Below are 101,157 nucleotides of genomic sequence, written 5' to 3'. Positions count from 1 at the left end.
GGGCGGTGGGAGGCAGAGAAAGGGATTCAGTTCTTGTTTCCCTCCCCATTCATTTTTCTTTCATTCATTAATGACCTTTCATACAACAGCAGGGATATTAATAGGATGCTTCAATTCCAAATGTCCCCATCTTCCCTCCCTGCTCCCCCTCTCTCGCTACTTTCTGGCGCTCTGACAACTTCCTTCGCATTAATTAAAACAAATAACAAGCTTAAACATCTCATCAGGGTAATTCAAAAACTTAACACAGCAGCCATCGTTGCCCCAGTCACATCGGCCAGAGCAAAACCAGCTCTTTTCTCCCTGCCATAGTATCTCCCTCTCTCTCTTGGAATAAAGATGTGCTTTAAATGCCCATCCACAGCCAAACACCATGGTGGGGAGGAAATTCCACTCAGAGCACCCTTGGGGATGGGAAATAGTTCTGCAAACATATCTCAAGCAACTGGGGTTGCATGGGCACATGTGTGGCAGGAAAGTACCTCCAGGCCCCAAACTTGGTGCTGGCAGGAGGCAACGGGAGCAGCCAGCACGGGGTTCTGGAATTGGGGGAGAAGGAGCATATCCTCATGTCTCCAGGGCCGTGAGGATAAAACAGATCTCTGCCTCTGGAGGCAGGCAGGGAGCAGGGGGATGCTCCCCACCCCACAGAGCTGCTTCTGCACATGAATTAAAAGCCTTAGCCTCAAATCTCCTAATTTACCCTGAGTTTTTCTCTTTAATAGTATTCATAGTGGGAGCCATCTGGATGGGGTAGTTTATTAGCTTAGAATAATTCAGCTGCTTTGTTAATCTCGTCCCATTTCATGGGGTTCACTCTGGTTTCCTCGTGGTGCAGCCCAGGGCAGGGCAGCGAAGCCACCCTTGCTCTCCTGGCCAATGGCTGTCCCATCACCCAGGGACCCACAACGGGACAGCCATCGCCGCACAGGTCCCAGCCATCGCCGCACAGGTCCCAGCCCTCCAAACACGGGGCCACAGATCTCTTTACTGCCTCTGACTCTCTAAGCCAGAGGGTGCTAAATCCACTGGGGTTCCCCTTGGCAAGTGGGGGGCTGCAGTGGGTCCCTGCAGCCCCTCATAAAGCCTCCCCAACCCCTGGCAGGGGCAGAGCTGGGCTGTCCCCAATGTCCTGGCCATCCAGTGCCACATCCCATGTCAGGGCCCTTCCCCAGCCCCCCAGGAGCCCAGCAACGCTGGCTGCTCCTTGGTCACAGCAGCCGCTTGCCGCCCCAAACACTGGCCTTGTTGCAAAGCCATAATTGAGCCCTTATCAGCCTAAATGATTCAATTGCTCTCTATTGAGAGAAATCAATTTGCCAGCAAATTTCCTTCTGCTCTGCCTGTGGCACTAAGTGGTCTGCGGGCTGGTGCCGTGCTCCCCGAGTGTGTACGGAGGGTCAGCTCCTATGGACATCATGTTCCGCTCCTCTCCCCACTTGCCTCCACTCTGCCGAAGAAGTAGCAGGGACCACGTGAATGAGATCATCTGCTCCAAAATTACTCACACTGAATTAATCACCCAGAACAGCAGCAACTGCAGTGGGAGCGAGCCGGGGTCACTGCGAAGGAGCTGGTGGCTCTGGGAGGGGGCTCAGCCCCACGGCAGGGACAGTGCTGCCTGCGCAAAGGTGCTGAAGGGAAGGGACATCGCTTCTCCTTGTCTGCTGCTCACAACGGGGATGAAGTTATGGCTGATAGAAGAGTGCGGCCGCCAGAAAACATCCAATTACTTCCCTCTTTCACCGTAAATTAGAAGTGCTTGTCCTGCTGACAGAATCCGGCTTCTCTGTAATAAGAAGCCAGCCCTGAACTAGCTGAATATTTCCCTGCCCGTTGCCCTCCTGCTGCTGGGGCAGAGCAGTGGGCAGGGGCAGGGAGGGCGGTGCTGGCCCTGGGAGGATGATGCTGGTCCTGGCAGGGCAGTGCCAGCCCTGTGACAATGCTGCAGGATCCATTTTTAGCAGGGCCTGTTATGATATGACAAGGGGTGATGGTTTTAAACTAAAAGAAGGGAGATTCGGGTTAGACATGAGGAAGAAATTTTTGACGCTGAGGCTGGTGAAACACCGGCCCAGGCTGCCCAGAGAGGTGGTGGATGCCCCATCCCTAGAGACTTTAAAGGCCAAGAGAACCTGGCTGGCCCAGGAGTAGCAGCCAGCATTTGTGAAGCTGTTTAACAGAAAGGGGAATTTGCTTGGATCAGGCTGTAGTGACAAGGGACCACAGGCAGGGTGACAAACAGGACAAGGAGGGCACTTTCATAGCAATATGTTATCACACTATTCCTCAAATAATATATCCACAGTGCCCGTGATGTTCTCAGCAGGTGCATCTGCCTGGTACCCACGTCATGTCAGTGAGTGCTGTGGCTTTCTCTTGGTGTCTCCAGATGGCAAATGCAGAGGGGAAAAGGTCTTTGGGGCCTGACACAAGCTGGAATTGCCCAGACTGACCCAGCTCAGGAAACCACGCAAATGCCAGCAGGAATAACTCAGTTGCATTGGAATGGGAAGAGGAAAGCTGCAAATGGACCTGGGAAGAGTGACCCGTTAAAGAGCAGTGGGTGAGCCAGCAGCACCCAGCGAGAGGTGACAGGGAACAGAGCGTTTCTCCTGCTGCCGTGTCAGCCGTGGCAGTGCCCGGCCCCAGCGGGGTCTCAGCAGCAGGCACAGGAGCTGTGCCCGCAGGAGGTGGCATGGCTCGGGACAGGGACACAGCCCTCCTGTCCCCAACACACTAGGCTCCACACGGGCTGTGGAGCAGCTTTCCTTCTCAGCCAGCAACTCGACTAGCGGGGAGCCTGAATGTCAGCAAATGCATTTATTCGCAGCTGAGGTGTTTCTGGTGCCGTGGGTTTGACCCACAAACCCCTCAGTAAGTGTGTCCTCAATGTTTTGCTTTCCATCCCAGCCTGCTCCTTCCTTCTCCCAATTCCTGCCCTCCATGGTTCATTGAATGACATGCGACCTGTATCCACGTTTGCCTGGCACAGACCTGCATTCCCAGTAAATAAAATGATGCTCACACGCTCAGGTCTGGCAATAGGTGTGAGTTATTACCCATAGAGGACCTCAAAGCACTTTGCACTTGTCACCCAACTTACAGAGATGCGGAGACATGAACAGATTTGTTAAACATCACCCAGCAAGATGAGCACTGGAAGCTGGGTGACTGGCACTAAGGACAAGCTGCACGGGGACACAGGGGCCAGCACTGCTCGCATCGAGACAGAGATACTCATTTTTACTTCCTCAAGTATTTTTGCAGGCAATGTTGTTCTACTAACACAACATTACCCATCACACAGCAGGAGAGGGATGCTGCGCTGTTGCTGGGGACAACCAGTTCTATTCAGCTCTGAGCTCAGCTCCCAGTCCCAGAGTCAGCTGCCAGCTGCACAAGCGACTTTTTAATACATTTGAGACATTAAGGGGGAAAAGCATTTGTCCCAGCTCCTGCCCTCTCTGCTATAGTGGTGATGCCAACTCTAAATCAGATGTTCATCTCGCACAGGTATGTCCATTGCACACCAAGGCATGATGTCGGTGTGTTCGGATTAATTTGTGAGGTGGCAGACAGGTACCTGCAGACCCAGCCACACACACAAGCCCCCGGCGGCCCCTCACCTCCCCCGGCTGCTGCAAACCCACCGCATGTGTTCAGCTGGGGCATTAATGCAAAGCACATTAATGCCCGCCCAGCATCCCACAGGAGGAGCTGGGCTTTGATCCCTTGAGCTGTAAGATAACAAGGAGATTGCTTCCCCAAGTGAGTATTTCTGTGGTACCTCAGCGCTGAGATCAGTTCAAAGCAGGGATGCTCAGGGATGCGCTGCCCAGCAGGGGTGCAGACAGAAAGGGAGGGTTCCCAGCAAGGGGTGTGCATATGTGCTCATGGCTTCTGTTTTTTTGTTTGTTGTTTTCTTTTTTAGAAATACTAGGGAAATGTTATATTTTTTGTCTCCTTTTTGTGCTTTCTGGAAAATCATATGCCTTAATGAAATGCTTATGTGTGAGCTTTAAGTAGTCAGCAGCCCAGATAGCGTCCAAATCCATTTTGTTCATGTTTGGCCTGTTTCAGCGAATCTGAACTATTTTTCAGGATTTGTGCCCATAATGAAACCAAGCTCCTGTCCCAAAACAACCATAATGAGGAATGGCTGAAAATACAAAGATTTAATAAAAACTTGTGCAGTAATTTGGCTCTTAATCCCAAACACAATCTCTCCCCTCAAATAACTGCAGTCCCTGCAAAATTAAATTCTCCCTACATATTGTTTGTAAGTCTGATACCTTCTATTGAGCTTAGCTGGGTTTTAAGTTCTTAAATCATGGCTCTGTAATTGCAAATCTTATTTAGTTTGTGATGCAAAGAGTTCCCAAGGAAGCTTTTATAAAGATTTCTTTGCATCTGACAGTACTATGTGACACTTGTATGTATTTTGAAAGCTATGCAGTGCTGGGAATGCAAAGGATCGATACTTTCTAAAAGCAAGAAGAGGCTGTGGCTCATGTTCTCGTTTTACCACTGAGCAGCAAGTCCCAGAAAAATCAGGACATCTGCAAACTTTTCTCGAACTGGCTGTTTCATAAACGATGGATAATCTGTTCCTCAGGCAGAAGGGGCTTGGGGAAAGGCAGGAATGGTCACCCCCCTCGCCCTGGGCTTCATTTTCTTCCAGTAATTAGGAAAATCCCAATTCACAATGGATAACTGAATAGCTGTTTTAAGTGTGGGCTAGGAGGAGAAACAGGCAGTGATGAAAAGAGGCCTGAAACTGAGGAGACCTGGTGCAGCACCAGACTCTCCCAGATGACCTCCAGCAAGTCCTTTGATCCTTATATCCCCCCTGGAAGCGCCGATGAGGAGCCATCCCTCTCCCCCACTCTTGTCAGCCTGGACCGCAGCCCTGTGGGGTGACACGTGTGCTCTGGACCGGTGTGACGATGCTCTGCGTCCAGCTGCAGGATGCGGAGGCAGTGGGGTGGGATGCTGGAAAATGCTCACACCGCATTTTTTATTAATGGGCTTCCTCAGGCCAGGAACACGTGGTGCTCCCTGCCCAGGGCTGCGTTTGCCTGGTGCGGCGCGGGCAGCCACAGCCAGGGCTCTGCCTCCATCATCATTTGATCCCCATCCTCCCTTTTCTGGGATCTCACACAGGAGCCTTTTCCTTCCTCCGAGGGCTGTTTCAGGATCCAGAAGCACATTACTGGGGCTCCACAGGGTTGGGAAATTACTCTGAGGGAAGCCTTGTGGGTGAAGCTCAATCCTAATTCTGTGTTTGGAGCAGGTTTTGTCTTCTTCAGTGAGCGGGTGCCTGTAACATGGGGTCTTCTCAAAGCAGCTGCTGGGGAACAGTGAGGAAACAGCATCAGCATGGAGAAAATGTCCCTTGTCTTTACCACACTTTGCCTGGACAAAAACAGGATCCTGCAAAGGAACAGTCACTGCGAAGGACCAGCTGCGTTGGTTTTGTCCACCCAAAGCTCTCCAAAACGCCTGCTGCCCTGGGGCTCGCTGGAGAAACACCCTGAAAACTGTGCCGCTGCAACAAGCAGGTCCTCTTTGCATCTCGCTCACTCAGCAAAATGTCACAGCTAGGTTATATTTAAGTCCTGAGCTTGAATATCATTGTCATAACCTCCCATGCGATCTGCCTGGGCAGTGTTATAATTAATAGTGCCCTTGCTCAGAGTACAAGCGGAACATGTGATGGCTCAGCTAGCTATAAATCACGACAGAGTTTCCATCTGGTCCAGCATCTATTTATACCTCACCAGCCCCAATTAACTTTGAAACTTGGGGCTGGTGGTTAAGGAGAAAAATTGTTCTTGAAAAGTGTGATGGGATATGCAGGGATGTGGATGGGAAGGAGGAGATGGTGGCAGCTGTTTGCTTCTCCATGGAGGGAATTGCATGGCCTGGTGCTCCAGAAGACACCGAAATGCAGCTCTGAACAGCAGGTTGGCCTTTGAATCAGTTCAGTTCCAGCTACAAGATCCCAAGGGAAACATGGAAGGTCAGGGCAGAGGGTTGGTGCTGAGGGCATGCCGGGGACCATGTCTCTCTCCATTCAAGCTGGAGAAAAGCCCGAGCGATGGGCATGGTGCAGAGATGCTGTGCTATAGTCTTCCTGAAAAAAGAGTCAAATTCTGTGCCTGGTTCTCTGCTACCCACCTCCCCCATCCCTCCCTCTTTTCAGCTCTTTTGCTCTTGCAGCGTGTAACTCCTGGAGTCCTGGCTGGCTCCCAGCTCAGGTAATTACACGCTGTCTTCTGGTATTTGAACAGGATATTTGTTCTGGTTTTCCTGTCCTACGTGCCTGTGCAGTGCTGCGGGCAGCCTGTCACCCCGAGCGAGCCTATTTCCCTGGCACCGGCAGCCATCCCAGTGTGTCCTGCTCCAGCACTACGTGGGCACTTTGTAAACATGGGATTATGTAGATGCTTTCCCCAAGCAGGCCGTAGGACCACTATCCCCGTCCCCACCCCAGTAGGACCCCATTCAGCCCGGGTTATTAGCTGAGAAAGCTCCCAGCCTCCCAGGTACCTCTTTAAAAGGCTCTTTGTGGCCCACCCCATGTCACCTCTTCTTCTTTGCCGTAAACTTTCCCTTCTGTTTAGGCTAACTGTTTGCAGAAGCGATCTCCAGCACTTACAGCACATACTTGGTGGGACAGTAAGAGAAAAATGGAGTTAATATACGTCATAGAATCTTAGAGTCATTTTAGTTGGAGGAGACCCTTAGGATCAGTAATTCCAACCATAACCTAACTCCAGCACTAACCCATGGCCCTAAGAACCTCATCTACACACCTTTTAAACCCCTCCAGGGATGGTGACCCCACTGCTGCCCTGGGCAGCCAGTTCCAGTGCTTCACAACCCTTTCCAGGAATAAATTTTTCCTAAATCCAATCGGAACCTCCCCTGGTGCAACTTGAGGACATTTCATCCTATCTAGTGCCTTGCCTAGCTGGCAACAATTTGCTTTCTTCTTCAGAGTTTCTAGAGCCAGGATGTCTCACTAGCTAAAGGTTTGCGGCACTGCGGGGAGGAAGGAGAAAAAGTGGAGCACAGACCTGTTTCCTGAGGGTGGAGGGGAAAAGCCCAGGGTGGTGGAACTCAACCCTACCCTGCAAGAACCCCCTTTGCCCATTCTACCTGAGCTCTGCAGAGCCTGTTAAGCTCATCCTGCCCTTGGGCGGAAAGGAATCGATTTTGCCAGCCAGGTTGGACTTGACATTCCACCTACTTGCTAAGCAGAGTCCTGGGGCTCCATGCCTTCTGCTTGGTGGTGTGCACACAAAGCAACGCAATATGTTACCAGCCTCACACAGCTGCACTTGAGCCCAGTTTGCAGAGGGTCGGGCAAGGGACAATCCTACAGCTGACAGCTCCTTCTGTCCATTGTCTGCAGACTGCAGCATGGCTCCGGGCTTTGCCGAAGTTGTCCTGGTGCTGTTGGGCTGCAGCTGATTACTGTAAAACACTAAAGAGTAAGAGCTGCATGATAAAGCCACGTTTTCCTTCCCAGGAAGGAACTCACCCTTAAGCATTTCAGAAGATTTGCATTCTTTTTTTGCAAAGTCTCTGTATTTGAGCTGGGTGGCAGACAGGTGCCAAGCAGCCTGCCAATCCAGAAAGATGCCTGACGCAGGTTTGCTCCATGAGCAGCCGTGGTAACCCAGAGCAGCTTCTCTCCCTCACCGGTCTCGGCTTCCCAAGCGATGGGAGTGCTCCAAGAGGATGATGAGGCTGGGTCTGCTATTTTCTCACTCAGTTCCCAAGAGGCTTCCTCATCGTGGTGCTTGCAGACTCTGCTGCCTCACGGCCTCCCGGGGCTCAGGGCTGCTTGGAGATATTATTATCCCAAGGGCTGAGCCTCGGGGCAGGCAGAGCAGATGGCTTTCTCTGACAGCAAAAAAATTGGGAGAGGGAAGGAAAAAGGCGGGGGAGAGCAAAATCTCTGACACCCTTATTGTTCATCAATAACTATTTCCTCTTAAAAAGGAAAATTCCTCTAGCTCCAGATGGGTTGTACTGGGCAGTAGAGAAAGCAACAGACCACAGGTGGGAGACTTGCCGTGTAGAAAATAAACACCAGTTCCAAGTTTTCTTGTGCAACCGTGGAAGGGCCCAGTGTGTATTTCTTGGTGATGCTGTGGATGAAAGGCAAACGCGGTCCTGCCACATCTTGTGGGGCACCCAGGGCTGTTGGGGTCACAGGAGATGAGCACAGTGGGCAGAGGAGTCAGCAGTTTGATGGACATAGGGTCTTGCTGCAAACCCACTCGAGGTGTAAGGGGTCCCACATGCATGCGCTCCATCACAGGAGGGAGTTAATCATGCAACTGTGAGCCAGAGCACAGCCCCAGCTGCCTCCTCCCGTTTTTGGTGTTTCTTCAAACCTTTGGCAGTGAGCAAGCCACAGAAGATGAAGCGTTTTGCCCCATGGAGGAGATGCTCAGGGCCCGGTGCTTGCAGGATGCTGCGCCGATCACCTGCCACATTTCACAGACTGCGCTCCGTACCCCTGCGTGGGGCGGCATTCGTTACCGGCCTCCTTCTCACTGAGCTAATTTGCAGCCTTGCTTTGCAGAGCAGCTCCGCGTTCAGGCTGTGCCTGGGGACGGCTGGTGGCAGATGGTGTGCGTGCGATGGCGAGGCAGCGCCACGTCACAAGCTCTGGGAGACATTTGGCCGGGCTTCCTGACAGCCGCGTCCCACCACCCAGGAGCTCCGCTTTCTGGCAAAGCCAGCTCCCCACTTCTGAGGAGCGCTCCTCTCCCTGTCACCGGGCAGAGCCGCCGTCAAACGCTTTATCTTTGCTTCCTCGCTGGCGAGAGGCTCGGTGGTCCACGGGGCTGCCTTCTGCCCAGGACTGGAGGAAACTGCCACCACTCCAAAAGCCACACAACCAAACTGGGAGTGATGGTCCCTGCCAGTCTGGACCACCCCCATCTGCTGCATCACACCCTAAACTGCACTGAGTGTTCCCTTCAGTGAGGAATATCTTATTCCTGTGTTTTTGGATAAAACCCAGCAGAAGCAAGCCACAGTTGGTGGTAGATATGACAAATAGTTGTGATCATGGGAATGGTGGCATCACCACTTCTTCGGTATTTCTTCTGATTTCTTCCATTGTTTAGATGTATGTGCAGAGAACACAGAGGTACGTCCAGATAAAGAAGAGGTGGGCATATAAAGCAGTATCAAAAAACACATTACAAAGGAGAGTAACACCAGTCCTCTGAAGAGCACAACAGCCTGGGCAGTCTGAGCTCACCTGCTCAAGAACCCACACTGCTTTGTCTTTGCCTTCTGCTCGTAACACCCATGCAGCTGAGGTGAAAACTTGCAGTTGTGGGGCTTTTGCGGTGCAGTTTCCGGGACACTGTCCTCATCTGTTACAATTATTGCCTGTGTTAATGCCATTAACCGCAGGGCTATACATGCCCACGGGAGGTTCCTAGGCACTGAGGGGAGGCTGTCACATCACGCATAGGTGGACGCTTGGCTGCCTTCCTGCCTCAGTCTTCCCCAAGACCGAGGTGCAAAATCCCAGTTTAGTCAGATGAACGTGTTTTGCGAATGTTGCAACAGGTGCTGTGTTGTGGCTCCCGTGGCCACAGGGAAGCTGCGGAAGCGCAGGACTGCAGCCTGTCGTGCTCCTCGCCCCCGCCTGCTTTCAGACGGGGTCACAGCATCCAGCCAAACGCCTGGCAGCGGTGCCGGCCCCTTCGCCGGCACTGCCTGCACCAGGGAAAAGGCTTTATCCCTCCATCTGGAGCTCCGGCTGCAGAAACGAGCTCTCTGTGCGCTTTCATGGGACTAAAGGAGAGGAACATTTGAGGCCTGGGCCCTTTTGCAGGCCAGGCTCAGAACAGTCAGAGGTGCCAATGACAGGATTTGACTGACTCCATTTCCCAGGCAGGACAGGATATAGTCCCCTACCAGTGGTGCAGATTTGTCTCTATTCTTACTTAAAGGTCATTAAATTAAGATTTCATGAGCCCCAACACTGTTATAAATGTTGCTGAGCCCATTTCCCTCACTGGGCAGTGATTGATCTCAGAGGCTTGGGAAAACGACTAAGCTAAAAAATGTCACTCAGTGCCACTGAGTTGTAAGTAAGGTAGAAGGAACAGGAGAAGGACATGATGGATTTTCCTACCAAGGGAAGCATTAGTAGATGGTTTCTTCCTGATGTTCTCATTAGTCCTGTCTCATTCATCCTCAGGACCTGCTGAGCCCAAATGACACCACTCAGTCTGCACCAGAATGGAAAGCAGATGCCCCTGTGCAACCCTCCCGACTCCGAAACCCCTTCAGACACCCATTGCCATCTCACCCTGCTTAGTAGCTGATGTATTAAAAAGGAAGGAAGCAAGAGATGAAAGTACTTCAAGAACTTCATACTATCACACCCAGTCTTGTCTCCTGAAATATTTTTTACCTTCTGGCAGGAATGGTTTGGAGGGGGCAAGTGGAAGCACAGGGTGCCAAGACACGACCCTTTCTCCCTCCTCATCCAGCAGTGCAGTGGGTGGCTTACAAAAAATGATGTCCTGGATTCATTTGCCTTCTTTTCTGTCTGTGAGTAGGTTGCAGAGTTCTTCGAATCTAATCAAGAATATGTTTTTTCTTTCTTGAATCCTTATTCCCAGGAATGAATGCCAAAAAATTAGCTTTGTTGCTTAGTTGTGACTGATCATGAATCACATTAAATTGCTTCTGTTCCCTTATTGGACATTTTGGCTCATTCCTGGTATGTGTTATTGAATTACTGCTCTGACAGAGAAGAAATAGCAACCGCATGGCAAGCGAGCCCAGAAGATGCAGGAAAGAGGCAGATTTGTGTATGTCACAGGACCAGTCTTCTTGGTTCCCCTAATAATCAGAAAAAAAATCAGTGTTCATGTGTAGGAGTGTACCCAGAGCAGGACGCAGAGCAGCGGGGTTTTGAGGCTTTTTTCGCAGGGTTTCTGAGCATCCCAAATTCCCAACCGTGTGCTAGGGGTACATTCAGAGCAATCTCAAGGTACTTGTGCAGCCTCGTCTGGCAGACTCCAAAAAGGACAGACCTGCCGTGCTCCCGCGGTGCTGATGCCCCATGCGTGTCCAGCAAAGCTGTTTTGTTTGGGTTGTATCGGATGTACCATGCAACGGCACAGCCCATCTGCAGGGAAAAGTGGAGAAGAGAAACATGGGAGCCCTCATACAATACTCCAGCATGGCAGAAGACTTCATACAGCAGAGGTGTGGTCTCAGGCCAAGAATGCAAGATGTAGAGGAGGTTAAACATGGGCTGAGGGAAGCCCTGTGGGTGCTGGAAAGGTTCTTGTTTCCGAAACACTTTTGTGGGAAGGATCATGAGCTACGCTTGAGCCATTTTCTGTTTCTTCACAACTTTCTCCTGGGTTGTGTGCAGGATCACTAAACCTTCTGAACATTCTGGCAAAGCAATTAACAGTGGGCACAGACCAGTGTACAGAAACCTGCATCACTGCAGCTTGCTGAGCAAAGCCACTAAACCACAAATGAGGAACAGGAAAAGCAACTTGACCTTGCATCTTTATATGATCCACCACACCCAGCTCACATGGTTACACTAGTTTGACAAAGCAGAAATACATCTTTCATTTGCTCTTCCATGTTGTTACTCTGAGGAGCTTATAAATGCTGAAATGTTGGCTTTCCTATCCAACTTTGCTTTCCTCTCATGGTAGTAGGGTTGCTGTACCTCAGGCTAAGGTAATAATAAATAAAGCAAGACCAGTTTTTGGATGGAGAAGCCCTTCTTCACATCCATCTGTCCAGATTCCTTATTTCCTCACACCATCACAGCTACAATACTGCTGAGACTACAAGGCCTAAAGAAGGGCAGATGGGCTCAAAAGCTCAGCTCAGTTTTCCTCTGCTATGAGTTTGCTCAAGGATTTTCTGTCCTGCACTGCTGAGCTTGCCTTACGGGCTGCAGGTTCGAGCGCAGCTCTGGGACATCAAGGGTCTGGTAGCATTTGCACATCCAGGGCTCACGGCAATTTTGCAATGCTTCCTGCAATAAACCTGGCAGAAAACCGATTTAAAACAAAAAGACACGCTCTGTCTCAGTTCCTGGAGCTGCAGCTACAGATGACTTCATCCCTTGATACATTTATGTTTGCAAACGGTTTAGGTGTGTGTTTATGATGGTTTTGTTATCCCTTTGCATCTCAAACTCACCCAGCTTGGGGAGCCATCTTCTGCTATTTTCATTTCATCGTTTCGTTACCAGAGTTGCTTCTTTATTAAGGGCTTTTTTGTTCCAAGGCAGCTGGCATTAACATAGATAATTAGATAATGTTTTGGCAATCCAAGGGTAAATGCATTAACACGTTTCCATATACTGTCCTGGCCTTTGGCTGATCTCTGAGTATGCGATAAATGAATCAGGTCTGAAATAAAGATGTTTTGTAGAACCAGGCAGATCTTTAATACGAATAGGGAAGCCTCAGCTGGGATTTTCAAGAGAGCATCAGGCTGTTAGGGGCCCCTGTCCTTATTCCTGTGGCAAGAACCTAAAAGAGTCAAAAAGCAGCAACACTCCTGGTGTGTTTTTCTGAAAGTCTCATACCAGCTGTAGCATCCTGGCCAGAGATCTGGTGACAATTGATGGCTTTCTGGGAATTTGAGCAATAATTCAGCTATGTCTTCTCTTCAGCCTTCAATGCAGCAACAGCGTGGCCTTTTCCTTTCAATCCCTGGTGACACCTATTAACCCTGGGCAGAGGAACAAGTATATCTCAACCGAGGGGGCTGCCGGGTTACCAGGAGAAATGATGCAGCACTGAAAAGAGCTATGTAACTGTGGAAATATTTTCTGATTTCAGGATTGTCTCTGCGCTGCTCCCAAAAGGTGACCTGAGGCACTGCTGGAAGCCCAGCAGATGACCCCCAGTAGATCCACCAGTGCTGACCCATCCTGAAGCCTTCAGGCATCCAGCTGGTCACACAGAATCCCAGAATGTCAGGGGTTGGAAGGGACCTGGAAAGCTCATCCAGTGCAATCCCCCCATGGAGCAGGAACACCCAGATGAGGTTACACGGGAAGGTGTCCAAGGCGGTTTGAATGTCTGCAGAGAAGACGACTCATCTCCTGCGAGTGCATCCAGCCCCACAACACCAAACTAACTGCATATATAACTCCTGGCTGGCCTGTTTTCACCTACGCAAATGTTAAGAAGAGGGTTGGTTTTCCCCAGTTGTCACCTGGGAATCCTGCAGAGGAAACTCGAGAGGCCTATGATCAGCCCCAGTGACTTTTTTCTTGTAATCAAAGGGCAGTTTAAATTGTTTGGGGATCTTCAAAAGCACAAGCGAATCTGCAAAAAGCCGAGTTGTGCAGAACACAAACCTCAGGCCACCTCAACCATCCACTTCCATCAAGAGGTTGCTATGAAGATTTTTGGTCACAGCGTTCTTCACTTGTACCTGGGATAAAAATACGGCCTGTGCTTGGAAATCGTACCCTGGTTTCCAAATGCTGGCCACTAGATAAACCTCAAAGATAAACTGAATCTTGGGTTTGGATTCTCTTTCATGTTTTGCCAGATCAGACTGTCTTACAGTTCAGCAGGGAGATGATATTTTGTTTTGTAAATACCCACCGACAGAACCTGAGATTTCCCTGAAAGGCTTTGCAGCTTTGTGGAAAAAAGTAGATCAAATCTAGTAACATATTGAAGTTAGTTACTGAAATTTCAGGAAAATCAGTGTGATTAAATGTCCTTAGTTTGCCCTTGGGATAAATGGTACCTTCATTATAACAAAACAGCTTTTTCATATGGAAATAGCAGGTGGCAGGAGTGAAAACAGACTTTCATTTTCAGAGAAACAGACGGAATGATTCCAAGAAAAGTGGAATAGCAGAGATAGGTTGGAATTGTTCACACTTTTATTCTGAGAAAATATTCTACTTTTGCCCTTATGGAAGTAAGAAATGGTGTCAATCCATATCCTCTGTGTTTACCAGTCCAGTCGGTATACCTCAAATACAAGCGTCTGCTGAAGGAACCAGAGGTTAAATATAAATTAGGAAGAAATCTAGTTCATTTTGTTTGGGAAAGCTCTAGAAAGCCTGTCCCAGAGCTGCACGTGGAACTTCTGGGGAGAGAAAGCAAAAAGAGCACTGAATATACAAAGTAATCCTTAGTGCCAGTGTCAGACAAAACTGAACTCGCGGCTCTTGGTGCTGTGATTTATTAATCCTTTTATCAGACCTATGCCATCCTTCGAGTTATTTTCCAGCTCTGGTAAGCATTTCCTTGGAAGCTGCGGACTGCTAAGCTATTAATCATCTAGTGGCAGGTGCTTATTAAGAAAAAGACACCTCGAACCACGAAGCAGGAGAAAGAACAGATATTCCAGTTGGAGACGTGCTGCTTCAGAGCTCTCACCCCAACTTCTCTGAGAAAAATGAAGTTTTTGAGAGTCATTTGCACAGTCAGGCTGAAGAAAGGTCAACTGCTCTTCTGCAGCTGATTCACTGCACACCAGAATTTGAGATCCGAGGCAGAAATGGAAGGAAGGAAATTGTTGTCCTATTTAGGAGCAGATAAAACTTCACCCTACGCTGTAAATTCTATTTTGAAAGTCAGGGTTTGCACAGGATGAAGACTATATGTTTCATGCAGTTATTCTAATTATAAAGAAACTCTTCACAGCTCTAGGCAGCTTGTGTAGTTCTTCAAGCTTCAGACTTTTAGGCCTTCACATGGTTCCTATTTTAAAAGAGCAAAGCAAACACCGAAAACTCAGCCTGGACTTTGAAGTATGGCCTGAAACAGATACATATTGCCATGAAAGAAGCTGCCTTTCCCCAGAGACGTTCAGAGAAAACATCACGCCAGGCTCCCCTATGCTTTATACCAAAGAAGGGATTAGAAAGAGGTTTCTCCCGTATTTGCCAAAAGGGGCCCAGACTTGTCGAAGTTGATCTCATGAAATCCCAAAGGGATCCATCCTTCTGCCCAACGGAGCTTTCTCCTGTGGCTGCATCTCCCCATGAAGATATCCAGCTGACCTGCACACCCTGGGGAGTGAAACGTGATCAACATTTTAACAGACCTAACACTGATTACAGCACAGAGGTATATTTCTTCCATAGCTACTCTTCGAGCAGCAATTACACCTCCAAGGCACCTGGCAGAGAGCTGGTTGTGAGGAAGCTGGAGCTCTGCGAGCCCCAGGCAGCCAAGCCTTGGAACCGACTCCGGCTTGGAAGCTCTGCCCAGCAGACTGGTATTAAATACCGAGAGAGAAAAAGAATGAGAAATCGGGAAATGGAATGGTATTGGTATTTCCTAAAGAGCAGAGTTTCCTATAAAATGAACGTTTGCCATGCAATTTCAAAAGATCAAGACATTTGCCTGTCTTCAGGGCTTGTCAGAACAGCTAATAAATAAAGATCAATGTTTGGGAAGTTCCCTCCTCAAACCTCTCGTAGCGTGCTGCTTTGAAGCTGGATTTCCTTCAGGTCATGGACCTGGCAGCTGTGCAGGGCTTACTATGTGCTCCTTGGCTTTAATTGTATTTTAGGCATTACCTGGCATCAGATCTACATGACAGCTCCACAAGTCTCAACGGCTACAAAATTTACAGCAATATATTCTTTTCCATTTGTGCTTGGTTTTTTTGCACTGCCGCTATTTATGAGGCAAACATAAATTACCTGAGTTTAATTCATGACCCAGTGTTCAGTGCATTTCTCCAGAAATAGCATTCCCTGTTTGGGGCGCTACTGCCAAAATCGCATTCCTGGAGCTGAATTCCTGTCCCATCCAAGACATTTGTTCTACCCATATTTCCCATCATTCTAGTTTATACTATTTAGGTCATTTATATTTTCCTGCTCCCACTGTTACTTCTTATGTGTTGCTTTGTTACTTTGCAGTTATGCTCTTAACTGTGTTCTCTAAAGCCACCTTCAGACCTCTAAACACCTTCAAATTAAAATAGCCATTTGACTTTGGTCCAAATTGCATTTAATAGAAAAGCTGTACTAAACCACTTGCATTCCTCAGGCAGAAGGTAGAACTGAAAGATGCCCAAACAAAGTATTATTTAGTCTAGCATTTAGCTGGCAGGGACCATGAGGAAAACCTGCTGCTCTTTGCTTTACATGTTGCTTTAATTAAAGCTAACAATGCTAATATTAATTCTGTCCTATGCAAGATGTTTATCCCTGATCCCAGTTTGGTTGTAAATTTAATTCTAACCTATATCTAGTTTCAGCTTCATCACAGCTGTCTGTAATATCATATGCAGTTTATGTACAGAGAAAATACAGAACAGACATGAAATGTAGAAATGCTTCCCTTGGGGCTTTTTAATATCCTACTGCAGAAATATTAATTAAACAAATACTGATTGTTTTCCCTTTTTGTGTTCCATGTTGCTTCCTTACAAGCCTCTTTCTTATCTCCACCATGTGTAGTTCAAAGCAGCACCAAAAAATGACAGAATTCTTAATATACCAGTTCTTAATATAGGGACCCCCAGCCACCAGTTCCATTGGGCAGCAGTGACAGCTGTCAGGAACCACCACGCAAATCCCGTTTGAGATCCATCACCTCATACTTTATTTAGTGATCTCTGAGAGACAGCTCTAGAACAACTGAACCGTCCAGGTTGTACTCTCTCATACACGGAGGACGGAGAAAATGCGTAACAGAAGAATCAAGAAATAAAATATGCTTAGCAGGTAATGATTACATTTTGTGAGTGTTTTTTCTATAGCATGGAAGGGTTAACACCTTCTCTCTTCATTCAGAGAAAGGCTGCTGGGCAGCCAGGGAGACACCAGATGCAGGGACGGTGATCGTGCAGTGCCATCAGCTGTTCGCTCCTGGTACCCACATCCCCCGAGTCCTCCTGCTTTCAAGAAAAATGGCAGAAAAAAATAACAAAAATTGAGCAACACATCAGGGTTTTATTTCTGAGTGAAAGCTTAGCGATCTAAATACAATATTTTGCTACAAATCTCAGGTTCGCTATGTTTTGTGCGAGAAGCCGGACACCTGAGGGCAGGTCCTCGCTGTGGAGAGCAGCGCTGGAAGCGCCTCAAGCACTTGTGCCATCTGCTGGGGACAACTTCAGGGCTGCTGCTGGCACAGGGAGCACACCGGCATCGTCCGGCAACACACCCTCTGACAGCGAGGTCGTCCCGCTTCTTTGAACTACGATGGATGTGAAGTAAACTTAACGTTAGAGAGGCGTTTTGAAGACTGAAATCCTCTCTCTGTAGCGAAAGAAACTGCAAATGACAGGAAGAAATTGTCCTTGCACACCTCAGCTGTCTGCAGAGGGGCTTCTTCTTGCGGTGAAACCTATTTTGTAGCCAAGGAAAAGTCTTAACAGCTCTAATGAGCCGCATTTCTAATGAGGTGACTCCATCTCAGCCATGGGTTGTCTCCTTTTTTCGGAGCAGAATCCTCTGATTTTCTTCCTTGCAGCCCTGCACAGGGTTAACACTGACCAGCTGCCCAAGCCAAATACCACTTGTACTTCTTCACGCTTCTTTACCCAAAATGTGTCTCTATGGGAAAAGCCGAGAGAACAGCGTGTTTTCTAGTCCTGCCTGGCTGGTGCTGAGCTTGGTTAGTCATCGATAAAGGCTGGACACTTCTACAAACTGAGTATTAATATGGGGATATACATGAAAGGAGCATTGAATACAAGTTAACTCTGCTGGGTGTCAGCACTCCCAAGGTCTCAGCAAGAACACTAAGAATGGCTCAGACAGAAACCTCAAAAATAGGGGCTATGGAGAAGATCAGGGGAAAAAAACAAGTTTTGCCTAGAAAAGAAAAAAATTAGATGAAAATAACTGATCTAGCTGAATCAGTGTTTGTAGCTTAAGATAACTTGCTGATGCCAAGTAATTCTCCTGACTTTCCAAAGTAATTAACCTTTGGATTGAGACTAAGCAGGAAACTAATGAAGTCCTTCCATCACTGAAAAGGGATCTGACAGTGACTTTGACAGGACCGGGATTGTATCTGAAAGCATCGGGGAAAATTTGGCTCCAGGATTCTGTAAATGACCAGACTGCCTTTCAGCCCCGATAATAATGCTGTGTTGCTGCTCTAAACTAGAGACTTGGGAGCAGGGGGTTGTGTGTTCAGTCACTGCTTATCCAAAGAGATTACATGTGTTATAAAATTGTACTCTTTTCCTCCAGTTCCTTCTTGAGAACAACCGAGACTCTTCCTTATGCCCCAAAAATGCTCCCTCCATATATCTAGTAAATGTAGTTTATTGCAGTTGTCTTACAGTTTATTGCAGTAAGTCTTACCTAGCCAATAATGATCTTTTCAGTGAAAACATGCAATTTAAATTGCAGTGAGGAGCCACTATTAAAACCACATTTAAAAGGTGATTAGCAATTCAAAACATCTGTGAACTTATATATGATGGTGCACAGAATGGCACCCACTGTGGAGATGTCTCTTATTGTGGGGCTCAGCCAGAGAAACGGCAAGGAAACCAGAATCACGAGGTGGCTGGGGTTGGGAAGGACGTCTAGAGACCTTCTAGTCCACCCCACCTGCTAGAGCAGGGTCACCAGAGCAGATCACACGGGGTCGTGTCCAGGCGGGTTTGAATGTCTCAGAGAAGGAGACTCCACAGCCCCTCTGGGCAACCTGGTCCAGGCTCTGGCACCTCACAGGAAAGAAGTTTCTCCTCATGTTCAGACAGAACCTCCTGTGTGTCAGTCTGTGCCCGCTGCCCCTTGTCCTGTCATTGGGCACCACTGAAGAGTCTGGCCCATCCTCTGACACCCACCCTGGAGATATTTATCAGTGTAAGATCCCCTGCCGGCTTCTCTTCCCCAGTTGAACAGATCCAGCTGTCTTAGCTTTTCCTCGTACGAGAGATGCTCAATCAATAAGATGCTGTCTTGTTGTTGCTCGAGAACTTGCTGCACCCCCCAGCCAGAGCAGCCCCCCCTCCGTTACGGCGATTAGCGTTTACCAAAGACACACCAACACACCACAGAGTGCCCTACGTGTGCGAAAGGAGCTCAAACAAGACAAAGAGCCTGAAGGGTGCCAGGGTGTGACAGAGCAGCCAGGCCCTGCGGGGCCCGGGGTGTGTTCACGCAGCGGGCGGGGCCCGCCAGCTCCTCGGCCCCCTCACGTTCGCTCCCCCCACCCGGCCATGGGCGACGGGGCCGGGCCCGCCCCAGGCGGGATGGGTACGAGGCGCAGGCTGTGTCCCCGGCTCCGCCATGGCGGGCGGGCCGGAGCGCGGAAGCGGCTCAGCCCTCCCCGTCGCCATAGAAACCGCGAGCCGGCTGCGCCCGCCGGCCCAATGGGGAGGCGAGAGGGGCGGTGGCGTCCCACCCCCTCGGCGCCGGAAGGGGCGTGTCGGCGGCGCCGGAAGCGGGGCCGCAGCGCCGCAGGGTGTGTGTGCGTGCGCCGAGCGGCCGCCGCGCTCCGAGTCGCCTCGCCCGCCGGGATCCAGGCCGCGGTGCCGCCGCCCCGCCAGGTGAGGGTCCCGGGCCGCTCCCCGCCGGCCCCGCCCGGGCTCCATCCCCTTCCCCTGCCGCTGCGCTTGGGCCGCTGCGGCCCCACGGGAGCGTGCGGGGGAGGCCTCCCGGGCCTGCCCCCCGCCTCCCCAGCGGCCGGGCCCGCTCTTCCCCCGCGGCGGGGAGGGGCAGGAAGGCCGCAGCAGGCGGCGGGGTCGGCGGGTCCTGGCTCCCCTCTCCGAGTAACGGAGTGACCCTCCCGCGGCCGCCGCTGCGGAGCCCGGGCGGGCGGTGCCGCCTCCTCTCCCCCGAGCGCCCGGCCCTGCCCCGCCCCGCCCCGGTGAGTCACTTGCTGCCGGGAGGGCGAGGCCGCGCACACCTGTACCGAGCGGCCAGCGGCGGCCAGGGGCTCCCCGGCCCGGCGGCCGGGGCTGGAAGGCGGCGATTCCCCCGCCACCCCGGGGTCAGTGTCGCTCACACCCTCCCCTTCCCCAAGGCTGCTGCGTTCCCCACACGGGGGGATGGGGTGTCCTCGCCGCTTCTCCAAAGCAGGGACCCTCTGCCCGGCCGAGATCCTGGGCCCTGTCAGCGCGAGTGGGGAGGTGCCGTTTCTGCGCTGGTTGGTACGAGCCTGCTCGTGTAGGACCGAAAGTGATCACGGAAATTTTGTAAACGCTTTAGAAAGAAACAATATTATTTTAGTGTTTTCCACTTTTTGTGTCCATTTGGGAATAGAGATGCGTTTACAGAGGACTCCAGAGGGAAATAAGGTGGCTTTAAGCCAGCCCCAGTCTACAAAAAGGCTGGGCAGTAAACCCAGACTAACAGCTATAGGTTTCATTTGAGGTATGTATAATCAGATACTAATTGTGGTCAAGTGTCAGTGGCATACAGTCACTGTGTCAGTGTATGGGAGCCAAAATGCATCTAATGTACAGATTGTAATATAAATTGGTTCAGCTAAATTCTTTATTAATAGTTAAAAGAACTTCTCTAGTGGCAGGAAAGCAAAAAGCACATCGTGTAACACTGTAAAAGCTAAATTCCTACATAAAGATATCAGAGAGTTTGGGAGTATTTGTAAGGTTTTGTAACTTCAGTGGCAGGAGGAATATTTGTCTTCAAGCATTTACTGCTACAGGACACCTCAGTCAGAAATGTTAATGCTTCTTTATTAAAAAAAAGCTTGGTTTTATTTTCAGATAATAATGAGATATAAACGAGACTAGAAAAGAAAACAAGTAAGAATGCTAGTGCCTTTTTCACTCTTCATAATAAAGGACTGCAAAAATATACCTTGTATAATATTTTGTATATTAAATTGGTGCTGGTGAAACGATAGACTCATTGCACAGATGGGCCTAGTGCAGTTTTCTCAACCTCGTTATTCAGTACCGCATGTTCTGATCTCTGCTATTTTGATGTTGAGCCTTTTTTGTTCTAAGCAGGCCTTTGCCAGTATGCAGCTTTTTGTGCTGCATGTGAATAAACTCAGATGAGGAGGAGTTAAGTAAATAATGATTTGACTAACGAGGTAAAAAACTAGTACTCGAATCCCTCTGGTATCCTAGTAAGACGAGGCATTATAGTGTTTCTTTTATATGGCTCCACTTTTTGCCCCACCCGGTAATAATAAATCCTCTCCGTTTATTATTAACAAAAGTGATTTACCTGTGATATGAATACATTTGTTTGGCATGAACTTTTTGCCTGCGGGAAGATTTTTTGGGATAGCTCACTATTTCCACCTGGATTCTAGCCAAAACCAATTCTGCTCGCTGGAACAAAAAGGTGTTGCCATGTAAGTATATTGTGCATTGGAACCTCACGTTCGTCTCCACTTGCAGCTGGCTGGCGTGAAGTGCTGTAGGAATGTGGCGGTGCTGTCCTTTTCGGCCCGCGCTCCCTCGTTTGAATGATGTGAAGAACAAGGCCACTGTTACGAAATTTAAGCTGTCTGTACAATACCAATATCCCTGCACGCTGTTGGTGCTTGTCATAGAAATTTCCTAATTGTCTATGGAGACTGAAAACCAGTGAAGGTCATTTTATATTCAAGAAATTGTATTCATTGGTTTTAGGAAGCCACAAGTAAGGAGGGCAGGAGCTGGTCAGAGCAGTTCTAGGCATGGCTTTATAAAATGTTAATTTTATCTGAACATTTGCATAAAGATTTGAGCTGAAGGCCGGGGTGCACAGTTAATCAGTAGATGCAGAGGAGGCTCAAGTTATGTGCTGCACAAGGTCAGCAAGAATATCACAACTATGAAGTAATTTTCCTTTTCCCCCTCATTATGTTGGCAGTATATTTTACTGAACTTGTTGTTATACCCAGGCTCTTGCCAGTTGTGGAAGATTTCACTGTTCAGGTCTTACCAGACATGTTCATTTTCTATTCAGTTATTTAGCAGTACGTGGTAGCCTTTGAGGGAACCAAAATAGAGAAAGACAACTGATGTAATACTGCAACAAAGCAAGGAATGTTCTTTGCACTCCATTTCAAGAGAGTTGACTCCTTTCCTATAAAGAATGTCTGTCCCTAACGCTCCTTGACAGTGAATGCCATCAGCATCGGGTGTGCCTGAACTATGGCAAAGGGTTTTCCATTAGAAATATCTCCAAAGAGATATTAGAAATATCTCCAGTGTCTCCCAGGCTGAGCTGTGGCCAGTATAGGAAAGAGGAGAGATTTACGTAGGGAACATATAGATGTGCTGTGCTTAATGCCAGTATGAATTTTGCTGCATTTTGAAGAATAGTGCTTACGTATCTTCAGGGTTTTAGAAATATCTCCAAAGGTCCTACTCTCTGTAGTTATAGAACTGTAATTTGAAATACCACTTACATCATGTGAATGGTTAATTTCAGAATGAATTACCCATCTGGAAGTCGAATAAGGTATGTTCGCATATTGTTGGAAGATTGAACTACAAATTCTGTACCAGTCTGCTGCTTTTCCTGCTAGAATTTGAATGGACTTACAGATTTGTGACTGAGAAGTATGATTGCATCCCATTTCCCCAAATCTGGTTTTACATTCATTTCTCACAGGGAAATGTGTAGGTCTGTTAACCTACATCTCAACTGTTTAGGGACCAGTGTGTCAAGCCAGTAACCACGCTGCTTTCTCACCAATTTTGTTACAGAGTGGAAGCATTTGTCTGATAGAACCTAGTGCTTGCTATAAAGAGAAAAACAGTACACAGAAATCAATGGCTTAATTAGCATCAGAAGAACAGGTCATTGAGACCAGTGGACTCCAGGCCAACGTAGGCTTATTAGTATTGTCTTGTCAGTTCAATATGTTATATAAGCCTTTTTCAGTGTCAGTGTTTATTTGATTTCTGCAGTCTTCAAACAGAGTTACTTCTGATCTGTTTGGGCTTTGTCCTAAGCAGCTCATCAAGATTGGAAACAATAAAAGCTATGAAGCAGATGTACTAATTGCTGAGCAGCAAGATGTAATTCTCCTCAAGCTCCTGCAGTTTTCTGAAGAACAGTGTCAGTGTGTTTTACTCCTCAGCTGTTACTGAGATATAAACCTCCAGTTCCATGTGTCCATCCGTTCCTTTCTTTCTGCATCTTCCACTAAAAGCAGTAAGGCAGTTACAAACTAACGTGTTTTACAGGCTCTGACCTTTGATTCTCAACCTTTGATGCTTTGTAATATGTTTCCGAGTCTTCTCTACACAGGTGTAAAGATTTTCTGGTGGTGGGAAGTGAGCGCTTGTAACTTCTAGGACGTGTATACATGCTGTTCTGTGTTTGTAAGGGAGATTAAAAGAGCTTAATCTGTATGGGAGAGATATAAAATATAATAATAATAATAAAAACATATTTGGAATGTGAGATTCAGGATGATTCAAATTTCTGGCAGCTGGTCTAATTGGCTGCAACTGCTGGCTAGTGGTTGGTAGCATCCAGCTACTTATTTTGGAGGGCTACTAAGTTGTGGTTTGACAGATTCTTAAGAAGACAGAGTCTTAAGAATCTGAAATGTATTAACGCATCTGAGAATCTTCTGCCTAGACCAGCCAGCTTTCAGGACTCCTCCATGGCTGCGATCCGCACGTCTCCGCTCCTTTTTCCACCTTCCTTCTGTCCCCCTTGCCATCGTGGCTGTGCCATCACTAGTGCTAGAATAGATCATTCCTGCTGGCCTCCTGCTCACCACCTGTGTGTGTTTTGCTCCTGGCTGCAGGTAACCTGTGTTAGATGGCTTCTGTGTGTGGCTTAGGAGTATTTCTAGCTGTAGGCTTTGCTGGGTTCAGACTGTGGCACACTGATCCTTGTCAGAGAGTGGCTTTCGTCTCCCCTATGGGAGGGACCAGTTATAACTGAGAGTTGCTTCTTTGCCTTTTCAAACATCACTCCTTTCCTTGTATCTTTTTTTCCTTCTGGCAAACACTTCCCTCTTTTGGAGCTCAAGCCAGCATAGCTCTGCAAAGCTCTCTCCAAGCTTCTAACAAGGTAAGCAATGGAGGATTGAATAAGGATTTTAAATGTTTCTGTGTGCAGCACCCTGTGAATGAAATAATGGCAGGCTTACTGTCGATGGCAGATATTTTGGTGTGGGCAATGATTTCCTTACTGCATTTAAGTTCTTTTAAATCCATATTATTGAATAATACTTAGTGTTTCATAGCAAACCTAGCAACAGTACAGGTATTAAGATGAATTAATTAAACAACTCAAGCCCCTGTGTACTGAATTTTTATGTCAAAACTAAGCCAGTGAAATTCTGAGAAACCCCATCTTCAGTAATCCATTTCAACTTAAGATGTGCATAAATTAGTTACATTATTGAGGAAGGTTGTTTGATGAGAAACAACTTTCTAATGGTTTGTGCTGGTATTTTGCTTGTATAATTGATATGTGAAACTGGTGTTTGGATCTCTTTTATCCACTAGGTCTTTATGCCCTTGCAGTTCCATCTGTGATTTCCTTCATGTGTCCTTATATGAACCCATTGACTGCCATGAACTGACTTGCATCTGAAGATAAATATGTCAGTGAGCTTCATAAAACAAACCACACCATTTCTAAACTGAACCCTATACTGTTTATAAACAGAATTCTGTGTGGATGATTTGTCTACAAATTAGACCACTATTGGCAAATTGCAGATCAAAGATAAAACTGACCTTTCAATAGCAAAATGTAAACTCTGTTGAAGCTGCTTGCCTCTGGACTTCAACAAGCAGGCTTTTTCTACATAATAACCACATTCCATAGGAAGAAGAGGAGAAGATAAGACGGTTGCAATAGAAATGCTTCTAGAAGCTGCGCAGACTGTGAGGAAACTAGAACGGCTCTGAAGCTGCTTTGCTTAAATGTCCTGTTATTTAAAATTGACTCTTGTAATGTAAAAAACATTCTTTGGTGTACTTTGCTGATGTTCAGATTTTAGTGAGTGAGCAAAGAAATGTCACTCACAAATTACTTCCTGCGTTAAGTACATAGTCTAAATTTAGTGCTGAGTTAAGGGAATGGTTTACGAGGCTTGGTAGACTCAACAGTGAAAAGTGAGATGGGTTCTCAGTGATAAACAGTCTAATTTCCTTGGGCTTGTTATGCATGGATACTATGATACACTTCAGAGTAGGGAGAAAAAATACACATCACAAGCTCCATTTCTCCCTTCCATCCTCAGGAACTATCCTTTTGATAGCGTTGCGGAAGCCAGTTATGATACAGCATATCCCCATGGTAAAAGCCTTTTGGGGAAGGCTGAGCCAAATTAATCAGACCTTGTAAGAACATGTCCTGCTGCTACCTGCAGTCAGTCTGTCTGGTGGAGCGCTTCGATCTGAAGCCTGTGTGTCACCTTTTAATAGGTGCCAGAATCCAGTGGTTTAAACGTAGTATTTGAAATGGGACTGAACTGCAGCTCACCGTTACTCACAAGTCCACAAGAAGTCTCTTTCCAGGAGGCTGGTTTTAGCATTACAAATTCTCACTGGGTGCCTTACATGGATGGATGCGTTAGGCTACATCTACATGGGATCAAACACAAGCGGGAGTGAGTGTGACTGGCAGATCCATAGCAGGTAGGACATGTGGTTGCTGGGTTTACTTCAAGAGCATTCATGTGAAATAACAATGTCTGATGTGGTATCTCGGGTATGGGTTTCTTCTTGTTTTTTTGCTAAAGTGGACTATCTTCAGCTGGAGGGATGGAATATGGTAATCTAATAATTCTGTAGTTAGGATTCCAGCCTTTCAGTAAGAAATTGTGAAAGTGCTCATACACATGTTGGGAATTTGGGGCTGCGTCTCGGTGTCCTGGTTGAGGATTCAGTACAGGGGCCTGGTTTCCCCGGGTAATAGTGTGGTGGCTCATAGTTGAATTGAAATACAAACTGAGCCGTGTGTGCGAAATGTTCTTCATCAGGAGCCTGTCAGACTGGGGTCTCTGGAGGAGAAGCCAGGGAAAAAGCTGCAGCACTTCCTTTCAGCCTGTTGGTGCTTTGTAATAGGGCTGTAGACGCTTGTCTAATGAACAGAAGTAAACTTATTGTTCTTGTTTGCTTTATATTGTTCTTTTAAAAGGTGTTTTTAAGCTGTTAGGTCTCAGCCTAAAAGCTTCTCTTCTGGACAGTGAGAGTCCTGACTGGGATTTATGGAGTAGGAGAGGAACATTGCTGCTCAGTGCTGACAAGGAGGCCACTTACTTTGATAAAGGCAAAGAAACTTGTTTAAATTCTCTTGTGAACCTGGCCCTAGGTGGTTGAGTAGCTCAATGGCCAAGTTACCTGTATGTTAGCCTTGTCTTGTTCAAGTAAGCAACACTCGAGCTGCCTCACTGGTGCATTCCTTACTAACTTCATTTTTCATTGCTTAAGCTCTTCAGGGACCTCCTGGTCATGTGATGTGTTTTTCTTGGCTTCAGTTACTAAACCGCGTTATCAGAAATTATAAACAAGCTGTTTCCATGTAGGCAATTAGTTTTGCAGTCGTGACCATCACGTGGGCCATGTCCCATTTGGTTTTCATGCGTATCAATGTTATTAAAAGGTTTTGAAAACTGGAGGCTGCAGCCACACTAGCTGTGTAGAATTGTCTATTATACATATGTTGATGCATGTATAAAAAAACGCAAACAGACAAAAAACCCCACCAGTTTTAAATGTACTTTCCGTAGTTGCCAATAACTACAGCTTTACTGGGTATGGTTTATTTAAACCCACAAACATCTCCTGTAGTGTGCAGAAAGTCTTCAGTGTCAGGAGCTGTCCAGTGCTTTAGTGCTCAGTGGTTGCTGTTGTATAATAGTGGGGGGAGACAAACACAAACCTCCAAACCAACCAAAACTGGTGGTGTCTGGGTTAGAATGTGCAGTGTCTCCCAGGCTGAGCTGTGGCCAGTATAGGAAAGAGGAGAGATTTACGTAGGGAACGTATAGATGTGCTGTGCTTAATGCCAGTATGAATTTTGCTGCATTTTGAAGAATAGTGCTTACGTATCTTCAGGGTTTTAATTAATCATTTGCACATAGAAATTAGACATATCTGGCAAAAGGCCATATAAAATTTAAAAAATAAATCCTTCATATTACTTCATTAGAGTTGGGTTGTTTAGTCTGGAGAAGAGGAGGCTTAGAGGTGAGCTCATCACTCTCTATAACTACCTGAAGGGCAGTTCTAGCCGGGTGGGGATTGATCTCTTCTCCCAGGCAGTCAGCAATAGGACAAGGGGGCATGGGCTTAAACTCTACTAGGGGAAATTTAGGCTGGATATTAGAAAGAAATTCTTTACAGAGAGAGTGGTCAGGCATTGGAATGGCTGCCCAGGGAGGTGCTGGACTGGCCGTCCCTAGAGGTTTTTAAACTGAGATTGGACATGGCACTTAGTGCCATGATCTAGTAAACGGGCTAGAGTTGGACCAAGGGTTGGACTTGATGGTCTCTGAGGTCTTTTCCAACCCAGTCGATTCTGTGATTCTGTGATAGATTTCCCACTTACTAGTGACTGTGAGTTCTGCTTCACCCTTCAGCATTAACTTCCACCATGCAGACAATCAAGAGACGTTTTTCTTTGTTTTTACTCCCCACTAATTGCAGGAGAGCCATGGACAAAAGCGAGCTGGTACAGAAAGCCAAGCTGGCTGAACAGGCTGAGCGTTACGATGACATGGCTGCTGCCATGAAGGCTGTCACTGAGCAGGGACACGAACTGTCCAACGAAGAAAGGAACCTACTTTCCGTTGCCTACAAGAACGTGGTTGGTGCCCGTCGCTCGTCCTGGCGTGTCATTTCCAGCATTGAACAGAAAACAGAGAGGAATGAGAAGAAACAGCAGATGGGAAGAGAATATCGTGAGAAAATTGAGGCTGAATTGCAGGATATCTGCAATGATGTTCTGGTAATAATCCAACAGCAAAAATAACAGTAGTTAGTGCTGCAGTGTTTTTCAGTGAGGCTTAAGGAATCTTACTAGTGCTGTAGACACTGCAGCACCTTAGCAGGGGAATAATTTTGCATTGCCACGTACTTGGGTGCAATTCTAGCTCCTAAGTCATCTAGTTTGTTCCCTGGGGAATTTGTTATAAAAAGAGCATTATTTTTTTTTAATAAGAAAAAAGCAAACAGAGCAGTGTTGAAGACCTGTAGCTGCTGGCCAGGGGTCACCATGAAAACAAACCTCAATCTGGGGCACTGATGTGAGTCCTGCTAAAAATCCTACCATTTGGATTCTTTTGTTCATGAATACGGATGTCCCAAGGCTTGTTTAGTGGGTTTTTTTGGATGAAGAAGGTGTGTACTTCTTCCTCCAAACCAGTTTCACTATTTTGTTCACTTAGACGAGAGGGATTTGTTTTGTTGCTGCTCATTTTGCTAAAGATCTCTCAAGAGCAGCTGCTATCAGTACTCTCAGCCTTTGCGTTGCTTTCTGAATGCACGTGTGCTGCAGCTTTTCAGCTGGAGTTGCAGATGGAATCAGTTTGTTGTGGATAATTTCACTGCTCTTTGCGTAATTCAAGTTTGTGGCCCCAAAAGTGACCAAACTTGTGCTCATGTCAGGCTGTTAGCTTGGTTGTGGACATAGGTTTGCATCAGTGTGTTTTAAGGAAGTTTTTTGCAGGCCCCTGAGAGCCATGAGGTTCTGCAGGAGTGAACTGTGGATAGCCTCAACGCAGCAAGTTTTCTGCTTTCCAGGGATTAGGATCCAAGTAGTTTCTCTTTTGTTCTGAGTTTAGACAACAGTAGGCAAAGTGATTAACGCATGAGTACCCATCAGTCATTGTTAATGTTTTAACAGTTCGTGTTTACCATTGTGATGAAGGTTCTGTTTCAGACATTATTTTTATGACTTGGAAACAAAAAAGTGATGTTTCCTTTCACAGGAACTCCTGGATAAATACCTTATTGTCAATGCCACGCAGCCAGAAAGCAAGGTCTTCTATTTGAAAATGAAAGGCGATTACTACAGATACCTCTCAGAGGTGGCATCTGGGGACAATAAGCAAAGTAAGTAGAGATGAAATCTCTCATCCTGCTGGATTTATTACTCAGAACTACTACTCTTCAGCTGGGATGGAAGTGAGTGTTTAATCACAGTACACTATGACTTAGAGCTTGTGTGCATTCAGATTGCTTGAAATTTATTTTGAGTAAATTCCATTTTAAGTCTTTTAAACTGTTGAACTTAATTTCTGTATATCAAAGCTTTATCTGAACAGATGTTTCTACCTTAATACATCAGCCAGTGGTAGGACTTTACATCTAAAAACGCTGAAAGAAGCGTCTATGCATATATAATTGTATTGATTTCTAGTGGCACAATAGTCTAGACCAAGAATATAATATGTGTACTTCCCCCGTGAAGTACAGCGATGTCCTGTGCATTAATATGATTGTAATTACTTCTTGCAGCAACAGTAGCGAACTCTCAGCAAGCTTACCAGGAGGCGTTTGAAATTAGCAAGAAAGAGATGCAGCCAACACACCCCATTCGACTTGGTTTGGCTCTAAATTTCTCTGTCTTCTACTATGAGATACTAAATTCTCCTGAAAAAGCCTGTAACCTGGCAAAGACGGTAAGCACACTCTGGGCATTACCAATTTTTGTCAAGGCTAAGGATATAGTTACATGGTTGCAGTAGGACTTTGTAGATAATGATGCTTTTTCATATAAAATTCTTTAAAAATGCTCTCATCTTGAAACTATTATCATCTTAGTGTATTTTCAGGTAAATTAGTTAACTTAGCTTGGCTTTAAGTGCAGTTGAGTGAAAGGCAAGACAAAGTGCCTCTTCTTATGGCCATGTAGTTTTCTTAGAATGAGCTTGTGTGAAACTTGAAAACACTTGGATTAATTTAGCACCTCTAAAGTGAAATATTTACTTGAATTTGAGCACTTAACAAATACATGAAGTGTCATCTTTGTGCATATGTTCATAGCCCTAAATGCCCTTGTGTATCTGCGTGTGTGCACTTGTCTCTCCAGACACCAAGAAGAGCTTGTGTGGTGGCTTCTGCCAAACAGTCATTTTTGTCTTAACCTTCTCCTTAAGATATGATTAGAGCCTTCTAAATGGAGCTTTTGGCATCTGTGAACGTTGTCTAATAGTAACTTGAATTATATGGCGTTAGCTGAACCTTTGCGTTCTTAATATGCACTTAGCAATGCTGTGTAACGAGTAATGTTTTGTTGTGCAAAGCTGCTGTTCCTGCTTTTTTAGTTAATACGCTTCCATCTGTTTGAAACCCAGATGAAGAAATAGCATTTACGGCTCTTGGACTTGCAGCCTGGGCTTTTATGTGTAAGAGAGTGGTAGGAAGAGCAGCTTTATTAATCTCTAGTGGAACATACCTGGTTTCCTGTGCTGTTTTGAAAAGAAATCCAAGACCTTCCACCCCACCGTCAAAAAGCCCTTGTCTTCTGTTTTCTTTCCTACTTACCCATGTGTAATACATATATCTATTTAATGGTACCTTTGTCTTTTATTGCCAATTTAGACCAGTGAGGCCTTCATTTTTAATGAAAGTGTTACTTATGTTGTTGTTAAGCCTGACTTCAAGCTGTGTGAATCATTCTTCAGCATGACAGTGTGCTTGCCTCTTCGGTGCTTGGTATTGCCACGGTAGGAAAGTTGTTCTGGGCTTTCATCTGGAACCCCCTGAGGACTTCTGTTTCCCACTACTTGTCTAGTGCTCACTTTACACTTCTTCTCTTGGTGGAAAAGAGAAATACTGGAAGCTTTGTCACAGCATTTGAGTAGTAACGTGGCAAATTTGTAAGCTCTGTGTAAGAAGTGAATTCAGAGAGCAGTGTGACAGTGCTGCCTTGCATATTTTTAGGCATTTGATGAAGCGATAGCAGAGCTGGACACGCTGAATGAAGAGTCGTACAAAGACAGCACCCTCATCATGCAGCTGCTTAGGGACAACCTCACTGTAAGTACTGCGGGCGAGCTGCTGCGCTGTCGCTGCCTCGGCCCCTGGACTCCACTAACACTCCACATCTGAAGGTTTGGGTAGTTCTGTGCCATTAAAAGCCTCTTCTGACGCATTAACTGCCTGTCTTAACTGCAGTGCTTTTCCTAACCAGACCTGTTAGACTTGCTTGTTTAAACCAGAAATCACTTGTTACCACTGTAACAAGCTTTTTTGTAACAGAAAGTCCAGTTTGTCAGTTCTCAACAGCCAGCTTGTCCTTGTGTTGAGCTTGCAAACTTCTGCTGGCTTTTTACTAGTAATCCTTTGCCTGTTTTCTAGTTCATTATTCTATAGCTTTACTGTTAAATTCAGCTCTTAGCTGAGAAAAATGCGCAGCTACTGCTAACTATGCTGTCTTCCCTTTCCTGGCAATTGTCACTGTGTGCTTTAGTATGAACATGTGCTTGTGTTTTCTTACAGCTATGGACGTCGGAAAACCAGGGAGATGAAGGGGACGCTGGGGAGGGAGAGAACTAATGGCTGTCACGCTTCACTATATGTTCAATGTCACCCTGTATCCTACACATATATCCCTTTGTGCGACAAGCAAAAAGAATAGTACATCGACTTTCACAACCTCAGCGTAGCAAAAACTGTCTGTGGGGTAAAAACGGTTGGTTGGTGTTTTGTGTACTTAAAGCGGAGGTCGGTTATTATAATGGCATTCCGAACTTTCCTATTATGAACATTGACAGTTACGATTACCGTGTTTATATTTTTAACTGAACACTGTGATTATGGGTTTTGTGATTGCAATTGACTTTACAAAACTCTTATTGGTAGAAAAGTAGACATCAATTATGTAACTCCGGCGAGCTTAATTTGGCACCAAAATAGTCGAAGTACAATTCTCTTGTAAAGTTGTACAGAAAGTTATAGAGATTCTATTGTCACACTGGGGCATGGAAGGAAAACAATCTGATGTATGGCATTCCAGTTAGTAACACTGCTATGAATTAGTTTTCCAGGCACACTGTAGACGTTTGTAACCAAGTCTGAGGCACCGCTTTCAGTCAAAAGCTCACTTTGTCAATCCTGTCTTTCTGGAGATGGGGTTTGTTTGGGGGAGGAGGGTAACGACGGAGTTAGCAGCTTGATTCCCAAATTCTTTATGCTGGCAGCTAACTGGGATTTGACTTCTAAAAGTGCTTTCATGCTCATACACCATGCATGACTTAGGCCCCTTCCCACAGCAATAACGTACCTAATTATACCTTAGATATTCTTCAGTAGTGAGAATTCTTGGTTCACTACCATGGACTTGCAATAGGAGAAGATTCAATTTTTTGAATGGCCTTATTAGTTTGGATGATACCATGAAGTGATCTGCCACTTTTGCATTACTTTCATCTTAGCTGAGTCGAAATCTCCGTGGTATTACCATTTTGAATTTATCCTGAAAACTTAAGTAAATCCACTGAACCATCTTTAAGTTCACTTTATAGAAATTTTTACCCCATTGGACTCAGTTCACCCTCGACCCTCTCGCCTGTTTGAGCTCCATTAAAGCAATTTTGGACTCCCGCGTACGCGTCGCCCTTCCCTTGATAATGGGTGATGTCAGGGTGGTGGGCAGACCTGAGTCTGCTCGAGGACAGGTTTCCTTGGATGCTTGAGAGCTGCTGGTGCTGTTGCATTCTTCAGCTCTTCTTGGTAGTATCAGGATCTGGCTCAAATATTCAGGATTTCCCCTTTATTGTACTGGAATGCAGACCTACACATTTGTAACGCTTGTAATATTTGAGCTCCAAACACCCTCACCTAGTTGTGTTTCAAACATGTCCCATTAAATAAAACCTAATAAGAGTTGCGTGAATAATGCAGTGGAAAAGATTAGGAATAGTCACCTCTCAGTCTCGCGGTATCATCCCCCTGCCTTCACATTCCACTTAGGTATAGGATCCATCTGTTTGTCTGTCCATCCGTCTGCTGAAGAGAATTTCATGCACTGATTTTAAAACTCCCCTCTACTAGCTGAACAAATTGTGCAGTTAATACTTGGCGCTTGATAAATGCAGTAGTGAATGTGGAACCGAGCCTGTCTGTATATCTGGTAGCTCTTCGCTTTGTTTTTACTGACCAGTATTCTGCCTAAAGTTTGCTTCTGTGACGGTTATATTGCCTAGCACACACGTGGTTGTGAGAATAGTATAGCAAAAAGAAATACCTGGTTATTGATGTACTAGATTTGTGTATGTCTTTTAAACAGTTCTAGTTTCACCTTACACAAAATAATCAGGAAAGTGTAAAAGAATTCAAAAGTGAATAATAAAACAAAATTTTATCAGTTGTTTGTGTCTGTTATCTTTGCTGTACTGGTGACAAGAAACCTGTGGTAGTAAAATCACCACTTTTATTAAATGCACAAATCTTGGATTGTATGAGTTGATTCATTATTTCCAAATGTTACTAATGCTAAGTTACTCATTCCTTTGCAGAGATATTCCCCCCAAGCCCTCCCAAATTTGTAGTAGAGAACAGTCTCTCTTCATTTATGTTGAGGTCACACTTACGTTGCCATTGCAGGACTTGAAAGAGATGCAGCTCTGTTTAACTTGCTGTGAGTCATTGCAGATTGTATGGGTGAACACACTGTACATAGGAAAAGTCTGGTTACGTTTAAAGGCTTTTCCTCACACTTGTGGCCGCAGGGTCAGCTCTTCAGCTGCTCCTCTGTGCATTGTGTTTGTACCCCCGGTCACCTGTGTAACCCACATGTACTGCAGGTAAATCTGTGTAACCCGCATGTACTGCAGGTAACTCTGTGTAACCCGCATGTACTGCAGGTAACTCTGTGTAACCCACATGTACTGCAGGTAACTCTGTGTAACCCGCATGTACCGCAGGTAACTCTGTGTAACCCGCATGTACCGCAGGTAACTCTGTGTAACCCGCATGTACTGCAGGTAACTCTGTGTAACCCGCATGTACTGCAGGTAAATCTGTGTAACCCACATGTACTGCAGGTAAATCTGTGTAACCTGCATGTACTGCAGGTAACTCTGCTCAGCTGCTGGTGTGCAAAGGAACTACTCGGAGTGAAAATGCACGCTTATTTTCTAGGAATTAAGTGCTTGAAGAGATGGGCAGCAATAGTCCCCTGATCTGTCCTGTGCTGCATGTTTAAATAGTGGTCCCTCTGTATGTATCTAGTTTTTGCCACTCTGACATTTTCTCCAGCCTTTCTAGGCATACTTGCTCTTAAATTATTTTGTTTTGTACGCTAACTCCCTGTCTGCCTCATGTTGGTGACATTGTCAGGTTCACAAAGAAAAAATCCTGGGTCCTGCTAGCTGCTCCTGTTCATAGAGCACCTGTCCTGCCTCAGTTCTTTCACATGGCATCTGCCATCCTTACCATCTATTTTGTGGGAAATTATGAGCTTGAGAGACTTCTGCAGCAATGATGAGGAAATATCTTAATTTTTCAAGTAATTAAATCATTTTGGGAATGGGCACTCTAGCTTGCCCTGCCACTGTAGGAGTCTGGGTGTACTCTACATGTTTAAACTGATCTAACCAATGCTGCAGCTTCCGATGCTCATCTGACCCCAGGGTGAGGTGGTTCAGCGTGGGAAAGCACCTGAAGGCTTTTGGGATGGTGAATTTTCTCCTGGTCTGTGCTGCAGCTGAGCCTTCTGAGAGAAGGGTTTGGGGTGGAGCTGAGCAACCACGCTTGGATTAGTTTTGTTTTAATGTGCGGGTGCTGTGTGGTGGGTGCTGCCTGGAGCAGGCTGGTGTATCTCCTGAGCAGTGTTCAAGGGCTCCATGGCAGCAGGAATCACATTTTTCATGGAATCCAGCAGCCCTGTTCAGTTGAAGTCAACACAAGACACTCATCCTGCTGCAGTAGCTTCCCCACATCAGAGCAGGGCAGTGTGGCTGTGAGGAGCGAGTCTGGCCGGAGCACGGAGGTGCTGGTGACGGGCCCAGCGCAGCCCCACGACCCCAGTGGTGCTGGGGGAGCTGCTGGTGATCTGCCCTGCCCGCTGCCCCCGGGTCCTCTGCTGCTCCATCCCGCGTTCCAGCTGCATGGCAAGTTGTTAACGACAAATCGTCTCTCATACATGCACCATGATGTCCAGCACAGCTGGGGTGTGATCTCTGGGGATGAAGGTGACCTTACAACATTCAGGTGTCATCCAGACAAAAGGTGACAGCAGAGACCAGGTTCTGTATCCCGTGGGTCTCTGTGGGGTGTCTGGGTATCCTGCTGTGGAGTTTAGGAGCGTGTGTCAGAGGACAAGGGCTTGGTACCGAGCCGTGAGTGCCTTACCGGCTCCTGCCTGCATTTCTTACCTTCAGGGAGTTATCTACCAGAATTTGCAGGTGATTTCCTAAAAATGTGTGGGTGGAACATGCAGCCTTGACAAGTGCTATCAGAGTTCAAGGGCAACGGCAGCCCCGGTTATTCGGAAAGCCAGGAGGGTGAGCAGCCATCCCCCCACCCCGCCGTTTGCAACAATCAGGAGATGCAACTACCGGCTTTCTGCCGAAACCCGTAAACTCCGCGGGGCTGGGGGCGGCTGGGGGGTACCGGGGAGCTGCCGCTCCGCTGCCCGCGGGCGATGCCGCTCGGGGCGGGGCCGGGCCGGGCCGCAGCTGGCGGGGGGCGGAGGGGCCGGTCCCGCCCCCGGTGCCGCGGCGGAAAGAGGCGGGCGGGGGCGGCAGCCGGTGCTGCGCTGCGAGCCGAGTCCGCCCGAGCGCCCCGTGTGAGTGCAGGGCCGGGATCCGGCTCGGGGCCGGCGGGGGGTTCTCCCGGGCAGGGCCGGCAGGTCGCTGCTCCGGCGTGCCGGTGGCTTGGGGGGCACAGCCCTTTCGCCGGGCGCTGGAGCTCCTGGGATGCTTGGCAGCCGGCGGGGATGGGGCTGTGCAGCGTCTGTGCTGGCTCCCCGCCTCCCCGGACCGGAGCTCTGCCTGCTTCTCTCCGTCTTCTTTCCTCCCTTTCCACCCCACCAGCCGCAGAGCAATGTCGGGTTTGCTGTCTCTCTGCTGTCTTTATTTGCTGTCAGTAGTGCCGTGAGGTCGCTGGGAAGCCCATCTCGGGGTAGGGCTGTTTCGCAGAGCTGGTGCACAGCTCTTCTGTGTTCTGTCCTTTGTGGTGACTTGTCTTTGGCTGAGGGATTGCTTGATGCACCTCTTCTATGTGTGTGTATTTACTATGGGCATCCTTAGGGTATCTTAACAAATGCCTCAGGTCTTTTGAGCTATATTGTAAGAGCCCCAAAGATGGGCTTTATAAGCTTTCAGAGCAGGACCTGCATCTCTCTTGTCCCAGTCAGTACCTTGGGGATCTCAAGCTGATATCTTTGCACACAACTTTATACCCAACTGAAAACAGCGGGAGATGGAGCATTGCTTTTCCTGCTTTGGAGACCTTGTCAGCAAGCTGAGGCTTGTTTCTCTGGGCAGGGCTGGCTAAAAACTTGTGTTTGCCTGTTAGAAATGGAGACGGTTGCTGGGAGTCCTGGCTACAAGAAGCAGTTTTCCTGGCAGGGCAATGCTGTGCATCACAGCAAACCTGGACTCCTCGGGTGTGCTCTGGCTGAGCAGGCGGCCGGAGGGAGCTGTTACAGAGGAGTTAAAATGGAAGTCTCTGGTGGAGAAGGGCTATTTACCTTCTGGAGGAATGAAAGTGCATTTTGTTTCTCTTGGTTCTTGAGTGTTGAAAGGAACAAATCAGTGTGTGCAGTGTGCCTTGTCCCTCTGGTCGCTCTCCAGGTTTTGGGGGCTCTGACATGGGCAGATCACCCCAGCTCAGCTTTTGCACCAGTATTAAAGTGTCCTTGAAAAAAATATGGGAACTGCAGCATCCTTGGGGCATTTTCAGTCCCAGCATTGCTGGTGGGAGGGGCACGGCTTGCACTTACAGTGTGGCCAGCCCCAGCGTGGGTCCATGGCTGCTGTGTGCAATCTGAAACCCTCTCTCTGCAGCCTTGGGTCTGTCTTCCTCTGCAGCTGAGCTTTCTGGTCGACCATGAACGCCAGCGGCCCTGGCTATCCGTTAGCCTCTCTCTATGTGGGGGACCTCCACCCGGACGTGACCGAAGCCATGCTTTACGAGAAGTTCTCACCTGCTGGGCCCATCATGTCCATCCGAGTCTGCCGGGATGTTGCCACACGCCGATCTCTGGGCTATGCCTACATTAACTTCCAGCAGCCTGTGGATGGTAAGGTGCCTGTAACGCAGCCTCGAGGAGCTGCCTCATAATGGGGGCTTGGGGTGTGCAGGAGAAGGAAGGGCAGGTGGTGGACAAGGGCAGAGCCGTTGTCTGAGTGGATGCCTCAGCTGTTGTGACTTGGCCATATTCTGCTGCTGTTGGGTTTTGGTTGTAACTAATCCCAACCAGATGGTGAACCATCCCACTCCCATCTCAGAGACTGGGAGAGGATGTAGCAGCTGGGTTTGGGCTTAGGAAGGTGACTTGCAAGATCCATGAGCTGATGGAGAAGGGTACCAAAACTCCTTCTTCCCTTCCCTGGGGCAGCCAGCTGCCCAATGCCTCACGATGTGAAGCGAGACCCCTCTCCTGGCAGCATTGCCATGATACAGTGCTGCATGGTGTGGTACCCAACAGATGTTTCGTGCTGGAGTGAGGCAATGGTAATGGGAAGGTTTTGGGTTAGTTGTCCTGGATACCAAAATCCTTACTGAGTAAACGAGTTGGGTATCTGCCAAACTGGAGCTTGCAGTGAAATGAATGATCCCGTGGGAGTCAGACATGCTTTGGAGAGGAAAAAAATTTAAGCAGGAAGGAGTGATGTGGCTGGAAGGAAGGAGAGCAGCCCCTGCCTGGCCCTGCTGCCCTGGGAGGCAGAGCTCCCAGTCTCAATTAGATTAATGACCCCCTGTCCAATCGTACCCCTAATTCCTGTGCCCGTCCCAGCTGCCGTAGGATGTGAAGGGGATCTGTGTTACCCTCCTCTCTCACCCTGTTCTTACCTCTTTGCCAGCTGAGCGAGCCCTGGACACCATGAACTTTGAGGTGATCAAAGGCCGTCCCATCCGCATCATGTGGTCCCAGCGGGACCCTGGCCTCCGAAAGTCTGGGGTGGGAAACGTCTTTATCAAGAACCTGGATGACTCCATTGATAACAAAGCCCTGTACGACACATTCTCCGCCTTCGGAAACATCCTGTCATGCAAGGTACAGGTGCCCATGGGCCCTGGAGGAAAGGGCTTGCTGCAGAGCTGCCCAGTGTTCTCAGCAGTGTGCTCCAGCCAGCTGAAATTCACTTACTCGTTCTGCTTCCTGCAAAGTTTCCCCTAAATCCCCACCTGCTTTAAAGACAGAAGGCCCTGCTGTGTTTCCCCTTGGGAATGGGGTTTTCCCCCGTCCCCCTTCTTCCCAGTCCCTGCACGGAGACATTGTGTGTTGTTCTGCCTGAGCTCAGGGCATTCATGGCACTTGGCTCTCAGTACACCACGAGCTCCAGGGCATCATATAAAGCACCGGGTGCTGGAGGGCAACCACCTCAGCCCCAACAGGACAACTGACCCCGGGCAGCATCCCAATGCAGCTCAGCTGTTGTGGCAGTGGGATGTCAGGGAGGGTAAATAACACTGAGAAACAAGGGTGAGTTTTCATGCAACTTACTTATGTGCAAGCAGAGAGAAAACCAGTGTCTGTCTCTCTTTTTTTCCACTCTCCCCCCCATCCTCTTTGCTCTGCGTTTGTAGGTGGTTTGTGATGAAAATGGATCTCGTGGCTATGGCTTTGTTCACTTTGAGACTCACGAGGCAGCGACTCGAGCCATTGAGACCATGAATGGGATGTTGCTCAACGACCGGAAGGTGTAAGTGGAGGAGAGGAGGGGAGCATCTCCTCATCTCTGTGCTTGGTCCTCCCTTGCCTTGGTGTGTGCTGCGGAGGAACCATGTGCCCTGCTTGGGCTCCCACCTCCTGCAGCTCTTCCCTCCCTTCCCGTTCGTCCCCTCCGTGCTCTCCGGGGAGTGAGTCACTTGTGGTCAATGCTGGTGGAAGTGTGATAGTGGTTTGGAACTGTTCCTTATGGTGGGGAAGGAGTCCAGCCCTGGGCTGTGTTTTATTGCTGAGGCAGTGTAAAGAGTGCCCACAGAGCAGGGCTGGTCATCGGTCTCTGCTGCCAGCACCAGATAATCTGGGCAGGAAGAGGTTTTTGTTGTTCTTCAGCTCCTTGCTTATATTGCATCACCTTGTTCTCCGCATCCGTCTCCACAGAGGAAAGCAGCTGCCCGGGGAGGTTGGGGATACCTTGGAGGAGGAGAACTGGCACTTGGTGACATCCTTTGGGGTCTTTTGGGATCTCCTGGGGTGATAACCCCATTATGGGGCTGTGCCCTGTCTTACCACTGTTCCCATTTCAGTAGTGCCAAGTGAGGTCTGGGCAGGGGAACACCAGCGTGAAGGTGCTGGATGCGAAACACCATGTGGATTCGTGGGCAAGGAAAGCACAGCCTGAGATGTTGGGGTCTCTCTTGGCCTGTACCGAGACAGATGTGCCCGTGTCCATCTTCCCTCTGCGGAGGATGCGAAGGGTTCCATGTCCCTCTCCTTGCTTCCTGCAGGTTTGTTGGTCACTTCAAATCCCGCAAAGAGCGCGAGGCAGAGTTTGGGGCGAAGGCGATGGAGTTCACCAACGTCTACATCAAAAACTTTGGGGATGACATGGACGACGACAGACTGCGGGAAATCTTCTCCAAGTTTGGTGAGTACAGTTGTTGAAGCAAAATATCCTTGTGTTTGATAAACTGGTGTTGGGGCAACTGCAAAGAAAGCTGGGGAGAGTGCTTGACTGGAATACTGACCTGTTCTCTCAATGGGATCGGACTTGCTTAAATGCTGTGTCAGCAAATGACTACAGTGGCTTAAATCATCAGGACATTACATGTGCTTTCTTGCAATGATGGAGGATAAGTTTACTAGGTGCTCTCCTGGAAAAAAATATTATCTTTTTCACTTTCTTGGGTAACAAAAGTGGGGTTTTTGTTTTGTGGGGTTTTGTTTTGTTAGTTTTTGAAGTTGTCTTGAAATCAGCATGTTGTCTGGTTATAAGAGCCCTGGGAATAAGAGATGCTGAGTCTGAATTTAAAGCAAAAAAGCCTTTTCAGTTTTAATGGAAGATGCCTCTTGTGACAGGGTTTAGTACTGTGCCAGCCTATGGACTGTACTGTCTGTGCCTGGCCAGTGTTAGCTCAGGTAATCTGTGAATACCCTTCCTATGAACCCAATACATGTGTTCATATATAAAGCAGACGAGAACTTCTGGCCAAAGTTACTCATTGCACTGGCCGGAGAAACCAAAAAGCCAAGAGCAATCAGAGCAGCATCCAGGGTGGTAGGGGTTGTCCTCACCAACGCACGCAGCCTCCTGTCCCTGCCCTGCGGTGGGGATCCCGCTGTCTGTCCCCCCTTGGCTCTCTGGTGCTGCCATGGCTGCTCACTCTCCTCGCTGGGCTGTGGGCACCCTTCTTCACACGTTGTTCCTCTTTCAGGAAAAACGCTAAGTGTCAAAGTCATGATGGACAGCACTGGCCGCTCAAAGGGCTTTGGATTCGTCAACTTTGAGAAGCACGAAGAAGCTCAGAAGGCAAGAGGCTCCTTGCTGCTCGGCTGCTAGCTCAGCCCCAGGCTTGTCCCCTGCTCATGTTCCCACCTCTCCTTGGTGGGGGAACCTCACCAGCTTTGTGCTGGCACTGGTGGGGCTGTTCTGGGGTGGTGGGTGAACAATGGGGCTGTGTCCGTCAGCATCCTGCTGTGCTCAGCGCCCTCCCCTCCGCTGGCAGGCGGTGGCCGACATGAACGGGAAGGAGATCAACGGGCGGATAGTGTACGTGGGCCGGGCCCAGAAGCGCCTGGAGCGCCAGAGCGAGCTGAAGAGGAAATTTGAGCAGATCAAGCAGGAGCGAGTGAGCAGGTACCAGGTAAGTGGAGAGCAGGATGCTCTGTCCCTGCATCCCTGCAGGTCTGCACCAGGGACATGCCCTGGGTACCCAGGGACACCCTTGGCTTGGGAACAGCACAAGGCTCGCCGGAGCACATCAGTGTGCTGGGTCCCTGTTACAGTTAAAAAAGACACGCAGGGGCCCAGTTGCTGCCTGGTAATGTCCTGGAAAACATTATTAGGAAAGAGGAGAGAGATCTAAGCTCAGGGTGATCTTGGCAGTTGAACAAATGGGTCTGCTCTTTTCCAGAAATTAAAATATTAGTGTGGAAACAAGGCAGCTTCCTGAGATCTTGGAGCGACTTCATAGCAAAGATTTGGGCACCTTCTTTACTCAGGGTGTCTTGCCTATGGGTGGAGCACACGTGTGGTCCTGGCTCCTGTCACCGGTCGTGCGGCAGCCCTGTGGAGGACATGTCTGTGGGACATCCCACCCTCTGCAGAGCTACTGGGGAAACACACAACTGGCTGAAAAAGCTGCTGTAAAATTCAGGAGCCCAGGCTGCTTTTTTTTTTTTTTTTTTTTTGCCTGTTTGCAGGGGGTCAACCTGTACGTGAAGAACCTGGATGATGGGATAGATGACGATAGGCTGAGGAAGGAGTTCTCTCCCTATGGCACCATCACCAGTGCCAAGGTGAGGGACTGGGGCTGTCACTGGGGCTCCTGGGGTCAGTGAGCTGGTGGGCTCAGCCATTGGAAATGGACCAGGATTATCATCCTGTGGAGTTATTGTTCCCTGCTGATGGCTTGTGTGTCCAGCCAAGTGTAAGGGACACACCACTTGAACTCCACGCTGTCCTGAGGAGCTTATTATTCAGCAAATATTTGGTAGCTTTACTGACTTACCACAGCCCCAGTGAGATTCAGGATATGGGACATTAAAGCCTCATAATTCTGAATATTGTACAGCTGCTCTGTGCTTTGGGACCTATGTGACACTGATGCAAATGGAAATGACCCAGAAACCACCTGGCTGACAGGCTGGTGTTTTGCCTCTTGGAAAACCATAGAAGTCTCAGTCTTGCCACCAAGACTGACACCAGTCTTCTCTTGAGGGCCATGTGTACACGTGCAGAGGGACGGTCTGGCTTTACGGTCAGATACCTGTAACCTGCCAGCTGCCAGGGACAGATGCTGCCTGGTCCTTGGAAAGGACTTGGTGTCCCCTGGTCCTCAGCTCTTGCTGGCTCCTGTGATGTAAAGCACCAGAGTCTTGCTGGTCTGTGGGCCCTGGGCAGGGGGCGGACACAGAGACCTGGGAGATCATGGGCTGCAGATCTTGGGCTTCATTTCCCAAACCTACGGGTTTTGCCCAAGCAAATTCTCCCCTTCCCCAGACAAACCTCACTGCGGACCCCCACGGGTGCAGCCCCATCTGTCCCCCCGGGTGTGAGGGCTGCAATGGGGTGCCCACGGCTGACAGGTCCTGTGCACCCCCTGCCGCGCGATGCTTTGGGTGCTGCAAAGATCTGTGGACTTAGTTGTCTTGTTTTAATCCAATTTTAGGTGATGACAGAGGGTGGCCACAGCAAAGGGTTTGGGTTTGTATGTTTTTCCTCCCCAGAAGAGGCTACCAAGGCCGTGACTGAAATGAACGGGAGGATCGTCAGCACTAAGCCTCTCTATGTTGCACTTGCTCAAAGGAAAGAGGAGCGGAAAGCAATCCTCACCAACCAGTACATGCAGAGATTAGCCACCCTGAGGGCTCTGCCTGGCCCTCTCCTGGGCTCCTTTCAGCCCCCCCCGGGGTACTTTCTACCCCCTATTCCCCAGGTGAGAACCCATTTCCGAATGGCAGCCTTGCACAGGGACACAAATCTGCCCTGGGCTGGAGGAGGGGGGTGGCAGTTGGTCTGAGGAGCAGAGCTGGGGTTGTGCAGACCTGGCACAGGCTGGTGTGGGATTGGTGCTAGCAGCGCTGGGCTTATGTGTAAGTGGCAGGACTTGCCAAAACCCTGGTGGGGTGCAGGTGTTCTAGGCGACGGGCTGGGGATTTGGTAAGTACTCTGTTTCTCCCAAAATAAGACCTACCCTGAAAATAAGCCCTAGCATGATTTTTTTGTCAGGATTTTTGAGGATGCTCAAAATATAAGCACTACTCCAAAAATAAGCCCTAGTTAGAGTTCATAAAAAAAGTCAATTTAAATAGTGTCCATGCAGCTATACATGTAAAAAAAGTAATCATCTTTTGGAGCAAAAATTAAATAAGACCCTGTCTTATTTTCAGGGAAGCAGGGTACCTACTGCTCCTCAGAGGAGGGAACCAAGGAGGAGTTTGGGAGGGTGTGAGCCCAGAGAATGAGTCTGCTGATGAAATGAGGGGAGGGAGAAGGGTTACAGAGGTGCAAAAGCTCATGGGGAAGAGATAAGTGTAGCTGCTTGAGGACACGTGGGCAGCAGGACTGGAGGTTAATTGTTCAAGTGCTCTGGCACACCGCAGAGCATGGTTTTGGCTTGTCTGTCTGCATGCGGCAGCCACCGAGATGCTCCAGGTTAGATCTGGCTCAGCTCCCGAGTCACCTTGGGTAACATGTTCTCCTTTCCCAGCCACAAACCAGAGCTACCTTCTACAGCCCCAGCCCAGTTGTCCCAGTCCGTCCTGCCACTCGCTGGAGTGCGCAGCCCTCCCGGCCTCCCCGTGAGTCAGCCTGTCTCTCCCTGGGGCTCTCGGTGTGAGCTGGGCTCAATTGGGGACTGCGGGTCTATAAAAGCAGCACAAAGTGTGTAACCACAGGTGGATGTGGTCTGGAGAAGCGTGCGGGGGTTTGGTGCAGGGGTCACGGTGATGGGCACCAGAGGATGAGATGTTGGGGTTGACCCGGTGAGATGCTCCTGAGCTTTCCCCAGTCACAGTCACTTCTCCCATTTCTCCTTCCATGTCTTCGCTACCAATAAGCTCTATTAATCCTGCTCCATCTCTACAACAGCATATCCTGCAGCTACTCCCATCCTGAGGGCTGCTGTGCCACCCCGGCGCCTGCTCACCAACATCAGCACCATGAGACAGGCCTCCACGCAAGTGCCCCGCGTGCCACCCCAGGCCCAGAGAGTGGGTGAGTTGGGGGAGGACCTGCCTTGGACATCCCCCTGCGTGGGTGAGGGTGCCTGCTGCAAGCTTGGGTCTGCCTCTGAGGATGGATCAGTTTGTGACATTGCTCGTGGAAGAGTCTGGATGGTGCCCTTGTATGTGATGGGACTGGAACAATGTCTGTAGCAGATAAGCGTGTAGCTTTTGGGGAAGGTTGTGGTCTTTCAGGTAATGGGACAGGTCTCTGATATGCATGTTGGTCTGGTTGGCTGCTGCTTCTCAAATATGTTCATTAAAGGTGATGATGATGCAGCCATGGCACCCTAGGCTTAGCACTCAGACTGAGGTGGGGGTTGGGACAGGACTTCTTGGGCAGAAGCAGAGGTTCACAGAAGGTCCTACAACCTCTGGCTGAACTGCTGCCATGGCCAAGCCTCCAGTAAAACACTCTCATGTTGGAGGTGTTAGGAGCTGAGGCCCAAGAACCAGACCTTGCTGGCACCCCCAGGGCCTGGCTGTGCTGGGGCCGTCCCTGTGTCCCAGGATGGCCCCTCCACTTGCCAGCATGGCATGGCTGTGCTCTGCAGGGCTGGTGACCAAGCTGCTGCCCTGTGCACCGTGCCCAGAACACTCCTCACCCTGAGTGTTTTAACCCTCTCTGTCCCACCACCCCTCTGCCTTCTGTGTTGGTCACGAGGAGTAGAATGCTTTGAAGAGAGGCAGAAGTAACTCAGGGTGGAAGATGGAGCGACTGAAGGTCTGAGGTCCCCTCAAACATGGGACTGTCTGGTGGGGTAGCATTGGCCTCCAACCATCATGGCTTCATGCAATTTAGCCCAAGGTGGTCTGTGGTGTTTGGTGTCTTATCACTGAAAAGAGCAGGGGGACCAGGAAGGCTGTCTTTGGGTTTTTCCTCCTCTACATGTGCCCTTGTCCTCTTGTTCCTCTGCCCTCACCTTCTTGCAGGAAGAGAGACAGGGTGAGCTAAGGGTACTTGCTCTTGCAGCCGCCTCCTTGGTGCTGTGTCTGTCCTCTGGCTGCTGATGCAGATGGGCATTTCTGCAGGAGACACAACGAGGTGTAGGTGCCTTTGCTGGCACTCCTGCCCTCTGCAGAAAAATCAGACCACCCCAGTCCCGTGGGCAGGATAGCAGTGCCCTGCCAGTCCTGGGGAAGCTGCCTTTGACCTGGGGACTTCTGGGGCTCTCTGGCTAAGCAGACTGCCCTTGTGGTTTTATATTCCCCATGCAGACATGCATTTAACAAGCTTCTTCATAGAAATGTTCCCACTCCTGTTGCAGCCAACATCGGGACGCAGACGGTCAGCGCCCGGGTGCCCTCCTCACCCACCCTGCCACGGGGCACCCCGCAGTACAAGTACTCCTCGTCCGTCAGGAATGTCCAGCCTATGGGGCACATGCCACCCGTGGTGGCCCCGCAGGTACCTGCTCTGTGACCTCTGGGCTCGGGCACAGCCACCGCAGCGTGCGTCAGCCCAGTCCTGCTCTGGGATAACGTGGCTGCTGAGCAGGACCATCCCCACAGCTCTGTTTATAGTATGGGCAACTTTCTCAGGGGCTGCTGGGGTAACTGGGGCTATAGTAGCCTGCTTCTGGCTTTCCTGGCAACCAGCATCTGGATACAAGCAGGCAATGCCAGAGTCTGCAGGAGCAGCTTGAAGGGGTGAAATGCCCAACTGGGTCTGGGGACCAGCACAGTTCGGGCAAGCCAGGTAGCTCGTGCATTGCTTCCAGCGCTTCTGATTGCTGCTCTTCTCCGTGTTGTGTGTTTGTTTGTTTTCTCTGTCCAGGTGGGAGAACCCGCTGTGCATGTGCAGGGGCAGGAGCCGCTGACAGCATCCGTGCTTGCAGCAGCCCCTCCTCAGGAGCAGAAGCAAATGATAGGTGGGTGTCACTGTGGCTTTGCTGTAGTAGGTCCAGCTGTGGAGCTGCGTTTGCATGTGAAAGTGGACTTGCATGCACCAGGGAAAACTCAGCTGCTAGGAGAAGCTGTAAGCATTTAAAGGATTGCTCTGATATTATGCTGCTTTAAACAACAAAACAGGCTGTGTTGGAAGGGTGTGGAGGCACCAAAACCTCCCCCTGTCTGTATGAGCTGCCTGGCAGACAGTGTCTGGCCAGGCTCTGCAGGCTGGGCACAGCTCCATCACACCTGGGCTGCCCCACAACCTCTGCGATTCCCCGGAGCTCTGAGCTGTTCTGCATCAGCAGCGCTGAGCGGCTGGGTGGCTGCAGCGGCTGCGGTCAGCCCTGCCCGAGAGAGGCTGGAGAAGAGTCATCTGGGGAGGGAGCAGGGAGGGATGTGCACAGGGCAGAGGCAGCCTGGCAAAGCTGTGGTGGGGAATCTGGCAGTGAAACAATCTGTGTGCTGGAGGATGGGATGGCAGGAAGAGGACAATTAGCATTGTCCCCAGCCAAAGATGGCTTTCCTCCTCCACACCTGTTTGCTTGTATAGCTGTCCTTCCTGGTAAGTGTGCCCCATAGGCAGGGCTAGCTCTCCCCATTGTAAGGGGTTGCTGCACTGGGACTGGTAGCATTTTGCCTGCAAACACTTGCTGTGACACGCTGGAGTAAGTTTGCTTGTGAGCAGGTTTTTTTGTGCATCTGGGTGGGTTTGTTTGTTTTTTTCCCCCCCACCACCTCCCTTGTATCTCTCTTCAGTTGAAAGGACAGAGCTGGGAGGGCAGGAGGGTTTGCATTGGGTTTGAAAATGCTGGAGGTCTTGCACAGTGGTGATGTCCCTGGTGTTTGGAGCAGGTGAGCGCCTCTACCCTCTGATCTACGCGATCCATCCCTCACTGGCCGGCAAGATCACTGGGATGCTGCTGGAGATCGACAACTCAGAGCTGCTGTTGCTCCTGGAGTCCCCCGACTCCCTGCGCTCCAAGGTAGGAGGCACTTGGTGTCCAATCACATCATATCCCAAAGGGCTGACAGCCTGCTGCTGCCAGGAGAGGTGATCATGGCCCAGAGGATGGGTTAAGAATGTTGATAGCCATGGGAAGAACAAGTGACTGCTGCTATTTTTTTCCCAAGTGAAAAATGAGCAGAAAGGATGTTGGGTTGATGTTGTGGCACCCAGTGCCTGAACACCTGCCCACGTTCAGCAAAAGGAGAAGCTCAGAGCAGCTCCGCAAAAGCACCGGCCAAGCTCTGAGGGTGGTTTGGAGGTGGCTGGAAAGTGAGAGGGGAGAAGCAGGATGGGTGTTGCTCCCCAGAAACACATAGGGAGATGCTTTTTCCTGATAATAGATGCCAGTACATGCAGCCTCTCTGCAGCCATTTCTTCAGTTTCCTTAATCCTGGTGAATATTAAGTTTTGGTTCCCATCAAAACAGTTGCAGTGAATTCACTGCATCTCCTTGTTGGTCCTTGGAGACAGGATTCACTTTCCCCATTTCACTGATGTTTTTGAAGAGCCTGGGCTTTTCTGGATGGTCTCAGGCAGCTCTACCTCCAGAGGAGTCTGGTTTCTCTCTGTCAAATTCTGACTCCTATATAAAAGGAGAGATGTCCCAGCATTTGCCTTGGGATAAGCCAGGGGAGATCTTTGGGCTGATCAGTCTCTGGCAGAAGCAGCAGACTTGGATTTTATGTTATTACTTAAGTCCTTTACCTCTTGGAAGTGAGTATGTGCAGAAGCCAGAGTGGGACTTGGGATATTGTGTTTCATGTGCAGTGCACTCCTCCATGGGAGCAGCTCACCTTCTCCCCCCCTTGTGCTCTCTGTTGTAAGATGGAGGAGGCGGTGGCTGTTCTCCAAGCACACCAGGTCACCAAGACATCACACAAGAACAGCACCGTGGCGTTCCTGCAGTGACCCGGGTAGGTGCGAGGAGCTGGTGCAGGCGTTGGTGTGTGTCTGGTGTGCTCAGGGTCTCTGGTTTCTGACTCTCAAACTGGGGATTGGGTTTCATTGTCCAGACCAAGTATGGCTTGATAAGCAATCTAAGTATCTTTGACTGTAATATTCCACTTCTTACATCACATCCTCCATTTTCTAGACTCACGTACTCCAGAGATGTGGTTCTGTGTGGTTTTTCTGTGTTCACAAGGGCAGTGACTGTGCAACCAGCAAGGAAAATGGGAAAGGACCTTCTTTTTCTGTAGGTCTAGGGGAGACTGGTACAATCTTTCTTGGGATTTTCCAGTGTTTTTTGCAGAACCTTGTCAGTAAATACCCTATAGGGTGTTGGACGTCCTGTGTGGGGTGACCAGGAGAGCTGGCTCTGCCTCTGGGCTGGGACAGACCCATTAACAAGCAATTCAGACTCACGTGTATTCCTCTGAAGATATTTTCTTGGCTTGTGACTGCAGGGAAATGGTTTGTTGGGATGAAACTGTTCCTTTAGCAGTTGAAACTTGCATATGTGGGTTCTTTGTGTTTTTTGTAGACTTCAGGACTGAGTGCGAGTCCCGAGAATGTTGCCTTTGAAGAACAGCAGCAGAAACCTCACCGTGCTTTTGGAACCGTGCCCGTACAGCGACCCTGGCTTGTCTTCAGTGCCCCATTGTGGTTTTTGTGTGTATTGTGAACCTTGCAGAATTGCTTCCTCCTGCACCTGTAAAAAAAAGTCCCCATGTTAATTCTCTTCTTGCTACTGAAAGCCTCTGGTGAAATGTAGTGTGGAACCCAGCCTGGTTCAGTTGCCCAGGAAATGCCAAGTGCTGATGAATCATCATTTTTACTGAATTTATTGGGTTCTGTAGTTTTATTTTTTTCCTGTAGCTGACACTAATAAAGTACTGAAGCTTCCACCCCCACAGCATGGGTTAATTCCCTTTGTAGAAAGACAGCAAATGTGTTTTCTCTGTTTCATGCAGGTGGAGGGATGGATTTAGGTCAGGCTGCTGCCATCAGTGTTTGAAGCTTGTGCTGCTGGTGGAGCGGCCGTCCTGAGAGCTGATGGTAAGGGACACATAGGATTAAATGAACAAACTGCCAACCAACAGGCTCTCCTGATCCTTTCTGACTTTCTAGGGGGATGGCTTTAAGGAAATCTCATACCATCTACCTGGATTTTATCCTTTCTAGCTAGATGTTTTGAACTTCCTTTTAAAAAGCATCATCTTCCTGTGATTCTCCTTTTGCAAGAGACCTGGTACACTGAGTGTCTTCTGCTGGTCACCACACTGTGTGCGTGTCTGTGGTGCACACAACCCCAGCTTTTGAGGTACTGTGGAGTAGCTATAAATCAAAAGCTGCTTCTCCAATGTATGTTCCTGACCAGTGATTTCAAGGTGCTGCTGATGGGCCTGAAAACATCCAGAACTGCATTGTGAATGGAATAGCTTGGACGCATTATTACTCTGTTCTGCTCTCTGGGCCTCTCCCAGGCCATGTTTTTGTTGTCATGCTAGACTTACCACTCTGTTCTTCCTACTTAGGAATTTCTGTCCCTAGGGGCTCCTTTGGTACCTGACCTTGCTGAGCGTTCCCGCTGGCAGGAGCACACCTCCGCCAGCACCCCCCGCCTTCTTTCTGTCCAGCCTGGGTGCTGCTGCTGCTCTCTCCATCTTCCTGCTGTGCTGGGTCATACTCTCGCTTCAGCTCACTGCAGAGTCATCCCTCCTACCTCTTGTTTTCCTTCCAGCATTTTAACAAATCACATGTTTGCTCCTGTGTGGTGTCTGCTCAGCTGAGACTCTTCCCTGGGGCTTTTCATCATTCCTTTTTCTTGCTTTTTTTTTTTCTTGTTTTGACATTTTTTCCTCAAACCTCCTTAAATATTCATTTTCCTCATAGTTGGTGCCTGAACTGTGCACTACTGAAGTATCTCCTTCTCAGTGAGATGCTTATAAAGGACTTCAGTCTAACTAATATACAGGACCTTCATTTAAGTTGTTATTTCTCCCAAAGTGTAACTGGCTGGAAGATTTTATGCTTTGTCTCCAGAGGAAAGATGTATATTTGCAGGAGTGGAATGCATACAGGAAGCTGGAATGGAACTGTACAGGTAAACTCCATTCTGCTGTTGGCCAGCTTGTCTGCAACTCTTTTTTCAGGTGTAACAGGCCGGTTCAGCTGTGCCTGTGACGCCACCTCTGATGCCAAAGTGCTTGGCTTGAGAGAACAGCTGCAGAGCTGGAGGGAATGCAGTAACACAGGGACACCAAATACCTTAAAAAAGGACAGGAACAAGGACCAGAGTCTTTCAAATGTTTATCAGAAAAGGTGAAGTTGGGGCTTGGATCCCCATGTTTACTAGAGGATACTGGAAAGTTTTCAGCTCCCTCGCTTATCCCCTTTGGGCAAGTCTGAGCCTTCAGGGAATGGAGGGAGGAGCAGCAATGCAAATGTGAAGCTGGAGTCTCCTGTTTGGAGTAGCTGCTGTGCCTTTTGGAAGGGGTGCTGCTGACAAGCTCTCTAGCAGCATGGTTGCTGGAGCAGAGGAGGAGGCAGGAGCAGAATGACTCTGGGCTTGAAGCAGTGTGTTTTGTTGCTGTGCTTCATCTCTGTCTAGCTGGTGGTATTGCTGGGGAAAGTCTCAGAGATAAGGTACGAAAATGTGTTGCTGTTGCTGAGAGGTGAATGCTGCTGCTGTCATGAATAGTTGAACAGGGCAGGTATCTGCTGCTCCAGATCACAGCAGGGCTGTTAAAAGCATAGCTCTTCACTAAGTGAAATGAGCCTTCCTCCTGTATTCTGCGACCTTCCTCTGCTTATCTGTGTACTGCTGGCCTGCGCTTCCCCACCCTGACATCCATCACCCTTGCCTGCTGAGAGCTCGGGCAAGGATCAGTGGAGATACAGGGAGCTGTAAGTTGGTGCAGGTCTAGTGTTGTCCAACGTCTTGACTCACCCGTTAAAGCACTCTACCCATGCACAGTGTGAACAGTGGTGAGAAACCCTGACGTGTTGTCACCATCTGACAGAGCAAGGCCTTAGATAGCAGTGGCTGAACTCCTTGGACAAAAAGGAAGGGACAGTATGAAGTGGTTAAAGTGTTCCAGTTCCCCCATACCATGGATCATATAAAAAAAACACAGTTCTGAAGTGAAAATAAACATGGCTTTAATGGTTCATAGAATAAATCCAAATCTCTCTTTATCCACCATTTTAAGTCAGTGCCATAATACCAGGTAAATATAAACATGCATTGAAGTAGTAAGCCAGACCTCAGCTGGGATTTTACTGCATATCCTGCTCCCTGTAACATCCTATAGCAACTGCTCCAAAAGGCACAGAGGAGCTAAAGTAGGGTTTTTTTTAAAAAAACAAACAAAACCACAAAAAAACAATTGTAAAGTTCCCAAGCACCCAGAATCTAAAAGAAGTAGTGCACAGTGTAACAAGGCAGGCTTAAATTGCTGCTGTTTTCCTAAATTAATTCCTAATTAAAAACAAAAAAAGCTGCTACTGCCCAGCCACACTAAGCAGCAGGAACTCAGCTGAGGGCCAGCAGGCATCAAGTGGGAGACAAAACTAGCTCAGCCCTGTGCAAGTAACTGTGCCTGTGTTACCACAATGGTATGTGGTGCCAGGAAAACTGCAGCAGTTCCTGCAGCAACCTTATTTCATTAATAGCAGCACAAATGCAGCAAAACTGTCACCTGTTAAAGACAAAAAAAAATAATCTGTTTGTAGCTCTTCAGAAAGAGCCATCCCACATGCATCTTAACCAACATGGAAAGAGTCCCTGAGGCCAATAGTTACAGCCAAGTTGACGTCAGTCAGGGAAGGTACCCTATATGCCTCACAGGGAGAGGCATTAAAACGCTGAATGATCTTAGAGCCAGATAATAGTTTGATACAGATTGTGTGTCTTAACATTCACTGTGCTGGCGTAGAACCTGTTACACCTCAGCAGCAGGAGACGATAGATTTCAATACCGATCCTGCATTAAGGTTGGTCCCTGTAACAACATCAGAAGGGAAAATGCTTTCTTCTGCAGTGGAAAACAAAGCTTTCCTTGTTGCTTGGTTACCCTAGGCTTTGTTCAGTTCTTGCAGTAATCTCAGTGCAGCTGTGTTCTTTGGTTCGGTTTTCAACAAGCTCTTGATATCGGCAATACTTGATTTGTAATCCTAGAAAGAGAATATTTTTTTAAGTGTTAGTACATTGAAAATTCAGTCTAATGCTCTTGCTGCAGAATTACTACCTGTAACACAACTGAGCCTGTGCCTCCCCCTGTATAATTGCTTAAGCGCTAGCATTAATGTAGCTGTTCTAAAATACACTTAAACTAGGGCTAAGACGACAATTTCATCACTCAAGAGGGTTCTGAGTCCAGCAGAAATGCAGTAAGTCTTCCAGTACTGCCTAGAGAATCTCTCACCAGACACAAAAAGCTCAGTGCAACATGTAGCTGCTTCCAGCATCTCCAAAACCAGGACCTGGCGCTGAGAAACTCACAAGATCCAACCAGCAAATAGTGATATGAAAGAAAATCCCCTCTCAGTCCACACAGGTCTCAGCTACCTGATGGCAGATGTTGTCTAGCACAGAAATGAGCTCTAAATGGCATTTCTTGCTCTGATCAAACATGAACAGGCTTAAAACCATTCGAAAACTCCTGACTTACCTTCAGTTCTTTAAGGGCTTGAGCACGCCTGTAGAGCGCCTTAACATTTTTAGGATCTAACCTCAGAGCTTCTGTGCAGTCCTGTACGGCTTCCTTGTATTGCTTCAGAGTCAGGTAACAGAGAGCTCTGAAATGCAATTACCAGGTTAGAGATCTTCAGTTAAAAGCAGCTTCTGCTGCTGCAACACACACAACCGATCTCAGCCCAGCTCTGCGCAGCACAAAGCTGGACTCTAAAACAGACTTGTAAGATTACATCACATATGAGGCTCTTCTTGAGCTCAAGTTTGTTTCAGTTAAAAAGGAAGGAAAAAAGGAAACAGTTTTTTAGTATGAAAGTAAAAAAAAGGAGAAAAAGAGGATTTTTTAGAGTAAGCTGCTCTAAAGCTAAGAACCTGTACTTCAAGGATGCAGGTTCCTATCTATACCAGTCCAGACTACACTCTGCTTCCTGCAGTGGCCTTAGGAGTCTTTACACTAAACAGAGTCCTGGCAGGCAAATATTAAAGGGAGAAATCCCTTAGCAGCCCTAGGCTGAGTGACTCCAAGGTTTTTTCACAGTACCCGATCAGAGAACTTCATACAAGCTACAGGGAAGACCACTTGGGGCAATCATTAGACAGCTCTGTTGGAAGCACCACGGTGGCTTTTATAAAGGGCGAAGAAGTACTTGGGCAAAGAGCCGAGCAGTACCTGTTGGTGTAAGTCGCACATTCCTGGTTGAGCTTTAAACTCTCAGTGTACTTCTCAACTGCTTTTTTATGGTTTCCTTTCTTTACAAGTTCATTTCCTTCTGCCTTCAGAGTTTGAGCCCTCTCAGTGCCAGCAGCAGCCTGGTCTGGAAAGAGTGAGAAAGCATACAGAACACTATAAAACTGATAAGATCAGTGCAGCCTCTCAAAAAGCAAATATCCCCATACCAGAGACGAGACACAGAGACATCAAAGGATCCAGAACCAACCGAAGAGGCTCTGGCAGAACCAGGCTCAGGGTTTTCCAGGCCCCAGCTGCTGACAGGCTGAGCAGGCCTGGCAGCTGCCTCGTTCATCACCCCTGTGTGCTGCAGGGCTCTGTGCCCGGCTCGAGGGCACGTTCTCACCTGGTCCTGCCCGCTGTGCAGCTGCAGGAGGAGTGTTTGCCCCGGGGGCGCCGGCAGCAGGAACACTCCACCTTGTCTGGGCAGAAACAGGGACTGTGGGGATTGGCGGGAGCTTCTGGCGCCAGTTCACACCATCCTTCTCCAGCAGAGCTTTAGTCATCCTGGAAGAGAGGGCTGGTGGTCACACTGTCTGTTGGACATGCAGGAGCCAGCACGGTCGCTTTGTAACCTGGCTCATGTATTGAGAACAGCACATCTCCACTAACCCCTTCACATGCATCTAAACTAAGCTCCTTCTACAGGCAGGACATTAATGAAAGGAGCTTCTTCATGTCAACAGGGCTAAAAATACCAGAGGACGAGGGCTGGAGCTGTCAGTGCTCAGTGGAGCAAGAGGTGTGCGTGTCAGTCCTCACCCTTGGGAAGCGGTGAAGTAGATATAGCTCCAGGAGGAGGAAAGGGCTATGGCAGCCTGTAAACTCAGTCAGCACAGGGAGCTGGAGCCTGTAGTTCAGTATTTGTTTTAAAACAGGCACTGAGCAAAGCAGAAACTGTCCCAGGAAATTCATTCCCAGCCCTCAGCCAGCATCCTGAAGGGCAGACAGTGTGGCCAAGCCTGCACCTTGCGCAAAGCATCAAGAATCCTCAGTCGCTTCACCCATGAGCTCAGGACCCAGCTCGCTCCCAACACGGCTGCGGAAACACAGCAAGGCTTGCAGGAGCGCCAAACCAAGCTGCTGTGTCCCCAACCCTGCCGGTGTCACCCCAGAGCACGGCATGGCATCCCTTACCTGTTGACGCCATCGTGCGCAGCCGGGATGGAGCAGTCCACCTGCAGTGCGGTCTTGTAGTCCACGTAGGCCAGCTGGTACCTCTCCAGGGCCTCGTAGGCCGCGGCCCGCCTGAGGAGGGGCTTGATCCCGAACGGGACCAGCTGCAGGGCGCTGGGTGGAGGGAACAGAGCCGCCGGGAACGAGGTCAGCCCGGGGGGCCGCGGAGGATCGGGCACGGCACGGCCAGGCTGGTGTCGCTCCGGCGCTGCCACCAGCCCCGTCTCGCCCCCCTCGCGGTGCGGGAGCGAGCGAACAAGCCCCCCGGCCCTGCCACCCCCGTGGCCCGGTGCCCTCGGGCCCCATCACCCGCGCTGCCCCGGCCCCACCGCCGCTCACCTGCTGCAGTCGGTCACGCAGAGGCCGCAGGCGCCGTCCTTGAGGTGGCAGGCGGCGCGGTTGGCGAGCAGCACGCTCCGCTCCTCGGCGGCGGCTTCCCCTGCGCCGGGACACAAACGGGACCGCGGTTCAGCTCCGCTTCGCCTGCCTGCCCCCCGCCCCCATCCGCCCGGCCCGGGACGCGCGATACCTGCGGCCTCCAGCAGCTCCAGGGCGCGGGTGTAGAGCGCGGCGGCCGGCCCGTACTGCCCGCGGCGGAACTCCTCGTTACCGGCCCGACGCAGCGCACCGGGGGACGCCGCCATCGCGCCGGGCCGGAGAGGCCACGCCCCTGCCGCTGAGGGCGGAGCCTGCTCAGACCACACCCCTCGTCCGGCGGGGCGGGGCGGGCGCTCCCCGCGGGTTTCCGGTGGCGGAGCGGAAGCGGCTGCGCGGCGGGCGGCGATGGAGGGGTGAGTGAGGGACTGGCCGGCTTAGTGACCGCCGCCACGCAGCGCCATGGAGACGGTGCAGCTGCGGAACCCGCGTCGGTAAGTAGAACGGGGGTATCCGCGCGGGGACCGAGACTGCTGCGACCTGGCTGGCCCCTGTGCGGCCCGCGTCCTTCCTGTCACCGGCGCGTCCCGGGCCCGAGGGGTGTCGGCGGGAGCGGGGCAGCCGGCGGGACTGAGCTCCCGGCCCGGCGCATGGTGCAGGCAGCGGCTGGAGAGGCAGCGGGGCCTTCTGCGAGACCAACTGGGCAGCGCCGGTGAGTCCGTGCGGTGACAGCATCGAGCTCCAGTGCTGGGAAAGTGGCTTGAACTGAGGTACCGGAGCTCACGCCGGTGGACGTGTCTGTACCGGGGGCTGTGCTGCCCCTCTTCGGTGCAATGACAGAGCCCCAGGAACCTGACATTTGCTCCAGTCTCTCTTGGGATGAGTTCGGTACCGGTTCGTCAGGCCCGGTGCCGTGCCCACTCCCCCCTGCCCCGCGCTGGTCCCGGACACGCTGGTGACCCCCGCCGGGGGGAGTGGTTGGGGACCGGCAGCGGTTTAAATGAAGGGTCGGGCTGTCAAAATGCTATCGGTGCTTCGCAGCTGTGTCCCGGGGAGGCTGCCGGCTCTGCTCCTCCGTGACATACTCTTTTATTTTGTTAAACAGCAACGTATTTTCCATTAAAAAAATAAAAACGTCTGTTTTTATTCTGGAATTGTTTTTGCTGGTATTTAACTGGAAGGTGATTCGGGTTAGATCTGAGTAACAACTTGTTTTGTGTTGCTGTTCCGTCTGTGTTGTATAAACACACCACCAAAAAGCAGAGTTTGCCTTTGACAGCAGCGAGTGCGCTGGGCTGGATGGTGCACAGTGCCTGCAGCAGAAATGAGGCAGCTTGATGTAAGCACAGTTGTTGTCTGGTTACTGTGTTTGATTATGTGAAAACCCCTTGTTTAATAGAATTTAGGCCTCACTTTAACTTCAGCAAGAAGGATCTGCCTCTTGCATTACCCATTTTGGGTTCCTTGGAAATGGCAGCTTGTGTAGTCACCAATACATATGTATTTTTTCCCCCTCCTCTTCCAACACCTCCTCCCTCCCCATTTTCACAAGGACAAGAAACATTCTGTGGGTTAGTGCTTATCTTTGCAGGGAAGCCAGTGACGACTTTCAGTATTTCACCACTTCCTGACTCTGCTTCTTTATAATGTTTCCTTTGCTTCAGGAAGCCATTGTATGTACTCCATGCGTGAGCTGCTCCTCCTATATGGCTTTTGTACCTAAACATAATAGCCAGGGATCAATGAGCGGTTTCTCACCCTGTTTCTGAAGAAATTGAAGGAAAGAAAAATGTATTTAGTATCAGAATTAGCATTCCTGTGGCTGGAGTTGTGATCTTTAATAGCAGCAGTAAGAGCTTTCAGTGCTAATTTGCAGTTGCGGGTGACCACGCTCGTTTTGTTTCAAGCCCTACTCGCTGTGAGACCAGTAAATTCTGAAAACTCCAAGACGAAGAATTTTCTGTGTTTCAAAAACTAGCACGAGCTGGTTTGGGGAGCTTGGAGGTTTGTGTTTTGTTTTTTAAATTTATTTTGTTTGTGCATTTTTTGTGGTTTTGTTTTTGTTTCGGACTGTTTTTTTAGTTCATGCGAAAATAAAAGAGCGCTTGTTTGGAGCTGTTGCGTACTGTTCACCCGACAATAAAACACTTTGTTTTCAGAACTTTTTTTTGAGGCAGTCCTTGGCTGTTTCAAGAGGTTTCTTGGTGAAATGCTCTCCAGTGTGACAGAGGAGAATGGAAACAAATGTGGTTGATCTTGTTGCCTTGTGTACAGAATCTCCCTCAAGTTGTACTGGGGGTGACGGGAGCTGAAAAAGGGGTCCCAGTACATTGCATTCCCTAGGAGGTATTTCAGCTGACACTTACCAGCAATGCATTGAAGAGGGATGGACCAAGCAGGGTTAAGATCCTTAAAGAGATATCAGTTTTCTTTCTTCTTTTTTTTCTTCCCGTTAGAATTTTCATAGTGTATATACAGGCCCACAGTCAAGATCTGAACTTCTGATGTTAAAAGCACGCAAGTGAGATCGGCATTGCCTCCTTTCTCCCCACAAATGTATTCCACACATGTTCCAGGGCACCAGGGGAGAGGATGTTCCCTTTTGCGTGGCCTTAGTCCATATCCTTCCATTCAAGATATTGAACTTGGGCAGGTATGTGCAGTCACTGCGAGACTCCGCAGTGCTGTGTTGGGATTTGACCACCAGCATATAGGTCCTGAGGTGCGTTTCCACCAAGAAGAACTGTACATTTGTGCACCTGAACACATTCTGTTCTCTGTAATTCCCAGTCCTCTTTTGCTATTGGGTACTAGTAATATATAATAATAATACTAAATAATAATAACACTCAGTCTGGTGGTCAGGTGAGATAAACTTACCTTGTAATCCATTTACTTCATGCTAACCCTTGTGTGCATTTACATGCCGCTGTTGATTCTTCTGTTTCAGCAAAGCCCAAAGTGCCGTAAAATTAAATGTAATAATTTCTCTGTTCTTGCCTATACAGGCAGCTGAAGAAGTTAGATGAAGACAGTTTAACCAAACAACCTGAAGAAGTATTTGACGTATTGGAGAAGCTTGGAGAAGGGTATGTAGTCTATTGCGATGTGCCAAATGTCCATTTCTCTAAGAACAAATCCATGGAACGGGTACATGTTCAGTGGTCTCTGATTTTTCACTTTGTCACGATCCTATTACTGCAGCAGTGTGCACTAACATTTTGTGTGGTTAGTAACAGAATAAAGATTATTTTTTTGCCTAGAATAAGTTCTCTTATCCAAACAGCTTACTGTTCAGCAGTAGGGAGCTAAAACAGTGTTGAAAAATGCCAGTCTGGAGTTGATGGGGCTCTGTGGGAACTCGGGAGGTTTTGTTGTTCATGCCTGGTACCTCCCGTGGAAGATCCACGTGGTGGAAATCAACTTGTGCTGCATTGTGCCACTTGGTGAGGCAGAGCAGCGTGGGAGCACGTGGTGAGTGACACTTGCTGCCTTAAATAGTTCATTTGAAAGAAATGAGTTGTAAATCTCTGTGGCTGATGTGAGTAAAGAAGTTGGAAATGAGACAGACAATACCTGACAAGAACAATCGAACCTTTCTGACCAGAGCCGTAGTTCTTACTGATGCTCAGCTGGAAATGGAGAGAGTTGTACTTGCTGGATTTGTGTGAAAGGCCCTTGCAGAGCTGTGAGCAGTGTAACAGTGTTTGGCTCCTTTCTGACTGTCTCAGTGTGCTGTGACTTATTTATATTATTAGAGTGTCCAGAAGCTAGTGGACTGATTATTTACATTACAATACAAAATATTTTTGGTGGGAGGATAGTTAATTTTTTACCTGCAAGAAGCAAAACCATAACATTTGGATTTCTATAAATGTTATTGTATTTAGTGTATAATATTTTGTTTCATAGTTCCTATGGCAGTGTGTTCAAAGCCATTCATAAAGAAACGGGTCAAGTTGTTGCAATTAAACAAGTTCCTGTGGAATCTGACCTGCAAGAGATTATAAAGGAAATATCTATAATGCAGCAATGTGACAGGTAAGTGTGTACTGCAAAACCCATTATCAGTATGCAAAGAAAAGTGTTGTTTATGATCTAGCATTTAATCAAATAAAAGCCATGATGTTGCCTTAAATATTTTTTAAAAGGCTGGACTGATATGATCAAGTTACCTCGTATCAACCGAGTCATGTTAACTGACCATTTGGGTAGTGTTAATCCAAGCAAAAGTAAGACAACAAAAAAGTGGCTTGCACCAAGGAGCATTAAGCCAAGTCAAATGACCTCGCACTCGCTGCCAGCGAAGAGCAGTAACTGCAGTTTTCCTGACATGCCCTCGCTTGTTGAGCAGTGGTAACTCAACTGTGTTCTCCAACAACAGTTCCTGTGTCCAAAGGGCTAATGATTTCCAAACAAGTTTTGGTATGGCCATAGAAAACTGTTAGGAGAGGGGTTTTGGTTTGTTTTTAAGGGGCACGTGGACAGGAGCCACCAATGCATGGCTGCTCTTGCATGTGTATAATCTAAGTGCCGTCACCTGCTTGGGTGGCAGAATTGTCCTTCCCCAGTTCCTGCCTGTGCAGGTTCTAGTGCGGTACAAGCCGTCTGCTGATCTGAGCATCCCCGGAATAACCTGCTGGCAGCTCTGCAGGCTGATGGCTGGCCCTCTGGGCTGCCTTTGCATGTTTCTCATGGGAAAAGATGTTGTAACGACTTGGCTAATGAAGAGCTCATGGGTGCAGAGGACCTCCTCTCAAACTGTGTCCTGGGCTGAAAGTTTAAAATATACTAATTTCTCCTAGCGTTATCAATTTAGCCTTAAGAAGCGCTATTTTGATGCACTTTAGGCATGGAAAACCATTTAAAATAAATTACATTAGCAATATAAAACCCAGTCACTCTATAGCATTTCACTTTCACTAACTTTAGATGAAGGTGACTGGTGGCAGACAACAAAATGTAGCTTTAAAATAATTTTTTTGTGAAAAATATTACTGTGTAACTTGGAAACGATTACTACTGTCTCTTAAAATAGATTTAATATTAACATTGTAAGGCCTAAAATGAGACCTTACAGTTACGAACAGCAGAGGGAGTGAATCACTGGAGCATCACATTTTCTGTGCAAGCAGAAAGACACTGACTTTGGTTTTCTAGTTTTCTAGTTTTTTGTTAGAAAATATTCAGCAGAGAATAGATCAACTGCACTTTTGTCTCTTACCTCCATTCCCACAAAATCAGCAACAGTCATTCTGGTAATTTTCTGCTTTACCTTTTCCAGAGGAGAGATGGTTATTCAGATTGATATGCTTTTCTGGGTTGTTTGCTTTTTGGGCAGCCAGATAAGTGACTGTGAGAGGCAGTCTTAGGTTGTACTGGATTCCTAAAATACATCCTGGACTAAATTATAGAAACAAGTAAGTGCCTGTGGTAGTGGGGGAACAGTCCTCTTACTGAACACGGTAGCACTTTTCTAGCAAACTTTGGACCTTGTTTAATGTTTCCATTGGTTGCAAATGCTCTGCAGCAGCTTTAGTGCCAGGTGCATTTCTCATTCCCTTCTCCTGCCTTCTTGCTGGCCGCAGCACTGACCTTGTTGCGTTCCGGTTCAGAGAGCTCAACCAAATCAAAGGCTGATCGCTCCTTGTTTCTATAGGATTTATTTTCAGGGGGTTTAGCTCCCTGAACTGACCAGCTGACAGGTCAGGTAAGCACTGCTGAGGGTGCATAGCCCTGTGCCAGTTCAGTCGGTTTGGAATACTTTTGATCAGGGTTTCAGTGGCACTTCAGCTCTGAATTTCTAAAAGTTACTTAGGGGCTCTGCAGTGCACTTTGCTTGTTCAGATATGCTGGTTACTGGTATTTGACCTATTGTTTTCTTCTCCTTTTCTCACATTTCGTAGTCCTCATGTGGTGAAATATTACGGCAGCTATTTTAAGAACACAGACCTGTGGATAGTCATGGAATACTGCGGCGCTGGATCTGTGTCTGATATTATTCGATTACGAAATAAAACTGTACGTCCTTTCTCCTTTGAATGTATGAGTGGGAAATATGGGTGTCCGTGGTTCAAGGAAACTGAACAGTTTGAGCATGATTCTTGTGATGTTCAATGTCTGACACAACCACTGGCCATAACTTGGGATGCAGTTCCTTTGTTCCTCTGAAAAATGAGAAAACTGATTACATTGATCAAGTGTTGGTTATCCGGATGATGCAGTGAAGCAGATTTTTGGTGTGGCTTTCTGAAAAGCCAGACTGATTCCCAATAACGGACTCTACTCTGGCTTGTTTGGCAAATACCTTCAAAATAAAAAAGAAACACTAAGTAAAATAATATGTCTTGCAAGATAAGAATTAGTTGAGAAAGGGTCATGGTATGTGAAATATGGTATGTGTGTATGCTGTTTATAATCTAATTCTACTGCATAATGCTGTAAGTCGCTGATTTCCCATTAATATGGCAACTTTAATGAAGGCAATTAAATGGTTAATTATTGAATCTCAGGGAAACAGACTGAAACACCATAGTGTTACATCCCAGCAACTGATAGGTTGACAGTAACTCTCTTTTTTCTTAAGCTCACAGAGGAGGAAATTGCTACAATAGTGCAATCAACCCTGAAAGGACTGGAGTACCTGCATTTTATGAGGAAGATACACAGGGACATCAAAGCTGGAAATATATTGCTAAACACAGAGGGACATGCTAAACTTGCAGATTTTGGAGTGGCAGGACAACTTACAGTAAGTACAACCAAGATGGTTGTGTACACCCCAGTTTACCTTTTCAACTTGTATGTGAGTGTGACACGCTTGTGGAAACCTTGAGAAATTGTTCTGAACTGGTTTTTAACACTTTACGTCAATGTAATGAGATACTAAAACAGCAACACGTTAGAGCAGAGCTTCCTCTGTGGAAGCTGTTATACCAAAGGAATGGTTTGCAATTGCACTTGCTGTTTTATTCATGGTATTTGTAACTTCCGTAAGCACATTTCAGTTCTTTTTGCAGCCCTCTGTATCCCAGTCCTGCTGAGTCTAATAATGTGCAGACGTGCAAGTGGAAGATAATTAGAGTGATGATTCATTAATGAATGTTTGTGGCTAATAAAATTATCATTGTCTGGCTCTTTGTCCTGCTTTTCTTGTCAGGACACCATGGCAAAGCGGAACACAGTTATAGGGACCCCGTTTTGGATGGCTCCAGAAGTGATTCAAGAAATTGGGTACAATTGTGTGGCAGACATCTGGTCGCTGGGAATCACTGCAATAGAAATGGCTGAAGGCAAACCACCATATGCAGATATTCATCCTATGAGGGTAAGGACTGTGGCCTTTTAGAATGTATTGCTGTTTGGAAAGATTTTGCTATTATAGCTGGCTGAATGACACAGCAACATACCATCTGGCTTTTAATTTGGAGTAAATGATTTGTTTTCTGTCAGTTCTTTGTAGTGTTGATTAAATTAAAAACAAGTCTTTGAGAAGGAGAATCTGCATGAGAAGGGAAATTGCAATCATCTTCTGTTAAGACAAAGCTGCAGCTCCCTGTGTTGGGTGTGAATAAACTTATTTTCAGCTGTATTATCCAAAGCAGGTTTTTTTTAATGCAAAGACAAATTTTTAAGGCTTAAAAATGGCCAGTTCACACCATTTGAGGCATGTAGTGGCTCAGACAGAGGTGTAAGCACCTACCGAGGAAAGTCTTGTTTCTTGCTACTTGATTCCTCTGAACAAATTTGTGTATAATATTGGCATAAATTCTTCAGAAGCAGTGAACTTGAAATGTCTATTATTGTTTAGTACCAGTGTATATATGTTGTACTGTTGGAAAGCTTTAAACGTTGTTTAGAAATCTGGAATATTCTTCTGTTTTCAGGCAATTTTCATGATTCCTACCAACCCACCTCCAACATTCCGGAAACCAGAGCTCTGGTCAGACAACTTCACAGACTTTGTAAAACAGTGTCTCGTGAAGAGCCCGGAGCAGCGTGCCACTGCCACACAGCTTCTGCAGGTCTGCCTTTTCTTACCATGACATAAGCTCTAGAGAGGCAGTATGGTAGGCAGTGCTGCTTGTCCGAGGTGATACTTTCATTTCTTGGTGCTGCTTCTCACTACACGTTTTACTTTCTAATATCTGATTTAAAAAATCTTGCACTCAACTTCCAACTTTTCAATTCTTCTCTAAGAACCAGTCTAACATCTGCTTCCTACCTTTGGATTCTCTGGGGTTTTTTGTTTGTTTGTTTGGCTTTTAGAGGTTTTTTGTACTTTCTTGGAGGGTGCGATGTCTCCCTCTAATGCCAAACAGAAGTATTGGATTTTTGTTTTAGTGAGGTATTAATTTAGGTATTGAGTTAAACCTTAGTTTTGATTGGAAGTAAGCCATAGTAACAGTGTTTTACTGTTATGTCTTGGTTTGGACACAGTCAGTGCTTATTTGTTTTTAAAATACTTCTCAGCATCCGTTTGTTAAAAGTGCCAAGGGAGTGTCAATTCTGCGAGACTTGATTAACGAAGCAATGGACATCAAGCTGAAACGTCAAGAGGCACAACAGCGTGAACTAGATCAAGATGATGAAGAAAATTCAGTGAGTGTTTAATAGTAAAAGTGTACAAAGTCCGGACCGTTGTCCCTTTCCTAAGGCTTAGCTGCTTTGGGTTTTGTTTTTTAAATATTTTGTCCAATCATCCATGGATTAGACTTAATTCTTGAGTTTTCTACTTTGACTGCTTAACCCGATGCTCAGTCTCTGCTCAGTCTTTCTATTGGAGTGGGATACCCAGCATGTATGACTTACTGTTGAGCTCAGAATGCAGCTAGAGAGCTGTGATTGAATAGGTCTATGAAGTAGAGTATGCAAAAGACTTGATACATTTTCCCAGTTAAATTATATTATTTATGCAGTAATGAGTATTTTTCATTGTACATTCAGGTCTTAGACTGCTCTCCTAGTATAAAATAATAATATAATCTCTGATGCACTATGATGTAAGTATGTTATGTTGTTTTACTATTGTTGTGCTTTAGAACCCCCCTTATAGAAACTTTCTACTACACAAGAGCAACCGACAGAAACCTGAGGTGAGGGCATGACAAGTGTTCAGGGGGTTGCTGTGAATTTAAGCTCGGGCTCCTTGTTTCAGTGGTTACAGCATGTGAATATGGAAAGCATGTTGAAAACTGTTTTATGAGCCTCTGCCTGCTTCAACCTGAACAAATGAAATGGGCAACAAAAAGCTTTGTGTGCCAGTCCCGTTCAGAGGTTAGACCTGAGTAGCATGGTCCACAGTGTCTGTGCTGAAGACTTTGGTGGTCTCGCTTTCCAGTTTAGGACCACCTGTTTATTCAGTGTGGAAGTAACTTTACTGGTCATGTTGCCATGGCGTTGACTCTACGGGTGTTGTCCTTACCGTCTCTCCTTCATTTCTGAGTGATCTGGAGTCACGTTGCTGAGAGATGGTGTCTGTGTAGTGGAGCTGAGCGGTCTCTGTCAGTGTGTGTTTTCCTGAAGCGTCACTAGTCCGTGTCTCCTAGAGAAAAGTGTCCCCAAGCGCCGTGGAAATTTCTGCTGCAGTCCTTTGTTAAATGATGTGTAGATAACAAATTTATTGCTTCCTCTCACCCACTCATCTCCACATAAAATTACTTTTCCTTCATGAACATGTTGTGTGGTTTTCTCCTCCTCTTGCTGTTGGTTTTGAGGTTGGGAAGTAAATTATATACACAACCTTGACAGAGCAGATATTAATATAACCTAGGAAGTTACTTCTGTTGTAGCTGGTTACCTGGTCCACATTTCCAAGAATCTAAACAGGTTGTGGATGTTTTGACCTTGTTCTTCATTAAATCCTAGTGACAATATATACATAGTGAACCACACACCGCTCAATGAAACTACTACCTCTGGCTAACATAACCACCTGCCAGGGGGTTGTCCTAGCGGAATTTGTTGCAGGAGCTTGTGTTTTCCTCAAGCCAGTCTCTTGAGTCTTGACAGCACTAATTCTAACTTCTGTAATATTAACACCCATTAGCAAATTGAAAGATAAAAAGAAAGAATTTTCATCTGAAAACATGACTGGGCTTCAATGATTTAATTCCTTTTTAAAGATTTGTAAATTCACTTTATTTTTCTTCAGTGCTTCTGAAGTTTATAGCAAGTAAAACTACCTACACATTAAAGACAGACTCTTAAAAACCAGGGTGATCGTTCCTCTTCAGTGCCACACGCACTCCAAATTTAGAGCTGTTGCCTTCTAATAATTAATGACTCCTCAGTGAACTGCACCACTTGAGATAGGGGGCTTGGGTCAGCTTTTAAAACTGGCAACATTAGTAGAAACACTAATGACTGAATGTTGTAATGTACTCTGACAGGTCACTAGGTCTGAAATGAGATATGACTTCCATTGAGAAGCTTCTGCTTACGATTTATCTATTCTCTTCTTTATCACGTTGGCAGAAAAGTTATGGAGACTTTTCCTTACCTGTTTGGAGATGACAGGGAGAGAACTAAGTGCATAAAACCGAAATGTCGCTTCTATGTGTATTTGTAAAAAAAAAATCTCAGAATTAGTAAGGCTTGCGAGTGTCCTTGAATACAGACATTCCTCACGTGACTTCACCAGCATCAGTAAAAATGTATTTATGGCACCCTTGTACAGGAAGAAGATGAAAGCGATTCAGGCACCATGGTGAGGGCGAGCGGAGATGAAACTGGTACCATAAGAGCTGTCAACACGATGAGTGATGGAGCCAACACGATGATAGAACACGATGGCACCTTGGAATCCCAGCTGGGTACAATGGTCATCAACACAGAAGAGGAAGAGGAGGAGGGCACCATGAAAAGTAAGTAAACACCTTTAACTTCAGAATATTACTTTGCACCCAATGTGGTCTATGATATGTATTCCCAGGCTGCTTTGATATTTTTGGTATCCTATTGTGATGTCTTTTTGTCGTAGGGAGCTAAAACTCTTAGGTCAATGGTTTCTGGCAGTAGACAGACCCTTTCTAGGTACAAGTTTCAAGCCGTTCTTTTCAGTGTTGCACTTGGGACCGGTGGTGAGTTGTGCACAATTTCCACGAGCTTCTGTGTTGATCAAATAAGATCTGGTTCTACCTAGTATGGGTTTTTTTAGTTGTTTCTTTTTTGTCTGTTTCGTCTTTTTCATGGAATATTAGGTGAAGGCTCTAGCATAGGGTAAATAAAAATATTTGTGTTGTTTTAGAGAGTGATCTGACTATAACCTGGCATTCTGTTTCAGAACTGAGGCATCAAATTAAGGGCTTAATTTTTGAAATTACAAATATTTTGCACATTTCAAAAACACAAAGGCATGCAGTGAGAGGAGCTCGCATCTCTCTAGATTTGTGTGTTTCTTTAGTGTTGCTTTAATTGGTAACGACAACTGAATAAACTGTGCGTAGCTTTTCTGAGACCTTCAAGTTGAAATCTATTCTGCCCTAAAATAGAAAAGCTTGCTAAAACTGCAAGACTTACCATAGGATGTAAGATTTAAGATGATGTGACTTTGATCCGTGATAGGCTGTGGAAGAGCTCACAGCTTGACCTGGAAAAGGGTTAAAAAAGTTCTTTTGATCAAAGAGGCGGAGGGAGAGCCTCCTTGGAAAAGTCTGGCTGGAAGAGAATAATCCTTTCTCAATTATGTGTTCTCACAGAAATCCGTTCCATGGATGGGGCGGTCACAGGGGACTCAGTTGGACAGTGTGGGTGTTTGACTGAGGAAAGTGCTGAGCTGGGGGCTCAGCATTACTGAAGTGTGACTGTCCTAGGCAAGCCTTGTTCTTTTGGCCCTTGCGCTACTTCCAGAGCCTTCCTTGGCCATCTGAATTTTTACCTTCAGCTATTGTGGGAGAAGTAAAAAAAAATGCTGAGGAATTTCTGTTTTGCAAGTTTTCTTCCATGTGGCGCTCTGCAGAGCTTGTGGGAAGATACTGTTTTCTTCTAACAGACCAGAGTGGCATTTCAGCAAAACCTTTTAAAGGAATTTTCTGAATGGATTCAGGACATTAAAAATCAGAGGTGTCAGCCCAGGTAGTGGCTTGTGGCATCAGAGATGATGGCGTAACGCTGTGGGGTTTTGTGGAGCAAGGTAACTCCAGCAAGGAGACAGTGGACGCTTTGAGAAGCATAAAAGGTTGCCCAAAGAGTGGGGAATGTTAACAGCTTAAATAAACCATGTGAAGTTGCTGTTGCTTTACAAATAGGCAACACCGTTAGTTTCTCATCATCCGTGTGTACTGTTCCATTTCATGATTCACAGTAACAGAGGTTGTGCTGGCTGTGATGCTCTGGCTACCAAAGGTGTGCAATAACGCGTCTCTTCAGTTTATCTTCCTGTGTTAACGTGCTTATCTGCTCACCATCTTTTATATTACATGCAAGTGGCAGCACTTGCAAGTGGCAGCACTTGCAACTCAAAAGCATCTAATGCTCTCTATGAAGTAATGTGCAGAGGCTTGAGGAGATGCCTTTGGTAGTGTCTCTTTTGCAAGGACATACTCTTTTTTTGAATAGAGTAAGTTATGAGGATATTGTGATGTCGTTAACATAGTGTAATGTGTAACCTCAAGAGGGAGCTCCAGAACAAGCTCCAAGACCTCTAGATCTCTGGCTAGAAAGTCGAGTTTTTATTTATCCCCCCTTAGACTTCAGACTTCTTAAAACCACTCTGTTCTTCAACCGCTGCCGTGTGACAGTGGTCAAAGCTGAGTGTGCATCAGGAGTGCCCGAGCGGCTCCGCAGCCCCGAGGAATCGTTTGGAGATCCTGGGTGCGAGCGCTGCTTGAGGCTGGAATTGCTTTCACATGGAGGGCTTCCATTCAGCAGCATCCAGTACCACCCAGCTGCCCCCAGCGCTCACTCTGCTGCATGGTACGCTGTGTTTTAATAGCTTTAATGCCAAGAAACCTGATGAAAATAATTGTACCAGGCTAAAACTTATCTTTTTTTAACACCTTATTCTCTTTCCCGTGTAGCACAACGCTGACGTTCTTGCAGCTGCACAGAGCAGTTCTGTGTTTGTTTCTCAGGCACAATATGAGGCAGCATCTTTGAGCAACTTGCCTTTCCTGTGAGTTGCCTATAGCTCCATTTTTCAGCTTACCATTTCCATAGTCTTGTTCTCTTAACGTTGAGCTAAATTGATTTTAACTATAAAGCTCATCAGCCTGCTGCAGAACTCTCTGGAGCGCGTTCTTTTTGTAATCTCAAATATAAATGTAATAATCTTGATTGAAACCGCTGAGTTGAAGAAGCTTCATTGATTCATGTTTTTAAAGAAGTCTATATTTCATTTGGCAGCTTGTGTTATGAGTCACAATAAAAGCTGGTTTAAGTCAATAAAAAAGTTCCGTTTTTTTTCTTGCATGGCATTAGTAGGAGAATTTAGCCTCCCTGGGTGTCTTGGGCTTTTTAACTACAGGCTCCTGAGCTTGTGTTCCTCCTAATTTAGGGAAATAAATCCATCTCTTCACCAGTTTTTGGTTTGGTTATTTATTTTTAATGTAAAAATTGTTTATAGGGCCTTGAAATATGACACTTTAGACAGGATTATCTTTGACATCTCTAGTAAACAACTTCCAATAGCCTTGAAAACGCTTCTTGCATAAATCAGTTAATGACTTTTCAGGCTCAGAAGAAAAGCATTCTTAAGTTCCAGTATTTTACATTGGAGGGGAGGTTTTACTTTGTAGTCATTTGAGCTATAATTCTGTTTCCTTAAATTCTTTCATTTGCTTGGCATTTTTCTAGGCACTCAATATATATTCAGTAATAATATACTGAACATAATATATATATTCAGGCAGCATTAAAAATGTCACTATGACATTGTGTTACGCATTTTGAAAGCACTCAAGTGATTGCCTGAAACCACAGGTACTAAATTGTGCCGCGACACATTTTACTTATAAATCCATTGCTAACAGATTACTTACGGATTGTAGTGAAACTATTCCAGGAAAACTGTGGAAGCAGCTGAAGAACTGTAGATGAACAATCATTTGTTACAACAGACATTTCCATTGTGCTTGAGCGCTGGGATAGCTCTTGAACTGTAAATATGTCTGAAATGATGTGGTTTTTTAATTTTTTCTATGGGGTGCTGGTAAATAGTGCAGCATATTTTACCCTTTTTTTGTGTGTTATTTGCTGTAGGTCTTTAGATAGTGGAAGTTTGGCATGAATTTGTATCTTGGATTTAAGGAGCGGGACGTAATTTTACAGTAAAGCGGATGAACATGTTGCCTTCCTTGGACTCTGCAGTACGATCAGACCCAAGTGAAATAGGATTGAGTTTGTCTAGTACTCTAATCTGTCCTGTTTTCTATGTTAAAGTGCCTCTTGCTTGTTTAAGCACCAAATAAAAGGACGGTGGAGAGCACAGACCGGCCAGGAGTGGTGTGAGTTGGGCTGTCTGGGTCGAGATGAGCGCTGTTGCCTCTGCCTTGATAGTGTCATGTGTAGGCGAAAATTCTTAATAGTTTGTGAATGTTTACAATAAAACATTCTAGGCTCAGTTCTTGTGAAGCTGGAGTGGTTTGGGTTTTGTTGTGCTAAGCATGATTGTGTCCTTTTCACAGTATCACACAGTATCACAGTATGTTTGGGATTGGAAGGGACCTCAAAAGATCATCTAGTCCAATCCCCCCATGGAGCAGGAACGCCCAGGTGAGGTCGCACAGGAACATGTCCAGGCGGGTTTTGAATGTCTCCAGAGAAGGAGACTCCACAACCCCCCTGGGCAGCCTGTTCCAGTGTCTGTCACCCTCACTGAGAAGAAGTTTCTTCTCAAATTTAAGTGGAACCTCTTGTGTTCCAGATTGATCCCATTACCCCTTGTCCTATCATTGTTGGCCACCGAGAAGAGCCTGGCTCCATCCTCATGGCACTCACCCTTTATATATTTATAAACATTAATGAGGTCCCCCCTTAGTCTCCTCTTCTCCAAACTAAAGAGCCCCAGCTCCCTCAGCCTTTCTTCATAAGGGAGGTGCTCCACTCCCTTAATCATCTTCGTTGCCCTACGCTGGACCCTCTCCAGCAGTTCCCTGTCCTTCTGGAACTGAGGGGCCCAGAACTGGACACAATATTCCAGATGGGGTTTCACCAGGGCGGAGTAGAGGGGAAGGAGAACCTCTCTCGATCTACTAGCCACCCCCCTTCTAATACACCCCAGGATGCCATTGGCCTTCCTGGCCACAAGGGCACAGTGCTGGCTCATGGTCACCCTGTTGTCCACCAGGACCCCCAGAAGATATTTTTTTTTTTTATTTTAAGAAGATATTTCTCCATTTGAAGGGAGATTTGGTTTCATTAGCAAATTAAAAGAGCTGAGATGCAAACTTGGCAATTTCCTATTAGAAAAATGATTCAGAATAAGCTTATTAGTCTTGGTGGCTTTGTGAGACACCCAGTGGGTGACACTTAAACCTAAACCAGAGAAGCGTTACTGCCAAGACTTGGGAAACTTTTTGTCTTCGCTAATTAACCTGTAATATTTCATGTGAAGCAATAATTGTAAAAGCTGCGACACAAACAGCAGAATGAATACGGGTGGCAGATGGTTTGTTTGATTCCATTAATATTACAACTGAATAAAGTAGTGCTGGTCTGTAGCTGAGGTAGCTATAGGCGGTTTAATACCAGTAACTGTCCAAAAACGTGCAGATGCGTGTTATCCAAACAGCTGATGCAGGTGCCCTAGAGAGAGCTCCCTATTTTGTCCGGATCTACATCACGTGTATGTCAGAGATATTGGCTGTTTTTCTCCATAGATAATAGCTCTTCATAGTGGCTTCCAACTACTCAGTGTTATTAATGTCCAGTGGTACAGTTTTGTGTTTAGAATTAATTGGTCCATTTAGGCATAATTGGACCGTAAAACACTCCTTGTGTTATGCATTTAAACGACACACTGTTTGTATAAACACCTGCATTGATTAAATTCTTCTTGAACTGTCAGAAGCGTTTTACTGCCGCTCTTAAGGTGTGGAGAACACAAATCTTCACCGATAAGTCTTCCAGCTCTGTTACTCTTCAACTTTTATCTTAATAGCAGCCTTGCTGGCAAACTTGACATAAACAGTGGCCAGCACGTTTTGTTTAAGAACATCAAGTTGTGTGTCTGTGCAGACGGTGTTTTCGAGCGATGGGAGCAGTTGTATACGCTGTCACTTTGTTGTGGGGTTTTTGCTGTGGGTTTTGTTTCTTCTGTTTGAATAGTGGTGCTGGACTCCTGTCAGCAATTGAAATGGTGCTTCTGTGCAGCCCGAAGCATGAAGAACATTGAAGTCTGGGGTCTTAAGCTGGATGCCTTTGGTTGTCCTGAATATTTGACAAAGCTTTAACGCTAAGACAAAGTGAATAAAATCTACATTTTCAGAGACACACTGGAAAAAGAGATGTATGTGTTTTAACACAGCTGTTTTTGCTGTTTCTAACACTTTACTATTAAGCAGCCCTGCATTTGTGATGGTGGGGGATAGAAAGTAGAGACATTTTGGTTTTTATTCTGGGCAGAAGCGTTGTCTTGGGGAAGAGGGGAAGCAGGACTGATGGACTCATACAGGAACAATATGTTTCAGGAGACTTAGACAAGAAACAGAGTAGTAGTAAATCACTTTGTAATTGTATCTCTGTCCCATACACATGTGTATATTTGCACGTACAGGCAAACTGTAACTTGCCCGTTTCTTCTAAGAATAAACTCACTTCCTACCGGATCAAAATAATCCCTAGAGAAAGGTTTCCTCCTGAGCAGGAACGAGGAGAACTCTATAAACTCTTAATTGCAGAAGTTTCAAACTGTATTTACTTTTACCAGCAGATTTTTAAGCTTCAGGAAAAAAAAAATGTTCATTAGTGTTCATTGTCATGTTGTTTTCTGTAAGTTATTTATTGAAAATTTGTCATGGAGGAAGAAAGCTGCTATATATTTCTAATCTCTTCTGAGTTTTATCTAAAAGAGATCCAGAAGGAGGTAACAGTCCTAAACAGTTTTCATTACTATGAGGATTCCTCCTCTTTCAGAGTCCTCAGTTACGTATTGGATGAGCATTGGTACATTTTCCTTCAATCCCTTTGTCTTTTATGAATTAAAAGATATTAATTAGGATACCTAGTATTGATTTTTATGGTCATTTAGGAGCTCCTTCTTAACAGCAGAACCTGTCAGGTATGTTCTGCTTTGATTTAGTTTAAGATAGGCCGTGATTATGGAAAGGCTTGTCCTCATCATCTTCAATAGATATAAAGTGTTATGTGGTCTGCCTTTAATGTGAGGAAATCGCAGCTTGTGTTGCCATGGGGTGAAATCAGTAATGATGGAGCACTTTTTGCTTTGGTTGAATAAATTGGCATCTCTCTGCTCTGCCGCATAAAATGACTCGGTCCTGTTCCTACTGTACAAATTATGTTGTCCAGCTGCTAAAGTTCATCTGAGATCTGTAAGAAATAGCCTGAAGCAAATAAAACTGCAATTCCATTTGAAATCGAATATTAATGAAGTGTTGCTTGCACATCATCATCATCAGGCGCTGTTTTGTGCAACCTTAATGCTTGTGCATTTTAAGCCTTAAAGTTACATAATTCAATCCAAAGCAGACAGAAACTTGCTAAGGCTGCTGGGGACTGAGCCTGTTCCTGAGAAGTCAGAGAGAGATCTGTGCTTATTTAGACCACCCAAATGAAAGATGACATTGGATATTAGAAGTCTTTAAAAAGAAATTTAAAAAGGGGAGGGAGGGAGGGAAGGTGAAGACTGTAGAGGATAATGGTTTGAGTGCCAAAGAGCAAGTGCATGTACACGTGAACTTCAGACTGGAAATGGGAGGGCTTATTACTCCAGGAGAACAGCAAGGGTGAAGCAAAGCAATTGCTTTATGATAGGTCTTGATCCCTGTGTGAAGGGGCTGTATAATCCTGTATATGACAGCGGAGGCCGTGCTGCTTGTCCCAGTGGATCCTTTCTGGTGTTACATCTAAGGCAGCGAGAGCTCTGCTTTCTTCAGAGTTCACCGGAATGCTCTTTGCTTATCTCTGCAGGGCTGTTCTGAGCTCCTGCTCACACAACAATACTGATGTTCATACACTTTTCTAAACGTGACTTCACACCAGGCAGCAGCGGTGAGTTTTCTGCAGGGGTTTCTGCTCCCGGCCCCACACAGCCAGCCCAAACCTGCAGTCAGCTGGACCGGCTCCAGCACAGCTCTCATGTTCCATTTGTGTAATTAATACAGCTCCTAAAAAGATGACTGCATATCTAAATGATAGACCGTTAATGTCTCCAGGGAGCTCTCATGGCACATCCTCATAAGCAACTCCTTAGGTTCCGAAATAAATGCATGGTGAAGCCTTTCTTGTCACCGCAGGGTGACCTTCTCATAGATGGCTCTTCTCTGCCATGCTTGTGATCTCACTTTCTGTCAACTGTTCATATTTTAGTCTAACCCTATAAAACTGGGAAGTTAAATGCTTTTTGGCACAGACACGTTTAGTGCAGTGTCATCTTTCAGCAGCATCTGCTTCTGCAAATAGCAGTGATCGATTTTTGTCTTCAGCTGCCTGTTACCAAATCTTAAAGATACGGGGGTGTGATTCTTATGTTGCATTAGTAACAGGTCATCTTTGGGAAGATGACACTGTTGTTAAATGCCAAGATTGACGAAATGAAATCCAGTTGTACTGAGATGCTAATTGATTATAATTGATTTGGTGTAATGTCTTTCTGTCTCCAGGAGCGTTTCTGTCCGTCTTGCTGCATATGTGCCCCTCCTGAGATCACAGCAGCAACCAAAATTTCAGACATCTTAGATCTGTATTCCAGATATTTTTCCTTTTATGTTATCTGAGGAGGTTGTAGCGTGGAGGGTGTTGGTCTCTTCTCCCAAGTAGCAAGTGATAGGATGAGAGGAAACGGCCTCAAGTTGCGCCTGGGGAGGTTCAGATTGGATATTGGGAACAATTTCTTCCCAGAAGGGGCTGTCAGGCATAGGAACAGGCTGCCCAGCGCAGTGCTGGAGTCACCAGCCCTGGAGGGGTTTGAAAGATGCGTAGATGAGGTTCTGAGAGACATGGGGTAGTGCTGGAGTTAGGGTATGGTTGGACTAGATGATCCTAAGGGTCTCTTCCAACCAAAATGATTCTGTGATTCTATAATCTTTTTTCCATTCTTTGTTTGCTGGTTAGCCATCCCTATTTTAATCAGTTAAAAACCAAAACAAACAAAACCTCAAACATATTAAGTGAAGATGCAGTGTTGCGTGTTGGTGTGGAGAAATGCACTACAATTGGTGGCTAAGGGGTGCGGGCGGGGGGGCGGCCGAGGTGCGGGCGGGGGGGCGGCGTGCGGCAGCGGCTGTGAGGGGCCGGGTTGGCACAGGGCCGGGTTTGGTGGGCGGGAGGGCTGGGCTGGTCCTGTGGGTGGCTGGGACCAAGTGCAAGGTCAGAGCCCGTTGCTCAGGGCCTTGCACAGTGGCTCCAGCCCTGCTCCCTTGCACAACCATCCCTGTTGTGAAAACTTTCTTCCTTCTCTTCAGCCAAGTTGCCCTTGCTGTAGTTCAGACCGTTCCTCTCATCCTTTTGCAGGGGAGAGCAAATCCTCTTCAGGATTATCAGCCCCCACCACTACTTCGTATGCTTCCTTTTCCATTTCATTTCTGCATGAAAACAGAGGTTTTATTTAAAAAAACCCTTCAGTTTGGATATGCCATTTGATAATACAGTGTTGCTACAACAGGTTGCTGTCCCCTAGTTGTAACTAGTTGCTTACAAACATTGCAGTTCTTAGGAAAGTAAAATTGGAGGGGAAATGAGCATGACTGCTTGAAGTGACACTCTGAATTAAGCTCTGGTATAAGCAAACAGTCTTTTTAAAAAAAATAAATAAGCAGAAAAGAACTGAATAATCCAATGTCAGTGGAGTGAAACGCTTGCTTTCAAAGTCTCCTGTGCTGCAAATGATTGTTTTCAAACCACACAGTACAAGCTTGATTTAGATTTTCTTCTATTTTTGCCCTAGGAAGTCTGAATTACTGAGAGCTGGGCTGGCTGTCAGCAAGCTGGCTATAGATTAGCCTAGGTAGTTATGACTTTGTTGGTGTTAACATTGCCACGATTGACCAGCACAGCTTAGCTCCTGCTTCAAACAGGCGGGACTGCAGCAGGATACAAGGGCTGTTTTTACTTCATTCGAAATAAATGTTTTATCATTTAGGAGTAATTGGATTGCTATTGTATTTCAGTAATTATTCCCAACAGCAAGTCTGTTCTCCGTTCGCAGACGTGTTTCCTGACTGACCTTCACGGAGCCTGTCTGAAGGTGCCTTTCTTGATCTAATTCTGTACGATGAGAGGTTTTTGGGTTTGTTTTTTAATAAAAGGGAGCTGCTGCCAGGGGTGGAATCATTTGTCTTTGCCCCAGTTGTCATAGTGCAAAAGTATAAACACTTGAGTTCGTGCTTGAGCTTTTAGCTGCCCCTGGAGAGGCAGAACAACGCATCGTGACATTTCAGGCTGTGTAGAACCACACTTCTCTCAATATCGCAACCCAAATATCCTGCCAAGATTTCTCATGCTTTGCAGAAATTGGTTCTGCATTTAACGTGTCTGTAGACAAAGAGCTGACCAAGGAATTCATACACTTGTCTGAGGATCAGGCAGAGTCTGCCAGGGAAGTTCTGGATCACTGGATGGCAGTTTTATGTGCATGATTAATATCTGGTGATTAAATCTTAATGGGTGACCAGAGCAGCTAATATTTTTTCAAGAGGAAAGCACTGCGGAATGTCCTCAGTGAGGACTGTCCCGTGACGGCCTGGCTCCTGTGCAGACCCTTGTAGGTGAGTCTCTGCGTGACACAGACCCCACAGACCCCTCCAAGGGTGGCTCCATCCCCTGTGTGCTTGTCTGGAGCTCTAAAGCTTTGGCTGATTGCCTGCCTGACAGATTATATTTATTTCAAATGTATGGCATTCAATAGTGAACTGATTTCCACAGTCCAGAATTAGGCTGTTCTGATGCCATTTTCTGTTAACTCTAGTGCTAATCCTGCTTGCTGAGAATGATGCTTTCTGCATTGCTTCAAAACATGTGTTTAAGCTACTTCAGTGTTTAGAGAACTGTGTTTTATCAGGACAAAACCACTTCACTAGGTATCATTAGAACGCTTACTTCCATTACGCTCACAGGTTTTTGTGAAGCATTTTATCATAAAGAGCAGCACAATGGCATTGAGCTGTGAGTGTTCTTTAGGTGCCTTCCATGGTGGAAAGCTGTTTGCTGAATGGGCTGCCAGATTTATTTGTATGTAGTGGTAGTTAAATTACATGAGCAGGGATTTATTTGGGTGGCACGATAGCTGAAGGAGGAGGGGATGAGTGTTTATATCCCTGATCCCACCAACATACCTGGGCGCCCTATGAGAATGTCATTTTTCTAGCTTGTTGCTCTTAACTGATCAGTGGTGTTCTTGCTTTTCATTTAACTGATGCTCGTTCTAAAGAATAATTTAGAAAATGAGATTAATGCAAATCTAGTTGTGCTCAAGCTTTGTGCCTTTGGCCGTATCTATCCTTCTCCCATCAGTATGGGTGAGCTCTTTGTTATTGAGAATGGTGCTCGGGAGGCTTATGAGACCTGCTCTCAAAAAATCAATGTACTCATGTTTAGGGGATTATTCTGACTCCTCTGTCTCTCTTTGTACCCTTGCCCATTTCTTATTACCAGAAGTTTCTTATCTGCAGTGTAGAATTGGATGGTTAATCTATATATTTGACTTATTCGAGTAAACCACTAGAGAAAATGTGTTCAGGGGGATTAACTTACAAACTACTAGAGTAGTAAACTTGAAAACTTACTCACTGACTGTTTATGAAAAGAAAAAAAAAAAGCTTTGCAAACTAATCCTTTCTACACACAAAAAAATGTAGAACTTGGCTACTTCTACCCAAGGTAAGTTATGTGATATTTGTACGGTCTTTGAAAGCCTCACTTTTGTCCCGTTCCATTCATAAATATAAAGATGGGTTCTGCTTGTAAAACAACGCTGTTTAGTTTTGGAACTTGGTGTGTTTTGCCGTGCGTGTGACGCGGCTGGGATGGAAAGCCCCGACCTCTCTGGTTGGCAGCAGTTTAGTTCCGCTGTTCAGCGCACGAGCTCGGTTCCCGGCCGGGAGCTCTGATGGATCCGCACGGATCGCAGGCCTGGAGGCCGGGGCCTCCAGCATTGGAATCACGCCTGTGCTGGCTTTAAGCTTCCCCTCTCCAGTTTGCTCACTGCACAGGCTGTTTTATATTTGAAAAGCTGCTGGGAAAATCTGTTCTTTATCAGTACTATGTGATATAGTGTGTGCTAAAAACATAAAATCACTTTTGGGCATGATGTAAAGCTGTACGACAAAAAATATCTTTTCCAAATCAATCTTTTTTAAAAATTTTATTTTGAATATTTCCAGGGAGGGATGAAACGATGCAGCCGGCCAAACCGTCATTCCTTGAGTATTTTGAGCAGAAGGAGAAGGAGAATCAAATCAATAGTTTTGGGAAGAATGTGTCTGGCCAGACAAAAAATTCATCTGATTGGAAAGTACCACAGGATGGAGACTACGAATTTGTAAGTCTATACTTTGAAATTCAATCAATGTGACAATCTTTAAGAGTTTTAGTCAGAGCTGCTATAAGATTATTTCTTGTTTTGACAGACTAATGGAAACTTGAGGAGATTCTAATTGCTAATGCATTTGGATGAGACATTTTGAAAAACTCATTTTCTTTAGGTATTTCTGAGTAATCATAACCTGTCATTATCTGTATACTTTCCGTGTTTAAAAACAAGCGGAAGAACAAAAAAGCCTGAGGACGTGAAGGTGCGGGCGATCTTGCTTTTTTGCCCCATGATGCATTTAAAATAAAAAAGCAGAATTCCAGATGGCAGTTGGAAAATGCAAATCCTGAATGTATAGTGTTGGAACCATCGAATTTCCCTTGTTTCACTCACAGTTTGGCACTGGATTTTGTTTTGTTATATAAACACACAGCTTGGCTTCATTTCTCTTTCAAATCCTCAATTTCAGTCTTCCTCACTAAACTTCACATGCTCAGAATTTTCAGGAACTTTTCAGAACTCCACAGCAAGATCTATTATTCATAAACGTTATGATTAAATTGTTTTTCCGAGGATGGAAAATTTCTGGTTTGCATTCAAAACGCCAGAACACGGGTATTGTGCTGAACATAGTTTTTTCTCCGCTGCATTTTCTTTCAATGCTACTTCAGTGCCAGCACTTTTTGCTGTGGGTGCCTTGCATGCCCTTTTCGGTGTCTGTTCGTGTTGCCCGTGGTTGTCACGGTTGTTCAGTGGTTGGGGAGCGTCATTCCACCTTCACAAAGCAGCGTGGAAAGCGAAATCCCTCTGCTAGTCACGACTCAAGGAGATGTTTTAAAGGCTGGAATAATAACTGGAGCCTTTCGTTCTGTTTGTACAGCTTGTCTAAACTGCGGCTCTTACACGTGTTTTGTTGTCCTTGCTGCTGCATCTCAGATTTTCTTATTTAGACTGAAAGGATGGCTAGCGGAGGGACCTGCTTTATTCGCTCTCTTGTAGCCCTTTGTACTACATTCTGTTTAGCCTCGAGGCGTAAAGCGGCTGCATGAGCACGTTTTGCAAAAATAACCTACAAGGTGAATTGTCAGCCTGTGTATCGCAGAGTCGGGGCCAAACACACAATTCTAGGCAAACCAGATACTCCATTTATCTCATTCACCTTACATGCCATAACTTCATTTAACGATAAACAATGATTTTTCGATGTGTGGTCTTTCCCAGGAAAGACAGGGTGGCTTGGAGCATCTCAGGAGTCCTTTGTACTCCACAGAAGATGGCCCAAGGGGAAATTTGCTGTAATTATTTTACTTTCTAATTCGGTTGATAATCACTTTAGCAATTACTATTCTTTCCAGCGAGTAGGATGTATTCCACCCTGCAGACCGTGGCGCCGCGGCACAGGCAGCGGGTGACACAAGGAAAGGTCGGTGCCGTCCTAGCAAACAGGACCCACAAGTATTTTTAGAATGTGCAAAGCGACCGTTTGACACGCACGTGACCTTGTTTACTGATTTCCATTAGTACGGAAGTATTGCCACGTGCACAGATTACCAGTGCGCTGGAAGCAATAAAAGCCAGCAATAAAAGCTGGCAATGAAGCGGGCTTTAGGTCACCTTCACGTAGTAATGTGTAGCAATTTTGCTTCCCAGCTCTATGTATTTCTCTGGTTCAGCTGTATATGAACATACCAGCCTATCTTGCATGCAGATTTTGTAACAGAGCTCCTTTCTTTTCTGTAGCATAAGAAAAACGCTTGAAAGCAACCTCAGTAAATACATACGGATATTTCTGTAGTGCTTATCTGAGGGTCAGTAGCAGTAACCTCAGGTTGTGTAATGTATTCCGTCTTAAAACAGGATTTTTTTTTCCTGGTTGACTAAAAATGGATCCATTTAGCTAGCTGTGGGTAAAAGTCTTGTCTATTAATGCTTTATTAATTGAAAGCATCATGAAATAAGCATTGTGGAATAAGAAAATATACATTTACTAGTAGGTGTATCGAGTACATCTGTCCTATACTTGCCTGCAGCTATAACTCGTTTCTGCCCGGTCAAAGTAGGCAGGTTTGAGCAGACTTTGTCTATAGGGTTTGCGGGATTCCAGGTAAAGACGAGATCAGGGAGATGCTGCTGAATACTGTTTCCTCCTGGGCCTTAAGAAATGATTGAAATATTATTGCTTTGTGCTACTGCAGACTAGATAAATATGCCTTGTCTTCTCTTCTGCGTTCCTCTCCCTATGTGACCAGCACCTGGAGTCTCTTGTCTTCCAAAAAAAAAAGGCAATATTAAATTACAAAAGATTTTTGCTCTTTTCCCTTGTGGCAAAACCATTTGACCTTTTCTTGACTAACATTGCTCCTCCGAAGCAGGCAGATAAGACACTATTTATATCACAGTGGCAATGTCACGTTAGATAAGGGTTAGAGGAGTCAGCCCCATCCACCGCAGAGCCAGAAACCCCAGATCCTCCACTAAAAGGTGATGAACTCGGTTCCTCCCAGATGTGATGCTCTGTCCGTGTCCTGGTTGTGGTTGGAGATGCCATAAACCCAGCGGTGTCTTTCCAGCTTTGGATTTCTGAGTTAGAGCTGCTTATTAACTGACTAGTCAATGCCCAAAGGTGTTAATGTTTATCCCCACTTGAGTTTGAATGAGGATCGCTGAAGATTTAGGCCCTGCTTGATTATGAAAAATGTTTCCAAGAACATTATGATTTATTTAACGTGGGGGAAAAATACTAATTATGGGCAAAAATTCTTGTTGTTAGGAAGAAAGTAACAAAGTGTAATATGAAAATGCTGCAGGGGTAGGCTGCTAATGGGCAGGCTGCATTGTATGTAGAATTCCTAATCGCCCTAATCAGATCTCAGAATTTTTGTACTTGAATTTAATGTTGCCAGTGAACATGACTCACATACTGTTGCAGAGACTTAAATTAATAATGCTAAAAGATTTGTTTAGACAATGTCATCCATTTTTTCACTTTAATCTTTCAGTGGTACTGTAACGTACGGCAGAATTAATTGTGCAGTGTTTCCTGCCCTTAGACACAACAAACCCTTTGCTTATTCCTATTTTAAAAGCCTTTTAACTGTTCAGAGCAGGTCAGTATTCTAATATCACTGGTGGCTAAATTTTGTTAATTCTGTCCCTGCTTGAAAGGCTTTCTGTCTTGCCACACCTATCGCATTAGGTATTTGTGGATCATCCAGTCACGAATGTTGTATATTATATCACTAATTGTTTTATTGTAAGCCTGTTTTGTCAGCACATCAGCAGGTTCTAGCCACTCATGACTTATGGTACCTATGACAATACTGAAACCTCTTCAATTTTATTTGGTGAGTGTGGTTTCACTGGGGAAATGAGCGGTGGTGGAGCCCCCGTCAGTCTTGAATTTTGCCATCGTGATGCAAGTGCGGTTGTTTCAATACCTGTAGCGTTAAACTTTGGTTTTGCTGTAAACCTGACCCGTAGTTTTTGATATCTCAGTGTATCTATGCTAATTGAGTATCCTTGGAGCTTCTTTTGGATGTGGAGTCAATTAGGACCTGAACTTTTAACAAGCACTAGAGCACAAGCACTGCAGGACGTGGAGTCTTTCCACAGGCTTTACACAAGGAGTTGTAGCTGTTTGCTCCAGGGCTTTTTTGATTCCAGCACCTGTATATCTGCCGACCATTCGCAGCCTGTCAAGAGAAGGAGAGTGTGTTAGTCTAACCGTGTCTTCAGCTTGTCCAGGTGGACAAATGGCTCTTGGTTTGCACTGGAATCGTGAATGTGAGTCCTTTTCCTTCTAGTGAGACAAACTGGGTATTGGTGTGATAGCAGGAGTTTGAAGTTCTTACTGAAAAGCTTATAGCAAGCTTGACTCTTCCAAAGCGAGTCAAATCTCATTAGGGTCACGTTGCATTTTTGAGTCTGGTGCTTTGGACCAGCTTCACCGTGTCTCCGATCGGACTCTGCTCATGCACCCGAGGTGCGTGTGGTCCAGGTGCTGAGGATCCAGCCACGGTGGATTTTTGCAGCGCTCAGCCTGCCGAAGCTGCAGCCGGTGTCTCGCGGTGCGGTGTCTCGTATCCCCGTTCTGCTTCCCCTGCGCCACTGTACAACGACCACGGTTAACAATGGGCGTCGCTCAGCACAGGGCGTTTCTTCTCCCCACTCAGGGTGCGGAATGGCTGCGGACTGGAACCAGCTGTTTCTTTCATTGGAAGTGATTTATAGGGAGGAACTGTTAGCGGGCAGGTGATTTATTGCTTATCAATAACAGTAAACACTTTCTGCTTTTCAATGACCAGAGTCTCTAATTTATTGTGTTCTGCCTCTAAAAGTGTCATTTGTCTTGTGAACAGCTTGTTGTCTACCAGTACCTGGAACATTCAATGTCTTTGGTTTCTCTGTACATTCATTTGGATAGCGTTTATTAGCAGTGCAATATCGATGCTTTATAGCTTTACTACCTTTTGTCCTTCAAAGAGTTCGATCGATTAAAAACTTGGGAGTGTTTTCTGTACCGTTGCAGGCTTTGAAAATGATGACAGGCTGAATAATTGAGTCTCGTTTTGTTGGAACCGGTCTTTGGGTCTTTTCTAGCAGTAGGAAAAAGTCATGGTGAGGGTGCGTGGATAAGGCAGATGCTGGAAGAAAGGTACTTGCATGACATGGGCAAGCTGCTGTTGTGTGACCTTTCGTAGTTTATCGCTTTATGGTGTTTCCTGACTCTGCTGTGATCCTCTGAGCTTTATCTTCTTTTTACTTCTGTCTTTAAAGCAGCTTACTAAAGGTATCAGGTCCCGGCCTCTACACTAATCTTTCTGTTCCTCCATTCCCCATCCAAATTACTCAAGCAAATAATCCGAGCTGGTTACTAACACTCCAGAAAGTCGATCTGCTTGGACAGGAGCAAAAAAAGTTTGTTAGTAGAGTGTGCAGGTTTGCAGGTAATTTAAATGGGACTGTTTGAAAATCAATTAATCTTCAGAGTCCTATTGAAGCATTATGAAACTTGCAATACATTCTCTTCTAAGATAGCGAATTTCTCTGACCCTTGTGTGACAAAGAAGTTTGATTGTTCCAAAAATTCATTTGAACATGTAGAGTTCTGCATAGAAGAAGAAGTTTGGTTAGAGCTTTTTTCAGTAACGATTTTTCTAAGGCTAAACCAAACACTCTGAGGGAATCTTCAGGGATTTCTCTGTCCACATGTTTATTCCCTTCATCTATCATGAACTCCCCCTTTTTCCCAAGGGTGGCTGGAGTAAAAATTACCTCTCTGGCACTGGTTTCTTCCAATAGTCTTACTTTGATCATAAAGTGAACTGGTTTGCTAGAGCATTCAGCAGTTTGAGAGATAAACCTGGGTCTGGGATGGCTGACAGGTGTCCTTGCCTGGGTCCTATGGAACTAGGGCTGATTCCTCGTTGGGAATTGAGTGAACTTGTTTGTGCTGTGCTGAATTGAAAATCAAGCTTTCTTTCCTTGGGAGAGCATTAAGACCATATTTTTGCAGGGAAAAAAACCCCATACTTTCATAACAAGAGTATTTTTCTGACTATAGAAGATAGTCCAGAATAGGCAACTATGGTTTTCCAAGCTTGAAATCATACCCCCATTGTATCTCCTGCTAATTGAGGAACATCTTGAAGTGAAGTGTAGTACCTCGCTGTAATTTGCACTGTGAGGTATGATTTATAAAGAGACAGGTTTTTGTGATGTTTTATTCATTGGTTTTAAATGTCACCTGCCTTGATTCATAACATTGATGTCTCTGAAACGGTTTTCCTTTCTTTTTTGTTTCTTCAGCCATCTGCCAAGAACATTTAAAGCGCTGCTAATTGTTTGTGTTTCTTTTAAGACTTACCTTTTCAGCATATTGAGTATGTTCTTCCCAGCAAATGCTTTTAACTTGTGGCATCTTTATTAAGGCAAATCATTCATTTTGTCACCTTGTAATCAAACATCCAGTCATTTTAAAAATAAGCCCAGGAAAAGCTTGTTTGTCTCTTTTATTGTTTTTAAATGGTCTCGAGTCTTCTGCATGCAGATGTTACGCAGATGTTCTGAACCAAACCCCATCGAATTCATGGCTGCTTCAAACCACCCAGGTGATTTACAGAAAGCTCCATGTGTGTAGGTTTTATAAACCCTTCTAAATTCCCTTTATAACAAAAACAACAAACAAAGAAAGATAGCACATTAAAAAAAAATTGTTAGCAATCTTTGAAATTGAAAAAGTCAGTTGAGTGGCTTGACTCTTATATCACTAGTGGAAAGAATAGATTTCTTCTCCCATTTGGTAACAGGGTCGTTGCTCACCACCTGCTTTCACATTGGTGCACACTGACATTGATTGCAAAGCACTTACTGCCACAACTTGCTGTCAAAATTTCATTTTTTGCTTTATTTTTGTATATAGGAGGCCTTCTGTGACATAAGGCTTTTAAATGCAACTTGCGGTGAGTGGGAAGCAAAATGAGTTGCTGTTGTTTGTGTTGAATGGCTTAGGTCATAGCCCTTAATGGAGACTGAAATAATGTAACCTGGAATCAACTTTATATGAGAGTCTTCAGACTTGTAAATTCAACATCCCGAACTATCTTGGAGGCCCCTGTCCTACAGTAGCGTTTAATCTGCTGAGACATTGACTGAAAGTTTTGTGGATGAACTAAATAACCAACAGAACTTCACGCAGGGATTTGGATCATGGGGTTTGTTTCACTGCTGCTCTATGTTTAAGGTCAGGCTGCAACGTGCATTTCTGCTTTGGGAGAAAGGGAAGGGGAATTAATAATTGAATGGATGACGTTGGAAAAAAATCTCAGAGCATACTGAATTCTTTAGAAAAACCTGTTTGAGCCTTGTTGTGCCTTGAGATCCGTTTTCAAGGCCGGGTGTGTTCTTGGCACAGCATCTTCCTTAAAGAAAGAAACTGCTGCTCAAACGAGATCTATTTGAAATGCTTCTAAAATCTTATCGCAACTCAGCTGTCAGAACAAATGTTTATAAAGGGTAATGTAGCTTAAAAAGACAAGCTTGTCCAGGTTTTTCTCATTTGTAGCACAAAGGGCTCCTTTTGGGGACTCTTTGCATCAGGAGCGTAATATAGCTGCTCTGGATTGTGCCTCAGAGGATGGAGTCTGGTCCATAAGGGAAAAGCCTGAGGATAAAGTCTCCACCAGGCCCCTGTGAATACTTTGCAATGGGTAGAGCCTCATCCAGAAAAGTGCCAGAAATGATGGACTGTGGTGGAGGAAAGCTCTCTCATCCCTGACATCTGGACCTGACACGTTTGCCTTTGTGCACCCTCTTCTTGTATTCCTATAAACCCTGCAGTTTTACTGCAAAACCTCCAGTTGCTTATTGCCAGTGTTGTTTGGTGCGTATAATTACGGGGGGGTCTCCCTGCATGACTCACTGGGAGATTTTGCAGGGGGCAGTTTCATGACATGTGAGGCACCTCGGGGGTCGTGCTCGTGCAGAGAAGGTGCTGGAGGTTGCACTTGGCCATGGCCGGGGTGTCCTGGGAGGTTTGCTTCGGCTTTTATGTCCATAACCTCAGCAACCAGACGGCTTCAAACCCCAAGCTTTGACCTTCGAGAAAGAGAAGCCTCGTACACAAAGAGCGATGTACTCCAAAAGGAATATTATTCAGAAATGAGGTGCTTAACTCCTTGTTTAGTGACTTGCCATCACACAGGATCGTTATAAATAGATGCCCAAGTACTAGTGAACACTTAGGAAAAAGAGTTTCATTTAAAGCAAACAGCATTTTCTGACAGATTGCTTTTCTTAAAAAAAGAGACAAAAAAGCCCACGTTGGTCAGCTTTACAGTCGATTTCTGCAGCTAGCTAGATCTCCAAAGCCCAATGGCATGATTTATTTTAGCATGTCCGGAGGTATTTTAGTACTCTTACTTAAGAAAATTAAAGCATAATCACTTAGAGAAGGAAAAAAAAACCCTTGGCTGTGTTTTTTCCTTAATCAAATCTCTGGCAAACAAGTGTTTTTTCTAAGCGAGTGATGCTCCTTTTTGGGAGGCTGACCTTTGAGCTTGGTTTCTAATTCAGTTACTGAAAAAACCCCAGTGAGATAACTTGTCTTTGTGGTACAGGATTAGTCAGCCACTTTCAAAGTCCCTACAGGATTTTAAGGTTTGGACTTCTTGAAATTCAGTGCTGCAGAATAACACTGACACAGTTTGTCATTTCCTCCGTTTAGATTAAATGTGTATGGTATTTGGGATGATTTTGGAAGTGAATAACGTTATTCATACTTATAATTGGTACTAAGGCTAAAAAAGGAAATTTAATCTTGGAGCTCAGAAGATTAAAATGCATTGCTCTTTTTAAAAAAAACCTTTATTTTTTTATGACCACTCACATCAATGAGCAGAGCTTTGGATGGGTTTTCTTCCTTAATATAACTTCCGTACAATGCTGAGGGTAATAACAGTGCGCAGCGGTTATATGCTTGTGCTGGCCGTAACACCTAACCTTCCTTGAGCCTTTTAAGGATTACAGTAAGGATTAATAAAGCGCAGTTCTTGGCTAAGAGCAGCTCCGAGATGCCAGCGTTATTGATGCGGGTATGGTGTTCCCACAGCCGTGCAATTTTCCGTGCTCGGTGGGTAACCGCTCAGCAAAATCACTGCGGACTTACATCTGGGTACCCAGAGGAGCCAGGGAGATCTGGATGTTTGCTACACCCCTGAAACTGGTGGCCGCACTGGGAATTTTCTGACAAACAGCAAAGCTCCCCCCTGGTTCTTCTGGGCTTGGGAGAGAAACTTCAAACTGCAGGGAGGGTGCAGAAGTGAAGATGCCTCTTAGCTGGTGAAGGAGCAGCTGTGTATCTAAAGTGTGTACGTATGTCTGTGGCGGTCACAGGAATTAGCTACTGACAGTGTGCTCGAGGAAGGTCCTTGCTGAGCCAAGCAGGACCAAATGGAATGGCTGTAAATATAGCCTGAAATAAGAGTTATTTGTGTAATAATACTGAAGCAGTTCTTGCTGTGGAACAGACAAATCTTGAACATGGAGTGGGAATTAATGTGCGTGCACACACAAACTTTCGCTCTCACGCAGACCCTTTAGATCCCCTGGAATCAGAACATCAAAGATCAGCTGCGGAACGAGCTGTGACTGGGGAGGTGTGTCAGTAACTTCCCAGCGAGGAGCTCCCGGCCGTTTCGGGCTGTTGGGTGGGTGGGCTGAGGCGCAGCAGCAGCGGGGCTGGGAGCGGGTCAGCCCGCAGCTGGGATGTGCTGCTCGGGCTGCCCGGCCATGGGCAGTTTTCATTCCGTCTGACGGGAGTCTGGGCTTGATTTGAATCCTTGGTACAGCATTGCACAGCATCATAGAACCATTTTGGTTGGAAGAGACCCTCAGGATCAGCAAGTCCAACTATAACCTAACTCTAGCACTAAACCATGTCCCTCGGAGCCTCATCTATGTGACTTTTGAAACCCTTCCAGGGATGGCGACTCCAGAACTTCCCTGGGCAGCCTGTTCTGCTGCTTCACAACCCTTTCTGGGAAGAAATTTTTCCTGCTATCCAATCTGAACCTTCACTTGTGCAACTTGAGGCCGTTTCTCTTGTCCTACCACTTGTTCCTTGGGAGAAGAGACCAACCCCCTCCATGCTACAGGCTCCTTTCAGGCAGTTCAGAGATCAGAAGTTCTCCCCTCGCCTCCTGTTCTCCAGGCTGAACCCCCCAGGTCCCTCAGCCTCATCACTCTTGTGCTCCACACCCCTCGCCAGAAGCTTGTGTGGATGATACTTGGGTTTTTTTTACTTGTATCATGCTATAGGCAGCTTTTTGCCTCAGTGGCTGCTGATGGGTGAGACTCCATCAGTGACGTGTTGCTGGAAGCTGCAGCTTCTCAAGAAGCCCGTCAGGCCATGATCGTGTGGCAGCTTAAGAGAAGCCTTGCTAAGCTGCTAGCAAGGCGCTAAGCTGAGAATAAAGGTGTTGGCAGTGGTCCTTCCTGCAGATAGAGGGCAGGGGGAAGCTTCCAGTTTAGACGTGGTCTTCACAAAGTGGCCTGGCAGGGAGCAGGGCGGGAAGGGGAATGGCACACATCACCTTTCAGGAGTTCTGTAGCAATAGGATGGACACTGTGGTCTGGTATCATGGACCTTTATTTTAGCCAAATAAGCACCTAGAAAATAACTAACTAGCATTGTAGCAGTAAGATGTTTTACTTTCAGTAGCTACAAAACTCTGCATTTGTCAAGGTGAGGTAGTGCTAGTCCAGACGGCTCATCTGAGAAGGCCAAGTCTCCTGTGATATAACTCTTCCTTAAATACTTTTTTCCAGTTCAGCTGGGGATCAAGTGCCGAGTGTGTGTTAGTGTCTGTCTTTGCTCCACAAAAGTAATGTTGTGACTAAACTCTATTTCAGCTGCTCGACTTGCACTGACTTAAGTTGCCTCTCAAGCATATGATGATCTAGTTGAAACCTGAGTGTTATTTCTTTGTGGAAAGTCGTCTGCTGTCCCGCTGAGGTGGCCTGGAACAGCTGTCTCCAGATGTGTGCTGCTCACGGGTCACTTCACCTTCTTTGGGCAGTTCCAGCCGCAGTGCTCCTTTGACTTGTGCTGGATGCTGCAGCCCGCGGTATGTTTTGCTAGCACATTGCCTAAATAATTAACATGCATTAAAAGCAAAAGCTTGTGCTGCTGAGACTTATTTTTCAAATCCTTTGAAAGATTAATATCTATATTTTTAATCTTGCATGAAATCCCACAGTTAGTGCATTTCATCCACTGCTTTCTTAACAGCGAGAAACTTCCCTGACATGCTAATGCTAAAAGAGGGGAAAATAAGGATAATTAATGTTTGTTTAGGCACCAGGGTCTGTTGTGATTTACTGTAGCCCCTCTGTAGAATGGTGGCTTGACAGATTTGTGAAGTTACAGGGACCTGAGAACTGGGATGAAAAGCAGGCGGTAAGTGCCTGTAGGTTCTTAGATTCTTGTGTCCCTTGCATAGGACAACTTTCAGTGAATAAATAGTTAATGCCTGCTCATACATTACATCGAGGCCTCCTTATGCTAGAAGCATAAATGAGAACAAGGCACTTAATTTTTTAGATCAGTGATTGAAAGTATGCCAAATGGTATTGAGCCAGCATTTCAGGAAAAATGCTGAGGAAAAAAATGGCATCTATTCCAACACCAATTTATATCACCGTTTTCAGACCTGAAGTCTGGAGCACTGCTTAGCATGAGAAATCACCTTCTACATTTAATTTTGGCCAGAGAAATTCACTGCTTTTTTTGCTGGTTTTAAAAAAAAAAGTGCATAGTACAATTCAGTGATCTGTTCCCTCAGAGTGTATTTGATACGAGCGTTCAGTTGATGCTGTGTTTAACCAGCCTTTCAAGTTACAGAAGGCTAATTCCAGCATAATCTCGGCGTGTCGAAGCTCACATTCATGAATCCTTGAGGTGTGACACCTCTCCCCAGGTCGAGGTCTCCTGCAGCACCCCTGCGCTCGCATGCTGAGTTACGCTCCGAGCTGGTTGCTACAAATAATTGCAGCCAGTGGCATCCCATGGGTGATTGTCTCCCAAAAATAAAACTCTGCTTGAGGAGGTGATAGAAGAAAAGTTGAGGAGGTGAGGTGGATATGCATCAAACCGATCTGCAGGATGCTGGCGAGGAAGAGCAAGCGTGCCCTTGGTTTTGTGGGAAGGGAGGCACCTCGATAGTGTTGCTGATAGCCAGGGTCAAGTGAAGCAATAGTTTAATTAGTCTCTTCCGTGACGAGCCGTCCTTCCCAAAGGACATCTGAACACTTCATACATGGTTTGTAGGAATTCTTCTGTACTTGTGTAGACACCACTGGTGTCGAGTGTGAGGGGCTCAGCTGTGCTTCCATACAGTTGTAGGCCCAGGTGGTTGTTTCCTTTTTGTTTTGTTTTTCCAAACCCTATAGTAGCCTGTTGCTATATATTACAGTGGGAATATTTTTCACATTCTCTAGCAGCAAATTTCTAATTGGCATTTAATATTTAGCGTAGCTTGTGTGACTTGGTTTGGATAAAAACCTTTCTCGAGCCATGTTTAGGTCTTGACTGTCTAAATTCACACAAGTAAATGAGTTGGTTCCCTGTCACTATGATTCAAGATGATTTGAGTTTCTTTGCAGGGCTTGGATCACTGGGCATGCAGTCAAGAACTGCTAGATTGCAGTGAAAAGCAAAGAAAAGGAAGATAGAACAATAAAAACTGTGCTAAATAGACAATTAATTTGGATTTTTCTTTAGTTCCCATCTAGCTCATATCTTTTCCGCTAAGAATTTATTTCCCTGTGTAGCGTGGGAAGCTGCAATTTTATTATTTCTGTATTTTAGTCTTCAAACTCCCACTGCCCCTTATGAAGTGCTAATTCCTAAAGCCGGTTTTTCTGAAGGCTATTTAAAACTTAAAAGTTTGCCATCAAGTTGTGTTGAGCAGTAAACGCCACCTGGAATATCTGGGTGAAAGGCAGAGTGATCGCTGCAGCCGGGTGTCCTTTCTGCAAAGCCACAGGTAAAGTGGGAGGATATTCAGAAAATACTCCATGTGAGCATGTGGAAGACAAGTGTTCAGAAATAATGCAGAGGGGTATGGCTAGAGGGCTAAGGAAGCCAAAAACAACTTCCTAGTTTTATTTATAGGATTCGCTGTAGTACCAAGGCTTGAAAATATCTTCCTTCTGCAAAACTATTCAAATACCGTAGGGAAAATCAGCCCGTCTCACCAATGTCGTATATATTATTTTTTTGTTCCAGAAGTCAGGATCTGTCTGCAGGTTTGAAAGATGATGGTAGAATAACCGCATCCCCTCCCTGGAGATGGAAGGCTTCAGGTTTAGCACAGGCTTCAGGACTTCTGACAGAGTATTTAAAAACAAAGCCCAGATAGCATGAAACGTTGCAAAGATGCAAAGAAAAGGCTTTGTGCTGAATCTAGGGATCACATCCAGTGTCAGCAAGTAAAAAGAAAGTCGCAGGAGGAACATGTTTTTCACTTGTTCTGAGATAGTATTTTTTGATTCCTGTGCAGCCGGTGAGTTAATGCTCTGCCAAAAGTCTTTGTTGGGGGAGAAACGTGTGAAAGCTGCTGGGCAACAGCTCCTTTCTATTTGATGCTCGTAATTCATGCAACAAGAGGGTTTTGATGGCAGTGATTTTGGTAGCGGAGCACATAGGAATGAAAGCTGAGGTGGCTGAGGGATTACTGGACAACACGTATTTATGTCACTAGTGCAGAGTGGTCCGAGTCAGTGGTGACCTGAGTGTGGTGGGTCCCAAACGGCTCTAGCTACAGACCCTGCTATAGGGAAACCAGGCCTGGCTACCAAGAGAACCGTGATAAATCATTGGCATCAGCTTCTAATTCAAAGAGTTTTCACCGTTTGGGTTTTCGTTTGTTTTTCTTGGGAACCGGGAAGGGCTGAGCTAATTCTCTAGGCTTTGTTTTACAGTAGATGTCGTGTGAAATATGAATCTGGAACGGTCTGTTTGAAAATCCTGTGGCAGATTTTTAGGTTGCTGCTTGCTCAAGACAACACTGCATAGGTATGAATGTCAGACCATGGTGTCTTTGAATATCACACCTGTGGGAGAGTCTAATATATTTGCAGAGATGCTTTATTTATTCTCCTTTTACTGCTTAGATTCATTTACACTCGGTAGAATACCATGTTGCAGTGACACTTTACCCAACTGAAACAAATGTAAGTGGCATTTTTTTTTTCTCCCTGTTTTTAAAATGCTGATTTGAAAGGATGGGAACTCAGCAGCAGTTTGAGGTGAATGTTGTTTGGGGAGCAGTTACCTGCAAGTGTGCCGGAACTGCTGGTGAAGGGATGTCCTGAATAGCTTACAAACCTTCTCCTTGAGGAAGAAATTGTGTGTTAAACAATCCATTCATGATTTGTCCATCATTACTGCATATGCGTGGAAGGCTGTAGGTTTTGTCCTTCTGAAGGACGTAATTAGATGTGTCTTACTGAATTATGTAGTAGAAAACACCAGCATCGTACAAGACGGTGTTGCTGTTGGTCTCTGCAGCCTGAGGAAGTATTTTATATCAGTCTTTACTTTTGAAATGAGAATCCGTCCTTTAAAAGTTTGTCTTGGCTATTCGATCACTGTGGACATAAATAGACAGTTTTTACAAAGACACTCAGAACTCTTACAACAGTTGAACTGCTGAGAAGTGAAGAGAGGAATAGGACTGAGCCTGTGGCTAAAACCAGCTCTAATTGCAGCTTTTCAGCACTGAGACTTTACCCCGAGTAAAAGTCTGTCATGAGATGCTCTGTCCTTGTCCTTCTTATTTTGCTTCTGGCATTTTTCTAAGAGAATAATGTCAGTGTCCCAGGAGTCTAACACTGTGGAGATAGAAATGCTTGAGTTTAAAAACTTCATTTCTGAGAGAGAGTCTGTCTGTGGCATTGGCTCACAGTGAAATGCCACACAGCAAAGTGAAATGGAGGCCATCACATTTGAAACAGCTCTATTTATTTTTCTTTTCTTTCAAGATGTATGTGCAAGTGGAAGGACGAGCTGTGTGATAACCCAGCCCAGGTCCCCGGGCCGGTGTTGTCACCGGCCTGAAGCCCCGCGGGAGCAGAGGGCTCTGCGTGGGCGCTCGCCTCCCTTCGTTAGTAATCATGTGTCTGTCAGTCTCATCTGTGCTGAGCAGTCACGTTCTGGACCTTTTACTAGACTTGCCCTTTGGTTTCTCAGCCTCTTTTAGGAGCAGCTTGTCATTCAGAGTCACACTGATGTTGTTGCAGATGAACACTCTGTAATTAGTTCATCCTCACTGCACACAGCATTGCGCGCAGGATGTGTTTCTGTCCTCTTAGACTTTTGCACTGTGTCAACTTGTCTTTCTCCCACCATCCTCATTCTGTTTAACCCGTGATCATTCTCCTTAAGTAGCTACTTTGATCTATGTTCTGCATCATGCATCCATACAGGTGACCGCTTCCGAGCTTGTTCGCATTAATATCTATCTGTTGGCTTTTGCCCACTCCAGGCTTATCTGTACTCCAAGCATCTTCCATACCATTTCTCCTGACAAACACACGGTCCCGAAGCCATTACGTCCCCCTTAGCAGACAGGCTGTGTGTGTCGGTATCCACGGAGGATGTCCCACAGTGCTAGATCATGTTCAAGAAGACCCAAAGCGCAGCATTTTCATTTACTGCCACCTTCTTGGTTTTGGAGACAACATTGCTGTAAATCAGCTCTGCCCTTTGGTTCCGACTCTGGCAATTTGTGTCTGGCTGTAGGCAGCACCCAGAAGTTCGGGAGGATGATGGAGAAGGCTCCAAGGGCACCCGTGGAAGATTGCAGCCCCAGGCCCATTTCTGACACTTAATAGTTGGCTTAAGTGTGAGTGAGGTGGTTTAAATCTCTTCAAAACTCTCACCTTGCGCTGGGGACTCTGTGAGAGCTGACAGCCATTTGAGATGATAGAGCTGCTTAGTATATGTGTTCAGTACTTGAATTAATGTTTTCTTCCTTTTTGCATTTTTATTTGACTGTTCAATTTGCTGGGCTGTGAGGAAGAGGAATGTTGAATAATTACCTGCTTCATAATAAGCTAGTGTGAAAAGGCAACCGGTGCCATGCATCAACTTAAACTCCTGTCTGGTAAAGTTGCATTAATGTGTGTAAATAATGTATATCTTGGTGGAGGAAGTGCTTTGTCTTTTTAATGAACAGTTGGCTGATGGGAGAGGCAGAAGGACTGTATACCCTTGCCGAAAAGGTTTTGTTTCGCTTGTGCTTGGATTATTAAAGTGGATTGGCGATCTGGTAACTGAAACTAGGAAATACCTTATTTTGCAGAATATGCTAAAGAATTTCAAAAGACCTTGTGAGAAATCGGCTAACAGATGACTTTTTGGTTTGGGAGCTGGTATGTGTCCACCTCAGGAAGAAGGATCACAGTTTCCTCATTTTAGTATTCACACACACTTTAAGAACTGACGCGAACTCTACAACTGCCATTAAACAGCCAGTAATTCAGTTGTTGCCTTATAACAGGCAGCAAGCGTTTCGCTGTGTGTTTTGGTTCAGAAATGGCTTGAAGAATAACCACAATATCTGACTAATTAACAGCTAAACCAGGACAGCAGCATCGCTTGCGTCTAACTGACGTAATAAAGACAAGTCACTCCGTTATGACATTGCTTGAAAGTCTAAAAATGGACTCGCCTGTTTTTAGTATCCATAGCAGGTGGTGCCAATAGCCATTCCTGTCCTGCTGCGGCGGCTGCAGAAGTGTCTCCCGGGGGTCGCTTGGTCTCGGATGGAAAAAGGGCCAGTGCTTAGGTGAACCTTTGAAGCACTTCAAGTGACCATATTTTTTAACATTATCCTAAAATCCTATATGTTCCTTAGGTTATAATATTAATATTTTATGTTAAAAGTGTAGCAATGGACAACCTAGGCTGTCCCAGGCCACGCTTGGCATCTCCAATCACAGAATAAAACTTCTCTGTGCCAGTTTTGAGCAAACTGGCACGCACCGGAGAACCAATTAAACAAAGGGCATGCAGACAGGGAATTCAGTGAAGGGAAGCTTGTCCAGACTAGCCTGACATCTTCGCGTGTACAGTAAAATACAAATTGTACTTGCATATTGTATCAGTGTGAGGCTGACCTAAAGCGACCTGTTGTGTGTGTGCTGGGATTTCCAACTAGGAGTCTGAATTCCTCACCACGACTGAGGTTCAACCTGATTGTACATAAGTATTTGTTTTCTCCCTGTTCCTATCTGTCTCCCTTTGTCACTGAGCAGATGAAGTTTAGTTGCAAGGAAAGGGGTGGGGGACAGCACTTCACTTCTGCTCCGTCTCAATACAGTATTTCTGTCCTGAGCCTGCAAAATGAAGTGTTAGAAAAACAACTCAGGAAAGGAAGCATTTTGCTGGTTGATTTATACACTCACACTGTCACTAAATAGAGCACGTGCTATATCGGTAAAATGAGCGCAAGCAGCCCGGTGTCCTGTGCGTCACGCCGGTCTCATTGAGAGCAGCAGCCTGAGCAGAACGTTTCCACCTTCTCCTGCCAGCAGACGCCTTGTGACCGCCAGACGGGCAGCAAAATCCCTATAGTCGTGTGGCTGGTGGCTGTACTGATGCCCATGTCTGTTCTTTGTCTCCCCGCTAGCTAAAGACTTGGAGTGTGGACGAGCTGCAGAGGAGGCTCTCGGCCCTGGACCCCATGATGGAGCAGGAGATTGAAGAAATCCGCCAGAAGTACCAGTCCAAGCGGCAGCCGATCCTCGATGCCATCGAAGCCAAGAAGCGCCGGCAGCAGAACTTCTGAGCCACCAGCAGAATATTCTTCCATCCTCAAACAATCAGTTCCTTGCTTTTATGACTACTAAACAGATTGATTTCTATTGAAATATGCTAGCAAAATAGAGGGCAATACTTCTGCTCATTTATTTTTCCACAGGACCTTTGTGAACTCAGGAATGCCATTAAGTGGAAAATCCTGATGGTATGTTTTAATGTTAGACATATATTTAAAACATTATTCCGAAGGAGTTTTGTTACTGTTTTTAAGGGCATTGTTTTTAAATCAGAGGAACAGGTAGAAATAGACTGGTGAAAGCTGGCTTACTCTCCTTTCAACTGAACTTTCAGTAGTCCCATTTTGTTGTAAGTTAATATGGATTGTGGTATTTAACGGCTGCATCTTTTATGTGTTTTGTTTTTCTTTGTGAATGCACAGACTCAATTTGAAGCTGGTAACTGTTTCTTTCTACTGTTACGGTACTGATGAGTTTTAGGTCACTGAAGATAGCAGGTAAGAACATGTACAAACCGTTCCAGCCTTTTGAAAGAAACTTAAATCTCATCTTTTAAAAAGCCTGTAATAAGCCCCATGCCTTACACTGTGTGCTTTAAGCAAATGTGGTTTCTTCAAAACCTCAGTTTTGTCCTCTTTTTGTGTTCTTTGCGAATGAATACGAGTAGATAAAGCATGTTGTGCCTCCATCAGAAATTACATTCTGCAACTTAAAATCCACACTGACTTAAAACCAAAAGCCGACCAATGGTCTGTTTGCCCTTTGTCCATCTGTTTGGGAATCTCCTTCAGGGAGAACCTGCTGACGATGGAGTGCTGGGAGAAGGCAGCAGGATCTGAATGGGTGGAAGTTGTGTGAACCTCTCTCAGGAATTAGGTACTTCTGCTGCATGTGAAAGGACTTAAAATAACCTCCGCAGTTTGTGAAATATTTTATAGGCTTCATTTCAGATCTTTGGATGCTTGAATAAAACTTAATTTCACAATCCTTCACATTTCTGCAAGGATTGGCACATCAGAAAAGTTGAACTGAAAGTAAAGTCTTTGATGAATTAGCACAGATGTGCACTTATGGTGGTGAAGCAAAGGTGGAATTGATGTGGATGAGAAGACAATTACCGATGTCCTACTGGAAGAGATTCAGTCTCTCCCGGTTCCTCTGGATGCTCTTGTGTTCTTCCTTTACATTCCCCTGCCATTCCTGCCCTGCAGAGCTCAATCGAGGCAAATGCCCCAGTGTGTACAATCGCTGTGAGGACGGTGCAATGAACTCACACCGGTGGGGTGGAGAGTCAAACAGAAGAAGCAAAGAGCCCAGTTGTGGGGCAGAGACCAAGTGTTGCCTCTGCCCCACGGGCTGGGACAGCAGAGTTACGTAGTTTTAGTTATATCTAGCGTATGATGAAAGCTTTGGATAGAGCACGTGTTTCTGCCCATTTGTTTTTATTTTACTCTGATACAGGGAACAGTTTTCCATGTCATTCTTCTGAAATAGGCCTTGGTGCATCACCTCCATGATTAAACTGAATAGCAGTGTCTCCTGAATCGAATGCTGGTAGAGAGGTGAAGTGTTCATTTCACACCTCCGTAGGCTGTGATTTCCCCTTGGAGCTGACCCTTGGCCACTGTTAACAGGTGAACTCCATTGCTGGGAAAGGAACCAAGCCATCCCTACCCCCTCTGCAGATCTGGTTGCATCGGTTTGTCTGGGTTCGATACCAGTGCATGTGGGACATCAGCAAACCAGCTGTCCCGCTGGGAAAAGGGAGGCAGCGGCAGTGTATTAGTGTGTGGAAGTCAGAGCACAGCCCAGGATAACCAGCCATTTGACAGCCTCACGTGTTGGGAAGGTCTTGAATTAGAAAAAACAAGTAATTAAAAGTTTTGTCGTTGTTAATGGCTTAAAATCCCTTAGTCTGGATTCTAATGAGGTCTAGAGAAGTGTTGTGTGAACATCGGGGCTTGTCTGAAATCTGTGCAATACGTTTTGCTCTAAACATGCTTTTATTGTGGGCGATGTTGGTGAGCGTCCTTTGCATCAAAGAGACTCCCACAGCTCAGGAGGCGGTTCTGTGGTCGAGTGCTGGATCCTGTAGTGATCCCTGGGCTGGATCTGGCCCGACACCTGGTGTGACAGACGTGGCTGTGACATGGCAAACACTGCGCTGCTCGTGGGTTGTGGAGTGAGCAGATCCTGCCGGGAGTAGTTTTACCTCTGCACTGTGTAGGTGACTTTCTAGTGATCGGAGGGCATTAGAAAACCCATGTTTAAAGTGAAACACCCCAGGGTGGTGTCTATTTACAGAATATGCAACCTGTAACTGCTGTAAGTGAATGTAAGCACTCTTGAAATACTCTGCTTTGCTGATGTGATTGTCTTAAAATACAGCAAGTGAACCAAAATAAGTAAAACTGGTCCAATGGCTTAACTGTCTCTGAACATTTCTTAAATGCTTGCAGTGGCTGAGACTTAATTATGTTTCTTGCACTTGGAGCGCTAATGCAGAGGAATTATTTTCTCCTTCACTGGTTTTCAATCTGTTAGGGAAAATAATTCCTTGTTCGGTTCCTGTGTAGAGCTGGGAGCACAGTACCTGCTCATGTGCCATAGAGGAAAGCTGTTTGACCAAGTTTTTAAGCAAAAAGCTTGCTTAACCGTGAAGCTGCATTTGTGTGCTCCTCAGGTCCACCCGCATTGCTGAGAGTGTTCTGGACAAACCCTTGTCTGTTCTGCTGAAACTCAGAGATCCTGATGACGTCAGTCATGGTGAGACTTAAAAATGTGAAGTTTGTAGCTTTAACTTTTTTGTAACAAAGGAATTAGCAACACTGGCATAAAGTGCTGACTTGAAATGCTATTTTGTAAGATCTGGCTGTTTGTATATAATAGCATTGGGTCATTAGTTTGTATATGTATGAAATAGTAACTTTTATTGCATTCCTCTGAGTTTGATACAGGAGATTTTGTTTGATCTATCTCAATTATCTTGCCTTACTTGTTCAAAGGGGCAAATAAACTGTCCTTACGTGAAAGCATCAGTGTCACGACTCATTTATGCATTGAATACTCTGGTGTATTATTGCTTATCAGGACAAGTTTTAACGTGACATGCGCTTAGTCAAGCAACATTATGCAAAATTCTGGAGGAACATGCAAGCTTTAATAAACACAAGCAGTAAACATGTCAAATACGTTTTTGAACAGGTCGTTCTTTAGCCTTAAAACCTTACTCATTCTGCAGCTTGCGGAGAGTTGCTGCAGCTCAGGGGCAGCTCCGTGTGTTCTGAGGCTGTTCAGGAGGACATGGTGAAGCCCAGGCCGTTCAGGAGGACGTGGTGAAGCCCAGGCCGTTCAGGAGGACGTGGTGAAGCCCAGGCCGTTCAGGAGGATGCAGTGAAGCCCAGGCCGTTCAGGAGGATGCAGTGAAGCCCAGGCTGTTCAGGAGGATGCGGTGAAGCCCAGGCCGTTCAGGAGGACATGGTGAAGCCCAGGCTGTTCAAGAGGACATGGTGAAGCCCAGGCTGTTCAAGAGGACATGGTGAAGCCCAGGCTGTTCAGGAGGACATGGTGAAGCCCAGGCTGTTCAGGAGGACGTGGTGAAGCCCAGGCCGTTCAGGAGGACATGGTGAAGCCCAGGCCGTTCAGGAGGACGTGGTGAAGCCCAGGCTGTTCAGGAGGATGCGGTGAAGCCCAGGCCGTTCAGGAGGATGCGGTGAAGCCCAGGCCGTTCAGGAGGATGCGGTGAAGCCCAGGCCGTTCAGGAGGATGCGGTGAAGCCCAGGCCGTTCAGGAGGAAGCGGTGAAGCCCAGGCCGTTCAGGAGGATGCGGTGAAGCCCAGGCCGTTCAGGAGGACATGGTGAAGCCCAGGCCGTTCAGGAGGACATGGTGAAGCCCAGGTGGTTTCCAGGCAGTTCCCCCACACCAGGGAGCGTTGGCAGCTCTTCCTGGAGCTGCAATCACCCAGGGGGTTCGTTTGCCCTGCGGGCTGCTCCGGCAGATGGGGAGGTGACTGTGCTGTACATCTCGCTCTGCTCTGGTATTTCACACTGCAGCAGTTGCAATCAGGTTTGAGACTGGGTACATATCAATTTATCCACCTTCCTACACAGCAGGTGAGGCTAGAGGCTCGCTCGCCTAATTCTGGCTGACTTGCTGCGCTTTCAGCTTTCTAGCTCGGAAAAAGCTGAAGCTGACAGTGAGTGGGTGCCGCCTTCCATGGGTGAACTGTTGGCTTCTACATGGTTTCCCTGAGCAGTTACTAAATCTGTCCTGAAGGGATGACTAACCGAGGCAGAGACAGAATTCATTCAGGAGTCAGCTTTGGTTAGCAATCGCGAAAGAGACAAAATAGATCTGAGCTTCTGAATGTTCGGGAGGAGCGTGGAAATCAAAGGGAAGGACACTGCAGGCGTTTCTAGTAACTGGGAAAGCCTGGAGCTCTTGCGTGTTCTCAGCAGCGTTACTGGGGTATTGTGGAGCCCAGCATGCAGGGAGAGTTGTGTTCCCAGCACAGCAGCGCTGCAGCCACATAAATATGAATTGCACCTGACTTAACAAAACCAACAACTGAGCAGTCGCTGGTGCTGATGTTCAGCCAGGTTCTTCCCCACCGTGGGGGAAGAATCAGGTTCCCATGAAGCTGCAGCACCAGCAGTTTTTCTTCTCCCGTAGTGACTGTCAGCCCTAAGGTACAGATGTTGCTGTGCTAGTGTCCTTTATGCCCAGCTCCTCTTCCCTACACCCTCATTCTGTCCCATTTCCTCCTGTCCACAGGCCAGAAGAGCCTGGGCATGTGCTGAGATAAATGCTTTGAGTGTTGGCTGACAACCCTGACTTCAGAGTTGACAATTTTTCATTGCATTAATCACTCTGGCAGAATTTTAAAGAGTCAAACCAGGAAAACACCCATCAGCTCTTTCCAGACTGGAAATGACTTAATTGTCCTTTAATTTAAGAGTCCAGGAAGACAGCCAAGTTGTTCAAAAAACTTTTAAACAATTCAATTCCATCTACGAAGCACAGTCTGTTCTGCTCCCCTCCACGTTGTTGCTGTTAAAATCGATACAGTGCTGGATGTGGAGAGAGCCCCATCTGGGGTGGCCGCAGCAGCAGAAAATATACATATATATATATATATATATATATACTAGTACCTCTGCACCATCAGCAGATGGCTGAGCTGTGGGGCAACCTTTCCTCACCCCAAGAAGCTCACAAGCTCTGGACCATCACTCATTGACTGTAGAGGGGATGATCATGAAACGACAGTATGGGGCGTTTTTCCCCGGCTGGTGGTGCCCATGCCCTGCTGGTGCTTTGCTTCCCCGCACACCTGATCTGTGTTTTGTTCTCCTGAAGTTGTGTGACCTGTCTAGGCGTATTTGGTTAACTTAATTCCACCCTTTCAAAGCTATTTATTTAGCTATCTCAAATGCTTCGAATGAAAGCCTTGAGTTTATATGGCTTTTACAACTAAGTTAATAGCTATGGTTCAGATAAAGACTAAAGCAAACCCATGAGTATATACAGACCTGGGGGCTTTCATACTACCAGGACAAGGTATTTTAATTTTGTTAAAAATAATAAATGACTGCACCATCTGCCTTTACCGGTTTTCATACACAGTTCAGCAAATACAGGAATTACACGGAATGCTGATTGAACAGGTACCTCCTCAAGCAGTCAGCTCTGGTTTGTGACTCCCTGAACCGAGATCAGCTGGGCTGCAGGAGCCAACGAGCAGGAGAGAGCCCAGACACGCTGCTCCCGAGGAGCCTGTCCTTCCCACTGATCCAGCCCTGCAGCATCTCCTGCTTTTCCAATACCCAGCCCAGGGCACAGACCCTGCTCAGGGTCATTGTGGGTCTTGGAACTTGGAAGTTTTAAATAAAAGTAATGAAGTTTACTTTGTGGAGCAGAGTTGTCTGATTCCCCGCTGCATGAAATAGCTTAATAAGGTCACTCCTTAATCACCATTCCCTGGAGGCAAGAGTCACTCTTTCATCAATCATTTTGTGTGTGGAGAGCAGCTTTTGTAGAAAGAGCCTGATAAAGTGCTTAATTGATTTACCCACTGTACCCAATGAAAATGCAGTCACTCTTGGGAAAACTGATTAGGGATTAGCAAAAGTACAAGAATTTCCTACTTGCCTTAGAAACAGTAAGTTAAACCAGTCCTGGCAACCCATGGCTGCGCAGAAGTGTCTTGCTGAGGCGAACGTGGGCTGCGATCACCCACTCCTGGTGCTGGGCACCTTCCTGCACCCAGTTCCCGGCTCTGCAGAGCTCGAGCTGCACGGCAGTGGGAGGATTTTCCCAGCGCAGTTACTCATAGCCACGCAAATCCTGGTGTCTTCACGGAGAGCAGGAGGCTAAAAAAAGAAAACGTCTTTTGTGGCTTTCCCA

At 46.4% G+C, this 101,157-nt stretch overlaps 4 protein-coding genes across 10 annotated transcripts; 3 read left to right on the top strand and 1 right to left on the bottom strand.

The window, feature by feature from the left end:
• The first annotated feature begins 19,264 nt into the window (after window positions 1-19,264).
• On the top strand, window positions 19,265-33,247 carry YWHAB (tyrosine 3-monooxygenase/tryptophan 5-monooxygenase activation protein beta). The gene is made up of 6 exons (XM_065031960.1): window positions 19,265-19,539; window positions 27,583-27,883; window positions 28,866-28,989; window positions 29,395-29,558; window positions 30,823-30,918; window positions 31,381-33,247. Exons 1-6 carry the CDS (start codon window positions 19,280-19,282, stop codon window positions 31,435-31,437), a joined length of 1,002 nt encoding a protein of 333 aa, XP_064888032.1. The 5' UTR covers window positions 19,265-19,279; the 3' UTR covers window positions 31,438-33,247.
• A 2,333-nt stretch (window positions 33,248-35,580) lies between these two features.
• Window positions 35,581-48,699, top strand: PABPC1L (poly(A) binding protein cytoplasmic 1 like). Of its 6 annotated transcripts, none has more exons than XM_065031941.1 (16): window positions 35,581-35,671; window positions 36,918-37,129; window positions 37,914-38,107; window positions 38,641-38,756; window positions 39,508-39,647; window positions 40,435-40,529; window positions 40,726-40,863; window positions 41,423-41,518; window positions 42,391-42,657; window positions 43,432-43,522; window positions 43,812-43,937; window positions 45,214-45,353; window positions 45,723-45,816; window positions 46,691-46,821; window positions 47,613-47,758; window positions 48,328-48,699. In XM_065031941.1, the coding sequence occupies exons 2-15, from the start codon at window positions 36,937-36,939 to the stop codon at window positions 47,751-47,753; spliced, it is 1,962 nt and encodes a 653-aa protein (XP_064888013.1). In that variant the 5' UTR covers window positions 35,581-35,671; window positions 36,918-36,936; the 3' UTR covers window positions 47,754-47,758; window positions 48,328-48,699. The 6 variants fall into 6 exon arrangements, 4 of the variants coding, with proteins under 4 accessions (XP_064888013.1, XP_064888014.1, XP_064888015.1 ...); XM_065031942.1 differs by having other exon boundaries at window positions 35,588-35,671; window positions 36,894-37,129; XM_065031943.1 differs by lacking the exon at window positions 35,581-35,671 and adding an exon at window positions 35,678-36,006.
• A 2,224-nt stretch (window positions 48,700-50,923) lies between these two features.
• Window positions 50,924-55,093, bottom strand: TOMM34 (translocase of outer mitochondrial membrane 34). Its single transcript, XM_065031959.1, has 7 exons — window positions 54,918-55,093; window positions 54,728-54,827; window positions 54,350-54,502; window positions 53,559-53,719; window positions 53,153-53,297; window positions 52,460-52,586; window positions 50,924-51,962 (listed from the first exon to the last, which is right to left on the bottom strand). Exons 1-7 carry the CDS (start codon window positions 55,030-55,032, stop codon window positions 51,864-51,866), a joined length of 900 nt encoding a protein of 299 aa, XP_064888031.1. The 5' UTR covers window positions 55,033-55,093; the 3' UTR covers window positions 50,924-51,863.
• On the top strand, window positions 55,019-97,783 carry STK4 (serine/threonine kinase 4). 2 transcript variants are annotated; one of them, XM_065031957.1, is made up of 12 exons: window positions 55,019-55,257; window positions 57,772-57,852; window positions 58,676-58,804; window positions 60,670-60,784; window positions 61,350-61,514; window positions 61,923-62,090; window positions 62,650-62,787; window positions 63,236-63,364; window positions 63,805-63,858; window positions 65,442-65,628; window positions 77,260-77,417; window positions 94,604-97,783. In XM_065031957.1, exons 1-12 carry the CDS (start codon window positions 55,226-55,228, stop codon window positions 94,760-94,762), a joined length of 1,515 nt encoding a protein of 504 aa, XP_064888029.1. In that variant the 5' UTR covers window positions 55,019-55,225; the 3' UTR covers window positions 94,763-97,783. The 2 variants fall into 2 exon arrangements, with proteins under 2 accessions (XP_064888029.1, XP_064888030.1); XM_065031958.1 differs by lacking the exon at window positions 63,805-63,858 and having other exon boundaries at window positions 55,020-55,257.
• The last annotated feature ends 3,374 nt before the right edge of the window (window positions 97,784-101,157 follow it).

Source organism: Columba livia, chromosome 16 (assembly GCF_036013475.1).
Source record: "Columba livia isolate bColLiv1 breed racing homer chromosome 16, bColLiv1.pat.W.v2, whole genome shotgun sequence".
Taxonomy (NCBI): Eukaryota; Metazoa; Chordata; class Aves; order Columbiformes; family Columbidae; genus Columba; species Columba livia.
Note: the sequence above shows the minus strand (reverse complement) of the source record. Positions and strands in the feature narration are given on the sequence as shown.

Excerpts from the sequence above, each read along its gene's own strand:
- TOMM34 (XM_065031959.1), bottom strand. The coding sequence starts at position 55,032 with ATGGCGGCGTCCCCCGGTGCGCTGCGTCGGGCCGGTAACGAGGAGTTC. Across the intron at positions 54,828-54,917 it reads GGAGCTGCTGGAGGCCGCAG|GGGAAGCCGCCGCCGAGGAG; the intron begins GTATCGCGCGTC and ends GTCCCGGCGCAG. Across the intron at positions 52,587-53,152 it reads TGTGCGACTTACACCAACAG|AGCTCTCTGTTACCTGACTC; the intron begins GTACTGCTCGGC and ends ATTGCATTTCAG.
- PABPC1L (XM_065031941.1), top strand. The coding sequence starts at position 36,937 with ATGAACGCCAGCGGCCCTGGCTATCCGTTAGCCTCTCTCTATGTGGGG. Across the intron at positions 40,864-41,422 it reads AGCGAGTGAGCAGGTACCAG|GGGGTCAACCTGTACGTGAA; the intron begins GTAAGTGGAGAG and ends GCCTGTTTGCAG. Across the intron at positions 46,822-47,612 it reads CCGACTCCCTGCGCTCCAAG|TGCACTCCTCCATGGGAGCA; the intron begins GTAGGAGGCACT and ends TTTCATGTGCAG.
- YWHAB (XM_065031960.1), top strand. The coding sequence starts at position 19,280 with ATGGCGGGCGGGCCGGAGCGCGGAAGCGGCTCAGCCCTCCCCGTCGCC. Across the intron at positions 27,884-28,865 it reads ATATCTGCAATGATGTTCTG|GAACTCCTGGATAAATACCT; the intron begins GTAATAATCCAA and ends TTCCTTTCACAG. Across the intron at positions 30,919-31,380 it reads TGCTTAGGGACAACCTCACT|CTATGGACGTCGGAAAACCA; the intron begins GTAAGTACTGCG and ends GTTTTCTTACAG.
- STK4 (XM_065031957.1), top strand. The coding sequence starts at position 55,226 with ATGGAGACGGTGCAGCTGCGGAACCCGCGTCG. Across the intron at positions 60,785-61,349 it reads TTCGATTACGAAATAAAACT|CTCACAGAGGAGGAAATTGC; the intron begins GTACGTCCTTTC and ends TTTTTTCTTAAG. Across the intron at positions 63,859-65,441 it reads GCAACCGACAGAAACCTGAG|GAAGAAGATGAAAGCGATTC; the intron begins GTGAGGGCATGA and ends ACCCTTGTACAG.